The 141,702-nt window shown below is 36.4% G+C and overlaps 2 protein-coding genes across 8 annotated transcripts in view; one reads left to right on the top strand and one right to left on the bottom strand.

Moving 5' to 3' along the window:
• Nucleotides 1-22,399: 22,399 nt before the first annotated feature.
• CD86 (CD86 molecule) lies at nt 22,400-111,953 on the bottom strand. 3 transcript variants are annotated; one of them, XM_074214644.1, is made up of 8 exons: nt 111,831-111,953; nt 55,084-55,193; nt 54,324-54,373; nt 41,741-42,076; nt 38,954-39,265; nt 34,720-34,851; nt 23,741-23,785; nt 22,400-23,478 (listed from the first exon to the last, which is right to left on the bottom strand). In XM_074214644.1, the coding sequence occupies exons 2-7, from the start codon at nt 55,086-55,088 to the stop codon at nt 23,772-23,774; spliced, it is 849 nt and encodes a 282-aa protein (XP_074070745.1). In that variant the 5' UTR covers nt 55,089-55,193; nt 111,831-111,953; the 3' UTR covers nt 22,400-23,478; nt 23,741-23,771. The 3 variants fall into 3 exon arrangements, with proteins under 3 accessions (XP_074070745.1, XP_074070743.1, XP_074070744.1); XM_074214642.1 differs by lacking the exons at nt 22,400-23,478; nt 23,741-23,785 and adding an exon at nt 23,792-25,472; XM_074214643.1 differs by lacking the exons at nt 22,400-23,478; nt 23,741-23,785; nt 111,831-111,953 and adding exons at nt 23,792-25,472; nt 97,064-97,707.
• Nucleotides 111,954-131,023: 19,070 nt separating this feature from the next.
• The window catches only part of ILDR1 (immunoglobulin like domain containing receptor 1), a 70,515-nt gene continuing 59,836 nt past the window's right edge, over nt 131,024-141,702 (top strand). For all 5 annotated transcript variants that reach the window (XM_074214641.1, XM_074214639.1, XM_074214638.1 and 2 more), the window contains exon 1: nt 131,024-131,296. In XM_074214641.1, the coding sequence (XP_074070742.1) occupies nt 131,239-131,296 (58 nt within the window). In that variant the 5' untranslated portion in view covers nt 131,024-131,238. The remainder of the gene's footprint in view (nt 131,297-141,702) is intronic.

The raw sequence follows: 141,702 nt of genomic DNA, 5'->3' as shown, positions 1-141,702 counted from the left end.
AGGGCTGGTTAATGAATAACTAGAAAGGGAAGCAATGATTATGAAGAGACAGCATGGGTTCATCAAGCACAGGTGCCAAACTCACCCCTTTCTTTTTTTTTTCTTTGACAAGGTTCTAAACTAGACCAGAGGAATGATGCAGATGTAGTTTACCTGGCTCTTAGCAAAGCATTTGATTGAACTTTTTTTTTTTTAGGTTTTTGCAAGGCAAACGGGGTTAAGTGGCTTGCACAAGGCCACACAGCTAGATAATTATTAAGTGTCTGAGACCGGATTTGAACTCAGGTACTCCTGACTCCAGGGCTGGTGCTTTATCGACTACGCCACCTAGCCACCCCTTGACTGAACATTTAACATGATATTCCTAGAGAAAAAAATGGAGGTAATCTAGACTAGATAGGACTGTGCATGAGTGGATTCTAAACTGGTTGACTGACCAGACTAAAAGAGTAGCATTTATGATTCATTGTTAAGTTGGAAGTAGGCCTCCAGTGGAAAAGTGCAGGAACTTATGCTTGACCTATTGCTGTTAAACATTTTTATTAATTACTAGGATAAAGACACAGGTGTCATGCATATTAGATCTGAAAATATAAAATAACCAAGAGAACGAAGGAAGGAAGGAAATAAGAATTTAATAAGTGTCAGTCATGGTTTTAATCACCAGTATCTCATTTGAATCTGGAAAATATGTTCTATAAATTCCACTTTATAGTTGAGTAAAATGAGATTAAAAAAATTAAGTGACTTACCCAGAATCTCACAGCTAGTGATTATCCGAGGCCATAACTGAGTCAACTGGCTGCTACCACATTTGATGACAAAGTCAGGGCACCCTTGATAAGAAGCATGATTGGTATTGTATAGATCAGAGATGTTAAACACACAGTGACCCTCACTTCCCAATACTTCCTTGTGTGGCTTGAACTAGATTAAAATATAATTGGGAAATATAAAAAAATTTAAAAATACAATATGACAGATAATATTATTACATTGTTTTCTAAGTTAATGTGCTATAGCAGGGACCCTTATATAAGGTCCTCTTTTCTATTTGAATTTGTTATATAAGAATGCTAAATATGGAGTCACAAGATGTATGACTCCATATGTGGGACCTCTCCTTCTTATTGACTGTATGACCTTGTCAATAAAACCTCATTGAAACTGGACTTCCTCATTCTAGTCCATTTTCTACTCTTCAGACTCCCACTGCATAATACAGACCATGTCATCCACTGATTCAATAAACTCCAGTTGCTTCCTATTACTGCTAGAATTAAATAGAAAATTTTCCTTTAACTTTTAAAGCCCTTCACAGCCTTCTTTGTTCCTACCTTTCCAGTTTCTTTACAACTAACTCCCTTTCACATACTCTGTGATCCAATGACCTTGGCTTCTCAGTTTCCTTAAATATCACACTCTGTTTCCTGACTTCAGATATTTTCTCTGTCTCCCATACCTGGAATTCTCTCCTTCCTCATCTCTACCTCTAGCTTCCCTGGTTTCTTTCAAGTTTCAGCAGAGTCAAAAAAATCTTTCCTTAATCTTAATCCCCTTGAGAGTATCTCTAATTATATCTTTGCATGCACATGTCTTGTTTAAATAAAGTTCTTTGCAAACTGTCTCCTTTGTTAGACTGTGAGAGAGATCAGACATCTAATTTAAGGATCAAATCATCCAATATAGTAGACCCTCAATAAATGTTTGTTGACTTCAATTTCCTTATCTATAATATGAGGAAGGCAGGCTGATATTTCTAAGGTCATTTCTGACTCTAAATCTATAAACATTGAGTCAAATATAATAATATTAAATTTTTTTAAAAATGATTTTATTTGAGTTTTACAATTTTTCCCCCATTCTTGCTTCCCTCCCCCCCACCCCCCCACAGAAGGCATTCTGTTAAGTGTTTACATTGGTTCCATGTTATACATTGATCTCAGTTGAATGTGATGACAGAGAAATCATATCCTTAAGGAAGAAAAATAAAATATGAGATAGTAAAATTATATAATAATATAACACTTCTTTTTCTAATTTGATGGTAATAGTCTTTGGTCTTTGTTCAAAGTCCATAATTCTTTCTCTGGATATAGATGGTGTTCTCCATTGCAGACAGCTCAAAATTGTCCCTGGTTGTTGCACTGAAGGGATGAGCAAGTCCATCAGAGTTGATCATCACCCCCATGTTGCTGTTAGGATGTACAGTGTTTTTCTGGTTCTGCTCGTCTCGTTCAGCATCAGTTCATGCAAATCTTTCCAGGCTTCCCCGAATTCCCATCCCCTCTAACAATATTAAATTTACTATATATACTTGTTCAGACATGAATTGAGCTAGATGTCAGAGCAACTAAAGACTTCTAAGTCTCTTTCACCTCTGATAGTGTGTCAAAAGCACATTGTAGAATTTTTTCCCCTTCCTAAATCTGTTATTTCAGCCTACTTTGAAGCTCCTGATGAGAAACTTCCCCTCCCATTATAGCTCAGCAATTTAAAGGTTTTTTTTAAAAAATTTAATATTTTTCCCCAATTGCATGTAAAATTTTTTTAACATTTATTTTTTAAATGTTTTGAGTTCCAAATGCTCTCCCTCTCTACCTCCTTGAGAAGGCAAAGCAATTTGATATACATTATATACATGGGAAACATATTTCCGTATTAATCATGTTGTAAAAGAAAACAGACAAAGCACACTGAGAAAAATAAAGGGAAAAGTATGATTTCATATGCATTCAGATTCCATCAGTTCTTTCTCGGGTTGGATTGCATTTTTCATCATAAGACCCTCAGAACTGTCTTGGATTATTGTACTGCTAAGAATAACTAAGTCATTCATAATTGATCATTATACAATAAGCAATTTGAAGTCGTAGATTGTTGTTTGAGCACATTGAGAGTGGCCTAGGATCACCCAGCCAGGGTGAATCAGAAGACCTTAAACAAAGGTCTTTACGACTTGGAGACCAGCATTCTATCTGCTATTACTATACTGTCGCTCTGACAGAGGAGAAGTAACTGGCTCCAAGAAATTTGATATGAAATTGTTGCCTCTGGGTCCCTAGAAGGCTGCAGCTGCAGCTTAGATGCCTCTGGAATGGGAAGAAAGAATGCATCCCAACATGCATGTTCATTCTCTGATTATCTAGGGGAGAGGTATGACATGTACCCTCTGTTAGTGATAAATATCAACTATCATTTCTATTATTATTAAAGTAAAAATGTGATAACTGAATCTGAGAGGTCAAATAGAGAGGGAAGAAAGATTCAAATGGAAAGTTCAACATTTCTCAGTTTATACTGTTATTATTGTCCCTATGTGAAGAATTATAGTGGCATTGGGAGTCAGGAAGTACTGGGTTCAAATCATTACTAGCTAGACAGATGACCCTGGCAAGTCACAGAGTTTCTCTATACCTCCAGACAATGTTGTCTATACCTTTAGAATGTGAACTTTTTGAGGAAAGGGTTCATATATTTGTTTTCCTTTGTGTCCTCCGTGCTTAACAGAATGCTTGGTATATATTAAACAAAATGCTTGCTGATTATGCCTCCTTATCTGTAAAGTGAGGGGTTTCAAATATGTAGCTGCTAAGGTCCCTCCCAGCTCTAAATCTATAAGCCTTTGACCTCTTAATGTATAAACAAAGTCTTGTTTCTTCCATTTTTATTTCTAATCCTCTTTTGAAGGAGGAATATTAAAGAAATATTTGTCTAACTTTTCCTGTATTATTAAGGCACTATCATCTGTGCTTGTTTGATATCTTCTATGGGTCTGTGACTCCCTCTCCATTGTTTAGTTTAACCTTCTCAAATATAAATTCACTAAGATAATAGAAAGCAATCTCAGCTCCTGCACCTTCCTGGTTCCTAGCCTACCAAAGTGTATGCCTCACTCCAGTCACATCCAGGTGGGTCACTCCTTGACCCCTTCCCCTGACTTATCTCTGTATAGGAAGTAGAGTAGATTCCCTATAAAAGTTGGTTGATCTCCTCCTCTATGCTAGATCCACATGGGTCTAAGTCCAGTCACAACTCATGGCTCTTCCCTTTCTCTTTCCTCTTTTTCCTTTCATAAATGTCTTTGCTATTAGCTTTTGCTAACTTGTAGTCATCTATAAACTGTGCAACCTTTGAATTAAAATTTAAACCTTTCTTATTTCCAGGATCATATGGTCTGTGAGTTTTTCACTTAGAATGAACCAATCAACTTTCATCAAGCTAACCAAGTACTTTATCTCTAGTTAGAGAGTGACACTCTAGGTGATTCAGAGAATAGAGCACCAGCCTTTGTGTCAGGGGGAGCTGAGTTCAAATCTAGCCTCAGAGACTTACTGCCTCTGTGAACCTGAACAAGTCACTTAACTCTGATTGGCTCAGTTTTCTCCTTTGTAAAAGTGAGCTAGAGAAGTAAATGAAAACCACTGCAGTATCTTTGCTAAGAAAACCCTAAATGGGGTCTCAGAGAATTGGGATAAGAGTGAAATAACTCAACAACAAATAAGGATGAGACTTATCAATCTTTAGTCTTTCTTGCTTATTACACATGCTTTGTTCTTATGCTTTTCCCTTTTAGGCCACTTCTCTCACTTGACATCTTTCCTCTGAGAATCTTCATCCTTGACTAAATACAAGCCCTGAGTCCAACTGCACTGCTCATTGGGCTTCTATGCTGACTTAGCATGGTGCCAAGGAAACCAAGTTCTCAGAAAACTGAGCAATAAACAGATGGAAAAAAGAAAAAGAAAAACACTAACGTAAGGGATTTGGGGTATGTAGGGGTGGAAAAATAACTCTGGGATTGTCAGATGAACCTGATACAGATAAAATATTCTTCCCTTAGATTGAGGTATAGATAGCAAAATAAATAAAAGTTCATTCTGTGTAACACTAGAGATAGGGACTTATGGCCACAGCCCTCTGTCTCAATTTTAGACAGCCTTGAAGATAAACAGAACATGTGAGGGGCAGGACTAAGCTCTGTTATTCATGTGGGGACAGTCTCCAAAAATAAATCATCTACCAAAGCAATATCATAAGATGGCACATCTCTTGATTCATTCACACTCTAATGAAGCCCATTTCCTTCCCCAGGGTTCCTTGAACATTTATGACAATAAACAGTTTGCTCCACCTTTGGATGAACCTCTGAGCTGCTTCTCCCCTGCAGGCTTCACAGAATGACTGGGTGAGGATTGAAGATGCTCACCAATCCCCATGTGAGTTGACATCCTTCCGTTAAGAGCAAGTTCTGGAAAACTTGAAGTAATTTTCCATCAGAAATATTTATTTTTCATATCTTTTGCATGATTTTATATATATATATATATATATATATATATATATATATATATATATATATATATATATAATTAATATCAAATTCCTTGCCTTCTCAAGAAGTGATATGGGAGGTAGAGAATTTGGAATTCAAATTTTTAAAAAATGATTGTTACATTTTTTTACATGTAATTGGGAAATAGTTAATGAAATAAATCAAAATATATTTTAAAATAAACTACAGAGAAAAGAATAATATTTGTTTTTCTCTTTAGAGGAAAAACACTGGCAACAGGCCCATTCTACTATCTTTGCTTGTTTCTAATTCCAGTCTCGCAATGGCATCTCAAGGATAAAAGTAAAGTCAATTATTTCTCCAAAAGGAGATATTATTTGGATGGAAGCTATCTCTTTTCCATGCTTGTCTCTATGCTCCAGATCCTTCAGTCAATTTAATTCTTTGGTTATGTAACATTGTTATTTAAATAGATAATATTTCTCAATACATAAATAAATAAATAAAACATTTACTTGCTGTGAAGGGTGTGGAGGATGTTCAGGAGGATTAGCATCTCTGGTATGAAAGTTTTCTTTTCAGGGATGCTCATCTACTTTTTGTAACCATCTTCACCCAACTCCCTCCTGGGGTTCTAAGAAACCATAGCATATGCAGCAGTGACACCTGCCAAGCCATCTTGGCAGCAACTTGGATTAAACTAAATTAAGGGTAATCAACAGGCCTCAAACCTATCGGTAAGTAAGTGGTGGATTGGGCAGATGAGAACAATTTGTTCCAAAGGTCATGAAAGTATTTGAAATAGGCAATGTAGAAAGTTGAGAATCTGGTTAGACATCAACGATGCCAAGATCATCCACTGAATACTGGGTCATCTCCAGTCATCTTGACTTTTGTCCTGCCATTGGACTCTGATGACTCAAAAAGAGAGAGTGAGGCTGACAAAATTCAAAGAATCTTTCAGTTTGGCACATAGGGCAATTAAAGAATGTAACATTTTTCTTGTGTCTCTTTCCTAGGAGAAGCCAAACTTCTCTCCAAAGAATCAAAAAATGATTCAGAAAGGTGATGAGTATTGAGATACATTTAATGACATATGGTGAGAGAAATATAGTGCAAATATTGATTAGTAAAAATGACTAAATTAGTTATGATATATAGGTATAATAAAACATTATTGTACCATCAGAAATTTTGAATATGATTACTTCAGAGAAGCATGGGAAGACTTATATGAACTCTTGCAGAATAAAGCAAGCAGAGACAAGAAAACACTATACACAATGACTACAGCAATGTAAATGAAAAGAACAACCATAAAAGAAACTGAATGCAATGTAATAATAATAATAATGATGACCAAGTTTGGCCCCAGAGAAGAGACATGAATAGGCATCTGCCTCTGTTCTTTTCAGAAGAACAATGGGTGTACAGAAGGGTTAAACTAAGTTGAGGATAACAGACAAGTAATTTTACCAAACTATTTCTTTCTTTTCATGTGTATGTGTGTGTGTGTCTCTGTGTGTGTACGTTTTGCTGTTGCTGTTACAAGGTAAAGATTACGAGGATCACATAGCTAGGTGGTGTGGTGAAGAGAGAATTCCAAGCCTGAATGGAATCAATGGGATGCAACTTTCTGAGTTCAGATTTGCCCTCAGATGCTTACTAACTGTGTGACCTTGGGCAAGTCACTTAACCACATCTGTCCTGGTTCCTCATCTATATATCGAACTAGAGAAGAACATGATAAACCACTCCATTATCTCTGCCAAGAAAACCTCAACTGGAATCGCAGAGTCAGGAGGCATAACTAAAAACATGGATTGCCAGTGAAAGAGAAGGGATATATCTGAAAATGAAAGGGAGTAAAAACAAAAAATAAAATGTTTATTTTTTTTTAAGTGGGAGTAAGATTTACCCTTATAGGTGAAAATCTTGACTAATACAGGAGGAATGAGCTCCATTTTTTCAAACATGGAGTAGGCTTGCCACCAGTGATGTTGAGAACACCAAGCCTCACTCAGACACAAAGCAGAACCTTTCAAAATACTTGGAAGTTCCTGAGTCAAAAGTAAAGATGGTGAAAAGGAAACACTAAAAATAAAGAGAGTAAATTCATGGTCATATGTGTATGTATGTATATATATATATATATATATATATATATATATTACAGTCAAGATTTTATTCAAATGACAACAAAGAATTAGAGAGAGTCATGAGAAGAAGGAATATTCTTCTCTTTGGTTTTTATTGGGCATTAAATTATAATTTTGTTTCCTTTTGGGAAAAACAATGTCAAATATAAAATCATATTTTAGAAATGCTTACTTATCAAATCAAGGTCACAGACACTCCAGAGAAAGTAACCAGCACCCCCTACTGGCCAGTCAGAGATATTACACTCAATGACTCTAGCACCCCTTACTGGCCAGATGGAGATATTACACTCAGTGAGTAAAGCCTCTAGGGATCCCAACACCAAATCTCTGTGAACCAGCCCCTCCCCAACACAAGGTCTTAGTAAAATGAAGAAAGGCCAGCAGAAAGGAGGGTTCATAGAAAAATTCTTGGAAGGAAAAGACCCTAACTCAGAGAGACCTAGAACCTCTGAGGAGAATATGATTTGGTCTCCAGCACAGAAAGACTTCCTTGAAGAAATCAGGAAGGATTTTAAAAATCAATTGGAAAATTTGGGAAAAGAAACCCAAGAGAAGATTAACACCTTGCAACAAGAAAACAAATCATTGGAAAATACAATTGGAAATGCAAAAAGAAAATAATTCTCTCAAAAGCTCAATTGGTCAAATAGAAAACTCTTTCAAAAATAGAATTGACCAATTGGAAAAAGAGTTGCAAAAGATAAATGAAGAAAATTCTTCTCTAAAAAAAAGAGTGGGGGGGGCAGCTAGGTGGCACAGTGGATAAAGCACTAGCCCTGGAGTCAGGAGTACCTGGGTTCAAATCTGGCTTCAGACACTTAGCTGTGTGGCCTTGGGCAAGCCACTTAACCCCATTTGCCTTGCAAAAAACAAAAAAAAGTGGAGTCTGTGGAAACTAATGACTTCATGAGACAGCAAGACTCTATTAAACAAAATGAAAAAATAGAAGAAAATGTAAAATACCTCATCAGCAAAAGCACAGCCCTCGAGAATAGATCAAGAAAGGACAACCTGAGAATTATAGGTCTTCCTGAAAACACTGAAGAGAAAAAAAGTCTAGACTTAATATTACAGGATTTAGTGATGGAAAATTGCCCTGATACCATAGAACCAGAGGGGAAAATAGTTATTGAAAGAATACATCAGGCAGCTAGGTGGCATAGTGGAGGACAGCTAGGTGGCATAGTGGATAAAGCACCAGCCTTGGAGTCAGGAGTAGCTGGGTTCAAATCCAGTTTCAGACACTTAATAATTACCTAGCTGTGTGGCCTTGAGCAAGCCACTTAACCCCATTTGCCTTGCAAAAAAAAAGAAAGAATACATCAATCCCCTCTGGAAAGAGATCCTAAAATAAAATAAAAACACCAAGGAATGTTGTGGCCAAATTCCAAAACTATCAGATAAAATAGAAAATCCTGTGAGCAGCCAGAAAGAAACAATTTAGATACCAAGGAGTTACAGTAAGGATTATGCAGGACCTGGCTGCATCAACATTACGAGATTGAAGGGCCTGGAATGAGATGTTCTGAAGAGCAAGGGAGCTTGGAATGCAGCCAAGAATCCACTACCTGGAAAAGCTGAGCCCTCTCTTTCAGGGGAAAAGATGGACATTTAATGAAATGGAAGACTTCCAACAATTCCTGATGAAAAAACCAGAGCTAAATAGAAAATATGGACATCAAACAGGAGGTTCAAGAGACATACGAAAAAGTATTAAAAAAGGAGGGGGTAAAGAAAAAAAACAACTGTTATCCAATAAGATGAAACTGCTATATCCCAGCATGGGAAAAAGAGTCTCATAACTCTTAAGAATTGTAACTCTATCAGAGAGAATATACTTAGCCAGAAATGATGAACATCATGACTTTTCCATGAGACTGCTACCCAATGGGATGAAACTGGCTATATCCCTACTTCAGAGAAAGACTCTAATAATTCTCAGAAACTGTAACTCTATTAGATAGAATGTACTTAGCTAGAAGTGATGGATACTAAGGATTTGTTATGACTCAGATAGAAAGATTTAACACTTTCTCCTTAAAAGGGGGGATATGAAGGAGATGGGAGGAGGGAGGGATTGAATGGAGTAAATTTCATTACATTAAGAGGTAAAAAAAGACCTATGGTAATAGAGGGGAAGAAGGGAGGTGATGAGAAACACCTTAAACTTCCTCTCATCAGACTTGGCTTAGAGTTAATTTACACACACACACACATACACACTCAGTTAACTTAAAAAACATCTTACCTTTCAAGTATTAAAAGGGGAAAAAGGGAGGGAGGGCAGAGACAGGGAGGGGGAGAGAAAGGGGAACTAACAGAAGGAAGGGAAAAGGAAAAAAGGGAAAGGGGAAAGAAAGGGGACAGAGGTGGAATAGGAGGGCAAACACACTGAAGGGGGTGTTATTCAGAAACAAAATACTGGGGAATTTGGATGAAGGGAAAAAGGGGGAAAATACAAATGAAGGGAAGATAGCATGGAGGACAATAAAGAATTAGTAATTATAACTTTGAATGTGAATGGGATGAACTCTCCCTTAAAATGTAAGTGCATAGCAGAGTGGATTAAAAATCGAAATCCTACAATGTGCTGCTTATAAGAAACTCATTTGAAGCAAAGAGATATATAGAGAGTAAAGGTATAAGGCTGGAGCAAAATATATTTTACTTCAGCTGAAGTGAAAAAAGCAGAGGTAGCAAACTTTATCTCAGACAAAGCAATTGCAAAAACAGATAGTGTTAAAAGAGATAAGGAAGGGAACTATATCCTCCTAAAATTTACCATAGACAATAAAGTGATTTCAATACTGACTATATATGCACCCAATGGGATAGCATCCAAATTCTTAGAGGAGAAGCTGAAAGAACTACAGGCAATATTAGGAAAACTGTTAGTATAATTAATTATATCAACAACAAACCTATCAGAAATTATATGATTATATCAATAGATGCTGCAAAAGCTTTTGACAAAATACAGCACCCATTCCTATTAAAAACACTAGAGAGTGTAGGAATAAATAGACTTTTCCTTAGAATAATAAGCAGTATCTATCTGAAACCACCAACAAGCATTATATTCAATGGGGAGAGGCTAGAAGCATTCCCAATAAGATCAGGGTGAAACAAGGATGCCCATTATCACCACTAATATTCAATATCATATTAGAATTGTCAGCTTCAGCAATAAGAGAAGAAAAAGAAATTGAAGGAATTAGAATTGGGAAGGAAGAGACAAAACTCTCACTCTTTGTAGATGACATGATGCTCTACCAAGAGAATCCCAAGAAATCATACAAAAAACTGAAAACAATTAGCAACTTTAGCAAAGTTGCAGGATATAAAATAAACCCTCACAAATCCTCAACTTTTCTATATTTGACTAGCAAGATACAGCAGGAAGAACTAGAAAGAGAAATCCTATTCAAAGTAACCGCAGACAATATAAAAAACCTGGGAATCTATGTGCCAAAGCAGACTCAGAAACTTTTTGAAAACAACTACAAAACACTTCTCACATGAATAAAATCACATTTAAATAACTGGGAAAACATGAACTGCTCATGGATAGGTCAAGCTAATATAATAAAAATGACAATTCTACCAAAACTAAACTACCTGTTTGGTGCCCTGCCAATAAAAATTCCAAAAAAATTTCTTTAATGAGTTAGAAAAATTTATAAGTAAATTCATATTGAGAATTAAAAAGTCAAGAATTTCCAGGAATTCAATGAAAAAAATGCAAAAGAAGGTGGATTAGCCCTATCTGATAAAAAAAATTTATTATAAAGCATCAAAACTGCCTGGTATTGACTAAGAAATTGTGGTGGACCAGTGGAATAGACTAGATGCAATAGCAGGAAACGATTATAGTAATCTGCTGTTTGATAAACCCAAAGATTCCAGCTATTGGGATTAAAAACTCTCTTTTCAATTAAAAACTGCTGGGAAAATTGGAAGTTAGTATGGAAGAAACTTAGGTTAGACCAACACCTCACACCCTATACCAAGATGAAATCAAAATGAATACAGGATTTAGACATAAAAAGCTATTATAAGTAAACTAGAAGATCACTGAGTAGTTTACCTGTCAGATATATATGGAAAGGGAAGCAGTTTATGACTAAGGAGGAGATGGAGAACATCACTAAATGCAAACTAGATAATTTTGATTACATTAAAAAGCTTTTGCACAGGCAAAACCATTGTAACCAAGATCAAAAGAAATGAAGTAAACTGGGAAACAATCTTTACAACTAGTGTTTCTGACAAAGGACTCATTTCTAAAATATACAGAGAACTGAGTCAAATTTTTAAGAGAACAAGCCATTCCCCTATTGATAAATGGTCAAAGGATATGCAAAGGCATTTACAGATGAGGAAATCAAAGCAATCCAAAGTCATATGAAAAATTGCTCTAAATCACCACTTATTAGAGAAATGCAAATTAAAGCATCTCTGATAGGTACCACCTCACATCTCTCAGACTGATCAAGATGACCAGAAAGGACAATGATCAGTGTTGGAAAGAATGTGGAAAATCTGGGACACTAATACATTGTTGGTGGAGCTGTGAACTCATCCAACCTTTCTGGAGAGCAATTTGGAATTACAACCAAAAAGCAACAAAAGTGTGTATGCCCTTTGATCCAGCAATATCACTACTGGGTCTATACCCTGAAGAGATGATGAAAAAAGGTAAAAACATCACTTGTACAAAAATATTCATAGCAGCCCTGTTTGTGGTGGCAAAGAATTGGAAATTAAGTAAATGTCCTTCAGTTGGGGAATGGCTTAACAAACTGTGGTATATGTATGTCATGGAACACTATTGTTCTATTAGAAACCAGGAGGGATGGGAATCCAGGGAAGCCTGGAGGGATTTGCATGAACTGATGCTGAGTGAAATGAGCAGGATCAGACAAACATTGTACATCCTAACAGCAACATGGGGGTGATGATCAACTTTGATGGACTCGCTCATTCCATCAGTGCAACCATCAGGGACAATTTGGGGCTCTCTGCAATGAAGAAAACCATCTATATCTAAAGGAAGAACTGTGGAGTTTGAACAAAGACCAAGAACTATTATCTTTAATTTGGAAAAAATAACCTGATACCTTATTGTCTGATCTTGCTATCTCTTATACTTTATGTTTCTTCCTTAAGGATGTGATTTCCGTCTCATCACATTCAATTTGGATCAGTGTATACCATGGAAACAATGTAAAGACTGGCAAATTGCCTTCTGTGGGGGGGGAGGGAGAAGGATTGGGAGAAAATTGTAAAACTCAAAATAAATAAAATATAATTAAAAAGAGAAATGCTTACTTAATGACTGATTGACAGGCAGGACATAATGAACAATGAAAGCAGGACATAATACAGTGTAAATTCTTCAGGGCAGGGATTGTTCTTTTTTGTATTTGTCTTCCCCATGACTGACACATAGGAGGAACTTCATTAATATTGATTGCTTGATTATATAACAAGGTGGAAATAGGATGAATAGTCAGCAAGACAAGTTTGGGACATACAGGAAAGAGAATGATTTCTTTAGGAAAAAGAATTCCAAGTGGGAAGTGAAAGGGAAACTACTTAGGAAATTGAATTTTATTCTAGGGAATCAAAGGGTGAGAAAATACAGAAGGATCAGGTTCCAACACACAGGAAACAGAGAAAACTGCCTGGATTTGGGCAGAGTTATTATATAGTTAATATTTCTAGAACTGTGCTGAGAGATTTACAATTGTTGTCACATTTTATCCTTACAACAACACTGGGAGGCAAGTGCTATTATCATGCCCATTTTGCAGATGAGTAAACTGAGGCAGGCAGTGGGTAAGTGACTTGTCCAGGGTCACACAGCTAGTAAATGTATGAGGTTAGATTTGAACTGAGATCTTTCTAACTCCAGGTCCAGCACACTATCCATTGGACCCCTTTTAGCTGTTATTGGTAAAGGATAACCAGGGTGCTGACTTTCAGGGATCATGCTTCCATGCTCTTACATAAACCAAGATAGGATACACTTTCTTTCTTCCATGACCACTATTCTCTTTCCTCACCTCTTAGTAATCTGTCTAACTGTACTTCAAAACACCCCTAAGCTGCCAGTCTCAATGTCCTGTTGCTATGAGACCCCTTTCTTGGGGCCTACTGCATGCCTAAACCTCAGTGGGGTAAGAATCATGCTTTTTGGTATCTAGAACACCACCTCTACCAGCATGACTAAGTCCTAGATCATATTACACTTTACCCTTGCCATTGATCTCCCCTCTACCCATCCCACCCTAAAATTGAATTTATCACCAGTAGATTTCCTAATTATGGCTGTGAGTTTTGGTGTCTATGAATAAATAATTTTATCTTTTCACTTCAAGTCAAGCCAGAAAGAACCTGAGTTCATCAGACTTAAGGCTAACAGGTAGCATCTAAAACATCTAGAAACATAGAATTATAGCTGTACAGAGTACTTTCAAATATTATTTCATTTGATCTGTAGCAACAATGCTAGGAGAGAAATACTATTATTGTTCTCATTTTATAGTTGAGGAAACAGAGGCAGACAGAGATTAAGTGATTTGACCAAAGTCTAATAAGTGTCAGAATGGATTTGAATTTAGGTCTTGATTTCAGGTCTCATGATCTATGCATTGCATAACCTAGCTACCTCTAATTTTATGGGTAATTGTTACAAAGTTTTCCCTCATATTGAGAGAAAGCTAATATTCTGAAATTTTTATTCATTATTAGTTCTGTTCACTGAATTTACATAAACTAAGTCTAATTTCTCTTCCCCATAACAATTTTTAAATATAGCTATGATGATCCCACCAAGTTTTCCCTTATTTTGGCTTCAGTCTACGTTATGATCATAGGATCCTTGTATAGCATTGAAAAGGATCAAAATGTGCAGCATTCAGTTCTCCTCACTTTACAAATGAGGAAACCTGGACCTGGAAAGTTAAATGACTCACTACTATAAGCAGCAAAGCCAGTATTTGAACCCAGTTCTTTTGCTTTCATATTCAGTGCTCCTTACATTTTATCTCTTGCTACTATTATCTGGCTATCTAACAGCAATTTAAAATTACAATGTTAATTCCAGCACAATTTAATTATATTAAAAAAAGATCTAAAAACCAATTACATTTTGAAGGAAGCACTTTGTTCAACACAATTAAGAATGATTTTATGGCCACTGTAATATTTTATTATCTATTCCTAGATTCAATTAAACTAATTGACTAATGCTATCCTGTAGCAGCTGCCTTTGGGGAATTACACAGTACTTTTAATGATCCTAATCTTCCCCTTCGAAATGAAGGTCCTTCGTTTTAAAAACAATATTCTTCCGGTAATTGTGCATGACTCCAAGTCATGGAACACCATAATATCTAAATAATTAAAACTGAGGGTTAACCCAAAGGGCAATGGAGGGAAGCATAGTGGACATGGAATAGACTAAATTATAGAGGAGAAGTGCACAACAAAAATGGAGTCAAGGGAGATAGATGACTAGAAAAGAAGGTGGGTCAGTTTTATGGTTATGTGACCAGAGTCAAGATAAACCCACTGGGCAGTCTGTCTGTTCCATTGTTATTCATACAATATCAAGAATCTAGAAGATCTCTGGATAGTGATATGACCCCACCTATGGAGGACTTAGGGGAGGAAATAGACTAGTCCCTCAGGTGAAAAAGGATGAATGGGTTTTGATCTGATTCTTTGGGGAGACAACCTATATTATTGAGGTATATCAAGACAGCTAGCTGGATTAGTGAGTGGATAGAATGTTGAACCTGGAGTTAGAAAGATCTGAGTTCAAATTCTATCTCAATCACTAGTTATGTGACCCTGGGAAAAATATTTAACCTTTTTTGGCTTCAGTTTCCTTATCTATGAAATAAGGGATTGGATTAATTAGCATCTAAATCTATGATCTAAAATCATTTAAAAGTTACTAAATTCCTATTCTATGCCAGGCATCTCAAAGCCTTAAAGACACAAACATTGCTATGGAATTTTCTTCTCATTGGTAGAGAGTGTCCAGTGTAAGAAGTGGGTAAGAGGACTTAGTGAAAGTAGGAGAGAAGAGAGCTTTCTTGGATTCTCTTTAGGCTCTCTTCAGATCTCAGGCACTTCTAACTTCCAGCTTCAAGAGAGAAGATAATATGATGCCAACACCACTTCAGATTACTGAAGGAAAAAAGCTAACAAAAAAGAATCTAGTTGTCTCCATCATGTCCCTATCCCCAGATTGTTACACTAGAACTGTTATCTCACACCCAGTATGAGAGCTTCTTCAATCTGTGTTGTCTAAAATATTTTCTGCTATTTATGCTTTCTGATTTCTGTTTTGTTACCACTTTTTTTTAATTTACTGATTCGGATAAATGGGTTGCTTGACTAATTGTTATATATGTATGTGTTCATTATGGAATTGATATTTGGTGGGAAAACCCTGGATATAAAACTTGTGGTCCTACTTTCTCCTCAATTAATGCAACAGTAATTAGAATACAGCTTGGACCTGAAGATCACATCCCCTAGACTGAATTATTTAAGATACAACTTTAGCCTAATATCATCTTGTGATTATCTCTGTCCCTAACTTCCTGCTTCCCCCTTCCCCCTCCTACCCCTCTATAGAAATAAAATCTCCCTTGAAGAAAAGTGGGAGCAGAAGAGAGTAAAGATGTCTATTCTGTCTCCCTTAGAGCTACACAAGACTCCCACTTCTATGGTGTGGAATAGTGCCTTGCTATAAAAGTAAACTTGTTGAGAATAAAGATTTGTTTAATGAGAATCCCCAGAGTCTAACGAAATTCCTGATATGTTAATTAATGAATGGGTAAATGTGTATTTGATACTCTATTCATACTTTGCTTGAACTAAGGAAAAAAGACTGTGATTTCAATATAAGATTAAATTTTTGGAAGGTGGGCTATGTTGCCAGAAAGTTACATATGGGGGCGGCTAGGTGGTGCAGTGGATAGAGCACTAGCCCTGGAGTCAGGAGTACCTGGGTTCAAATCCGGTCTCAGACACTTAATTACCTAGCTGTGTGGCCTTGGGCAAGCCACTTAACCCCATTTGCCTTGCAAAAAAAAAGTTATATATGGTCAGTACTGCAGAAACATCTGAGAAGACACCCGAGAAGATACCTAAGAGAAGCTACCTTTACCATCTTCTCAAAGCCTACTCAGTGGATTATTTAAGATTATTTAGGAGACACAACAGTTATCATTCTCCTATTTCCTCTAAATTCTGAGTAAACCTTATCCATATCCAGACACTTTCAAAGCCCTAGAGACACAAATATTACTATGGAATTTTCGTCTCATTGGTAGAGAGGCATGTGTTTCTTGGTTCATATTTGATGGAAGGCAAATAACAATAATAACTGTTGTTATTCAGTTGTTTCAGTCATGTCTGATTCTCTGTGATGCCATTTTGAGGGTTTTTTGGGGCAAAAATATTGGAGTAGTTTGCCATTTAATTCTCAAGAGGCAGCTGGGTGGCACAGTGGATAGAGCACCAACCCTGGAATCAGGAGGACTAGAGCTCAAAACCAGCCTCAGATACTTAATGATAATTGCCTAGCTGTGTGACCTTGGGCAAGTCACTTAACCCCATTGTCATAAATAAAAAAAATTTTAAAAGAAAATAATAATAATAATTGCTAGAATTTATGTACCTTGGGAAGTAGGTACTATTATTATCTTCATTTTACAGATAAGAAAACTTGATGCAGAAAGCAATTAAGATGTTTGTCTAGGATCATATAGTTAGTAATATCTGAGGCTGAAATTTGAACCTAAGTCTTCCTGACCTCAGGTCCAGTACTCTACCTACTTACTTACCTAACTAGATCCAAATACTCCCCTTGGATTTATCTGGGTTGACTTTTTTTCTTTCTGCAGCTCACTTTACAAATGAAGAGACTGAGGCAGACAGGGTTAAGAGACTTGCCCATGGACACACAGCTACATCTGAACTCAGAAAATGAATGTCTACCTGACTGCAGTCTCTATTCCCCTTTATCTCACCTTCCCAGCACCACCCCCACTCCTACACTCAGTGCACTCTGACACCACCTAGCTGCCCTACACTTTATTTTTAAGATCTCTCAATTCCATGATGATGGAATCCCAGTTTTGCTATATAATACCTATGTGACTTTGGTAAAGTCATAAAATTATCTGAACCTTAGTTTCTTCATCTATAAAATTAGTGGGTTAGATTAGACCAGTTAGTTCTCAGACTTTCTGGTCTAAGGATCCCTTTACACTATCAATAACTATTGAGAACTTTAAAGAACTTTTGTTTATGAATCATTTCAATATTTACCTTATTAGAAATTAAAACATCTTAGTATTATTATTATGAAAATAGTTTTTGACCTATAGACCTGCTGAAAGACCATAGATCTAAGGGTCCATGAACTATGCTTTGAGAACTGCTAGGTTAGGTAATCATCTTCCTTTGAAATCTTCTCCTTTTATCTCTCTCTCATTTTGATTTCTGTCTCTCTCTCTCTCTGTGTCTCCAGTTCTCTGCCTCTGCCTTTCTCTATCTCTCTGATTCTGTCCCTATCTGATTCTCTTTCTTCTATGCTCTTAACAAAAGATTACACAAAAGAATCTACTTTTCTCTCTTTCCTTCTATCTCCTTTTCCAATTCCTTCTTTTCCAATCATGCCTAATTCTTCAGCTTCTTCCTCTAGTTCTTGCATTTCTCGCACAAGTAGCTAATCACTCTACATACACTCTACTCTAAATAGGAATGGGATCCATAAGGATCCTTGCAGGTCACATATAGACTTAGAAACCCACATATTAATATTATTCCTGTTATTAATATTAATATTATTAATATTATTCCTGTTCTATTTCACTAAATATTTCCCAATTCCATTTTAATATAATTTTGATTACATTTGGGAGTATTATGGGCCAGAAGTCCATGTTCAACACATCTACTCTATACCATGTCAAGGTTAAAAATTGAGATTCTGGCTCTAGAAAGTTATCCCTCTACTGCTTCTGTTGCTTCTTTTTCTGTTCTTACCATGCCATTTTTATTCTCCAAACTTCTGTGATCATATTGTGTTCCTCCTTCTCCCTTAAAGTAGGTCAATGAACTTCTGTGAAAACCATGACAAACTTCCCCTTTGTTCTTCCCCTCTCCCAAGAATCATTCACCCACAAGAATAAAACAATTATGTGTAGAGGGGATAGGCTCTTCCTGCATTGAGCCGAAGATGTTCCTCATAGTAGACCTCCCTCCTCTGGCTATTCTATCAGATTTTATTTATTTTTATTTTTTGAGGAGATAGGGTTTAACTTTATCTTTGTGATTAGAGATTTGCATTTTTTCCTTCAGAATCTTTTGTCCACTACACTATTTCTTTCATCAAGACCGTATTTTTAGAACTGGAAACTTTGGGAACCATTGTGAATGGGAGTATTGTGAATTATCTTCACCTGGTGTTCTTGAACACCAGAATCTTATCTTACTAAGTGCCACAGGAGTGGGAGTGGATTAGAGACTGGAAAGGTATTTAGGCACTGGTGTTTTGGTGAATAAATGGAGCACTTGGAGATCTTCATGGAATACTTGTCTCCTTTGTAATCTTTGTCTTCCATCCCTCCAATGCTTGCCTGGAGAAAGGATAAGAGAGTCCAGAACTGGGATTGTACATGGAAAGGGTCTTAGAATCCATGGATGGCAAACTACTCATTCTATAGATGGAGAAACTAGGCCCACCAAGGTCATAAAAGTACTAAGTGTCAGAATCAGGCTTATGAAATTTGGTCCTCTGAAACCAAATCCAACACTCCAGAGCACCATGTCTCAGCATTCATCTGTATTTTTTCTTGAGCTAGGATTTCTTTAACACCCTAAGGATATGGATATAGGTTAATACACATGAATATTTTTGGTTTTTTTCCTATTTTTACTGATTGACAAACAATATCTCAAACATGAGTCTATGATTGAATCCATAACGCCAATTGTGAATCAAGAAGATAGTTTACCTACATGATACCAAATCAGGAAATGGATGGCTCTGCTGTCGGGTTTTCCATTGGCTGAACTGACTGAATTAGGCTCTTATTGGGCTAATGCAGGGTGAAAGCCTCAGGGCAAATTCTTGGCATGGGTAGTTACAGAATGACAGGCAGGCTGGTAGAAATAGCATCTAACTAGTTGATGTGTCACCAGGCAACACCTTAACTAACCCGGGCATTCACTGATAGTCTCCTCCAGGCTGCTGCTCTGGATTTGCAAAATGAGAATGGAAAGATATGACTGGGGAGTTCAAATCACTTGGTACCCAATATTCAAGGAGTAGAATGAATAGAAAAATAAATAGATTTACCTCTAAAAATTAGTCTGTACCTCCCCAAAAAAGCATCTGATACACAAGTATATGATACACAAGTAGTATGGTACAAAGAACTTTGGCTCAGAAAACCCAAGTTTAAACAACAGCTCTCCCATTCACTAGAAACATAATATGGGCAAGTCATATAACCACTCTCAGCCTCAATTTCTTCATAAATGAAGGAGTTGTTTTAGATTCATAGGTCTAGAGCTGGAAATTACCTCAGCCACCCTTTAGTCCAACTTCTTCATTTTATAGAAAAGGAGACTAAGGCCAAGAGGTTAATTGATTTGCCCAAGATTACACAGCTTGGCAAAGTAAAAATTTTAAATTAGATTTTCTAGCTCTAGGTCCTATGCTATAAGAACTTACCATTCTACTTCCATGATGCCTTCCTGCTCAGGTTCCCTGGAACTGTAAAAAAAAAATCCTGTTTTTCCGATATCTAATTTAAGGATTTCTACCTGGAACCATTTCAGTCAGCTCTCTCTCTCTGCCTCAGACTCTTTTTTTTAGTTTTTTTTTTAGTTTAGTTTTTTTTTTTTAGATTTTTTTTGCAAGGCAAATGGGGTTAAGTGGCTTGCCCAAGGCCACATAGCTAGGCAATTTGAGACCTGATTTAAACCCAGGTACTCCTGACTCCTGGGCCGGTGCGCTATCCACTGTACCACCCAGCCACCCACTCTGCCTCAGACTCTTTATTCAAACCTTTTTAATGTGTTTATTTAGGACTTCCTCCTTTCTATGCAGAGTAGGTTTTGGGAACCTCTGGAACCAGTCTCTGTTACAAGGCAAATTCTAAACAAAGTAGGAGGATGAGTAGAATAATGAGAAGAACCATGTTTGAAGTCAAAGGACAAGTCACCTAACCTTTCTAGGCCTTAGTTTCCTCATTTGTAAAATGCTAACCCTGGACTAAATGACAACTAAAATCCCTCCAGCCCCAAGTCAATGATCCTATGAATTCTTTCCCCCCAAATTTTCTTATAGCACTTGGTCTGGATTTCTCCCTTCTTTCTTTTCATATTCTACTTTTTATCATGCTTATTTATATATGCAGCATATTTCCTATTTGACTGAAAGTTTCTTGAGGGCAGGAATTTGTATAGTTTCTTGGAATTCTCTTCACCTAGCACGAGCCACCAGAATCCAGCCCCAAGACACTCCAGTGAGGCTGCTTCAAGGAGAAACATGGCCAGGAACTACCACAAGAGGGTAGTAGGAAGACATTTTCTTCCACATTCTCTAAACTATTTAGTTTCTCAAATTAAGGCAAGCATGGATTAGACCTCAAAATTCATTGAATCTTATCATCTGAATTTGGTGGTCAACTGAGAAAAATATCATTAAGACATCATCTCTCATGATGTCTTAATTCACATTATATAGGCAACTAACAAATATGTAACCAAAAAAATCAATCTCCAAAGATAATCGAAGGTTTTTTCAAAAGAACCACATGAGGGTGGCTAGGTGGCACAGTGGATAGAGCACTAACCCTGGAGTCAGGAGTTGCTGAGTTCAAAGCCGGTCCCAGACACTTAATAATTACTATGGGCAAGCCATTTAACCCCATTGCCTTGCAAAAAAAAAACACACACATGAAAGAATGTTCAAATTACTTATAACCCAGGGCTCTAGTGTCTTTATTGGTAGAGATGAGAAGAGCTTGGCAGAGGAGAAAGGTGCCACTGATGTCCAGTTTCCAGAGAGGACCCACATGGTTCCCCCTGGGGTCTGTTCAGGGACAGATCCCCATAAAGAGAGGGAGTCTAGGAAGAAGTCAATATGTAGAGTAGCCAGCACCACAATCATGTGCTTACCCCCAGTTTATCACATTAGAGAATTCTGGGAATTTTCCTTTGAGTGAGATTGAGGACTTGCCTGTTCTCTTTTTCTCTTATGGTTAAAATAAGACACCTCATACCTTGCAACAGAATTCATTGATTCTGTGTATTGTCTATACAATTTTAATCAGTATAATGTCTTTGATTTTTTTTTGTTATTGGCTTAGATAATTGATCTTTTTTTTCCCTTAGTTAAATGGATTTATGTGCTATTCTTCATGTGTCTTTTTGTAACTGGAATTTGGTCAGAAGAGAGTCTGGGGCTATCACTTATATTTCCTGATTGAGTGATAGAGTTCAGGAGAGTATATTGAACAACAATAAAAATTTCCTAACAATACTTGTGGGTGAGGCAGATAAATATAATTCTGACTCGGTAACTCCTCTTTCTGATTTGGTCAATCAGTTGGTGAGCACTTATTAAGCACCAACTATGTACAAGCACTGTGTTAAGTGCTGGGGGCTACAAAGACAGATTGAAGACAGTCCCTTCCCTTATGTAGCTCAAACAAATATGTACAGATAAGCTATATAATGAATAAAAAGGGAATAATTAACAGAGGGAAGGCATTAATATTAAATGTTTAAAAAGGCTTCCTATAGAACAGGATAATACACCTAATTTCTAGGGTTATTGTGGGGATCATATGAGACAATATAAAGGATTATGCAAATCTTTTTTCAGATATTTAGCATTTTATTTTTTCCTCACTTCCATGTAAAAATAATTTTTAACATTCATTTTTAAAACTTTGAATTCTTATTTCTCTTCCTTCTTCCCTCCCTTTCCCCTCTTTAATTCTTTCAGTGCTGAAATTTTTTTTTCCTTTCAATCCAGTGCTGAATATTTTGTGCCAAATTTGGACCAAAAGATGAATTTAGGAATTGCAGTTTATATTAGTTTCTTCCTAACTATTCTTCAAATGATCCTAAAACAACTAAATCATAAACCTTGCAGAAAATATGTATTTTTCAATTTAACATGTTCTTCACTGAAAGAGTGAAGACAAGTAATTTGATATTAGTTAAACATATTTAGTCATATAAAATAATTTCATCATAATAAGGTTATAAAAGAAAATATTAAAAAACTCTCAAGAAAAACAAAAGAAGTTTTAAAAAGTATACATCTATCTGTATTCAGACACCCATCAATTATTTCTCTGGGAATGGATTGCATTTTTTGATTGTAAATCCTTCAGAATTATCATGGGAACATTCACTGTATTACTGTCAATAGCTAAGCCATTTTAGTTGATCATTTTACAATATTGCTATTACCTTGTACACATTAGCTTATCTAAGTCTTTCTTATAAGAGAATAGTATTCCATCACTATCACATACCACAGTGTGTTCAGCCATTCCCCAATTGATGAGCATCCCCAAAATTTTGGAAAAATACATTGAGGAGATAGTTCACATTGTTTTCTATTTTTTCATTCTTTTGGTTTTGTTCTATTATTTCTTGATTTCTCATAAAGTCATTAGCTTCCATTTGCTCAATTCTCATTTCTAAGGAATTATTTTCTCCAGTGAACTTTCCTTTTCATTTGTTCAAGGCAAGGAATTTTTTTTTTGTAACTGGGTAACTCCTTTTGATCAAGAGTCTTTCAGAATAGCTTCCTCTCCCATAGGGCAAGTCTCTCAAATTCAGTTGCCCTGAACAAGTCCTTTTAGTTTCTTGGAAGCTCTTCCAAATGTTGTGGACACACTACATCATCTGTCTTCTCTCTTTTCAAACATTTGATGATTCACTGCTTCCAAAGCTTCATCTCTGGGAAAATAAATGTAAAAATGGGATGAGGATTATATGTATGCTCCCTTCTTTCTTTTAAGTCTTCAAGGATGGGACCAGAGGTATATGGGGAAGTGGCAGAGGCAACATGGAAAAATGGGGATTGCAAGAGCAAGTAAAGACAGAAGCAGGATAGGATGAAAATAAGTGATTCCTTAGGTCCATCTGTCCTCCAAACTCCTATTCTGCTTTCTAAGTTCTGTGTATTTCATGATGCTTGCTACATGGTTAGGGCACTCACCTTTCTTTAGGATGATCAGTATCTGCTGCTTTTATCTGGTAGCTTCTAGAATAAATAAGACATAAATCACAACTTTAGAAAAAAAAAAGACTTGCTATGGGGAAATGGAAAGAGAGCAACATAGCTTCCAAGGCACGGAGGAGCAGCATGGTGACAAGGTGTAAAAATAGTAGTAGCATGACCATGGATATATAACATGCTAAATTTGGATTCAGAAAGCCCTAACATCAAATCCTACCTCAAATAATCACTCACTAACTGTGTGATCCTGGAAAAAATTGCTGATTTCTCTATAGGATGGTCCCTTTAAGGAGATCTAAATCTATGATGCTATGATTCATAGACAAAGGTACTCAAGTTGGAATCTGAGTCAGATCTTACTTTCTTCAGCTGTAAAGTTAAGGAGTTGTATTAGATGATTTCTAAAATCCCTTCCAGATCTAAATCTTAGGAACTATAGCAGGAATAAGAAGCAGGTTTAGCCTCAGCAGTAGTCATTATAGACATGTGCTGTATGATTTGGTTTTGGAGGGTGGAAAGAAAAGATAGTTCAAGAAAGGCCCTGTGGATATGGTATAGTACAATGAAAAGAGAATTGGAGTTTGTCAAATGATCTTTCTTTATATTTACTTACCTGTGTGATCTTGGACAATGAAGCAACTACTTAACCTTCCTGGGTCTCTTCTGCAAAATGATGACCTTGAACTGGATGGCCTCTGAGGTCCCTTCCATGTTTAACTCTATGGTCCTATGAGTTCATCTTTGTGGTTATTGAGTCATTTTTCAGTCATGGCCAACTTTTGTAGCCCTACTTGGGTTTTTTTGATCAAAGATACTGGGGTAGTTTGCCATTTATTTCACCAGGACATTTTACAAATGAGGGAACTGAGGCAAACAGGGTTAAATGACTTGCCCAACTAGTGACACATACTTTTAGTAAAGGTCTGAGGTCAGATTTGAACTCAGGAAGATGAGTCTTCCTGACTCTGGCCTTGGCTCTATCCATTGTGCCACTTGGCTGCTCCATGTTTCTATCTTACTGATGTCAAAAATTCCACAATTATAAACTCGCTCCTTCTTTTTCAGATTTTATGCTCTGCTAAAATGTAAATACTTCTGAAAGAGCTGAACTCCCCATCAGTCATTTAGATTGGTCTGTGAGTTCTTTGCTTTACTACATCTGAGGCACAGCATAATTCCTCCTAATCTTTCCACAATACAATGCTGATTCCCTATAAGGGAAAAAAAGGAAAGGCTTCATGATGGAGGTGTCAATTGAGCATCATGATCTCTGAAGATGGGTAAAGAATCTGAAAGGTAGAAATGAGGAAAGAAGACATTTCAGGCACAAAGGATTGTTTGTAAACATGCATGAGGGTGAGAGATTAACTATAAAGCTCAAAGAACAGCCGGTAGTAAAATTTTGCTGGGACATAGAATCTGTTGAAGACAATAATATAAGATAAAGCTAGAAAGGTAGCTTGGAGTCAGATCATGAAGGCTCCAAGCTAGAGAGTTCCCTTTTTATCCTTAAGACTATCTGTCTTTCATACTCAAAGAGGATCAAAATGACACCATGATGTTGGGGTCAAGGTAGAGTGTGACTGACTGTGACTGATCAGACCAACATGAGCTTGAAAGGCTCTTCCCACAGGTCGCTTACAAAGAGTCGGTATGAACTAGAGACAATAGGAAGTTACTGACAGTTTTAATGCAGAGAAGTGGCGTGATCCTGCAGGATAAAAGAAAACAGATTTAACTCCTATTTTACTTTCATTTCCCCCAGGAAGAATCTTTAAACTGAAAAACATAGAATAACGTAAAAAGTATGTTAGCTCAAGATTGTAACTCCTTTAATTAGATGACAAGATAACAAGCTATTGATAAAATTTCAAATCTAGTCAACATAGAGCATGGGAAAATTGCCCAAAGACTAGAGAAGGATAAATTATCTGATTTTTCTAAACAGGAAAGAGTATGGACTTGGCAAAACATAGAAAGACAAGTTTGATCCTAAATGATTTTTTTTTAGTTTTTGCAAGGCAATTGGGGTTGTGATTTGCCCAAGGTCATACAACTAAGTACTTATGCAAATATCTGAGGTCAGATTTGAACTCAAGACCTCCTGACTCCAGGACTGGTGCTCTAACCACTGTAATACCTGCTGCCCCATTAGTGAATTTCTAAAGATATCATTAAATTTTTATTTTGTAAGACTTGAATATAATCTGGTGTTGCTTGGGCTCAACAGGGTTTCGTGTCATGTTAAACTCATTTTTAATGTTATTGACAGATTGCTGTTGTTTTTAATAAAAGGAAGATTTTTACAATTTTTCCCCTAATCTTGCTTCCCTCCCCACCCCCAGCCTCAGAAGTCAATTTGTCAGTCTTTACATTGTTTCCATGGTATACATTGATCTAAGTTGAATGTGATGAGAAAGAAAGCAAGGAAGAAAAATAAAGAATGAGAGATAGAAAAATTATATAATATATATAATATATAATATATAATAAGATAAGATTGTTGGGGTTTTTGAAGCAAGGCATTAGCAAAGTTTTTCAAGATATTACTAAGATAATGATGATCTTTTTTAATAAAGTAATTAGAAAGATAAGATAATTAAATATAAGCTAGAGAATAGAAATAGATTTGCAGAAGGCTGCACAACCTTATTCCCAAAGTATTCCTTAATGACTGAAGAATCCTAGTGAAGTGCCACACAGCTGTGAAATAATCAGACAGTCTGTATCTTCCTCTAATTGATCATATTTAGAGTTAATTGATTTTGTCCTAAAACTGCTTAAATCTTAATTCTATTTTTCTGAACTTATTTCAAGCATTCAGCTGTCCTATAATGAGTTAAGTTTAGAAATCCAGTTCTTTTATTAACCAATTCTGTTCTTGTAGCAAGGAAATCTGTCACCCTTAAAGGAGATGGTAGACACCAGGTCTAGTATCTTCACACCACCAAACTATCTTTCAGGGATGTCAGATGTTTTCCAAAAACTGGCCCACTATCTCTAATCTTGCAGGTGGTCTCAAACAATGAACTTAACTTAGTCACAGGAGGGAAGGAAGGCACTGTTGCTAGCCCTTATTCCCAATTTCCAACCATTCATGTTGCCTCCATCCCCATGATGCTGCCTATTTTGTTATCAATTGTTTTCTTTTCCCTACCCATGCAATTCTGTTCTTTGTTCTCTTCTACTTCCCAAAACTATATGAAGCCTAGTGCGTGAGTATTTTTATCACACACACACACTCGAAAACCCTGTCTGGTGCTCTTTGGTCACTAAGAGGTCATTGACCTGATATATTGACTATTGCTAGCTTAACTATTAAATTGATCATGCTCAGACCATTGTCTCTCTGTATACCTTTGATTTTCAAACATAACAGTCTTGTACTTACACTGTGGGACATTAGTCATAGAGTAAATGCTTATCCAATGAGCAAATTACACAAAGTCAACATGATGGATGGCAAAATTAAGATTCAAAATAACTTTCACAGGCTAGAATTCTAAGCCAAAATCAACACAATGAAATTGAATGGGTTGGTGGGTGGAGGAAATAAAATCATCACATGCAGTGGCATAAAAGACATCACTTTGAAACAGATAAGTAGGGTATGTGACTTGTCAATATATCAAAAAAGAAAAAAATCAGGATAGCTTTGTACTATGCTGAGGTAAATATATCAGGTGTCAAACCTCTGAGATGTTAAAACAGAAAAAAGTCTCTGCACGTAGGGTGACTCCCTTATGGAGAAGTTAGGGGGAAATAGATGAAAAATACATTGGGAAAGAAGGCATAGAGAAGTTTATAAATCTTCATTGATAAAGAATTACAAGAATTACTCATATAAGAAGGAGAAAAGGAGGGGAGAAAGGTAAGAAGGAAGGATAGAAGGAAGGAAGGAGGAGGGGAAAAAGGGAGAAAGGAGGGAAGAGGAAGGGAGAGAGGAAGAAGGGAGGTGGGAGAAGAGGAAGGGGGAAAGGGAAGAAGGGAAGGAGAAAAGATTTATTAAGTACCTACTTTGTGGTAGGCACTATGCTAAGTGCTCTACAAGCATTATTTCATTGCTTCCCCACAACCCTGGAAGATAGGTACTATTATTATGTCCACTGTACAGTTGAGGAAATTGAGGCAGATAGATTAAATGACTTGCCTAGAATCCTAAATAATTGTAAGGACAAATTTGAACTCAAGTCTTCCTGATTTCAGGTCCAGCATTCTAACCCCTGAGACACCTGATGGAATCACAACTCTATGAAGACATTTAAAAGTTTTACATTTAAGGTTTGTTTGTTTGTTCATGTTTTAGTTCAGTGCTTCAACCAACACTTACCATAATGACTGACATGTAATGAATGTTTATGGACTAATCAACTCCGACTTTAGCTGAGGAGGAACTGATTTGGAAACATTTATGTCAATAAGATCTTAGTTGACCACATTAATAATAGTCAAGATTGTAGTTTCAGAACTAGAAGGGACTTCAAAGAATATCCATTTCAACCCCCCCGTCCTTTTAAGTGAGAAATCTGTAGCTTCAAGTGCTTTGTCCAGATAAAAAAAAATATGAAAGGTGAGTATTAGGAAAAATATAATTTCTAGCAGATAAAGAGGTTTATTTCAGCTAATTGAGTGAAACATATAACATTAAGAAATTCCCTTTAGGGTTTACCTGAGTTAATAAAATAGAAACATTTGTACCTTTTACAGTTAGCTGATTAGGCATCTGGTTGAAAGCTTTCTAAGCATAAATTTCTTAAACAGACTGAATCCCTAACTAACATTAACCATGGCAATAACCCACACTGAGAAATTAGGCGTTTTGTCTCTAGACTGCAATGTTAGGAGAGCTGGGAAAATTGTCTATATGTCCCATAATTACACTGAAGCCCAAGAGTGAAAAATTCCTGCAAAGGGGCCTGCCCGTGACCCTTTGGTCCTACAATAAAGGACCTACCCTTTCTAACTCTATGTTTCTAATTCTATGATCCTATTCACACAATCACTTGAGTGGATCAGGAAACTCCCCTGAAGATAAAGCCATCTCTGCATTTCAACTTATTTATTCAATTAAGGATTTTGTTCTCTGGAGCAGGAATCTCCAAATTTTTTTGAAAGTATACCTTTGGGGACTCATTTCTAAAATATACAGAGAACTGAGTCATATTTTTAAAACAAAAAGCCATTCCCCAATTGACAAATGGTCAAAGGATATGCAAAGGCAATTTACAGATGAGGAGATCAAAGCAATCCACAGCCATATGAAAAATTGCTCTAAATCATTAATTTTTAGAGAAATGCAAATTAAAGCTTCTCTGAGGTACCACCTCACACCTCTCAGACTGGCCCATATGACCAGAAAGGATAATGATCATTGTTGGAAGGATTGTGGGAAATCTGGGACACTATTACACTGTTGGTGGAGCTGTGAACTCATCCAACCTTTCTGGAGAGCTATTAGGAACTATGCCCAAAGGTCAACAAAAATGAGCATACCCTTTGATCCAGCAATACCACTACTGGGTCTATACCCTGAAGAGATGATGAAAAAGGGTGAAAATATCACTTGTACAAAAATATTTAAAGCAGCCCTGTTTGTGGTGGCAAAGAATTAGAAATCAAGTAAATGTCCTTCAATTGGGGAATGTCTTAGCAAACTGTGGTATATGTATGTCATGGAACACTATTGTTCTATTAGAAATCAGGAGGGATGGGAATTCAGGAAAGCCTGGAGGGATTTGCATGAACTGATGCTGAGTGAGATGAGCAGAACCAGAAAAACACTGTTCACCCTAACAGCAGCATGGGGGTGATGTTCAACCTTGATGGACTCACTTATTCCATCAGTGCAACAATCGGGAATAATTTTGGGCTGTCTGCAAAGGAGAGTGCTATCTGTATCCAGATAAAGAGCTGTAGAGTTTGAACAAAGTTCAAGAACTATTCCCTTTAATTTAGAAAAAAAAACAGATATCTTATTGTCTGATCTTGTTGCCTCTTAGACTTCTTGTTTCTTCCTTAAGGATATGATTTCTCTCTCATCATACTCAGTTTGGATCAATGTACAACATGGAAACAAAGTAAAGACTGACAGATTGCTTTCCGTGGGGAGGTGGGGGAGGGAAGTAAGATTGAGGGGAAATTGTAAAACTCAAATAATATCTTTAATAAAAAAAACTGCCTGTTAAAAAAAGAAAGCATATACCTTTGGGGTGGCTAGGTGGTGCAGTGGAGAGAGCACTGGCCCTGGAGTCAGGAGTACCTGAGTTCAAATCCAGCCTCAGATACTTACTAATTACCTAGCTGTGTGGCCTTGGGCAAGCCACTTAACCCCATTGCCTTGCAAAAACAAACAAAAAAAAAACCCAAAAAAAAAGTATACCTTTAGGGGCAGTTAGTTGGTGCAATGGATAGATTACCAGCCCTGGAGTCAGAATTCAAATCCAGCCTTAGACACGCAATAATTACCTAGTTGTGTGGCCTTGAGCAAGTCACTTAATCCCATTACCTTGCAAAAAAAATGTAAACCTTTTAAAGATTAATGATTTTGATCATAAATGAGTATATTTACATATTTATAAAATATACTAACATTTTATACATTACCAAAAAAAAGACATAATAGAAATTTTAAAAGGATGAGAAAAAGACAAAATAATATTTGATTTTAGAGTCAATGGTGAGTTCTTGGAGTTTACTGAACAGGGGTGTAACATTATCAGAATTATGCTTTAGGAAAGTCATTTTGGCAACTGGATGGAGAACAAATAGGAGAGGAGAGAGACAAGGCAGAGTTTATGTTTTCAGTTGCATCTGACTCTTCAGACCCCATTTGGTAATTTTCTTGGCTAAGATACTAGAGTGGTTTTCTATTTCCTTCTCTAGCTCATTTTACATATGAGGAAACTGAGACAAACAAGGTAAAGTGACTTGCTCAGGATCACATAGCTAGTGTCTGAGATCAGATTTGAATTCAGGAAGATGCGTCTTCCTGACTCCATCCCTGTCACTCTATCCATTTCACCACCTAGCTACCCCAACAACAACAAGGGTAGGAAACATTCTAGAGATCTTATGGAAATAGAATCAGCAAGATTTGATTGTGACTGGGTTAAGATTTGAAGATGTGGAATAAGAGAAAGGAAGCGGCCAAGGATTACACTGAGGTTGTGACATTGGTACTGGAAGGTAGTTTGTAGTAATGGGGGAGCTTGGAAGAAGGCTGAATTTGTGGGAGTAAGGAAGGATGAATAATGTAATGAAATCTTCATCACAAACCATCTCATCTTGTATAACTTACTCCATCCCACCCAAAGAGTTCCAGAGAACAGAGACCATCCTCTGAGGAACAGGAAGGTAAGTGCAATGGGGTAAGGGAAATGTATTTTCAAAAAGGAGCCTGTGAAACTGCTTAGCTTAGAAGTGTTCAGAGAGGTTGACATCCAACTAAGAAGGGAGAAAACTGGAAGCTTGCAGAACAGAAGAGTGGGAGAGTAATGAAGACTAAAGTTTGCATGTATTTTTGCTGTAGACAACCCCCATGTTAGATTATTTGAGGACAGTGGGAGGTGACCCATCTTTTCACTCTCTAATTGGTTAGTCATGCATCTTTTTTGGGTCAGAGTACATGGTTCCACAAGAGGGAATAGACCCTGTTGTGGGGGCCATTGGTTCACAGAATGCAAAGTAACAGACTTTTTGTAGTATCTACCAGTAAGGTTATGTCTGGACCTTGGTGTTCAATTGGAGGAATTATTGCAATATTGATACATTACAATAGATACTGAGGAGAGCAACTAGAGTAATGAAAAGTTTGAGAATTATGTCATATGAAGAGTGAATAGAAGGAGGGCAGCTAGGTGGCACAGTGGATAGAGCAATGGCCCTGGAGTCAGGAGAACTTGAGTCCAATTTCAGCCTCAAACACTTATTACCTAGCTGTGTGAACTTAGGCAAGTCCCTCAACCCCATTGCCTTGCCAAAAAAACCCCCAAAAGGTAGAAGAGTAAATGGTAGAACTGAGAGACAAGAAGATTAAGGAAAGACATAACTGTTATATCTGCACATTCCCTCATATACCTGTATTTCCTCATCTATAAAATGGAGAGGTTGGAAAAAGTGATTCCTGAGGCTACTTCCATATTTACAGCTCTGACCCTATGATTTCCCTCTGTTGCTCCAGAAGATAAAACTAAGATCAACAGGAGAAAGTTGGACACAGGTCCTTTTAACAATGAGAACAGTTCAACCTTGGAAAGTCCTGCTTGGAGAGGCAATTAGGAATAAGAGGGATCCAGCAGAGACTGAATGACTGTCAGGGTTGGTATAGAAACACTGGGTGAGAAGTTGGAAAGGATGACCTTTAAGGTCCCTTCCTGTTAAAACCCTCTAAATGAGATCATAGAACATGAAATGTTGGAAAGAACATCAGAGGATAAACTAGTCCAGTGTCTTCATTTTATAGTTGAAACAGATGAGGCTTAAGGATGTTGGCTTGCCCAAAGCAATGAGCATCAGATGATGATGATATGAACTTACACCCTTTGACTACAGATTAAGTATTCTTTCTATGGTGCTAAGATGCTGCAGTTTTCTTGGTGTGTTTGCTTGTGTGTGTTTATCTGTCTGTAGTGTTATCTTTTAATAAATAGAATTCCATGCTTAAAGGATGCATCAGCTAAGTCCCCGGACCACTCTAAGAAACAATATATCCAAAATTAGAGAATTTACATGTTGTATGATACCATTCTATTCTTTCTGTTGTGAAGGATTAAAGTATCTGGATCCTGTTGTGTGAGGTACCTAAATTCTCCTAAAGTTCCAAAAGCAATCAGAACATATTCAACCTCATCCTGCTTTGATGGCCAATAGCTATTAATGAAGACACTGTCCATTAGTTAAATAAATAGACTGTATGACTGGGAGCAGAAGGTTTATGATGGGGAAAAAAAGACTGATTTTTTTGAACATTATCAAACATTTTCAGGTTCCCAAGTAACTCCATGCCCCAGAAGATGTTGGAGGATGGAGGTTCCTTTGTTTTCCAAGTTTTACTTTATCTGCCCATTTCAAAAATGCTGGAATAAAACCTTAGTGTTACTGAGACAAAGAGACCTATAGAAAGTCTAATAAAAAATTCAGATATGAGGAAAAGTGATGGGGGGAGAGTGAAGTTGGGGAGGAATAGGAAGAAATAATTCCCTAACATTTCTTATTTTAATTCTGAGGTAAAGTTGAAGCTAGTTTATTTGAAATTTAAGAAAGTCCTCTTCAACTTTGACCTTTGTGAATTTCTTTCCAAGTTTCTTTCCATAACTTTTTACCTGTGGGTTTCAGGCTGAAGTATGGAAGAGTACCACTTCCCAGGAAGCATTATGGCTTCATGGTGAGGGTTTTAGAGATCTGATCCTCTGCCTAGTTCCACTACCTGATCCCTCTATTTGCTTCAGTTTATTCATCTGTAAAACGAGCTGGAGAAGGAAATAGTAAACCACTCCAGTATCTTTGCCAAGAAAACCCCAAAGGGGGTCACAAAGAGTCAGGCATGACTGAAAAAAAATTGACTATAAGAAGGCAGACTAGAAAGACTATAAAGATAAACAGAGAATTTTATATTTGAGGCAATTGGAGGCTACTGTAGTTTATTAAAAGGGCATAGTGGTGACATGATAAGATCTGGGCTTTAGGAAGATCACTTTAAACAAGTACTACTCTAAAGGAGCCTTGACTTTACTCTCCTCTTGGGGATCTTCCTTGAACCTTGGGAGTGAGGCTCTGGTGGATTCCAGAGGTAAAAAAACTCACCCTAGTTTTAGAGTATGAGACCTTGGTGAGTAGCTATGAATGTATATCCAGTCCCATAGACTTCAAATAACACCCCATACTGAACCTGCCCCTTCAGGAAGTCATTATCTTCTTCACCACAATCCCCTTTTAACCATCAGTCAAGGTTTCATGAGTTCATAGGTCCTTGTTGGTCTTCTGGAGCAGAGACTGATGAAAGAGAAAACTGAGTAGATTCCATGGTATCAGGAAGTGTTAGGCAAACCACCATTTGTGTTATTGGTAAATACCTAGCATTGCTGTCATTTGGCTTCTAGAAGAATCAGTTGCCACAGAGGCTCCTCATTTGCCTGAACCCTTTGATCTATTTGCTTATTAAAAAAAGTCTTATTCAAGATTTGGCCCATGTTCTACTTCTTTGATGAAATAGTTGGTGAAATCATTCTATTCCAATGTCGTCTCCCCTTTCTGAACTCATATGGCACTTAGAATAATCAAATCTTTCATTTAGGCAACTAAAGTTCATCTGGACAACCTCTTACCTAGTAAAAGTACATGTCTACATCATCATTAACTTTCAGTTCTTCCCTTTGGAATCTCATGGAATACATCTGATCTTCAAATATTAGGTTGGAAGTTTTGTTCTCTTGAAAAGTTCAATAGAGGCAACCATTCAATTTGAGGGAGAGGTCATAGGCACCTCAAGAAGTTGCCATGGCACTCTATTATTTATATGATCAAATAAAACTCTTTTGTTTGGCATTAAAAAAGAAAAGAAAAGTTCAATAGAGCTATTCCATTTAGTTGGATACTCAAACAGTAAAAAAAAACTTTACCTGAACTCATCTGTTGATCTTGAGACTTGACTTACTAAGAAATATGTAGGTAGGAGGTTCAGAGGATAGAACTCCAAGACTGGAGTTAAAAAGATTTGAATTCAAATCTGGTTTCAGACACTAGCTGTATAACCCTGGACGAGTCACTTAACCCTTTTTTGCTTCACTTTCTTCAACTATAAAATGAACTGGAGAAGGAAATAGCAAACCAGTGTCATCAAGAAAACCCCAAATAGGACCAAGAAGAAGTAAATATGCACGAATATCTATGAAATGTACAAAATTCCAGGACAAAAAAAGTAAATAGGTATGTTGTAAGTTGAATACATCTGAATCACTTACCTCTTTTATAACAGAAGTGACAGCAGAATTTGTACAGTGCTAAAATGATCATCAGAAGCACAATTACAATACCAACTACCAACACCACAGGAATCAAAAAGTTGCTATTAGATTCTTCACTGGATTGTATCTCTGTACAAGGAAATCATAACAGGAGTTCAGTCAGTCAAGTCATTTCTAAAATTGCAGTCTACTACTCATTGTATTCACCTACCCAGCTGTTGTCACACAGGAAGGGCCAGAAACAATGAAAACCAGTAAAGTTTCCAAGGATCATAGTCATATAGCCCCAACAGCAGCAGCAAATGGTGAGACCAGGATAAATCTTGCCTCACTTTCTTAGGGACTTGATCAATTTTTAGCCACACTTAAACTATAAGTACGGGTAAACTCCTAAGACTTGGAGAAATGATGATGGCATTCATTCTAAGAATAGATGAGACACTAGATTGTTTTAGATTTCTTATTCTCCCTTCTCAACCTCTCCATGTTCCCATATTCTGTCACTATGTCCTAAAGACTCCCCAAAATTCATCCACCCATTTTTATTCCCTACCCTCATCAGCTGTATCCATACCCAAATAACCACAGATCTAGTGTGGCATAATAGCCTTCTATCTGTCCTTCCAATTCTAGTGTCACCCTACTCTATAAACCACTAAATGATTAATTTTCTTAAAATATCTTCAGAATAAATCTTAAATCCTATATTTCTCCCCCCCCCCCAAAAAAAACTATAATGGTTCCCTCTAATTTACAAGTTAAATTTTTAAATTCCTTGCCCTGGTATATAAGGTGATCACAAGGCTAGACCCTATATCATATTCCATTTTTTTTTTGCATGAACCTTCACCTCCAACCAGGTTGATGTACTTGCTGTCTACCAAACAAAAAACCTTCTTTTTAGTTTTTTTTGTAAGGCAAACAGGGTTAAGTGGCTTGCCCAAGGCCACACAGCTAGGTAATTATTAAGAGTCCGAGACTGGATTTGAACCCAGGTACTCCTGACTCCAAGGCCGTGCTTTATCCACTATGCCACCTAGCCACTCAAAAACCTTCTTAATTAGCACCTTTTTCTATAGAATTCCATTCACTTGAAATGTCTTCTCCCCTCCTCCCATTTATACTCGCCATATAAATCTATAATATTCTAGATTCTGATTCCTGATAACTCCAAGGAAAAAGGCCAAGGTCACTACATCCCTGGTCAGTCATCTTGACATTTGTCATACCACTGGACTTCAGTGACTCTGGAGAAGAGAGTGAGGCTGATGATTTTACACACTCTGCCTCATTCAGATCCAATTTATAGAAAGTGAAGACATCACCTTTCTAATATCATTGGCCCTCTTCAAGAATAAGGATAAACATAAAGGGTTCTTCAATTTGCCAAGAGGACTTCCAGAACAGGTAGTATAGGTTAAAACTTTGTCACACATATTTCTTAAATGTGTGTTTCATTATTATGCCACATGTCAGCCTATGGATGTTGGGTGTTTTTTTGTGGGAAGGAGTGTACCAACTCTTTAGAAGAATATTTTGTAGTAACTCTTGATGAGAACTAATTGAAACTATTAGATGACTGTCATTGGAGACTACCATATTTGTCATTCATGACCCATAGAAGAAGCAGTCTCTAAGAGTTAGCTCTGGAATTCTGAGAATTGTAGTGGTTGTCTTCTGGGGACCCAACCTGCCATTTTCAGCAAAAGTTGGAGAATGCTGCTATTATTATCACTATGTCCTAAAGACCTTTCTTCCCCTTCTCTTGCTTCTTTCCCATCTCCTTCTCTTTTTCCTCCTCCTTCCCTCACCACTCTCTCTCTCTCTCTCTCCATTTGGGGTTCTGTGGAATACAGTTTTGGTCAGTTTGGGGGCTAGATTTTCTTTCTTTCTAATTTTAATTATTTATCAAAATTATTATTATTTTCAAAAAGCTGAGATAATTTATTTTTTGTCCTGGGCAGTTTTCATTTGTGATTTCTTGGAAAATAATCTCTGAAAAAAACAGCCTTTTTTTTAAAATAAAAAAGCTCATTGTATTTCAAATGGACTTGACTATGCCTTTAAAACTGAGATCTCTCCAACTTTAATTGAATGGCTAAAAATAGCTACCAGGTCAAGTCTCTAATTGTTCAGTTTTTGATGGTTTAGAACGATGGTTTAGAACGAGTGTAAATAGTAATTGCTTTCTGTTCTGTCAGAAACTCTGAAGGTCTCCCCCTCCATTAATTTTGTGATTAAGCCATATTTTGTCTCAATTTTTACCTAGTCTTTAGACACTGAATGAGCTTTGCCTCTGACAAACTAAAACCTAGAAAGGACTTTCATTTGGAAAGGCCAAAGTTACCCACTGTAACTTGGACCATTGCCAGTCCAGTTGTCTTGCTTTTTGTCTTCCCCTTAGATTTCAATAATTGTGGAGGAGTGAGGCTGATAGCTTTGTGCAGCTCTACCTCACTTAATCCCAATTTGCCTGTGAGTCAACATCATCCTTATGATATCATTGACCTATTCAATAGGAAAGTATGAATACAAAGGAATCACTCCAAGCCACAGTGATCTATTTGTTGTCCACATACCTATGCATTCATTGGAAGAATCCCTTTAGTACTTATCATATGCCATCTTAAGCTATCTCTTGTAGTATTACTTAAGTATGGTTCCTATCAATAAAGGAGGGGAAGAGAAATATAATTTTCCTAGTTGGAAGCAGGAAATGAAGGAAGATAGGAAGTGGAAGTTACAGAGAGAAGTTGGAGTCAAGGAAGGAAGTTTGGACATTTTGGAACCCTGAAAAGAGGTTTCTGCAGATATTTTCCAGTGCCAGTGGTCAGGCATTTGCAAAGTTAGGGTGCTGCTTTTCAGAACTGAATGTGATCATGATCAATTGGAGCCTGTCTGCCTTATCTCCTCAAAAAAGAGATCTTCCTGGATAATTTTGGTTTTTTTTGCCTAATTATCATTAAGATTGGAACTTGAGGACTCTAACACCTCTCTGTTTATATCCCTTTCTCTACCTCATTACTGCCTGGCTTTATTTATCCTTGAGAGTTATTGCTCTCTTTATATCTTGATAATTTACTGACTGTACTTTAAAAATGGTTTTGTCTCCAGATGAATGAATATAAGCTGATTTTCATCACATTCTAAGCCAATGTTTTCTCTACAGAACTGAACCACACAATGGGAGAGAGACAAAAGAAAACATATGGATCAGTTGCCTTAGACTTATCCCCAGAATTCTTGATCTTCTCCGGGGAGCTCTGAAGTTCCCAAGTCCCTATGTTATTCAGCTTCTATGTCCTATCATCCTTTTTAGTCCCTCCTTCCAGCTGAGAAAACTATACTCTCTCTCTCAGCCCCCATTTTGCCTTATTGGGTTCAGGCAGTGAAGTTGAGCAGAGAGAGTCATACTTAAGAGTCAGGAAGATCTAGCTCCAATTCCAATCTCTAATGCATATTGACTGTGTAGCCCCAAGAATTCTCTAAAACTATAAAATGCATAGCAGGTACTATACTGCCATCCTGATTTCCTCACTGGCAGTTCCCTATACCCAGTAAATCATAGGTTTTGGTCTGGGGGGGGTGGGGAAGGATTATTGTGTAGCAGATGTTAACAGGCCTTCTTCAGAAGGAGTTGGGTAAGTCTCTCAGACTTCTTATATCTCCCAACAATGAATGTATCTACCAGATAGAATGTAAATTCTGATTGTTCTGAGTCTTCATTGACTCACTGATGACTCGTTATTGTGTTGACTCAAGTTCTTAGTTCACATATCAGCTAGGCCCTTAAACTTAGTCTTTTAGAAAGAGTTGGATTCAAAAATTATAACAAACATAGAGAAAAAGCTTAGAGAAGCTAGAAACAGAAATACTTGAATGAATGAATGAATAAGTATTTATTTGTTTGAGATATTAGCATCCACACAACTCTTCCAGGAGTTGAACAGTTAGAAAGAGAGAAACAAATATATATGCAGAGTCAAGTCATGGAAAGAGAAAAGGAATCCATGTCTAACAAAACACCCATTCCGCTCTACCTTCCTGGCACATCCCCCATGTGACAGGTCTGCTACCCTGTTACTCTTTTATTCTTCAACTCACTTTATTCAAGATATTTTATTCCTCAACTCAAAATTTTGATTTATTTCACAACTTGAGATCCAGAATCTTAACTTTAATGTTTGTGTTTACTACTTATTAAGAATATGATCTATAAAAGGAACTTTACTTTTGTGCAGAGTTATGGAGGTAAGAAGTCCCTCTGGCCCCTGGGTCTGAATGAAGCAGGTGATGTTAATCCCAGTGGTATAATCATTAATCAGCAGAGAAAAGGTAGAAGTAACATTGTAGAGTTGGTTGATATCATCTTGGAACAGTTGCATATCTCCATGATACTTGGTTGAATTTTTAGTATCTACTTTCCAGTACATCTCCTGAGGCTTTGGATAGCCTTGGTTAGAAGAACAAGACAAATTGAATATATCCCCAATTTCTTCAGTCTTGTTGTCAAGTTGTATTATTTCAGGCTGACTGAAAGGGGCTAGAAACAGAATTGAAGTATTAAGATTTTTCTTTCATTCCAAACCTTGATACAGTTGGGTAAGAGGGGGTGAGGGTGAGCATGGACGGGGAAGACAAGGGGAAGATGGTCCCTGACCACAGAGATTCTTAGGATAACATGGGATGTAGAACTGATGCTACCATGATAACAGTACTGAATTTGGGAATCAGAGGACATGGATTCCCATCCCAGCTCTATTATTTATGTGACCTGGGCCTCAGTTACATCATTTGTAAAAATTACCTCTATAATCCCTTTCAACTCTTGAAACTATGACCCTGGAATTTCAGTAACAACACTTTGTTTAGTCCTTTTTAGGAATGGAAGTAAATAAAATTCTTTTGGTTAAGGAGAGGTCCAGATGTGTGATTTCATCAGCACTGGGACCCCCCCCCCCCCCAGTGAGAAAACCACCTCTCTGAATTCAGATCAGCAACTATTATATAACTTTTATTCTTAAAGAATTGTGGAGGGGCGGCTAGGTGGTGTAGTGGATAAAGCACTGGCCCTGGAGTCAGGAGTACCTGGGTTCAAATCCGGTCTCAGACACTTAATAATTACCTAGCCGTGTGGCCTTGGGCAAGCCACTTAACCCCCTTTGCCTTGCAAAAACCTAAAAAAAAAAGAATTGTGGGAGAAGGGTAGGGGAGAAGGGAGAGAGACAGGATCTGAACCCAAGTTGACTCAGAAGTTGGTTCCCTGTCCACTATGTAATATTGCCTCTCATACAAAGTATAAATAAAGGACATGTTTGTAGGGAAATGAATATATTGATAAACAGTACCACTCTGATAGTCTTATTTTCTATTCTGTGGAAAAGTACCTAGGACATTAGAGGTTTCATTTCACTGATCTCATAATCCTCTCTCATATTAAGTTCACATTTTCCCTATTCAAAGAAACAATTTCTACTGCTATAATTATCAACCAGTTTGTTGCAGTTCAGAATCTAGAACCTCAAAACATCTTTCTCTCACACACAATCTCAATCTATCTCTCTCTCTCTCTCTCTTTCTCTCTCTCCTCTGTCCCTAAAGTCAGATTTATCAGGTCTGGAGGTCAATAGAAAATGACTCTATCTGACACTGACAATAATCCATCCTTGACTGTCAATATGTCTATTCTTTTCCATACTTTCTTTCCCCTCTGTGAGGATTTCTTTCTATTCTAAATTGTGGTTCAGTCATTATCTATTGTGTCCTACTCTTTTTGGAGGGGGTTTGTTTTGTTTTGTTTTGTTTTTGCAGAGATACTGAAGTAGTTTTGCCATTTCCTTCTCTAGCTTATTTTACAGAAGAATAAACTGAGGCAAACAGGGTTAAGTGACTTGCCCAGGGTGATGTAGCTAGTTAGTGTTCAAATAAGATTTGAACTCATATGTATGTACAATGCTAACCTGACTGTTTGGTGCTGAGGGAAAGGGGGTGGGAAGGGAAGGTGGAAGGAAACTTTGTAACTTAAAAATATACATATGCATCTGGATGAAAAATAAATAAATATTTTTTTTTTTTGCAGGGCAAATGGGGTTAAGTGGTTTGCCCAAGGCCACACAGGTAATTATTAAGTTGCCACCTAGCTGTCCCTAAATTTTTAAAAATAAGATTTGAACTCAGAAAATTGAGTCTTACTGATTCCAAGATGTATATATATTGTGGCACCTAGCTGCCTCTTTGTTTTTCTAAATGCTCAGTCCTACAAGGTGGAGATTATATCTTTCATTTCCTGATGATCCTTAGAAATGTCTATGTTCCTTATGTTGCTATATCAATAGTTGATCTTAATTTAATAAGTGTTGCTCTTCCCCTAACTATAGATGGATAAATTTCTGGACAGGAAAGGTGCTTTTTCTGTTGCTCTGTTTGGATCACAAGGGGCTGACTAATGAGTGACCATGATAGAGGGTGGAAAGGAAGTCTTAAATCAGCCCACTGTGCAACTTGCTAGGAGCACCAGTGACATATCCAGAAGGGAGAAAGGACTGAAAATACTGGTTTCAAAAAGGGGTTAAAAGATCATAAAGCACCATGCCAAACTAACTTGTTATGAATTGTGCTATTGGCTAAAGAGGGGGTTTGTAAACTATTTGTATATTACTTCTTTTTTTTTTGCTGTTTGGGTTTTTTTTTGCAAGGCAATGGGATTAAGTGACTTGCCCAAGGCCACACAGCTAGGTAATTATTAAGTGTCTGAGGCTGGATTTGAACTCAGGTCCTCCTGACTCCAGGGTCAATACCCTATCCCCTGCACCATCTAGCTGCACCTGTATATTACTTTTAACTACAATTGCTTTTGTTCATTCGACTATTCATTTCCCAAAAGCACATTCTAGGTGATTTTGTATATCAAATGGTAAAAAGCACTGAATTCACATCCACTGAATTTTCTGGAAATTGTTCTGCTTTGCCTTTATAAGTCTTACTAGGTAGCCCCCAAGAACCATAAGCGTCTACTTACCAAAGACAAACAGTTGAAAAGAAAATGTATGGGGGATAATGCTTTGGCCATGGTACAGGACAACACAAGTATACTTCCCCTGGTCCACAATCTGAACATTCTGGAGCTGTAAAGTCCAAGTGCTATGGTCAAACTTGGTGCGGTTTATGTAGCTGGAATGAACATGAGTTTGCTTCTCTTCTCCCAGATATTGCTCATACAGAACATTATCTCTGTCACCTTGCCAAAATATCACTACTTCATCCAGGCTGAAATTTTGATAATTCTTGAAATCACATGGCAACTTGGCAGTCTTATTGAAAAATGCTTGAACCTCGAATTCTTTAGCAGTGACACCTAAATTGGGAGAGAGACAAACAAAAGAAAAAAAAATTCACTTTCATTTATCCATGATAAGTAGTCATTCCTCACCAGTCTCAGTATAAGTAAATGATAAGAGTTCTTTGCCCTTCCATCTTGAAGAGGACTCTGATGGGAGGGGGGCGGGGTGAATGTGTAAAATCACCAATCTCACTTTTTATACCGGAACAAAATATGGATTAAGATGACTGGAGATGGCCCTAGATGCAGTGGGGGACCTTGTCCTTTTTTGAGCTAAGGTCATTTAGCAGATCTCAGTTTGACAGAGGCAACACCCATTCAGTGATTAATGCTAGGTAAGAAATGAGGAAGAAAATAGCCTCTTTTTATCTAGTCCATAAAAAAAAAGCTCAATCTGAGAGCAGAAGAACCTCAGAATTTGGGGCCAAAATAGAAACAACTCCTATTTATGTTCACTCTAAGTCAATCTGGGTTTAAATGTCAGCTTAAGTAGGATTGTTGTGCTAATCTTAGGACCTAAGAAGCAGCAGGAGGGCTGTGAATTCGAATCAGAAATCCTTACCAGTCATTTGCTGTATTTGGCCTCATGGGTCTAATTAAAGCAAAAGACTGGGTTTGGGTTATTTATAGGAAATTAATATTTGGAAAACTGATAAAAAACAAGAGGTTTATCATTTGTAGAAGCAAGCAAGCAGGCAAAATAAAAAGTTCATCTTGACTGATGCAAGAGACTCATCCAACATAGGAGGGAAGGAGTTGTATTAGGATGGAAACATGTTAGTATAAGTAAATGATAAGACTTATAAATTGGAGTTGAAGAATCAACATTATATATACCCTAAGACTAAAATGAGTTTGACCAAATACAGGTAATTGATGCCAGATGAGGGGAGGAGAGCAGCATTTCTCTTCAGACCCAAATGGGAGAGAGAAGTTTCCAAGGTCATTTATAACCACCAGACTAGTGAGTTTTGGGTAGGGGGAATTTCCTTATTGCAACCAGAATCCAGGAAAAGGTCTGAGTTGACTATCTGAGGTCCAGGAAGGGAATGACTCCCAGAACAAAACAAGGGGTCAGGAATTTTATCCAACCAGAAGCCTCGACCATTTGGTTACCGGGGTAGCCAAAGATAAGTATCTTAGAAAAGTACAACTTTGTCTGTCTTTCACCAAATGCTTTATAGGTACTTTGTTGTCCTATTTTTATAACAACAAACAGAAAACATTACAAAGTTTATAAATATCACATGATTATTTTTAAAAGTTGTTTTTTATTTTAAAGGGAGAAAATGGAAGATGGGGCAAATTCAAGGTCAAATCAGGAAATGATATATTACTAGCTCTAATGGGGGGGGATATGCATCAGGGAGAAGGGACAATGACAGATTCAAAAAAAAAAGCAAGAACTTAGAGTAGCATTAAAATTCAGACTTAAATGACACTGCTGTGACAAAAACAAGTCTCAAGGATGGGGCAAAAAGTTTGCCAGTGACAAGTCTTAGAACAGTTAAGGAATATATTCACAGAGTGGGGAGGTGGAGGAGGGAGGGGATATTCTATACCTGCAGCTCCATCTACCAAGTAACTAGCAGAACCTGCCCAGGACACATTTCTGTATAGTAGAGGTTACAAAAAAAATCCATGCTTTTTTTTCAGCAGCAGCAAAGAGAGAGTATCAGTGCAAAGTCAAGGCTTTGAAAATTAGAGCAGTAGGAAACTCATAATCAGATCCTCTAAATAGAAAAATTGATTTCAGAGTCACTGCACATAAAAGTTGTCATCCAGATCGGAAAGATCCTCCCTCTTCTCACTTTCCATTCTGTGATCCCTGGCTTCCTTCAAAGCTCAGCTGATTCCACCTCTTATGTTAAACTTTCTTAATCCCCACTTCCTCCCCACCCAAAACCCTAGTTATTAACATTTCTTCCCCATTAAATTATTTTAAATTTAACTTGTTGGTCATGATCAATTTGTTTAGCATGGGTGTAAATGTAGTGCCTTATATTAGAGGGGGATGAGGAGGAAGGGAGGGGAAAAGAAAAATGTAAAACTCAAAACCTTGCAAAAAATGATTGGTGAAAACTACTGTTGCATGTAGTTGAAAAAACAAAATATTTTTTAAAACAGAAAAGAATAGAAAAAGTAAATCTTCTCTTTTTAGCTGCTGATCTATTTCTTTCCTTTGTTTGGCAGTCAAATATCTCAAATAATATTTGCTCATTTAAAAAAAAATAACTTGTTGGCTTAATTGTATGTCTGTTCTATCTCTCCAGTGTAACATAAGCACCTTCAGCAAAGAGATGGTTCCTTTCTTGTTTGTAAATTATGGTGCCAGAGACCATGGATGATTTATCAGGAATTATGTTGGGAAATTTGTGATACTGATAGTTGCTTTGAAACTAAAGGTTCTTTTATTTGCCTATTATTTTTAAAAAAATGACAATCATATAAATGAAAAAGTCAATTTAATTATATTGGATGCCATACAGAATTCTTAAGTTTGCTGAGTGGGAGAACATTGGTCAAGAGAATTCCTTCCAAAGATCCCTTAGACTTTTGTTTTAAAAAAAGGTGGCACAGTTTCCAAAAGTTTCTGATAACTGGCTGCTCAATCTTGCCAAGGCAAATAGTAGTTTTGGAAACTATTAAGTATGCATATTGAAAATTGTTTTAAAGCAGAGTTCTAATCCATTAGTATATTGTATGAGTTTGTGAAGATTATTTCTCTCTGGACCTCAGTTTCCTTATCTATAAAAGGAAGGGAAGTTGCACTGGAAGATCTTTAAGTTTCCTTTCAGTTCTCAATCCTAGTTGGTATTTATATGTCTTGATAATTCTACCTTCACAATATAATCTCACATCTGTCTCCATCTAAAATATTGTAATAGCCTCTTGCTTTATCTCCATTGTTCCTTCTCCAATCCATTCTCCACATAGCTACCAAACAGATAATCCTAAATTTTATTCACTTGCTCAAAAAAAAAAAAAAACTTCAGTTGCTCTCTAACCATTCTGGTCAGCATGGAAAGCTTTTCACAATTTGCCTTAACCTTATCTTTCCAAGTTTGATTGTGCATTACTTACCCTTTGCCCTACCACTAGGTACTCTAAACTCCAATTAAAATGGTCTGTTTACTATTTCCTATACATAACAATTCATTAACATCTCCATGCTTTTAGATATATGGGCTGTTCTCAGTCTCACTCCACCCCATTCCAAAGTCTGAAAGATTCTCCTTCTCCTCTATCTCTTCACAGTCTATTTTGGAAACCTCTAAGCATTATCTCCTTTAACAAGTCTTTTTATAACCCACCACTATCCTCACCATCACTACTATCACTATGTATGTAATAATAGGCCTTTCCTAGATCTTATAATCTAGAGGAAGTATCCCTTATCATATAGGTGGGAGTAGCCTGATTGGTTATATCTAGAGAGAATGCATCTTTGAAACTGACTCTCTTTCTGACTCTCATACTCTTTCCTAAAAGCTCTCACAGGTTCAGTTCAGAGGTGACAATTCCAGTTCACCCATAGTATAAGCACTGTGAGCTAAATTGGTGAGAGGGGAAGGACTTTCTTCCCTAGCTATGGCTCCTGAAGCTTCTCTTCCTCCAGGGGTGTTTGTTTCTGTTCTGTCTCATTTATCCATCTCAGTTTCAGGTGCTTCCATGGTCCTCACCTAGGAGTTCATATCATTGAGACCTTGGGGCCAAGCTTTCTAATAAAATAGTACTTGTCAGCCCTCCTAGCATCCAAGTCCAGAGAAGCCAGGGTGCTTAGGACTTGATTGGAGGGGTTAGAACTTGGAACTGGAATTGTATTCCGTAGGAACTAAATTAAGCTATGAATCTAATCCCCTTCTCCTCTCCATAGACTAAGCTGGTTCAAGGGGAAAGATGATTATGTGTTCATATATTGAAGAAGTAAGTATATTTATTTGTGAAATTGCATTTGAAGTATAAAATTCCTTTGTAAAAACTAATCTAACTGTTAGGGGCTAAATGAAACTGGAAGACTGGAGACACACTCCTATGGTGGAGGGAAGACCATTGGTGGGGGCTCAAACCATTTGCAAAGAACCCAGAAAGATACCCCTAACCTCAAATTTGAGAGAACTCTGGAGAGTGGTGAAATGTAATATACCTGTTCTTCAGCTAGTGGGGGCCAGTGACAGGTATATATATATCCTGTTTTTATGTATCTGAATAAATGCTAAAACACCATCCTATCCCCTAAGAAGCATGTAATCTCTTTGAGGGCAAAGACTATCTTAATTTGTTTCTTTATCTTCAAGGACTATCAAGGTGGATGGTCCATAGTAGGTACTCAATGAATCCTATCTTCAAATCTTATACAGCACTTTATAGTCATATCATTTGAACTTCACAACAGTCCTATAAAGTATCTTATCTTCATTTTATAGATGTGAAAAGTAGTGGAATTTTCCTATGGCCACACAATCAATCAAGAAGCATTTATTAAATGCCTATTAAATACTATGAACAGCTAAGTAGCAAAGTAGTTAGAGCACCAGACATGGAATCAGGAAGCTCATCTTTGTTTAAATCTAACCTCTGGCACTTCCTACCTGATCAGACACTGACCATGGGCAAGTCATTTAATCCTCTTGACCTCCCTTTCCTTAACTGTAAAATGAACTGGAGAAGAAAATGGCAAAACACTCCATTATCTTTGCCAAGAAAAGTCCAAATAGGGTCGACTGAAATGACTGAACAAACTTTGTGAAATATGGCATACATACTTGCTATGTGCTGAGGAACAAAGACAACAATGAAAGTCCCTGCTCTCAAGGAGCTTTCATATTATTATTATTAGGACAATTGAATAAATGGATATATATGAAATAAGCATAGGGTGATTTTTTGTGGGGGTAAGGGCAAGTAAGAGCAAGGGTTCTACTAGATTATACGCAGATCATACAACCTGTATATCTTAGCAGCCGAATCTAGGTCTTTCTGACTTCGGGAAGGAATCTCTATCTACTATGTCAATAGTTTTCAAGCTTTTGGCCTTAGGACCACTTCACATTCTAAAAATGACTGAGAATTGCAAGAAACTTTATGTGACATATGTATCAGTGTGTATTGTATTAGAAATTAAAACAATTTTTAAAATGTGTGTTTATCAGAATTAAGCCTGCATCCATGCACCAGACTTGCCCAGAGAGTGCTGATGGTCAACCACAGACCAGGCACAGGCAGGAGAGCAGTCAGAGCTTCTTCTAAGTCAGTGATTCATCATCAAACACAGATGAAGACAAGCCAATGGATGGGAGTTTTGACAGTGTTGAGGAGTTGTATGGATTTGATGATGAATAAAACTTGAGTTCAATTTAAAAAAAGAAATAGAGTTGCTATAAATATTTTTTAAAGTTTATTTTAAAATAAAATAATAACTCTATTACATGTTATCATAAATGATATATTTTTATTTAAAATAACTATTTTCCAAAACAAAAAATTTGAGAAGAATGCAAAGGTTTTACATATTTTGGCAAAATTTTTTTAATAGCAGACAGTTGATTTTTTCATATTTGCTTTCTGATCTAATCTGTTGCTATCTGTTGAAATCAAAGTTAATTAAGAAAATAGTTGAAACTAATGATTCAGATATGTATTTGAAAAGGGGAATGGTATTTTAAAAAGCAAATGATATCTTGATAATAGTAATAATGATGATAGCTAGCATTTACATGGTGCTTATTACATGCCAGGCACCATTTTCTTTTGTTGCTAGAACATCTTTTTTTTTAAGTTTTTTCAAGGCAATGGGGTTAAGTGACTTGCCCAAGGTCACACAGCTAGGTAATTATTAAATGTCTGAGGCTGTATTTGAACTCAGGTCCTCCTGACTCCAGGGCCGGTACTCTATCCACTGCACCACCTAGCTGCCCCTTAGAAGATCTTTTATTTAATCCTTGAAATGACTTTGGTAGATAAATTCAAATTTTCCCATTTTACAGTGGAGAAAACTGATTTAGTCTTGCTTAAGACTTGTTAAATGGGGGCGGCTAGGTGGTGCAGTGGATAGAGTACCGGCCCTGGAGTCAGGAGGACCTGAGTTCAAATCCGGTCTCAGACACTTAATAATTACCTAGCTGTGTGGCCTTGGGCAAGCCACTTAACCCCATTTGCCTTGCAAAAAAAAAAAAAGACTTGTTAAATGACTTGCCAAGCTAATAAATATGAGGTTGGATTTTTAACTTGAGTTTTCCTGACTTCAAAACTGTATGTCTCTATCCACCATGCTACTAATTACTGAAATAATTATGGAAATAGTTATGACCTCTTTGGGATCCAAAGAATCAGGTAGGGGAAGAGTCCAAGGAAGACTTCCAGAGTTTCAGGGATCACATTTTGAGTCACTGAATTATGCCATGTTACCTCTAAATACTTCATATAGTTAATTGTGTTTGTGTACTATTCAATGAGCAGTGGCAACTAGTTGGCATAGTGGAAATAGAGCCCACATATAAAGTCTGGAAGATCTGAATTCAATCTGACCTCAGGCACTTACTAGTTGTATGAACCTGGGCAAACTACTTAACCCTGTTTGTTTCAGTTTACTCTTCTATAAAATGAACTGGAAAAGGAAATGGCTAACCACTCTAGTATCTTGCCAAAAAAAGGGGGTCACAAAGAGTTATACATGACTGAACAATAGCAAGCCTATTCAATGAGACTATAAGCTCTCTGAAGGTAGAGGTTGTCTTTTCTCTCTACTTTGTATCTTCCCCCATGCCTGAACAGTTTATACAGAATAGAAGATTAATAGTTGCTTTTTAAATGAATTCAATAAATGAATACACTATTTTGAAGTAGGTTATTTGTTTATGGATAGGATCAGCCCTCCTCTAAACTGCTGACTGTCCCTAACAACCAGTTTCTCTTTTTTGGGGGTTAAGTATAAATTTTCCTTTAGGGTGGATTTCTCAATAATCTGAGGAGTTAAGAGTAGTGGGAATTCCCCAAGTATCCTGCTTGAACATTCACTTGCCCTGTATTCCATATCCAGAATTAATATAGGATTCAGAGAAATCTGGAACATTTATCACGCTACATTAATAACAGTAATAAATAATTTCTATAGCACTTTAAGATTAACAAAATACTTTCTTCACAATAAATCTGTGAAAAAGGAAATGAAAATATAGGTAATAATCTAAGGAACCCAAATTCAAACCAAGGTCTCCTGATCCCAAATTCAGTGTTCTTTTCATTATACCAAAGGTATACCTGGACTTCTCCATGTGTCTCCTAGTTTAATATTTTTCAGTTTCCTAAGACACACAAATCAGATTTGGATTTTGATGGCACCAGAATCTCTATCTCTTTTTTCTATCTGCTTTCCAAAACCATTATTTTTCTTTTTTGGGGTACAAGATGGTGGGAGAATACAACTACAGTGGCAACCTGTTATTTCTATGACTCGGTTTTTGAAATTATTATTTTATTTTCAAAAGGATCACAAAATATGAGAAAATTAGGACTATACTGAGTTTTACCACATAATTTTATCTCTGCAATCAAATGAATTATTTAATCCTTGATTTGGGGCAGTGATTTTCAAGATCAATTGTATCTCCTCTCTTTTTTTTTGACTTTTGACCTATTTTGCTATTTGTTAACACCTCTACCAGAGAATGAATAATTACAAAAATTGTCAACTCAAGTTAAGCCTTGCTGTTTTTTGGTTGGATCTAATTTAAAAAAAAAAAGCAAAACATTTGTTTGAGAGAGAAGGTTAAAAATGATTGACTAAGATAAGGATCTGGTATCTAAACAGAATCACTTAGTTGTCAATTCTAGCAAGACTTTCCTAACCTTTGCACAGTGCCCAGCACAGAAAAGATAGAAAGATAGATGAATAAAGCATGAAGTTCTTACTATATGCCAGGCACTATGCTTCATACTGGGGATGCAAATATCAGTAAAATCATCATTATCATCATTGTTATCATCATCATCATCTTCCTCATCATCATCCCTATCCTCATGGAGGGCAGTTAGGTGGCTCAGTGAGCCATTTCCTTCTGTAACTCATTTATAGATGAGGAAACCTGAGAAAAACAGGGATAAGTGACATGCCCAGGGTCACACAGTTAGTGAATTCTGAGTTGAGATTTGAAACCAGAAAGATGTCTTCTTTGACTCCAGATCCAACACTACCCACTGAACCACCTAGCTTCCCCAAAGTAAAATTATCTCTCCTCATATTCCCATTCCTTCCAACACAGTTCTCCCCATCCTCACCCCTTCCACTGTGTCCTTTGTCATAAACAAACTTCCCTTTATCTTAGATCAGCAGTTCTTAATCTGGAGACTACAGACTTTAATATTTTGATAAAATTATTCTGAAAGTATTGTCAGACTGCCAAAGGAAGTCCAAGACACAAAACAATGAAGAAGCCTTGTCCTAGCTCCTCTCTTTTCTCATTCTTCCTTTCTTCTTGAATTGATGGAAACCTGGTGCTCTCTGGAAGACAATAAACATTCAGCCATTCTCTGCAGTGCTAGTTGTTCCTTCAAAACTTCATGACATGCTGGGCTAGCAGGATGAGGAGTGAGTTTGCTTCTCAATCCCATCAGTTATAGCTAGATCCTCTCTGGGATACTATCAATCCATTACCTCTTCTCCTCTGAGAGTTACTCTATCCATCTATAGTTCAGATCATTGTTGTAATCTACTGTCCCAAAGTTAGGTGGTACAGTGGATAGAGTATAAGAGTTGGAGTCTGAAAGACCTGAGTTCAAATCCTACCTCAGAAACTTATCAGCAATATGACCCTAGATAAGTCATTGAACCTCTCTTGACCTCAGTTTCCTTATTTGTAAAATGGAAAAAATGAATAGTACCTGCCTCATAGAGTTGTGAAAATCAAATGAGATAGGGCAGCTAGGTGGCACAGTGGATAGAGTGCTGGCCCTGGAGTCAGGAGTACGTGAGTTCAAATCTGGCCTCAGACACTTAATAATTACCTAGCCATGTGGCCTTGGGCAAGCCACTTAACCCCATTTGCCTTGCAAAAAACAAAAAAAAATCAAATGAGATAATATATGCAACATGATTTGCAACCCTTGAAACAATTATAAATGCTTGAGATTTTACTATGGAAACAATCCTCTCTAGTTTACCTCTCTACCCTTAGAATGAAAGATTAATAGATAAGTTGTAGGTCCCTCAAGCATCCCAGCTTCTCAGTTCATCAGTCTTTTTAATTTCCATAATCTACATCACCATTCCATCCTAGCTCCCACAGGGACTTTCATACTTTAGAGCTTACCATCACCCATAATGGTGTTGTGTCTTATTCAGGGTACAAAAAAAAAAGGAATGGACCAGCAACAGGGAAATTATTCAATGAGATTATGATTCACAACTATGATTTCTCTGGTTCAGTGTTTGGAGGTAGGAGAGTTTGGGCAAAGATGTTTCATTTTCCAGATAACCTAACAGTAGTACTTTCTTTCTCTTCTTCTGACAGTGGATCTTCTAATATGATATGGTGAGTTAAGGGTCAAATCATGGGAAAGTGACTGGAGTTGGGTACAGAGACAAATTATAACTTGAGAGAAGCTGGCATTGGCCCTGTTTAGGCTTCCCTAAAAATCCATCCTACCAACTGTGAAAACCCTAGAACCAGGTCTTCCTTTCTACCTTAACTGTCCTTAAGGGTGGAGAGGGAAGGGAGTACAAATTAATCTTTTTATCATCAAACTCCTAGAGTCACCCATGCCCAATATCTAAGAAGAGTCATTCATGCTCATTGCCTCTACTTCACCTCCCATTTCACTTCTCAGCACCTTCTAATCTTAGTTTCTGCCCCCATTTCTCAAGAGAACATCTTGCTTCAAAAATACAAACGATCTCTTAATTGTAAATACAGTATTTTTCCTCTCAGGTCTCATTTTATTTGAGTCCTTTGATGACCACTCTCTCCTCTTGAAAGTCTTCTCTTCCTTTGGTTTTGATACCCATTTCCTGGTTCTCCTCCTGCCTCTCTGACCATTACGCCTTTTAGTTTGCTAGAACATCATCCATAGCAACATGAATGTCTCCCCTCTCTATATACCCCAGATCTATCTTATGTTTTTTTTTCCCATTCTCTCTCTATATATATTTCTTCCTGGGCTTCTGGAGGAAGCTCTACCATTGTACCTACTAGTTCCACTAGAAATGTTCCTCACCTCTTCAGTAATCTTAACAACTTGTTACAATTCAGTTTTCATGTCTATACAGATAACTCCTCAAACACTATATAGCTCTAATCATTCTCCTTAACTTTAGTCTTATATTATTAATGGGCTGTACCTGGATGTACAGATTCAATGTATACAATACAGACCTTCTATCCTAAATGTTACCCTCTTTCCAGTCATCAAGGTTCACAACTTGATCATCTTCCTTGATTCTTCTGTTACCCTGAAGTCCCCATATCCAATCATTTGCCATTCCTTTGGCTTCCTTCAAAACTCCAGCTCAAAACCCAGTTTCTGGAGTGGATCTTCTCCAATTCTTTTCCTCTGAGATTATTTTCCATTTGTGTTGTATATATCTTGTATACATCTAATTATTTTTATATTTGTCTATTCTATTAGAATGTAAACTCCTTGAGGTCAGGGACTATTTTTACTATTATATGTCTCCTCAATGTTAGTCATATAGTAAGCTCTTAAATGTTTGCTAACTGTTGATTAACTGACTGATCTAATTGGGGAAGAGGAAAAGAAAAATGTAGAAAAGTTTGGAGGAAGTGTAAAGTTAGATTCACAAACTTAGGTATATTACAGGATGAAACACCTAATTCAAATCAATAAAATATCATCATCATTGCCATCACCACCATCATTATCACCTTGATTAATCATCTATTTATCTACCTTCTAACAGTGAGGAGGTAGAGTTATGGTGGACAAATATGTTTTAGACATTCCAATTTAGAAATTTGTTTTGTTTTACTGTTTATAAGGGTTCAGGTTTTCTTTTTTCAGTGTAGGGAAAGAGGTGGGAAAAAATGAAAACTCCATTTATGATCAATGAAAAAATAAAAATTAAATCAAAAAGACAAAACATTTTAAAATTTTGAATATCTGCATTTGATATTATGCTAGAGTTACCAAAAGTGACCCCAGACAAATAAGGCCTCAGGTCAATTTCTCCACATCTTGGCAAGGAGAAGGATGTCCAAACTTGAAGGAGTCAGTGAGATAATGCCAAAAACCTTAGAAAATTAGCATGTTGTGAACTGATCCAGATTTTCTGGAGAACAATTTGGAATTATTCCCAAAGAGCAATAAAAATGTTGATATCCTTTGATCCAGCAGTACCACTACTAGGTCTGTATCCTGAAGAGATCAAGAAAAAAGAGTAAAAAATCCCACATGAACAAAAGTATTCATAGAAGTTCTCTTTGTGGTGGCAAAGAATTGAGAATCTAGAGGATGTACATCTATTGGGGAATAGTTGAACAAATTGTGGTATGTATATGTGTGTGTGTGTTTGTGTATGTATATGTCTTTGTGTGATGGAACACTTTTGTTATGAGAAATCATGAGGGCTGGGATTTAGAAAAGCCTGGAAAGACTTATATGAACTGATGCTGAGTGAGATGAGCAGAACTAGAAGAATTTTTACACACTAACAACAACATGGACTTGCTCACCCCATCAGTGCAATGATCAGAGACAATTTTAGGGGATCTGTGATAGAGAATATCATTTGATTAAGAGAAAGAACCGTAGAGTTTAAATGAAGACCAAAGCTTATTATCTTCAATTTTTAAAGGTTTTTTTTATGTATTATGTAATTTTGCTATCTCTAATGTCTTCTTTCTTCCTATTAGATCTGTTTCTTCTCTCACAACACATTCAATTTTGATCTATGCATATCACTGATGCAAGTGTAGAGACTATATCAAATTGGGGGCTGCTAGGTGGTGCAGTAGATAGAGCACCGGCCCTGGAGTCAGGAGTACCTGAGTTCAAATCCAACCTCAGACACTTAATAATTACCTAGCTGTGTGGCCTTGGGCAAGCCACTTAACCCAATTTGCCTTTCAAAAAACTAAAAAATAAAAGACTATCTCAAATTGCCTTCTGTTGGGAGGAGGGAAGGAGGGGAGGGAGAAAAATTGTAAAACTCAAAACCTTGCAAAGAAATGATTGGTAGAAACTACCATTGGAAAACAAATAAAATATTTATATAATGAAAAAAGAAAGAAAGTTAACATGTTCTTACCTGGAACCTTGAAGATCGTCAGCAAAGTAAATATTTTCCAGATCATAGTACTATCATCAAGGAAAAGAAAATGAGTATCAGTCAGAAATTAAATATTGAATCTTCATCTACATTTTAAAAAATGAAAAGAGAAATCCTTTGGATTATTTGTGGAATGGGACAAAGATAGGGCACTCTGATTAATATTTAGAAGTTAGACCTGTTTGTTTGTTATTGAGTTCACTTGACTGAACCAAGTAAAATGCCACATTGAACATTATAAACTCATACTTTCCATTTCTATTCAATCTTCCCACCTTCAAAAGGACACTGGATGACTTTTTCAATTATGTTATTGAAGGAGAATTCATGTTCAATACCAATCAAATCCACCAGCTTTGAGTCTTTCCCAACACTAAAAATCAGTCTTTTTACAATAGGATGATAACATTGGGTGGTGGCATTATTTTTTTTCTTGGGGTAATAACTTAATCTTTCTTTTCATCATTGTAGATAATTTCCAATGTGGAAACTACTTCCACCCATACAGATTGCAACTTGACTCTAATTTAGAGTTGTCTAGGGCACACAGCTAAACTGTATCAAAGGTAAAACTACTTGTCTCCCCATTATCATTGTTATTAAGTTTTGTTTGAATAGAGTCTGGTATGTCATTGATTCATGGAGATAATTGGAATACTTAAAGACTCTGCCAACAGAATTTAATTGCTGGAGGTCCTACCAAGCTAGACAGATAGAAAAGCTCAGAAAGAGGACTTACACCATGGTGCTTATCCAAAGATCAATCTAACTGGGTTCAGACCAAGTGATGAATTTTCTTAGCCAATAGAAATCCATGAAGAACTGTTTGCTTCAGCACAGAAAGAACACCTGCTCAGAGATTAAATTACAGATAGTTAAAACTAAAGTAATAAAATAATCCCCATAGTAGACAATTTTATATAGCAAACTTTATATATTATTTCATCTTCTCTAAAATAACGAGAGGTAAGTGCTATTATTATTCTTATTTTGCAGGTTTGGAAACTGAGGCTGAAAGTGGTTAAGTAACTTGCCCATGGTCACAAAACTGATAGGTCTCTGAGGAAGAATTTTAACACAGGTCTTATTAACTTCTGTTCCACAGACTGTGCCAACAAACTGTCTCAAATAAAAATACTATTGATAATAATTACGATAGCAAGAAGAATTAATATAATTATTACTTTATCCTTCATAGAACAAAAATTTTTCAAAGTATAGAAAGAAACCTGACCAAGAAGGTCAAAATCTTATGGGGGAAAAGATGAGGTACCCAAAATTCAGTCTTCTATTGGAATTGTACCAAAGATGCCTCAGTGATCTTGAAAATAATGTTTTTATATTCTAACCCTCTTATTAAACCATAAAAAAGCAATGATTCTATCCTTCTTTGAAATAGTCCATAGAACACTAAATATGAAACAGCAAACTGACTACTTGTCCTGGGATGGTTTATAGTTGAACCCCTTTAAAAACTAAATGAAATGATTATAGGATATACTTTATTTCAGCAAGAAAGGGATAGTTTCAGGACCTGCCTCTGATACAGACTGGGTGTCAAAGCACTGAATTTCTCCACCTCTGGGTAATTCTCTAAGATATTCTGGTACAGAGTAATTGCCAATTCTACATGCATGAAATCACAAATCCTATGATAACCCCAGCCCTTCAAGAAAGTAAAGGCAAATCCAGGTGGATATAAAGAAATAGACTATTATGAAGGACTTAGATAATCTAGTGGAATACTTTACATTTTATTTCCTATGGAAACCACATGGTAGTAGAAGGATCGTTAAATTCTGAAGTCAGAAAACTGTATTTGAATCCCTACTCTGTCAACTCACATTGGGACATTGGGTAAATCACTTGACTCGCTGAGCTTCAGTTTAGTAGAAGGATCGTTAAATTCTGAAGTCAGAGGACTGGATTTGAATCCCTACTCTGTTGACTCACTTACATTGGGACACTGGGTAAATCACTTGATTCTCTGAGCTTCAGTTTCCTCATCTGTATAATGAAGAGTGAAACTAAAAGACAATATCAGTCCTAAATCTTAGAGATGGGGCAGGAATCAATGAAATATTTGAGAAAAGGAAGAGACTAAATGATAGTATTGTTTAAAAAATACAAAAAACACAACTGTCCACAGTGGGACAGAAATCCAGAGTAGGAAGTTGTTCTAACAACCAAAGTTTGATATGATTAAGGGCCTGGACTAGAAATGCAGTCAGGGGAGTGAAGAGGGATGGAAAGATAAGGAAGATGCTTAGGAGAAGAAGGCGGGGAGGAAATGATAAGACCTGGTGACTGGATATTCATTTCAATAAATATATATTAAGTCCCTACTATATACATGGCCTCATTCTAGGTACACTGTAATAGAAAACAAAAAAGAACTCTCATTCTTTTTCTAGTCCATTCTCTAACATGAGCAAACCAATTTTCAGCTTTAGAAGTTGGATCCTGAAGGGAATACAATGAAAATGAAAAGGCAGTAAGTTAAGGAAAGGAATACCCATCAATTAAGAAATGGTGAAATGGGGGGCAGCTAGGTGGCACAGTGGATAAAGCACAGGCCCTGGAGTCAGGCGTACCTGGTTCAAATCCGGTCTCAGACACTTAATAATATCCTAGCTGTGTGGCCTTGGGCAAGCCACTTAACCCCATTTGCCTTGCAAAAACAAAAAAATGGCAAAACAAATTATTCCATATGAGTGATGGCATATTTGTTGTAGTCTAATAAAAAATGAAAAATGTTTTCAGAGAATCCCAAACATATCAATTAATATAGAGGGAAGCAAAAAAAAAATAGGAAAAACAGTTTAAACAGTAGCAAGAAGATAAACTAAAATTTGAAAGACTTGATCATGGCAAAGAACAATGCTGTGTACAAAGGACCTTTGTAGCACAATGTTTACCTCCTGACAGAGAGGTGATAGACTCAAGGAAGAAGACATGCAACTTTGAACTTAGTGATTGTATGTATTTTTCTTGACTTACAGGTTATTTGCTACAAATTTTTTCCTTTCACCTTTCTAAAATTGGGAGAAGGCTAGCAATGGAGGTGACTTCCCCCTTAAAAAAAAAAAGAGGAATAAAGAAACAACTTCTAAAATATACAGACTACCCAAAGGTCTATAAAACTGTGCATGCCCGTTGACCCAACAATATCACCACTAAGTCTATATTCCAAAGACATTTTAAAAAAGGATAAGGTTCTACATGTAACAGATACATAATTTAGCAGTTCTTTTTGTGGTAGCAAAGAACTGAAAATTGAGGGGATGCCCATCAATTGGGGAATGGCTGAACAAGTTATGCTATATGATTGTGATAGAATATAATTGTGCCATAAAAAATTATGAACAGGATGCTTTTAGAAAAATCTGGGAAAACTTACATGAACTGATGCAAAATGAAATAAGAAAAACTGGAACACTGTACACAAAAAGAGTAATATTGTATAATGACCAACTGTGAATGATTTGGCTATTCTTAGCAATATAATGTTCTAAGAAGGACTTATGATGAAAAATGCTATCCGTCTCCAAAGAAAGAATTAGTTTTGTCTTCATGCTTATTAAACCATACTTTTTAATTTTATTGTTTTCTTTCCAATTACATGTAAAGATAGTTTTCAACATTCTTTTTTTCAAATGATTTTTATTTTTTTAATTATATGTAAAGATAATTTTCAGCATTCATTATTTTTAGTTTTTTGCAAGGCAATGGGGTTAAGTGACTTGCCGAAGGTCACACAGCTAGATAATTATTAAGTGTCTGAGGTCAAATTTGAACTCGGGTCTTCCTGACTCCAGGGCTGGTGTTCTATCCACTGTGCCACCTAGCTGCCCCTTCAGCATTCATTTTTGTAAAGTTTTCTTACCCTTCCCTCCCCACCCATAACAAGTTATCTGATATAGGCTATATATGTACAATCGTATTACACATATTTCCATAGTACTCACACTGTGAAAGAAGAATAAGAACAAAAAAAGGGGAAAAATCATGAGAAGGAAAAACAAATACATATTTAGAAAAATGAAAATAGTATGCTTTGATTTGCATTCAGATTCTATAGTTCGTTCACTGGTTGTGGGTGGCATTTTTCATCACAGGTCTTTTAGAATTGTTTTTGACAGTATTGTTGTGAAGAGCTAAATCATCGTAATTCATCTTTGCACAATGTTGCTGTGAAGGTGTACATTGTTCTCCTGGTTCTCTCACTTCACTCAGCATCAGTTCATGTAAGTCTTTCCAGATTTTTCTGAAATCTGTCTGGTTATTGTTTCTTATAGAGCAACAATATCCCATTATACTAATATACCACAATTTGATCAGCCATTCCCCAATTTATTGACATTCCTTCAATTTCCAGTTCTTTGCCACCACAAAAGAACTACTCTGAATATTCTTCATGTATGATCTCTGGATTACAGATCTAGTAGTGGAATTGCTGGATCAGTGGATATGCCCAGTTTTATTTCCCTTTGGGCATAGTTCCAAAATGTTCTCCAAAATGACAACATTCATTTTTATAAGATTTAGAATCTTTTTTGTCTCTCCCCTTTCCCTTCCCAATCACTGAGTACATTAACAATGTAAATTAAATATTCTAAACAGTGAGTGAATGCTGACCACATCAACACAGCTTTTTGGCATTAAAAATGAAACTTCATTTTTGTTGTTGTTATTCAATTTCAGTTGTGTCTGACTCATCATGACTCCTTTTGGGGGTTTTCTTGGAAAAGATTCTGGAGAGGTTTATCATTTCCTTCTCCATCTCATTTTACAGATGAAGAAATTGAGGCCAAATGATTTGCCCAGCATCACATAGCTAGTAAGTGTTTGAGACCAAATTTGACCTCAGACTGACTCCAGACCCAGTGTTCTATCTACTGCACCACCTCAACATCCAAATTTCATTTATCAGTAGTTAATAACAGGGTTTAAGATACTATCCATTAGCAAGGTTTATGGGTATGAATTCAATTGATTCCTTCATATCTAGTAAGTGATTAACTAACTCATCTGGGAACATCATTGAGTTCCATTGTCTGTATTGCCTGAATTTAGTCTCCAAAAATTAGTTTCAGTAAGGGAAAAACTACTGAAATGGGAGATAGGAATGTCCTTGTCGAGTTCTAGCTTTGCCAGTTCTTACAGATGTGACCTAGAGTAAGTCACTAACCTCTGAGCTTCCATTTCTTCTTCATTAAAATGAGATAGTGGATGTTAAACTGGGAAGATTGCAAGTCTATAAGGTGAAGAATCCTGGAGGGCTGGGCTAGATCTTATGGTGTGGTCTCCAAGGGATCAATAGGAAAGCACTGAAAGTAAACTATATCTTGTTGTGTACTCTGAGTCTTGTAATTAGAATGGAGCAGAATTTGACTTCTGACTAGAAGGGAAAGTGAGATTCTGAAGCTAATAATAGCTCCTGCCATCATTACTTCAAAGCAATAAGAAACCAGTCAGTATTAAGAAGTGTAGGGTGTAGCTGGGTAGCATGTTAAATAGAACACTGGTCCTGGAGTCAGGAGGATCTGAGTTCCTCTGTGTGATCCTGAGCAAGTCACTTAAGCCTGATTGCCTGGGGTGGAGGGAGTGGAGAAAAGGAGAGGAGAGGGAGAGAAGAAAAGAAATAATTCTCTTCCAGATAATAATAGAAGGGGGAGAGAAATAAAAGCAGCCTCATGTATTAATTAGCCTCTTCTCACCCCATTACTTCTGGGGTTCTTCCCTTAGCAGTAATTCAGGTGGCTTCCCCCAATTGGGGAGAGAGGATGGACCAGAGAGGATGGACCAGACAGAATAGGCAGCATGAGATGGAGGACCAGACTAGCACCAAGGTGACCTTGAGCAGAATACAGTTTTCAGGAAGAATTTTTGAGTAAGAGGTTTTGTGAAAGCTTTAATTGCCCTATTCTCACCAGCAATTTTATATTTTAACTTAATTTCAATCACAAATACATACCATTTCAGTGATCAACCACACTTTTCAGGGACTCTATCATACCTCCAAAACTGGAAAGCATGCAAAAAACTAAAAAAGAAAAAAATACTATCTGTAAGAGGATAAAGGAAGAATACTTGAACAATATGACTGAATGAGAAAGCCTGACTAACCTAGCATTCTTACATTATCTAAAAATATCAAGAATTCATGACAATAAAAGAGTAATAACAACAAAGGGTAGTTTGGAAATACTCATAACAATATAAACTTCATAGAAAGTTCAGCAAACTGATAAGAAACATGAGCAAAAACAATGAGAAAAGAATGTCTTGCAGGCTCTTGAGAAATACTATAGAAATTATCATTAATATCCTCAAAACTGATAAGAACTGTTAAAATGGTTCAGAAAAGTCATAAAGAATGAAAAGAAAAATGAATAGAATTAAAACTCTCAAAGAAGAAATTTACTTAAAAAAATAAAAGTGGAGAATTTTGAAGGAACTAACAATCTCTTCAAAGCAAAAAAAAAAGAGAACAGCAAGCCAAAAGTCAAAATATAATGGTAGATGGAAAATGTATAGAATACAAGAAATTGATTATAGGTAGGGTCACTGGGAAGTAATAGTTTTTTAAACAATATTTTCTGGACTAGAATGCCTATTTTCTCATTAGAGAATAAACATTTTGAATTATAGAAAGCACAGAGGAAGGTTGTTAAGGAAAGAAGAAGAAGGACCCAGAAGTGATTTCCTTTCAGACCAGGTCCAAGTAGAAGAAAGCTAAAGATTTTCTATCTCAAAAAAGAGAGAAGATTGTCAAGTTATCAATTTAAAAAAAGGCTTTCAGACTTTCAAAAAGGGAAGGAATAAAGAATTGACAATTTCATTAGAGAAAGAGATTAGAGAATTCAGTTTTTCCTTTTTGTAGTGGTTCTTTTTAAAGTTCAATGTCAGATCAGAATTGAAAATGAGATTTCAGATTGCTGCCTGAACATAATGGAGCATCTTGCATGGAATTGAGACCTCCAATGACAAATCAGAAAAGAAATTTAGAAATACAATCCCTTGGTTTACATTCATTTTGAAAATCAGTTTTTCAAGCTGGTAGTGACTAAAGAACTGACAATTTCCTCTCAGAAACATATTAAATATTTCCTGTTTTCATTTCAGAAATGCTTGTTTTTAGCCTTGAGTGTTAGATCTGAACTCTACATGAGAATTCAGTTGCAAAATTCATTATGATATCATAATGCCTTGTCTTTTATGGAATTTCTGCCTCAGGATGCCAAATCAGAAAAAAAAATAGAAGTAAAAAGCGTTGGTTTGCACTTATTTTGAAAACAAAAAAATTTTTTTTAATAAAAAGAGGTTTTTTTGGTTGCTTTTTTAATTTAGGGAAGTGGGGAAGTCATAATGAGGTTGTCATCAGCAATAAAACAATTTCTTTTTAAAGGAAGTGGGGAAATCATAATTAAACTATATGATAAAGTTTACAAATTAGAGACAGTATAGTATAATGGATAAAGAGTTAGCTTAAGTCAAGAAGTCTTGGGTTTGAGCCCTGACTCTGATATAGGGTCAGACTATGTGACCCTTATCAAATTAGTTAACTTCTCAGTGTCCCAGATATCCCTTTTTAAGGTTATTTTTTCAGAGTTATATTAAGTTACAGATCTGCCTTTTTAGAGGGAATTTCCTACACTAATAAAAATTCAAGACTGAACCAAAAATTTTTTTAGAAAGTCAAAGATATGAGATGAAAAGACATTGAAGGGTTGAAGAATTTAAGAATAGAATATGCAAAATTGTTCTCAGAATCATAGATCTGAGAAATACAATAAAATTTAAAAGTTTGAATATTATACATGAGAAAATCATAAAAGTTACTTTAAAACAGAGGAAACAGAAAGCAGATTGATAAATTCACAGATTGCAAAGAAAGAATCCCCAAGTCTAACTAATAAATGTTGTGGCCATATTTCTGAACAATGAACAACAAATATTTCTGTCTGTCAGGAAAAAGAAAAAACAAACCCTTTACTTATTATGAAAAAAACCATCAAGATAATTTAAGGCACTCCCAGGCAAAAAAGAAATCAAAGAAAAAAATTATAATATTTTGCAAGGCAAAAGAGATTGTTTTACAACTCCAAATTGCATATTTCCCAAAGTTCAGTTTAATAAAGACTGAAAGAAGTTGTACTTTCAGGAAAATGAAAATTTTTGAAGAACTTTTTCACAGTAAACCACAAATGAACAAGGTATTGACATTCTAACTCTCTAACTTAAGAAAAATAAATAAGCAGTTAGCAAAAAAAAAGAAAGAAAAGAAAAAAGATTAAGCAATTATATGTTTTTTAGGGCAAGACAAGGCTATTTTTAAAACTAATGTTTTTTTTGAAGCCCACTGAGGCAAGAGAGAGAAGAAAAAAAAATCTATGGGAAAACTTCAAAGATTATGTAAAAAATTAAAAGAAAGAAAGGAGGGAAAATTAACTTAACATTTTCTAAACTGAAATTCACATTTCCTCATTAGAGAACAACTACTATAAGGGAGAGAAATCACGGAGGAAGATTCTTAAGGAAGCGGAAAGAGGGACCCCAAGATGTCATACTCCCAGATCAGCTTCAAGAAGATAGAAAATTGAGAGTTTTCCTATCAAGAAGAGAGAAGGTTGAGTTTTTTTTTTATCTCAAAAAGATAGAAGATTGATAGTTTTTCAATCCCAAGATGAGAGAAGACTGGAGTTTTCTATTTCTATGTAAGGACTGGGAAGTGAAGACTGGAGAAGTTCTGAAAGAACAAGGAAAGAACGCTGGGAAGAGGTACCAGTTCAGGGAGATTGGAAGTTGGGTCTCCTCCCTGTGAAAAGGTGTCCTAGGGTTGTTTTTGGTCTCTCTCCCTAGAGACTGGGAAGATTAAAGAGGGCTTTGCAATGAGTTCTATATTGAGCAAGGAAGTCAATAAACACTTCAGGAGATCTTCCCTGAGCTGGGCTTCTATTTCTCAGGACCACTTGCTACTCAGGAAAGTATCTATGTCCCAAGGGTTATCTGGTGCTGATGGTGGACAGACAAGAACAAAGGTTCAGAGGGAGGAAAAAATAGTCTTTTAATAGAAAGGTGATAGGTGAAAGGGCTTAGAATCAACTTACTGATTCTGTAATTGGAAATATATGTATTCTCTCAATGTACCTTCACCTTCTACCATGCAACATGAACTCCTCATGAATTTCTATTTCTGGAAGTGAATCTCCACAAAAGAACATCAAAAAATAAGTTGAGAGCCAAGAAAGAGACCCATAGTCACATTAATAGACCGGTTAGAGATGAAAGTAAAATTATCTTCATTCCACTTTGAATGAAGAAACATAAAGAAACATAAAACCTATGAATAAGAGATTATTCAAGAGATTCAAGAGTAGAGTGAAGGAGTAATAAAGAGGATGAATTAAATGGAAATTTCTTGGCAAGGGATGCTTCATTAGAGATACTTGAATTAAAACAATTCTAAGGGGTTTCACCTCATACCCATCAAATTGGATAAATTAATCAAAAAAAGGAAAATGACAAATATTGGAGAGACTTTGGGAAAGAGAGGTGATGGACTCAAGATTTTGAAGACATACTTTTTTTGAACATGATTAATGTGGGAATTTGTTTTTGCTTGACCAAACATATTTGTAACAAGGTTAATTTTACTTTGCTTTTTTAATGGGGAGGGAGAGAAAATGAATTTTTGTTCATTAAGAAAAAAATAAAATAAAAATCTATTGAAAAAATTAATATAACTGAATTCTACTCAAAGTGAAGCAGGATTCCAAATTATTTTGCGGGGTCATTTTTTAATGTGTGGAAATATTGAGCACTGTTAGTAGAACTGTGAAATGGTATAGCCATTCTGAAAAGCAATTTGGAACTATGCCTTCAGACTCACTAGAATACACAATTTGACTCAATGATACCACTGCTGGTCCTTTAAATCAACAAGATTTTTTTAAAAAGAGGAAAAAGGCTCATGTTTATAAAAATAGTAATTCTTTTTTGTAGTGCCAAAGAACTATATACGGGGGGGGGGGGGGAGTATTTCTCTACTGAGGAATTGCTGAACAAAAATATGGTATATGAATATAATAGAAAATTATTGTGCCTGGGGCAGCTAGGTGGCGCAGTGGATAAAGCACCGGCCCTGGAGTCAGGAGTACCTGGGTTCAAATCTGGTCTCAGATACTTAATAATTACCTAGCTGTGTGGCCTTGGGCAAGCCACTTAACCCCATTTGCCTTGCAAAATCCTAAAAAAAGAAAAATTATTGTGCCAAATATAAAATAGATTGGTTTGGAGAAACATGAAATGCTTTGCATGGACCAATACAGAGTAAAATTAGGAGAGCCAGACAAACTATTTATACATTAAGATTGTAATGATTCTAAAATATACAAACCAACTGAGTCATATTTTTTTTTAAAAAAAAAAGCTATTCCCCAATTGACAAATGGTCAAAGGATATGCAAAGGCAATTTACAGATGAGGAGATCAAAGCAATCCATAATCATATGAAAAATTGCTCTAAATCATTACTTATTAGAGAAATGCAAATTAAAGCTTCTCTGAGGTACCACCTCACACCTCTCAGACTAACCAATATGACCAGAAAGGATAATAATCATTGTTGGAAGGGTTGTGGGAAATCTGGGACACTATTACACTGTTGGTGGAGCTGTGAACTCATCCAACCTTTCTGGAGAGAAATTTGGAATTACACCCAAAGGGCAACAAAAATGAGCATACCCTTTGATCCAACAATACCACTACTGGTTCTATACCCTGAAGAGATGACGAAAAAGGGTAAAAACATCACTTGTACAAAAATATTCATAGCAGCCCTGTTTGTGGTGGCAAAGAATTGGAAATCAAGTAAATGTCCTTCAACTGGGGAATGGCTTAGCAAACTGTGGTCTATGTATGTCATGGAACACTATTGTTCTATTAAAAACCAGGAAGGACGGGAATTCAGGGAAACCTGGAGGGATTTGCATGAACTGATGCTGAGTGAGATGAGCAGAACCAGAAAAACACTGTTCACCCTAACAGCAGCATGGGGGTGATGATGAACCTTGAGGGACTTGCTCTTTCCATCAGTGCAACAATCAGGGACAATTTCGGGTTGTCTGCAATGGAGAATACCATCTGTATCCAGATAAAGAGCCATGGAGTTTGAACAAAGTTCAAGGACTATTCACTTTAATTTAGGGAAAAAACCCAGATATCTTATTGTCTGATCTTGTTATCTCTTATACTTTTTGTTTCTTCCTTAAGGATATGATTTCTCTCTCATCACACTCAGTTTGGATCAATGTACAACATGGAAACAAAGTAACGACTGACAGATTGCTTTCCTTGGAGAGGTGGGGGTAAAATTGTAAAACTCAAATAAAATCTTTAGTAAAAGAAAAAAAATCTTAAAAAAACCCCAAGAACATAAAAAGAAAAGATTGTAATGAAGGGGGTGGCTAGGTGGCGCAATGGATAGAGTACTGGCCCTGGAGTCAGGAGTACCTAAGTTCAAATCCGGCCTAAAACATTTAATAATTACCTAGATGGGTGGCCTTGGGCAAGCCACTTAACCCCATTGCCTAGCAAAAACAAAAACAAAAAAAAGATTGTAATGATGAATAACTGAGAGATTCAAGAACTTTGATCAAAGCAATGACCAATCACAATTTAAGAGAACTCAGGATGAAATGTTATCCTCCTTTGGACAGACAATTAATGGAGTCAGGACAGAATTCTCCTGAAATCTAGATTTTACCATGCTATTATTACACCTTATTAACTGCACTGACTTTTTCTCTTTGCTTCTGGAATCAAATGTGAGCTCCAGTTTGTTTGTTTTTTAAATCTTTAACAGTCTGGCCTAATTCTAGCTTTCTAATCTTATACATTTCTCCCTTTCTTGTGTTTCATAGATCAGCCAAACTGACCTTTTTGCTATTCTTCACACATGTCATTTAATCTTCTGTATCCATTTCCTTGGCTATTTATCTCCTATGTGATTCCCTTCTTATCTCCCCTAGAATCTTCTTACCACCTTAGAATCCCTTTCTTTCTTTAAAAAATTGTTCAAATTGTTCAAGCAACACCTCCTACATGAACAATTTTCCTGTATCTTCCCTAGTTGTCAATGTCCTGTCCTCCCAAAATTACTTTGTGCTTATTTTATTCGTGTTGTTCAGTTGGGCCCAATTGTCATGACCCAATTTTGGCAAAGATACTGGAGTGGTTTGTCATTTCTGCTGCCATTTCATTTTACAGATAATGAAACTGAGATAAATAGGATTAAGTGACTTGCTTAGGATCACAAAGCTAAGTAGTGCCCAAGGCTAGATTTGAACATGGAAGATGAGTATTTTGGATTCCAAATGTAGTGTTCTATCTCCATTGTGCCATCTAATTTATTTCCTATGAACATCTATTATATTTTTGGTTTTTTATCCTCAACCTATCATTCAGAGGACCTATACTAGAGAACACCTCTTCCCTTGGATTCTTCAAGGGACATCCTCCATGACAGATTCAAACATCTTTGGTGAGCATCTACCTGGTTTATGTCCCATATAATATTAATAATCAGAAGGTCACTGAACAAAATAATTTCAGTTGCCTCCAAATAAAACTAGTTTTCTTAAATTTTGAGCTCAGATATCACCTTCTCCATGAGGCCTTTCCCAATGGCTCTAGCCACTAGTGTCTTTTTCTCTCAGATTACTTTGCATTTATTTTACATTTATAAGGATTACAGACTTAACTCAAGGAGAGTCTAAAGATGTCACTGAATTCTTCATTTTTCAAATGAGAAACAGATTCAGAAGGGTTAAATGACTCTCCCAGAAACTAGTTAAGTGTTGGAGACAAAGTCATACTTGAATGTTTAACTCCATTCCAGTGCTCGGCCTGTTACTCCACTGTGATACTTAATACAAATTGATTTCAGTCACAATGTACTGTATAATGTAATAGTGATCAATGATAATAGTAAAGATACAATGACTTTGCACATAATATAAGACTGATCTGGTCAGAGAGGTTCCAATGGGAAAAAGAAATCCCAAAATTTCCTGTCAATTATAGCCTAGAGAGAAAAATAAAAACAACAGCAACACAATCTTCTTTGGGTTCTAATAACAGTTAATACAATTAGATAAGGTTTCAGCCTGATCTAAACTCAAAATATCTGTGCACTGACTGACTGAATGAATGAAAATCATCCATATTTGTATCCACATTTCTGTTTTAACATATAAAAATAAAGATGGAAGGTTTCTAAACTGCTACTCTGAGAATCTTCCCAGTTCTAAATTTAAAATTATTTACAGTAATGTTCCCCAATTCCTACCCACTAAATCTCTTTGGATTAGCAGAATTTATCACATGACTTTTAATGGTAAAGGGGAACAAAATAATTTATTCATTATGAAAAACACCTTAAAATACCAAATTACATATAATACACATAAAATATATCACCTTCAATCACTAAGTGACTAAATAAATGAATGAAAAGCATGTATTAGGAGTTTACCATGCCTCAGTCACTGCGCTAAGGCATGAGAATATAAATATAAAAATCAAAACCCCCTTGTCTTTGAGGAACTTACATTCTAATAGGGGAAGATGATAGACGTAAGGGAGTCCTAGCCAGGGTTAAGAGATTTTTTGGGGAAGTAACAGGGTTGATGAGTGTAATCACGGGGGACTGTCATATACCAAGATCTTTCTAGGAACAGGAATTTATATAATTACAATTTATAATATTTATTATTAGATTTATATTATTAGAAATTATTAGAAAGCAATAGAAAGGAGATGAAGAAGGAGGATGGTGCATGCATCATGGGATGGTGGAAAGATGGTTAGAGTACAGTTTGGTAGGGCTGGTCATTGAGTTATAATGAACTGTCTTCAATGAGGAGAGCACAACCCAAGAGCAATACCTATTGGAATCAGACCGCTAGGTAGAGAGTGCTCCAGAAGACTGGTATGAAGATGGTTCCAATCACCTTGTCCCACAGGAATGGTTAGGTCTCCCATGCTACATAGTTGCATGAAGCCAAGAATCTTTCCTTAGCAACCATAAGTACAAACCCACTGCCTTCACAGAAGGGAGAGGTCTACTGTGGCATGCAGTCATATGACCCTTTCAGGGTAGGATGGAATATGGTTCATGAGGCACTCCTGCCTGGTGGTCATTTTTCTTTCTCCCCACTTTCATTTTCTATTCCAGTTTAGTCTCACTTTCTCTTTTTTAAACTCTTTCACAGAAAGACATCCCCTTAGTCTGCATGCCCCATGTCCATGTATACATTTAAGATCTTTTCTCTACAAGTTCACTCTCTACCCTCAAAAACTTCTGGAAAATGTAATTCCAGCATACCAAGACACAGTTTTGTACCCAAGGAATATATCACTTTGATTCCAAAGTGTCATGAGATGAGTTGACTAAACTTTTAAAGAGAGTGCTTATTTCAGATTGAATAATGGAAGATTTTGAACCACCTTCTTATCTGGACTGGAAAAGGGAAAAAGTAAAAAAGAATAATAAATGAACATGAGAAATTTTGGATTGGATAGAATAATAGACTGAAATGGGTGGGATGTTGCAAAGGAGACAAGAACCATATTGGAGTAAAGAAACAAGCTGCAGGGCTTAAGTGCTCATTTAAAAGAGAGGGGGAGGGGCAGCTAGGTGGTGCAGTGGATAGAGCACTGGCCCTGGAGTCAGGAGTACCTGAGTTCAAATCCAGCCTCAGACACTTAATAATTACCTAGCTGTGTGGCCTTGGGCAAGCCACTTAACCCCATTGCCTTGCAAAAAAACAAAAATAAAATAAAAAAAGAAGGGGAAACATGATTTAATGAGGAAAAATATAGTCTCAGTAATTATAACACTAAATATTAAGCTATCAAACTTCTAAATGACCCCAAAATGAATAGTAAAAAGTAAAAAAAGAAAACACACATGAGCTACACATCTCAAAGAAAAAAGAAAGAAATTAAAGAAGGGACATTAAATGTGTTATTCTCTAAGGGACTCCAAAAAATCAAGACTTGCACTCATGATTTCAAACAAGATTGAGAGAGAAAAAGAGGGAGATCATATAATGTTTAAGGTACCATGGTAAATTAAATAAAACCATTAATCATATATATATATATTAGCATAATCCATAGTTGCATTTTTTAAATTGATCTTTTTTAATTGATAAAAGCTATTTTCATTCTTTCCTATTTTCCTCTCACATTGAAAAAAGAAAATCAAAAGCTCTGTAATACATGGTTAAGCAAAACAATTCCTATGTTTGCCTTGTCCAAAAAATATCTCTCTCATTGAGCATTCTGAGTTCATCACTTCTCTGTCAGGAGGCAATGTCTAAGTTCTTAAAGGAAAAAGAAAACTAAATAGCAATAAAAAAATATCGACAGTAATGATAATTGTAAAGAAATTTAGGGGCAGCTAGGTGGTGCAGTGGATAGAGCACTGGCCCTGGAATCAGGAGGACATGAGTTCAAATCCAGCCTCAGACGCTTAATAATTACCTAGCTATGTGACCTTGACAAGTCACTTAACCCCATTTGCCTTGCAGGAAAAAAAAGAAATTTAATTTTTAGAGCTATACAAATCTAGAGGCAAAATAAGAAAGAATACACACACACACACACACACACACACACACACACATATATATATACTTGAAGTTTTTGATATATTTTAAATCATATAAACATGGGTATAATTAAGCTAGTTTTGAAAACTGGATATATATAAGAACTGAAATATTTAAGAATATATTATTTCTCAGTCTTCAGGTGTCATCTAATCCAAGTTAAAAAAATGAGAACCAAAAAATTGTATGATTTGCTGACATCAGGAATTTGCAGTGCATAATTTGAATCTATTTCTCTTACTAAAAGTAATGCCAACTGAAATAATGATAGAATAAATCATGGAAGGAGCAAAGAATTGCTCTACAGAGAATAATGATGATACAGAACAAAATTGGGGAGTATAGCTAAAGCAGTCCTTAAAGGAAAAAATTATATCTCCTAGGGCACATATTAAATAGAAAAAAAAAAGAGAGGGTTAATTAACTAAGCATGCAATTTTTATAGAAAGGCAAAAGAGAAATAGAAATGTTAAAAGAGATTTATCCAGCATACAATTTTTAAAAGCTAGCACTCAAGATATTAGCAACTCCAAAATAAGTACAAAGGAAAAATTGAAAAAAAAATGAAGATAAAAAGAATTGAGTTGGTTAAGAAAGAACTAATTTTCTAAAGATAATTTTTAAATGAAAAAAGCATAAACCATTAATTAACATTACAAAAGAAAAAAGAAATCAAATTCTCAACTTAAAAAATAACAAGGTAAATTTACAGCAACCATAGAATAAATAGGAGACCTACTAGAAATTACTAAAAACAATTACATTTCAGCAAAACTGATAGATTAGATTACATGGAAAAATTATCTACAAAAATAAAATCCAAATTAAGAAAAAAATTGATATTTTTAAAAATCAGATTTCAGAAAGAGAAGAAAAATAAACTATCACTTAACCAGGATCAAAATCTGTGCTTTTATAGGATCATGAATTATCAATGAGGAAACTCCCTCTACTAGTTCTATAGCTAAATGCCCAAGTACTATAAGGTTAATTGACTTGCCCAGGATCACACAGACAAGATGAGTCAAATGGTGAACTTTAATTTTATTCATAATTGGGGTGGCTAGGTGGCACAGTGGATAGAGCACTGGCCTTGGAGTCAGGAGTACCTGGGTTCAAATCCAATCTCAGATACTTAATATTTACCTAGCCATGTGGCCTTGGGCAAACCACTTAACCCTATTGCCTTGAAAAATCTAAAAAAAAAATTTTACTCATAATTATTCCAAAGACAGATATTTTCCCTGTACCCTACTTTTCATAAATGAACTAACAAAGCAGTGAGGTAGAGCACTGGCCCTGGAGTCAGGAGTACCCGAGTTCAAATCCAGCCTCAGACACTTAATAATGACCTAGCTGTATGGCCTTCAGCAAGCCACTTAACCCCATTGCCTTGCAAAAACCTGAAAAAAAAAATACAGAAAAAAACACTCTGTAAACTTCTTCTATGAAGCAAATAAAATCCTAATACTGAAATCAGGGAAGAATAAGGCAGAGAAATATAACTACAGTTCAATATTTCTAATAAATATTGATGCCATTTTTTCATTTATACTTAGTAAAGTGATTATAGCAAGATATTCATAAAATAGTCTTTGTGATTCATTAAAACTCCAATCAAATTGAATTTATAACAGGGTATGAAGTTAGTTATGAGAGAAATTAATCTAATTGGTCATATAAAATCTATGACTTCATTAAAAATTATTCACACAAAATCACATGGTTATAAAAAATTTAAAAGAATGAAATATAGAGATCATTTACATTAAAATCCTGAAAAGCATAGTGATCTGTAATAAGATCAAAAGTATATATATATATATTTAAAATAAGGACCTAGCATTATTTGCAATGCAGAAACACTAGATTGCTTTACATTAAATTGGGGGGGCAGGGGACAAAGTTAGGACATCTCTTTTCATCACTATTATTTAATACAATACTAGAGGTGTTAACTATAACAATAAGTTAAGACAAATAAATGTAAGAAATAAACATTAGAAAAAGGTCCAAATGATTATTATTTGCAGACTTTTGTGAATGAGTGATGAAATGAATCAGGATAATCTGATCAAGATAGTTTCAGAAAAGTAACAGATACAAAAATCCTTCAATAATAAATCCTTCACAAAAATAATCAATATTTTATATAGTGCCAACAATAATCAGGAAGAGAAAAGAAAAATTGCATTTAAAATAATTTCAAAAATATAATATATGATAATTACCTTCTCAGGATATACAGAACTTATATAAACAAAGCTCCAAAACTCCCTTAGAAGAAATAAAAGACAAATAACTAGGGAGAAATTTGTTGGTTGGACTGTGCTGATATGTAGTTGTTGGGCTTCATTCTTGCAAAGAACCAAAATGGCATAATAAAAATTATCTCATTACCTAAACTTATGTATAAAGTTTGAATTTTATCAATCAAACTTCTAAAGATGTATTTCACAGAGTTAGACAAAATAATATTAAAATTCCTTTAGAGAAACAAAATGCGGTTAAGAATTCTAAGGAAAATAATATTAAAGTAATTAAGGAAGCTCAGTATTACCAGATCTCAAACTATCCTTTTTTGATACCAACTAAAAATTAGGGAAAAAAATAGATGAATGAAACAGATAAGATGGCAAGACTGAAAAACTATTGACATAGTAATGCAGTATTCAATAAGACAAGGTCAAATTACTGAATGAGTATAATAAAAAACTGTTCAGAAAACCACAAAGCAGCTTGGTAGAAAATGTTTAAAATATCATCTTATGGTATATACCACAATAAAGTTTCAAATGAATAAAAAAAATCTGTTTGTAAATACAAGCAATTATGGCGAAACTAATAAAGAAGAATAAATAAAAGTATATTTTACAACTATAGGGGAAGACGTCATAATGAGATTTGGGAAAAAGAAGATTATAAGACAAAAATAGTTATTTTCAAATATGTAAAATGTAAAAGTATTTGCTTGCATACAAATCAATGCAGCTAAAATAGAAAGTAGCAATCTTTTGGGGAGAGAAAGGAGCATTTCATATAAATGTCTGCCTTCCTAGATCCATAAACATTTATGAAAATTTATAAGATTGATTCATTACTGAAGTGATTACTGGTCAAGAGACATGAACAATTTCCAAAAGAAGAAATAAAACCTATCAATAAACATATGAAAAATTCTCCAAATAACAGAAATGCATTTTTAAAAAGCCTACACTATGATTTTATACTTATTTATGCCCTAATATTTTATATCAATTAATCAAAAAGCATTTCAGTGCTTACTATGTGTAAGAAATTTAAGCTTTAGATATACAAAAAAAGGCAGAAAGGAGGGGGGGTGACAAAAAACAGTTCTAACTTTGAAAACATATTCTAATGAGTGAGAAAACATGTTTGCATTAGTATATATAAGATAAATACAAAGTACATGCAAAAATGACCTTAGAAGGTACTAATAGTCTATATATATGGCACTTAACCAACAAATACATATTTACAATACATATCAAACCAAACAGATTTCTGCATTAGTAATATCACAAAGGATATGTATGGATGTATTTATGTATGTGTTTGTATGTTTGTACACATGCATTTTTGTATTCATGTATAATTATACATGTATTATGTACCATGTATTAAATATATTATATTTATATAAAAATAATGTTTTTACTTTTTATTTAATTTTTAACTTATGGGATAAAACAAGCATTTCCATTACATAGAATAATAAAAAAAAGATTACAAATGAAACTGCAATTATTATGTATAACAATGTTTCTTTTAAAGTTATCATATAAATTTTTTTCCTTTTCCCCTTTTTTATTTTCAATGTTTTAAATATTTTTGCATAAATAAATGTCAATATAGTTATTTATTATTAAATGTATATTACATAAACATAAATTATTTATAAATGTTATTTTGTATATATAAATCATATTTATAGAAATTTAAAACATGGATTTATATATGGTTAACATTTAATAAAATATATTTGTATGTACATTAATATATATTTAATAATATATAACTATGGATATAAATATATACTAAATGTATTTAATGTGACCTTGGAACTATGTCATATAATAATTATTAGGATTTTATATTTTACTTTAAGATTCTTCAAAGAGCTTTATTATACACATTAACTCATTTGATCATTATATGAGGATTATTTGAAGAAAGTGATATTTAGAAGACTTACAAGGGTCATAAGGACTGTTTCCAAGTATTTGAAGACTTGTCATCTGAAAAGCAATGCAATTTGTCCTCCTTTGCTCCAGTGGGCAAAACTGAGAGCAAATGACTAGAGGGTGCTGCTGAGAGACAAATTTAAGTTTGATCCAAGGAACACCTAAAAATTGGAATTATCTTAAAGTGTGATTGACAGCTTTGAGAGATATAGGGACTCTTTTACACCTCCTTATATGAAATCTTCAAGTAAAGAATGGATGCCTTCATTAGGGGGATGTTGGAGATGGGATTCTTGAAGGTCCAGTACAGATTATACCAGGTTTCATCTCTGAAATTCCATGCTTATATGATCTCAAGGTTCTTTCCAATTTCAATATCTTATGAGTCATACTCTTTTATTCTATATTTTCATCTAAGACTCAAACTATATTGTTTCACTTTCATTCATATGTTGATTCCAATTCTCCCCTTTTGTCTCAGTAAACCAAATTCAGAATTTTATAATGCACAAGAATGTTAGCACTCACTGGGGACTTAAAGATCATCTAGTCCAGGGTTTTTATCTTGGTGTCCAAAGATCACCACAGGGTTCGTGCATAAATTTCAGCGGGTTCATAAACTTGGAGGGGGAAAAAATACAGTTTCATTTTCACCAATCTCAGTTCCAGATTTGGTTTTTTCTTCAATTATTTAAAAAATATCCTGAGAAGGGGTCCATCCAAAACTTCACCAGAGGGCTCCATGATCCAAAAGAGTAAGAACACTTCACCCAGACCAGTCTCTTATTTTATAGGTAGGAAAGCTGAACTGTTGAGAACATTCATGATTTCCATAGAACTGGAAGGAACCTTAGAGAATACCTAGCTCAAGAACTTCCCACAGATGAAGAAATTGAACATTAAAGAGGTTGTGTTTGCCCAAAGACGAACAACCAATAATGGAGACACAAGGAGGACCCCAGTGTTCTAACTCTAAATTCAGAGTCATAAGCTTCTCTGCATGTCCTCCTAAGGTGAATGACATTTCCCTCATTTATAACTACATCTCTGTACATTGTTTTAAGTATCACTCAGGATCACAAAGGGCATATCAAAAGGGAAGGAAGCCTTGAACATAGTATCTATCTTGAAATTGAAATACTTCCTTATTTGCTCAGAAACAGATATATTCAAATCTATAGCCAGAAGCAGGCTGCCTTGGGAGCAGAGTAGGCAACCACTCAACCAACTCATGTGACCTGAGGAGCCTCACTCAGAAGTGTCTTCCATAGACCATATACTATTTCCAGACTTCCCATTATTGGTGCAGAGAATTATGAATATAGGAAATTTGTAATTAGAAACAGATTTTTCAGTCTTTTATGTTGTTAAATTTTGTTAAGGATGTTATCTGTTCCTGAGATGTAAATTGACTCCTATTGTTCCATAGTTAAATGTAAGAACTGTAGGTTTTCCTCATTCCCAACCTCTAGCTTCCAACCTTTTTACCTAGTTTCAGTCACATAAGTGGGGAGGGATTCCCCTTTACCCTCAGTACCCAAATAATGGACAAGACTATAAAAATGTGACCTAAACTTCCCTTGCCATTGGTCCTCCCTGGCCAGTCAGCTCTCCCTGGCTGTCTCTTTCTCTCCTTATTTCTCCATGTCTGTCTCTGTCTCCCATACAACCTTGCCTAGTCTTTTGTTATTTACTTCTGTCCTCAATGCCTGTCACTTTTCTGGGAGGAGGAAAAAAGGTTTTTTTTTTTGCAGCAAACTGTAATAAATCCTGAGCAGTTTTAAATCCCAGGGGATACACAAATTCATTCACTATTCAAAGAAACTCTCAAACTTCATCTATCAATCTTTAATTGGACCACCAATTCTCATTCATTACACTATGACTCTTAGATTTTGGCTAAGGCAATGAAAGTTGCTTTGCCAGTGAAACTTTTCCTTGTGAGGAGAAATCTTAGCAGTAGCCTGGGTAAATGAGACAAAAGCTTATAAATAGAATATGAGTCCTTAGGCAACCCCAGTTAGTTTCCTGAAAAGGACAGTGAAGAACTGAAGACAAACAGGTGACTTCACAATCGCAATTTCTCAGAATTATTCCCAGCCATTTAAAACAATCATCCTTAGTCACCAGCACTGTGTGAAGTAGGAAAACAGAGAGAACTGAGAAGGTTAGAATGGGAGGGAACTTGAGGAAATAGCTATTATACAGAATTTTCCCTTAAAACCCAGTTTACTCTGTTAATATTAATAAATCTGCCAAAATAAGATAATTCAAACCAAAAAACATTTATTAGTATTATTATATAATATATATACAAATATTATAATCCTTGTCCTAAGGAAGCTTATATTCTACTAGAGAGACTAATATCTGATATTTATATTTAATATTTGCAAAGTTCTTTACCTATGTTTGAGCCTCACAGCAACCCTTTGAAGGTAAAAATAACTATAATAATATAGAATACTTTACAAATATTATTTTATTTTATCCTCACAACAAACCCCAGGGAGTAGAGGCTATTATTATCCTCATCTGATAGATGAAGAAACCTTTTCTGCTACCTTCTCTTTGTTGTTTTTCTCACTAGAAAGTAAGTTTGCCTAGCATATTTGTGGTTGTTCAGTTGTTTCACTCATGTTCAACTCTTCTTGAGATCTTAGCAAAGATACTAGAATGGTTTGCCATTTGCTTCTCTAGTGGGAAACAGAGGTTAAGTGACTTGCTGAAAGCTAGGAAGTTTCTGAGGCTGGATTTGACTCAGGTCTTTCTGACTCCAAGCCCTGCAACTCTAACCACTGCACTACCCAGCTGCCCCTCCCCTTGCCTGACAGACAAACAATGCTTGCCGATTGACTAATAATTGACACATCCTGGTCTTTAATAACTGCTTGTGATTAATTGTTTCATGGTGAGCAAAGTGCTTTACACAACTGATCTCATTTGATTTTCCAAACTAAAAAAGCCAAAATGCACAAACACAGTGCTGAAGGGACCTCAGAGACAAATCTAATTTCTTTATATTTTGGGAAAGGTGCATTCACTGACCTAGGTTATAAAGAGGCAGTATTTGAACTAAGGCCTCTGAACTCCAAATTTTCCATTATGTCAAGCTGTCTCTATGGACTTGGAGTCAAGAGAACTGAGTTTGCTTAAGCTCTGACCCTTTCTTGCTGTTGGACAATGAGCAAATTGCTTAACCTCACTGACATACTTGTTTTTTTTTAAGATTTTATTTATTTTGAGTTTTACAATTTTCCTCCTGATCTTACTTCCCTTCCCCGACCCCAGAAGTCAGTCTTTACTTTGTTTCCATGTTGTGCATTGATCCAAACTGAGTGTGATGAGAGAGAAATCATATCCTTAAGGAAGAAACATAAAGTATAAGAGATAGCAAGATCAGACAATTATGATATCAGGTTTTTTCCCCCCTAAATTAAAGGTAATAGTCCTTGGTCTGACATATTTGGTTTTAGGCAAAACAGAACCTTCTGTGGGAGGACTAAACAGATCTGTCTGTCTTAATCTATATGAGTAGAATAATCCTATGCTAACTAGCTCACATAATGATTGCAAGGAAAATGCTTCCTAAACCTTAAAATGATTCCACGTAGGTAGTTATTAAATATTCACCCCAGGTTCACAATACTCATTGTGTCAGGATATTTTCAAAACCTCAGCTCACAAACCTTCTCTGAGGTTTCACTTTATTAGACCAATATAAGTACTAAGATGAATTCAAAATGAAAGGGTTTAGAATAGAAGAAATGATTAGAAAAATCCTAACCTATACAAAATATACTCTTTTTTCTTGCTCCCCACTTCCCTACTGTAAGCGTAATGCCCATCATCTCCCACTTCCTCTTACCACTAGGGAGAAAGTCTTCCCAGAACCTCTGTTTAAGAAGGATCTCCTAACAGTTATCTCTTCATTGTGTAGCAGGCTGCTCTCTGGGACTTCTCTATTATGCCCCAGAAACTTCTTCAACCCAGAAAATCTCTTCAGTTCAGGAGCCCAAGCTTCCAAAATGTCTCCTATTTTTGTGATCCTTCCCTCTGATTAGAGAGCTTCATCATGAACCTCCATATAAAGAAAGAGACCCAAGTATGCTATTTGTATTTTTCACCAGGCTAAACTCTGGTCTTTTCTACCATACCAAGTACTGGGTATCATGATGCTCCTCCCTAGTTTCAATTTCCTTAATATTTTATCTTTCAGGGGGTGGCTAGATGGTGCAGTGGATAGAGCACTAGCCTTGGAGTTAGGAGTACCTGAGTTCAAATCCAGCCTCAGACATTTAATAATTACCTAGCTGTGTGGCCTTGGGCAAGCCACTTAACCCCATTGCCTTGCAAAAACTTAAATATATATATATATGTATATATATATATATACATATATATATATAATATATATTATCTTTCTTCATTAGAATATAGGTTTCTCAGATCAAAACTGTCTAATTTTTTGTCTTGTATTAATATTCCCAGGGCTTAATAAATGTGTATTGATTGCCACAAACAAACATTATCTTGGAAAGGACCAGGAAGTTGCACCACTTCCCAGATCACTTTTCTGACTCCACATAGAGTGAGGTTGGGGGAGAGTTCAGGCCCTTAAAGTAGGAGGTGGGGAACTTTGCTTCAGGTCTCAAAGTGTGCTGAGAATCCCGGGACAGGAATTACAAAGAATTGAAGTTTGCTGTGGTTTCTTAGGATAGGAAGCAGAACTAAGGGGGAAAACCTTTGGGGATTTGGTATCTTACCTCCTAGTACCTTCTGCAGTATTAATATAATCTTTTATCGTTTCTATCCCAGATTTGATATGATAATATCCATTGAACAAATCTTAAATACTTTGAAACAGGGATTATCTAGCAGAGAATCTGACACATCTTTCTTTCATGGGCAGATCATAATGATCTACTTTAGTTCTGTATTCCTGAGATTCTATTGTTCAAAGTCCAAATTGTCTATATACATATGGGTCATCAGATTTTTACAACTTCCTTCCCTACCATCAGTGTTGGCAAGGCATATGGACTTCAAGGCTCCATGTTGATGCAGTTTTAGGATGCTATGTTCCATTTTAGGAAAGAAAATTTTTTAAAGACTGAGCTTGAAAGTCCAGGAATCATTATAATAGATTGTGCGTAGTGGCTTGTGTACATGTATATGTGTTCCTTCTTAATTATGTATTTATGATATAAGCATTTATTCTTTCTTCTTCCCACTCCTTCCTATTAATAAAAAAATTATTTAAACCCTTATAATAAAGATGGTATTCATCATTCCTAGAGTGCAATACACAACCATTTAGAATTGGATCCTACAGTACTGATTGAAGGTAAGAACATGTTTTCTCTGAATTTTGCAACATCTGGAGCAAGGAGCCAATATGGTACAGTGGAAAAAAAGCAAAAGGTATGGTTCTCTGGGAGGGGAGAGGAGGAAAGAAATAAGTTATAGAAAAGTAAAAGACACCAGTCAAAATCTACTTTTTAAAAGAGAAAGCAATAGCTCTGGAATCAGAAGAAATGGGTCTTCTGTGTGGTCTTTTACAAGTGAATTTACCTCCCTGGGCCTCAGTTTGCTCATCTGTAAAAGGGAATTAGCTTATTTCTAGATCTATGATTCTAAGACAGATTGAGACAGCCCTGTTTGTCTTCCCACAGAAGGTTCTGTTTGGCACAAAAACAAGTTTATCTTCAACTTCACAGCAGTAGAGTGAATCTAGAGGCAACCAGAGCAAAAAGTTGCCTAAGTAATAGCATTTGAGAAGTTTAGAAAAACATTCTCTATTCCTCTCAAGGAAACTATATCTGAGTCCTACTAGCATTAACTCCTAAAGCTATCACCTTCTCAATCTTAAGTACATAATAAATTGCAAATATTTTAACTGGTAGTGATGATATAATAGTCCACTGGCACTCATTTTATATATATATATATATATATATATATACAAAATTTCAATCTTTTAAGCCTTTATTAAATCTCAAATGTTTTATCTACTAGGCACAATATATTTACTCACTACACCCCCTCCTTCTCTCTCTGCCTCTGTCTCTATCTCTCTCTCTCCCTCCCTTTCTTTATACACATACATATTTATGCATATAAATAAGTATATATAAATACATATATAACTATATCCACACACACATCCACACACACACACACAGACTCACATACAGTGACTAGATTATCAAATCATTCACCTAGGGAGGCAGGAGAAAGGTACAGGAGGTACAGGAGAAAGAATATAAGATATTAAGTCAGAGGACCCAGATTTAAATCCTTATTCTGCTATTTACTGTCTATGTGGTCATTTACCCCAACCTCTTTGAGACCCAGTTTCCTCATCTGTCAAATGAGGAGACTGGGCTCCTTCCAACATTTTTTTTTATTATTTAGGATAATAAAAATGGCTAGATTTATATAAATCTATATATATAATTATCTTATATGATTCTCCCAACTTCCTCGTGAGGGGACCACTATCCTGATTGATCCTACAGTGTTTCTAATGTTCCATGTCTATAAAGTCTAAGTCTATGAAGGAAGCTCTGGCTGGGGATGCTATGGATAATCCTGACCCAACTAAGGACACTGACTATATGAGATGAGGGAAGAGAGGTTAAGAGCTTGGAACAGGTGGGGTGGGGTGGGGCGGAGCCAAGATGGCGACAAGAAGGGAGTCTTAGGAGCTCTATGATAAAAACTCATAAACTAAGGACTCTAACTAAACTTTCTAGAGACAGAACCCACAAAGGGAACCAGTGAGGCAGTTCTCCTACTCAAGGTAACCTGGAAAAGAGCAGAAAAGCTCTGCTCCCCGGGGTCGGAGGGGCAGCCCGCCAGAGGGTGGCCCGCCAGAGCGAAAGAACTTCAGCCTCCCTGAGGCAGCCCCAGGGCGCTGGGAGCCACGGCTCACAGCAGCTGGGGAGTCCCCTGAGCTGCACCCCAGGGAGCACCAGGCACAAAGTGGGGGAACAGTGGGGGGCCTCTGCCAAAGGGCACGTGGAGCCCAGCCCTCAGGGCACACAGGGAGCAGCTTGGTCTTTCTGCAGCCCAGAGCCAGAAACAGAAGCTGGCAGAGCCTGTAAGCAGGAGCCCCCAGGGCATGAGCCCATTGAGCTGAGGGAGGGGAGTGAAGAGAGACTGCACAGCTCTGTCCTCTGCCCCTGGAACAGGACTCTGGGGCTCTGACCACATTCAGATCCTGATCACAGTCTAGGCCCCCCCCATAGAATAGCAGCGGCCCCCCCCACCTTGGCCCTGTGGCAGAGAGGGGGGTGCATATGGTCATTCACAGACCAAGAGGGAGGACAGAGCCTCACACACTGAGACCCTTGTGGGAGTGCCCCAAAAGCTCAGGAAGCACCCCAAAACCAGGCCCAGGCTGGGAAAATGAACAAACAGAGAAACAAAAGGAAGACTATTGAAAAATATTTTGCAAATGAGCCCAAGAAGGATCAAAATACTCAGTCTGAAGATGAGGAAGCACAAGCTCCTGCAGCTAAAGACTCCAAGAAAAACAGAAATTGGGCTCAGGCTATGACAGAGCTCAAAAGAGACTTTGAAAATCAAATGAGGGAGTTGGAAGAAAAACTGGGAAAAGAAAGGAGAGAGATGCAGGAAAAACATGAAAATGAAGTCAGCAGCCTAGTCAAGGAAATCCAAAAAATGCTGAAGAAAATAGCATGCTAAAAACCAGCTTAGGTCAAATGGATAAAACAGTTCAAAAAAAGTTATTGAGGAGAAGAATGCTTTAAAAAGCAAAATTGGCCAGATGGAAAAAGAGATAAAAAAACTCTATGAGGAGAACAAATCCTTCAGACAAAGAATAGAATTCAGGGAGATTGATGAATTTACCAGAAATCAGGAATCAATACTTCAAAACCAAAATAAATGAAAAATTAGAAGAAAATGTGAAACATCTCATTGAAAAAACAACTGATATGGAAAACAGACTTAGGAAAGATAATTTAAAAATTATTGGAATACCTGAAAGTCGTGATCAGGAAAAGAGCCTTGACATCATTTTCAAAGAATTACTACAGGAAACTTGCCCTGATATTCTAGAAGCAGAGGGCAAAATAGAAATGGAGAGAATCCACCAATCTCCCCAAGAAAGAGATCCAAAAAGAACAACCTCCAGGAATATTATAGCCAAGTTCCAGAACTCCCAAGTCAAAGAGAAAATATTACAAGCATCCAGAAGGACACAGTTCAAATATCATGGAGCTGCAGTCAGGATCACACAGGACTTAGCAGCAACTATATTGGAAGCTCGTAGGGCTTGGAATACAATATACCGGAAGGCAAAAGAGCTCAGAATGCAGCCAAGAATGAACTACCCAGCAAGGCTGAATGTCCTCTTCCAGGGAAAAAGATGGACTTTCAATGAATCAGGGGAATTTCAAAGGTTCCTTTTGGAATGGCCAGAGCTGAACAGAAGGTTTGATCTTCAGATACAGGACTTAGGTGAAGCATGGAGATTGGAGGAGAGGGGGGAAATATGAGGGACTTAATGAGGATGAACTGCATGTATAGAAAAATGATACTGATAATATTCATATGAATCTTCTCAGTTAATAGAGCAGGTAGAGGGAGCTTTTATAGTTGAAGCACAGGAGAAAGCTGAATTTGAAGATAAAATATGGTGTAAAAATGGAGTCAATAGAAAAAAGGGAAATGAAATGGGAGAAAGAAAAAGGAGAGGGGGAATAGGCTAAAATCTTTCACATAATAAGATTTTTTTTTTAATACAATGAGCTATTGCAATGATATGGAAGGGGGAGGCAAGGGGGAATGAGGGAACCTTTGCTTTCATCAGAGATGGCTAGGAGAGGAAACAGCAAATATACTCAATGGGGTACAGGCATCTGGAGTAAGAAGGAGGGGGGAACAGGGGGAAGGGGTGGGGATGTGAATAAAGGAGGAGAGGATGGACCATGGGGGGACAGTGGTCAGATATAACACATTTTCTTTTTTACTTCTTGCAAGGGGCTGGGATTGGAAGGCCTGCCCAGGACCATAGGGCCAGGTGGATTCTGGGCCTAAGGGGTGGTATGGGGGCTCAGGGCTTCTTGGCCCCAGCACCAGGGATCTGTTTGCTGCGCCACTCAGCGACCCTACAGCAGAGTCAGAGTGAAAGGAGAGAGAAAATATAGTACGTGGTAGTGGAGAAATAAGAAAGGAGGGAGTTGCGATCAGCAATGGCAATGTTGGAAAAATATGGAAGTAACTTTTGTGATGGACTTATCATAAAGAATGTGATCCACCCGTGACAGAGTTGTTGGTGTTGGAACAAAGACTGAAGCACATTTTTTGTTATTATTTGCGGGAGGGTGCAGGGCAAGTGGGGCTGGGTGGCCTGCCTGGGGTCACATAGCAGGGTGTTCTTTGGGTATCTGGGGCCAGATTTGGACCCAGGTGCTCCTGGCTCAAGAGCCAATGCTCTGTCTGCCACCCAGCCACCCCTACTATTATTACTATTTTATTGTATTTTGGGTCTTTTTTTTTCTTCTTTTTGGTTTTTGCAGGGCAGTGGGGATCGTGTGGCTTGCATGTCACATTGGCTGGGTGATTGTTGGGTCTACAGGGCTGGATGTGGGCTTGGGTGCTCATGGCTCCAGGGCTGGTGCTTTGTCCATTGCGCCACCTGGCCATATCTACAATTATTACTATTATTTTTTTTTAATTTCAATTTTTTTCCTCTCCCCTTTACTTTTTTGCCCAAGCAAGTCTATCTATATTCATGGGGGGAGGGGTATTTTGTTTACTTGTAAACAAGAATATTTTATTAATGTAAAAAAATTTGAGAAAAAAAATAAATTTTAAAAAAATGAAAAAAAAGAGCTTGGAACAGAGAAGGTGGCTGGAGGCAAATTCTCTTTCCTGTTTTGCTTTTTTTGCCCAAAGAATGGACTTAGTGCAAGTTTCCTTTTTTTCATCAAAGCAGCCATGCTTCATCTGACTTCATCCAATGCTGGAAGAATACTCATCTAATCATTACGTTTTAATCAAAAAGCAAACTCTCTTACTACCAGGTGCCCTCAACACATCCCCACAGCTCTGCTTGCACCAAGCTAGAGCAGTAACTGGGGAACAGCTGTCTTAAGTGTACCAGGGAAGTTGTCTCCTTCTAGTTTACATCCCTTATAGTTCTTCCAGCTCTACTTAGTACATGTTAAGAAATTAGGATAATTCCAGTGGGAAGTGGTTGGAAGAGGCATATTTTAGTGTGCCCTATATCCAAGCTGGCCCTTGTAAATCTCAAGACATAGAAACCTAGTGTAGAAAAAAGTCCTGAATTTAAAGCCAACTAGGCCTAAGCTCAAATACTGTATTGTCTACCTTTTGCTAATAACTGTGAGATTTCAGCTACATCACTTCCAGTCTCTGACTTTTTAATAAAATCTACCCTTTCTTACTAGGCTGTTAAACTTACATAATGTTTAAAGCGTTTATATAAATTTCACTTGTGATTCTAACTGTTGCATTGACAAATGTTTTGATTATATCATGTAATGGTAGTTGTTAGCATTTATATAGTGCTTTTAGATTTGCAGAACACTTTATTATTATCTCATTTCATCTTTGCAATCATCTTGCAATTCACACAGCCAGGAAGAATTGGAGACAGGATTTGAAATAAAGTCTACCTTATTCTAGGTCTAACACCAGCTAGCTGCTATAAAAGGAGATATAGAACTCCTTACTTTACTTGGTTCTGTACAATCTCTAAGTATCCACAGGAGATATTATATCACAATGTGTGTCTCTCCGTTCATTTCCAAATTTCATAGGAACACACCTGGTGCTGCCCCCAGAAAACCCAGATGCTTATCCCAATGATATTTCTGAGAAAAAAGAGGACTCAAAGGCAGAGGCTGGAGTCTTTGAGAATCACTCATCACTCTTCTGGGCTATGGAAAATTTGTAATGCTACCAAATAAGATAATGAATTCAAAGAAACAGAGGAAAGAGGAACCTACTTGGAGTGAAAGATCAACACAGAGCCAGGCCAGAAAGCTTGCACCTCTTGGTCCAAAAACTCTTTTTCTGAAAGGTAGGCATTTACACTGATCACAATGAGTAAGGGTTTGACTTCAGGAAGCAAGTGAAAAAGAAAGAGGAAATCCCCTTTAATGTCATGACATCAAGTTCATATTTTAGCTCATTTTATTAGTAATAATTCTTGACTCCAAAATGTTGCCCTGAAGCTACCTTCTTCCTGGAAGACACACAGACACACACATACACACACACACACACACACAGACAAACACACAGACACACACACACACACACACACACACACACACACACACACACACACACACACACACAATTTTGTCATACTTAAAAGGAAAGATGAAACTGACTGTAAGGACTCTTCTGCAGATGGGGAAACCCTCATGGGAAGGATCACTTAATGCTGGCTATGAGGCCCAGACAAAGGGGGCTTCATTTGTCTTATCATCAATCATCATAAAATGGGTGATAAGGTACCATATGCCCTTCTCAAAAGTGCTCAAAAAATACTGGGAACAACAGTTCTCTAAAAAAAAATTCCAACTATTAACAATATGAAAAATTACTCTAGATCACTAGCATTAAAAACACATTCAAAACAAAACAAATCAGATTTTTTTCTTCACACTCAGCAAATTGTCAAAGATGATAAAAGATATAAATTTAGTCAGTCACAGGAGGGGCTATGAAAAGATAGGCTCACTTTGAAATTATGCTAAGAAAATGATTAAAGTACACATACGTTTTGACTCAAAGCTCCCCCCTGCTAGGCCTATACCAAAGAGATCAAGGATATTAGAAGAAAAATATACCCCTTAATGCTGAAATATTTATAGCAGCACTTTTTTTTGGTAGTAAAGAATGAGAAATAAAGAAGATGCTCATTCAGACATGACTGGATACTTACTGGCAAGAGGGAGGTTTGTGGTCAAATATATACATATAAGACTTTTTTTCACTTACCTAACCAGATATATTGAAAAGAATTAAGTCGCATTTCTCAAGATTTAGAGGGTTTGATGTCAGTCTTTCCATTTTGAAGTTTCTGAGTATGTTGGTGCTTTCCTTACACTCTTACTTTGCCCTAATCTATCTCACAAAAGATCAAGTTGGAGGGTGAGAACTTAATAGAATATTACCATGCTATAAAAATGGTGAATATAATAAATACAAAGAAACATAAGAGTCTTATATGAACTGATGCAAAATGAAGTGTGCAGAGCCAAGAATGAACAATGTTGTCAGCAATGTAAATTAGAAAGAACAATTATGAGAAAACCATCAAGATGAATGCTTCAAAAATTACAAAGAAAAAGATTGGCCCCAAAAGAAGAGATATAATACCTTCTCCCTTTCCTTTACATTGGAAGGATTCATGCCTATGGTGGAATATTGCATGTTATCAGATTTCTTTTTTGATGTATTGATTGGTTTTGTTGAATTTTTTTCTCTTCTTCCTCTTATTTTATCTTTTAAAAGTTTTTATTATTAGATAGCTCTCTGGGAGAAAGGAAGAGGAAAAATGTGGGGGGAAATTGGGCAATGTAAATATAAAAGATGAGGATAGGAATATCCCTACTGGCCTGTTTTTCAACTGTAAAACCTTTCAGTACCTTCTCAAAGAAAACCTCGTTTGTGGTTTACAAAGAGTCAGACATGACTTGAAAGACTCAGCAACAACAATAACTAAAAGATATTGATCAAAAATTGTGTTTAAATAAATGACAAATATGAAGAATTCAAAGAAGCAATGGAAGATTCAACTAATCTTCTAATCAACTAAATGAAGTAAGAATCCAGAAAATATAGGTAATAATTACAATACTATGAACTTAGCATTATATAAGTATAATGACCAGGCATAGCTTTAGTCTAGTATATTACATATGCTGTTAGCTAGCATGGTTCAGTATAGAATCATCGATATAGAGGTGGAATAATTTTACAGTTGAGAAAACTGAGAGGTAAAGAGGTAAATTGACCTGCCACAGGTTACACAAATAGCAAGGAACAGGGCTGAGATTTGAACCAGGTCTGGGATTTAATGGAATTCCTCTGACTCTATAACCCAGCATCCTTTCCACTGTACCATGTCACTTTATGCATTGGTTCGTTTTGCTGAGTTGTTTTTCTTTCTTCTGCTAATCTTTCTTACAGGGGTGGCTCTCTGAGTAGAACAAATACTTATCATACACTATTAAAAGTATAAGAGCCTTCGTAAGTCACTTAGTCCAAACTCTGTATTTCATATCAATCAAGCAAGCAAGCAATAAATATTTATTAAGCCCTTACTATGTTCTACAGGACCTGGGCACTATGTTAAGTGTTAGGGATACCAAAAAAAAAAAAAAAGAAACTCAAAAGACAGTCCCTGCTCTCAAGGAGCTTACCATTTTATGATTACAATGAATCATAGAGGGTTTAAATACGTCTTAGAAGATGCAGAGGAATAGATTAAGAAATGAATGAAGTGTAAAAGCAAAAGACATCATTAACAAAGAGTTTTTTAGAAAATAAAATTTTAAAGCAGAGTAGGACTGAGAGGAGGTGGTATGGGGTAGCATTGTAGATAAAGGCAGATGAATTCAGTCAGAAAATCTAGATTTGAATCCCATTCTACCACTTACTAACAGCAAGTTAATTTATTCCTCTGTTCTTTCATCTGTAAAATGAGGGAGCTCATGCTAGATTTTCTCTACTAGGCACATTCAGTTCTTAAGTTTCTGAAACTCTGAGCATATGTCCTGGGGGTATTGTAGTTCTTGGGAGAAACCAGAAGCACATCTGTGAATGAAGCGACCTTAACTATTCTTTTGTCCTGACCACTGGGTGCATAATGGCAGGAAGAAGGAGTGTGGTCAGAACCAGCATATACTTTTTTGGGACTTTTTATTCTTACCCAACCAGAAAAAAGACCTTTTCAAAGAGTAAGTCACATTTCTCAAGAGTGTTTGATGTCAGTCTTCCCATGGTGGTGCTTTCCTTACATACTTACTTTGCTTAAACCTAACTCACAGAGGATCAAGCAAGAAAATTTAAACAGAAACATTAAAATGCTACATAAATATAAGGCACCTTTAATATTTATTTGTTAAGTAGAGATAATTACTAACACTAATAACAATAAATGAGGCTTGTGAAAAAGTATAGGATGCAGCTAGCTACAATGGAATTACAGCTCCTAAATTTAGTATTCATACCTCTGCTAATCACTAGCTGTGTGATCTTGGGCAAATTTCTTAAATTCTCTGGGCCTCAGTTTCTTCATTGAAAAATAGGGATGACTAGGTGGTGCAGTGGATAGAGCACCGGCCCTGGAGTCATGAGTTCCTGAGTTCAAATCTGACCTCAGACACTTAATAATTATCTAGCTGTGTGGCCTTGGGCAAGCCACTTAACCCCATTGCCTTGCAAAAAAAAAAACTAAAAAAAAATGGAAAGGGGGGTGGACTAGATATTCCCTAAATGACTCCAGATGTTCCTTTCAGTCCTAAAGCCAGTGAAACTTCCCTTTCATCTATCCCGGAATTTTCTTTGGTCTCTTTGTTTCCTTCCCCCTCCAGAGTGCTTTTCTTAGTACTTCTCTATAAAATGTACTGACCTCCCCCTCAAGGCCCTTCAATCCCACAATTCTACGCTACATCCTGAGTCACCACTGCCTCACTTCCCTTTGGCTATAGTGCTTCTTATGGCCTTAAAACTTAATATTTTACAAGAATTTCTAAACCTGGCAGGGGAGGGAGGGGTGATTCCCCCTGGATTTTATGATCACTTATTTTATGATTCAGAAGCGTCTTTTTAATTTCCTCTTTTTTGAGAAGCAAAGTCACCTGCCTACCTAAGTTTAAAGAAGTAATACTCATTTTACCTTGTCTGAAAAAGTTGAAAGTGACCTTAGAGAATATCTGATCTTCATTTGATTTGTCTTTCCCTTTGTTTTCATTCTAAAGATGTCACCTTAAATGAGAAGGAGCATTCTCTAGTAGAAAGATCATTGGACCCAATGCCAGGAGACCTGGGGTCAAGCATTTACTTATTTCATTAGCTGTGTGACCTTGAATAAGTGACTTAAACATTTTGAGATACTTTAATCTCTTTCCCAATTAAATGGAGTCCCAAATTCATATAAAATACAGAATTACTGTGAGGAAAGAACTTTGCCAAATTCTAAAATTCAATTAGCTATTATTAGCCAAACTAGCTCTCTTACTGTTCCCTTCAACTTACCACACCCTTACCTTTGCACTAGCATTTCCTCATGCCTGAAATTAATTCCTTCCTCTCTTCTGTCTCTTAGAAACCTCAATTTTCTTCAAGATTCAAGTGACACCTCTGACAGGAGGCTTTTTGTGAATTGTCGGTCCTCTTGCTCCCTTCTCAAATTGTATTGTGTTTATCTGAATAAATGTTGTATTAGTCTAATAGAATGCTTTTGGTATAGAGTCAGTTGTTTTTGTTTTTAATTTTGTCTTTGTATTTCTCTTGTCTAACATGGTGCCTTGAATATACAAATACTTAAGAAATGCTTTTTTTGAATGAATAAATGAATCCTTAAGATCTGTTCTGCCTCTTAGATTATAAAAAACAATATTATAAGCAAACTAGGAGATCAAGGACTAGTTTATCTGTCAGATCTATAGAAAGGGAAGCAGTTTGTGACTAAGGAAGAGATGCAGAACATCACTAAAAACAAACTAGATAATTTCAATTACATTAAATTAAAAGGCTTTTGCGCAGACAAAACCACTGTAACCAAGATCAAAAGAAATGTAGTAAATTGGGAAACAATTTTTACAACTAATATTTCTGACAAAGGACTCATTTCTAAAATATACAGAGAACTGAGTCAAATTTTTAAGAGAACAAGCCATTCCCCTATTGATAAATGGTCAAAGGATATGCAAAGGCATTTACAGATGAGGAAATCAAAGCAATCCAAAGTCATATGAAAAATTGCTCTAAATCACCACTTATTAGAGAAATGCAAATTAAAGCATCTCTGAGAGGTACCACCTCACATCCCTCAGACTGATCAATATGACCAGAAAGGATAATGATCAGTGATGGAAGGAATGTGGGAAATCTTGGACACTAATACATTGTTGGTGGAGCTGTGAACTCCTTTCTGGAGAGCAATTTGGAATTACACCCAAAGAGCAACAAACATGTGCATACCTGTTGGGAGCCAGGATCGCTAAGCTGTTTGATACAGTCACAGCAAGAAGACTCAAGGCAATCACACTGCCTGATGGAACAACATTTCCTTCTTCAATATATATAAGGATTCCATGCATACCAAATTTATAGGTTTATTATTGATGGCAATATTTACTCACCCTAATAGTGGAATGAATATAAAGGAAGGATTTCAGAAAAATTCCTTGAATAAAACAGATTGTGAACTCTGTCCAAATTTAACAGGATTGCCTCTCCCTGAGACATACAAAAGGCTTCAACATTATGAAATCTTTGGAAAATACAGCACTGGGAGTTCCAGGGAGACATCAGAATATATACAGGGAAAATAGATACAATATGGGTCAGATAGAATTCCAGGGAAATTAACAGTTTTGCCCCCCTTATCATACACAGGAATATATGGTGAGTTGGTTAGTATAGTGAGTTGGTTAGTATAGGTGACCAATATGTGAACTTTTAGTTTATTGGGAAAGAATAATAAGTCATAGGAAACATAGCATCTACCAACAAGGACTGAAAGGAAAATTGGTTATTGAAGGAGTCAACGGATGAGTGGACAAACATAACTACCCTCACTATAGGTTGTCAAGGGAGCATATCGAAAAACATTACATATGCAGCACAAAAACATAAAAGCATGCCATTAAACAAATTATATCAAAGTTTATTATCAGGAAAGTTCTGCTTAATTAATAACTTTACTATGCAGCAACAAACTAGGCATCAGACAGGTTGAGGTCATCACAGTCTGAGCAGGGACAAGAAAATTAACTACATGATTGATAATTACACTTGTAACCACTACATGATCAAACTTGTAAACCATATGAACTATATGATTAATGATGAAAATTGTACACTTTTGTAACCAAGGAAATGATTTTAGTTTGCTTGTTTGATATGATTCTGAGACTATAAAAATAAATCCAAGCAGCTGACAGTCAGTCAACCTGCTCCTGCCTTTAACCCTGTGTTGACTCAACTCATTTTGCTGACTCTATCCCTCCTGCCAGGTTCCAAGGACCCTGCAGAGGCTGGACCCCCACACATACCCTTTGATCCAGCAATACCACTACTGGGTCTATATCCTTAAGAGATGATGAAAAAGGACAAAAACATCACTTGTACAAAAATATTCATAGCAGCCCTGTTTGTGGTGGCAAAGAATTGGAAATCAAGTAAATGTCTTTCAATTGGGGCATGGCTTAGCAAACTGTGGTATATGTATGTCATGGAACACTATTGTTCTATTAAAAACCAGGAGGGACGGGAATCCAGGGAAACCTGGAGGGATTTGCATGAACTGATGCTGAGTGAGATGAGCAGAACCAGAAAAACACTGTTCACCCTAACAGCAGCATGGGGGTGATGATGAACCTTGAGGGACTTGCTCTTTCCATCAGTGCAACAATCAGGGACAATTTCGGGTTGTCTGCAATGGAGAATACCATCTGTATCCAGATAAAGAGCCATGGAGTTTGAACAAAGTTCAAGGACTATTCACTTTAATTTAGGGAAAAAACCCAGATATCTTATTGTCTGATCTTGTTATCTCTTATACTTTTTGTTTCTTCCTTAAGGATATGATTTCTCTCTCATCACACTCAGTTTGGATCAATGTACAACATGGAAACAAAGTAAAGACTGACAGATTGCTTTCCTTGGAGAGGTGGGGGGAAAATTGTAAAACTCAAATAAAATCTTTAGTAAAAGAAAAAAAATCTTAAAAAAACCCCAAGAACATAAAAAGAAAAGATTGTAATGAAGGGGGTGGCTAGGTGGCGCAATGGATAGAGTACTGGCCCTGGAGTCAGGAGTACCTAAGTTCAAATCCGGCCTAAAACATTTAATAATTACCTAGATGGGTGGCCTTGGATGCGATGGAGAATACCATCAATATCCAGAGAAAGAATTGTGGAGTTTGAACAAAGACCAAAGACTACTGCCTTTAATTTAAAAAAGAAAAGCATTATCTTATTATGTAATTTTGCTATCTTTCATACTTTATTTTTTTCCTTAAGAATATGATTTCTCTCTCATCACATTCAACTTAGATTAATGTATACCATGGAAACAATGTAAAGACTATAGACTGCCTTCTGGGGGGGGGGGGGAAGTGAGATTAGGGGAAAAATTGTAAAATTTAAAATAAATATTAAAAAAAACTGTTCTGCTTCAAATAGATAGCAAATATATATATGACTTGAGTCTGAATCCAACAACCAAACAAGTTCATTGAGAATCACTTTTTTCTCAAGTTCAGTAAGTGATTCACTTTCATTTATCACTATCAATTCAGAAATTGATAATGTGATTATGTAGCAAATCTTCAAGGACTGGGCAACAAGGAAATAGAACTGACAATAATTAGACATAACAATAATTAGAGTTCATCTAAATTAACTTCCTCATTTGTAAAAAGAATTTGAGGCAAAGAAACTTACCTAAGGAAACACAAGCCCCCAGCTGGGACTACAGTTCAAGTCTCCTACTTTTTAGTTCTATATTCTTCTCACTACACAGTCCTATAGAGAAAGAACTGAGTGGGAGAGGGTGAAAAGAAGCCTGAGCTCCATTATGTCTTGTCTAATATGTTTTCTATGAAATTGATATTACTTTTCATAACTGATTTTTTTGGAGGCAATTGGGATTAAGTGACTTGTTTAGGGCGACAGTTCATATGTGTGAGATTAGATTTGAACTCCTGACTCCAGGTGTTCACTGTGCAACCTAGCTGTCCCACAATTTTTTTTAATGGTATTTTTCCCTAAATATACATCAAAACAATTTTTAGCATTCATTTACAAGATTTTGAGTGCCAAATTTTTCTTTCATTCCTTTCCTTTTCCTCTTTCCTAAAAATAGTAGGCAATTTGAAATGATATACATGTGTACAAGGAAATGTAAAACATTCCCTTATTAGTCACAGTTATGAAAGAGGAAACAAATCAAAAGGGAAAAAAATAAAAAAATAAAATATGTGAAAAAAGAATGCTTTGATCAGCATTCCCAGTTCATCAGTTCTTAATCTAGATGTGGATAGCATTTTCCTTTGTGAGTCTTTTGTATCTGTCTTAGATCATTGTATTGTTGAGAAGAGCTATGTCACTCGTAGTTGATCAAGACACAAAATTGCTGGTACTGTGAACGATGTTTCCTGGTTCTGCTCATTTCACTTTGAATCAGTTCATGCAAGCCTTTCTAGGTTTTTTTGAAATCTGACTGGGAGAGGGATACTAAGGGTAGTTATGTTAATATAAAAAGAAGGAAAATAAAAGAAATAATATGTCATTTATAATATGGCTGTGCAATTTAGTTTATACACTTTCTATGGTTGAATTCTGGGAAGAAATCATTATTTATAGATATTTATTCAAGATATATGTAACTGATGGGTCACCTCTATGAATTGTTCATCCAGCTGAAAATCAAAGCCTGAATAATAGTCATCCTTCATTCACTGATATTTCTCTGTATTGGTAATTAAACCAAAAATTTTGAGTGATTATGGCTCTCATCTAATAGACACTACAATATTCTGGGACTTGGTGCAATCATCACAGTTTAACTATAAACTTTGAGCATATTTGGAGGATCTCATCATTCTTAAAAAGCCCTTTGACTTGTAGTCATCACAAGACATTCTCCATAAAAATGCAACTGTTGCACTCTGGTGAGCATCTATTTTTCTGTTTCATGCTCCACTGAGTATTGAAAATCAGATAGTCCCACATCAAAGATGGATTGACTCCCAAAAGCACTACTTTCTTTTAAAGCTCTGTTTAGAGATTGTCTTCTCCATGACACATTTTCTAATGACCCCAACTGCTAAATCCTATCCCTTCCACCTCCCATCAAAAAAAGAAATGACCTTGCTCAGGTTCACTTGACTAGGAAGTCTGAAAAGCAGGATTTGCACACAGTTCTTCCTGAATACACCTCCAGCATGTATCTCCTGTGCCATATCTCCCTGATAAGAATGTAAACTTCTTCAGAGAAGGGACTGTCCCATTTTTGTCTTTATCTACATTGTGCCTAAGATATAATAGGCACCTGATGAATAATTGTTACCTATCTGATGCACTGTTGAATATAACTGGGAATCTTATGTGATCTTAATATACATACTAGAAATAATCTTGCTGAAGGGGAGCTTATACAGTTTCATTTGGTTCTACCAAATTCAATGCTAATTTATAAACAATAAACATAGGAGGATCTAATGTGTTCTGTAGTCAATTGTGAGAAAGATGTGGTCCATAATAAAAAATGATTTGCAAAAATTTTTCTATTCCCTCTTTTCTCATGGAGAAATAGGCTTGAAATGTGTAAAGATTATCTGCATAAAGATTCCATGGAGGTGAGAATATAGACAAATAGGTCAATAGATTTTGACATGTTTTTGATTGATGATGTCATACTCACCCCAGTCAACCATATGGTCTGCAATACTTCCAAGTGTGGCCCAGTACAAGATTAAGATGTAATAGGAAAATATTTAACAAAATAAATAAAAATATAATAAACATAAATAATATTTGCTTTTCTAAATGATACACGGCTCAGTTGACACTACTGCTTTTGATCAAATGTTTTTTGGTAGTAAAAACATTCTGTGATTATTTTTCCCAATCATTTTGCATTTTCACCACTTTCAAGTGCATTGACACGCAATTCTTCAATGTGCTCAGGATTGTTCTAAAGCCTTCAGTACAGACATCCTCTGTCTATATTTGGTTTGATCCAATTGTTCTTCCCGTCATTGTTTACTTCAGTGCTATTTCCACTTCCTCATCTAGGAACATCAGTGACTGTATGAGGAAATTACATTAATTCAAGTCTTTGTCACCTCTTGCCAAAGATATTGTAATATTTTCCTCACTGAGTTCTCCACTTTTAGCCTCTACCCTATCCAGTCTAACCACCATACAGTCATCAAAATAATTTTTCTAAAGTACTTTCTGACCATGTCACTCCCCTGCACAATAAGCTTCAGTGGTTCTCCATTAACACTAGGGAAAAAAAACATCACCACACACACACACACACACACACACACACACACACACACACACACACACACAGGGCCTGGAGTTAGGAAGACTCATCTTCCTGAGTTCAAATTTGACCTCAGACATGTACTAGTTGTGTGACCTTGGGCAAGTCACTTCACCCTGTTTGCTTTGATTTCCTCCTGTATCAAATGACCTGGAGAGGGAAATAGCAAACTCCCTCCTATATCTTTGCCAAGAAAATCTCATATAGGGCACAAAAAGTAAAACACGAATGAAATGAATGAACAACAAAATTCTTCAGTAAATTATGTAAAACTTTTCTCAACCTGACTCCAGTCTTATTTGGCATTATCCATTAACAAAACATTCCAGACAAACTGGTCGAGTGTCTTCAAATTCTTCAACTCAGCATTCCTTCTCCTGTGACTTTGGATGGGCTCTTTCTATCCCTGAAAGGTTTGGCCTTCTCTCTTCAACTTAAAATCTTTAAATTCCTTCCAAGCTCAGCTCAGTTGCTATTTTCTATCAGAAGCCTTTTCTTATCCTTTTTAGTTGTTACCATGCTTTCTTCCTCAAATTCTCTTGCATGTACTTATCTGCCTACATGTTGTATCTCTCAGAGAATGCTAGATCTTTGAGGGCAGGACAGTATTACATTTTTGTCTTTATAGCTTTAGCATCTAACATGGAGCTTTATACATACATATTCAACAAATATTTTTGAGTTGAATTGAACTTCTTTAAGTGAAATTAAATTGCTTAGGTCACTGAAAGAGAAAATCTTTTTTATAGAAACTTTGGCAGATGTTTTACAATTTTTGCTATTTATTACCTTAATAATTTCATCTTTTCACAATTTGTTTCCACTGGGTTTCTTTCTTGGCTTACCCTCCATTTCTTTCATATCTATATGGTGGTTATTTTATAGTAATTTAAGCTCACTATAGCTAACTCTCACTTAACTCTCATTTAACAAAATATATAAGGGGGGTAGCTAGGTGGCGCAGTGGATAAAGCACTGGCCTTGGAGTCAGGAGTACCTGGGTTCAAATCTGGTCTCAGACACTTAATAATTACCTAGCTGTGTGGCCTTGGGCAAGCCACTTAACTCCATTTGCCTTGCAAAAACCTAAAAAAAAAATATATATATATATATGTATATATATGGTCAATAAAGCTTGCTTTAAAGTAAGTTTTTTGCTAGATTAGTTCTACTGCTACACTAGCTTCCATTATAATTTTATTGATGTGCTAGTCTAGAAATAAATTTGATTCCTGGGTATAAAAATCTCACATTTAAAAAATGAAGCAAAGTTTTCAAGGTTAGTATATATAGAAAATGATATTTTTTTCTGGTAAATATTATAACAAGTTTCAGCATAATATTATGTTGCACACAAAATGTGAATACAGCAAAGTACCAGGAGAGTTAGACACACCTGAAACAACAATTCCTCTGTCTCACATATTATTTACTCTATTCTATAGAGGTGGCAAGATCTAAAGTAAATTTTTCACCTCCTACAAACCATATACACTTATAATTTTACCCACAATGGAATTTCCCCTACCTTCAATTTATCTTCCATACCAAGGTCAAGTGTGAATCCATAAAAACAAAAGAATGAAAAGACTGTATCCAATAATAATACAAATTATAATGAAGACCATCAAATTTGGTCTTTACTGAGCATTGTATTTCCAACCCAAATCATTAATGCCTCATTAATAATTCCTGCTTTTGGCAGATGAGAAATTTGGGGGGGGGTAAAGATAGTTACCCAGGGTCACCCAGGTAATTTGCAACAGAGGGGTTCAGATTGAGGCCTTCTGCCTCTAAGGCTGGCCCTCTTTCTAACACATTCTTCTGCTAAAACTAATATTCCACAAGCATCAGTCAGTTGATATTTGTCACTCCCATACTCAAGAAGCCTTGGTCACTCCCATTACCTTTACATAAAATACAGCCTTCTCACTTGGCATTTAAAGCTTTTTACAATTATTTTCTCTTATATCCTCCAGGCTCCAGCCAAATTTTACAACTCGATGTTCTTCATACAAAGTAGCCCAGCTCCTTCCTACACAGGGTCTGTCCCCTATTTCTGGAATGCTTTCCTTCCTCACCTTTCTATCTCTTGGAATACCTTCTCCCTTCAAGTTTCATCTCAAGTCCCCCTTCTTTCAAGAAGCTGCTTTTCCTGAACCTCCCATTTGTTAATGTTTCCCCAAGCACTGTATATCTGTATATTTATTTCATATTCCACATCATATATATATATATGTATATATATATATACATATATATATATATATATATATATACTTATACTTAAAAGTATAGCATTCCCCATCCCATCCCCACCTTCATTTGAATATAAACTTCTTTCAGGCAGGGACTAACTCAAATTTGTTTTTGTGCAGCCAGCTTCTAGACTGTGAGTTAATTGGTGTGAGGAATTCCCTGCCAAGAAACTATATTTACTGATCCAGTACAGCAACTCTTCTGTAAAATTATCCCAGAAACTCAAGGTCTTGCAACTTATATTTGGCAGAAGGATAAATTTAGCTTTTCTATCCACTATGCTAGGCTCTTTCTCTCTTCACAAACATTAAGAACATAATAAACGTTTGTTGAATAATGAATTAATTACTTAGTCCTCATTCAGTTTCCAGGTGCTAGTCAGCTTTCTGATAACTGAACCCACAAAAGAAAGGATAACAACCAAGCACTCACAACAGCACCAAATTTGTATAGATATATAGATGTTATGTGTGTGGATGGATATAGAGATAGATAGATAGATAGATAGATAGATAGATAGACAGACAGACAGACAGACAGACTGACAGACAGACAGACATACCTGGTCAACAGAGGAATCTGTTTTGTTTAACTTTTCATGTTGTAACATGGGTTTTGTTTTTACTCACTACCTCAATGGGGGGGGGGGGCAAAGAGTAGGGAGAGTAGGTGGATTTTTGTTGATTGAAAAGAATTGGGGGGGGGGGCTAGGTGGCCCAGTGGATAGAGCAGCGGCCTTGGAGTCCGGCCTAAATTCAAATCCAGCCTCAGATAATAATTACCTAGCTATGTGGCCTTGGGCAAGCCACTTAACCCCATTTGCCTTGCCAAAAAAAAAAATTAACTTAAAAAAAAAGAATTCCAAGCTCCTCTCAGGAGAACCAAAAGACATGAGAAAAATCTGGTAACCTGAAAAAGGGGAAATGGAGATGTGGAAATTCCATGAAAAGGAGAAAGAAGAAAGTGTGACTTGAATGAGTATAGTATTATCTCAACAATGGTATCATGTATTAAAACCAAGTTTACAGATTCCTGGCAGAATCAATTTTGTTATTAATAGAAATGGGGTGTCTAGAAGGAAGGAAATGTTTTGGAAACTCATCAATCAATCATTAAGCATTTCTTAAGGGTCCACTACATGCCAGGCCCTCCTCATGATCACCTGGAGCAAATAGATGATTTTTTTATATGAGATATTTTGATTTCAAGCTCAATGCATTTTTCCATTATGCCAAACTGGGCTAGAAACTAAAGAAGAATGTTGGATTCTTGATGAAACTTTTGACCCAATTGATCCATGTGCCCACTAAAAAAATGTGAAAGTGTTTCAGAAACAGTCAGTTTATCAATGTCAGTCACTAGATTCATTTAAGTGGCAGGATCATTCCCAAAAGGTCATGTGAAAAAGTAGCACAGTTGTTTCCAGCTCCCCTGTGGTTTCCAGCTGCCTCAGTTTCTAGGAGATGTGGTTTTCTGTCTTTCTTATTCAAATGATTTTGGTCATATGAATCGGATCAGACAAGGGAAAATTCCCAAACATTCCAATGAAAGAATTCCTGTAGTTATTCTGCCCATTTTACCAAAGCTCTTTTTTAAATAACAGTTTAGGGGCAGTTAGATGGCACAGTGGATAGTGCACCATACTGGAATCTGGAAGACCTGAGTTCAAATGTGAACTCAGACACTTAATAATAATTACCTACCTGTGTGGCCTTGAGCAAGCCACTTAACCCCATTGCCTTACAAAAACCTAAAAACAAAACAAAACACTAGAGAACAGTTTAAAGGACTTTTATTGTCATGTGGCTATATTTGAAAGGCTACAGTTAAATCTTTATTTATCCTCATCCCCAGGATCTAGAAGCTCTTAGGATTTTGGACCAGGGAGAACAAGTTTATCTATTCATTTCTTTCACAGCATTCAAGATTAGATCCTCTCTTGTCCAGTAGGGTGAATAAATTCTCATATAAACACTAATCTGTCCCTGTCCTTAGGGAGTTTACTGTCTAATATTCTGCTCTTGCCCTTAGGGAGCTTGCCATCTCAAATTAAGAGACAAGGTGAAATATATTGAGACCAAAAAAAAAAAATAAAGTCCAGATTATTGCTATGAAAAACTTGAAGGAGTGATAAATTACATCGGGGTAATCAAGGCTAGGGAGGATATGAGCTGGGACAAAAGGAAAAGAAGGAATTTGATAGATAAAGATGAGGAGGGAGGGTGTTCCAGAAATGAGATATGACCTGCTGAATGTATGGTGACAACAAACTACATGACATGACCAAATAATAACTAATCTCCAGTTTGAGTGAGAAGAATGAAAAATATAGAAAGGAAAGAACTAATAACAACAATAATAATAATAATAGTTAACATTCAGATAGCATCCACCATGTGCTAGACATTCTGTTAGGTTTTTACAAATATTATGTCATTTGATCCTCATAACAATCCTGAGATATTTATATTATTACTTTTTTTTTTTACAGATGAGGTAACTAAAACAAATAGAGATTAAGTGAATTGTCTAGGATTACACAGCTAGAAACTGAATTGAAAAGATTAACCAATTTGTTTTTGATCCTGTAGGTAAAAGAAAGAGACTAAAGGGTTGTTGACTAGGGAGTGGCAAATTCAGACTTGCAATAGGAAAATTAATTTGGTGACTTTGTGTAGAGAAATGAGTGAGACTTGTAACCAAATATGGAATTATTACAGTAACCCGAGAATAGTATAATGACTTACTCACTAAAGTCACAGAGAGAAGAGAATGAATGAATACAAAAGTAGAATTAGTACAACTTGGCAACTGATTGGAAGTTAAGTAGGGAGAAGGAAAAGTCAAGGAAAGAGGAGAGTTGGATTTTGAGCTAGGTAACACAATTAGCAGAAATAAGGAAGTAGGAAAGGAGGGGCAGGCCTGGGCAGAGAAGATGGTTAAGCTGTGTTTCAGATATGTTGAGTATGAGGAATCAATAATTCTATTAAGAGTATGCATGTATTTTTATCCCCATGTTACAACTGAAGAAACAGAGACTCAAAGAGTATGTGTTTTAACCAAGAATTTAACTTCAATCTCACCTGACTTTAAGTCTAGCACTAATCCATATTACACTCTTTTCCTTGGTTATTCATTCCCAGGTCTTCAATTATTATCTGTGTTTTAACTGGTCACCCCAATCTTTTTCTGGAGTTCAACTATTATATTTTTCAATTATCTGCTGGACATCTTAACCAAAAGACTCAATACCTCAAACCCAGGATATACAAAACTAAATATTTTCTTCTCAAACCATCTCCTTTTTGACCAAACTAATTGTTAAATAGCAATACCATCACTGGAAACCAAAGTTCAAAAATCTCAAAGTAATTTTTGATCCTACCTTTCTCCTTCATCTCCCACATCCAATAATTGACCCAAGTATTGCTAATTATGTCTTAGTAGTATCCTTTAAATTGGTCTCTTCAGCCCCATTCCTTCTGTCACCTCCCTGGTTTAGTCTCTTATTAATTCTCATCTAGAGCATTGCAATATCCTAAGTGATCTCTCTTCTCTCCTTCTAGCAATACAAACAAAATGCCCCACCTTTTCCTAGACCCAAGCTCATACTGAGCACTTAATAAATAGCTATTTATTGTGGAACATCAGTTTGGACCCAATATTCCAGCTTGTCAAACTAATTTTGCATCTTGATTCTGGTATCTCAGCATTGAAGAATCTCAAAGACCATCTTGAAAGCCTAGATCCATTACCACTAAGTTCAAGGAGCCCTACCTGATTCCCTTGCCAAAAAGGCACCTCATTTGAAAACTCAAAGCATTCATCTGCACCTTCTTTATGGTATTTATCTTATTGTGACCTGTATTTTTGCTATGGATAATAATAATTATTATAATAATAACTACATCGATATGGTACTTTAAGGTTTGAAAAGTTAATTTAGAAATATTATCTTATTCAATCCTCACAATACCCACCTGGAAAATAGATGCTATTGTTATTATCTTCATTTTATAGTCAAGGAAACTGAGGTAGACAGAAATTAAATAATTTGTCCAGGGTCAAATAGCCAGGAAGTGACTGAGGCATGATCTGAACTCAAATCTCCCTGACTTCAGATCCAGTACTCTATCCACTATGCCATTTAGCTGCCTTTATCTCTCCACTATATATATCCTCTAAGATCTTTAAAATCAAGTATCACTTTTGTTTCTCCCTCCTCTTCCCATACCAAAGTACACAGTAGGTGCTCAATAAATAATTGTTCCATGTTGGATCCATTGTTTCAGTTTGTTAAACTAATGTGTATCTTGATTCTGCTATCTTAGCACTAAACAATCTCAAAGCTAGAAGGGATTTCATGTCATCTATCTAGTCCAACCTATAGCAGAACTGAAATTCCTTCATTGCTAAAGCCAAGGGGTCATCTGACCTTTGATGGAAGATTTCTAGCAAAGAGAAACCTCTACTTGGTTGCTAAGAGAAATAGTGGATTAAGTGTTAGACTTGGAGTGATGATGACCAGAATTAAATCCTGCTTTATAAACCTACTAGCTATGTGATTCTGGGCAAGTCACAAACTCTCTGGGACTCAGTTTCTTCATCTATAAAATAAAGGGTTTGGATCTGATGACTTCTGAGGCCTCGTTTAACTCTGTGATTCACTTGTGTATTCACATCCTAATTTTTAAGAAGTTCTTCCATACATAAAACACAATTCTGCCTTTTTATTACTCTCAGTCAGCTAGTATATGTTTATTAGAGAAAACATTTCTTTACTATGGAAAGTATTTACTAAGCCAGACCCTATACAAAACCCCCGGGGTAGGGGGGCGGGGGGAGGTGACAGAAAGGGGCAAAAGACAGATCCAGCCTTCAACAAAACTGACAATCTATTGAGGGGGAACAACAAAGAAACAATGATGTACAAACAAGCTTCTATATAAAATAAACAGGAAGTAATTTTTAGAAGGGAGGGCACCAGAATTAAAAGGGGTTGAGGGGGCAGCTAGGTGGCGTAGTGGATAAAGCACTGGCCCTGGAGTCAGGAGTACCTGGGTTCAAATCCAGTCTCAGACACTTAATAATTACTTAGCTGTGTGGCCTTGGGCAAGCCACTTAACTCCATTTGCCTTGCAAAAAAAAAAAACCCTAAAAAAAAGGGGGGATTGAGAAAAGCTCCCTGTAGCAAATGAGATTTTCAGTAGGAATCAAAAGCAATGGGGGGAGAGATAGTCAGAGAAAATGTCAAAATTAACCCCAAGGGCTCTTAGTTCTGCCCCTTTTCTCTGTGGCAATTCATCAGATACCTGTACAGTATGATTACATACACATTTGATAAAGTAAGGGACTTTATCAACTACCTCAGTTGAAATCAAGTCAGATCTAGACCTCCATTTTTTAATGTCACTCATCTCCTGTCATAAAAGAGATCTCTTTAGGTGGGGGGGGCGGCCTATGGGGTGGAGGGTCTCTGAGGTCACATTTCAGCCCTGCTATTTTATAAGCAACAAATTTTTTTTCAGTGTATTTTATAGATAAGAAAAGATTTACAGAAAAGAAAAAGTTCAAGAAGGAAACAGGCTGAAATTGAAAAAGCAGTGAACTTGGGGTTCTAGATTCAGAGATCAAATCCCAAATCCCAATTAGTCCCTGCATGAATCTAAGCAATTCACTTGGATTCTAGTCGTAGAGCTGAAAGGAACCTCAGAGACCACCTAGCTTACTTTGTGACTTTGAGTAACTCACTGACCCACTCTAACCCTCAATGTCCTGATTTACAAAATGAGGAGGATACATTTGCAAACTTGTTTTTTAAAACACTGTATTTCAATATAATTAGTTTCATTGTGATATTCATTGTTTTCAGTTGTTGCCAACAGGCGTTTTCTTGGCAAGGAGACAGGAGTGGTTTGCTCTTTCCTTCTCCAGTTTATTTTATAGATGAGGAAACTGAGGCAAAAAGGGTTAAGTGATTTGTCCAGAGTCCCACAAAGCTAGCTAGTGTCTCAGATCAAATTGAACTTGGGTCTTTCTGATTGCAGGCAGGCACTTGGTGCACTGTGGCGCCGCCTAGTGGTCTCCAGTACTCTGGAGCTACACATATTCAACCAATGATTTCCCCAGTTCTTATAATAATTGCATTACCTCTGATAACAACCTCCTTAAGCTATTTACGATGGGTTCTGCAATTATGGTGCTAGAGTATAATGCAAGAAACTGGTTTCTGATAAAGTGACTAAGTCCAGAGTATAATATGCTAACAGTGGAAAGAGCCAGCCAGTCCTATGAGTTCCTGAGTTCAAATTTCACCTCTGATACTACTCTAGATTAGGCAAGTCACCTTATTTCCCTTCACCTTAGTTTCCTCAACTGTAACAAAGCAGAGGGATGGGCAGAATGGCCTCAGAAGTTCCATATAGCTTGGAATTTTATTCTACCAATTATTTTTGTTTGGCAGGAAATAATAGGATTGAATTTGGTCAAAACCTTTCACTTACTCATGATGTCCTATCTCTATACAGACATAAGAAATGATAATTTTGTATTTATGATTTCTGGCTTAAAATTTTTAGTCATAGCTATATAGAATCAGATTTCCATGATCAACACACCAGGTGATTTAAAGGAAAAGTCCCACAATTTCCTAAGTGACAGGTTGAAGAAAAAGAAACTCTCACTTCCATGTTTCTAAAGGAACATTCTTAGAAGCTTAGTAGGTTTTCCTATTATTGGGCTAGGAGGGGGTGGCATACTCACAAGCCCTTAAAATTTTCACTTCAATAACTTTTTTATTTGTTTAAATATGGTTTCAGATGTTAGCGGTCTAGCTTTTTCCCATTGACTGGGAACAAAAATTCTGAAGCCAAGATATTTGCATTATCTTTTCCCCCAAACCCACCTCCTTTGAAAACTTCCCTTTTTCTTTCCTTTCTGTCCAGAACTCCAACATCCTTCTAGTTTCCGAGGTCTCCCTGCCTCAGTGTCATTCTATACTTCTCACTCCTCCTCTCTCCCTCCACATAGCTAATCAGTAGCCAATACTTATTTCTTCCTCCACAAAATCTCTCAAATCCAATTTTCTCTCTATTTACAAAATCACCCCCCCAGTTAAGCTCCTGGTCATCTCTTAGCTGGTTTATTGCCATGGTTTCCTATTCCTACCTCAAGTTTTTTGCCTTATGAATCTATACTCCACACAGCTGCTAAAGTGATTTTTCCTAAAGCACAGATTATAGATCTACTCAAAAAACTCCTTTATTCACTCATTGCCCAAAGAGTTCAATTATAAATTTCTCCACTTAGTATATTTATAAGCCTGGCACAGCATGTCCCCAAAGCTCCTTTCCAATCTATTACTCACCTTCCCAAAGGCAAACTGGCCTTCTTTCCATTCCACATACATTGGTTGGTGTCTGCTCTTCTACTGTCTGTTTCCTCTGCTTAGAATTCATTCCCATTTTCTCTCATTATTGAAATCCCATGTTTCCTCCTCAACTCAAGTACTACTTCCTACATTACATGAAGCCTTTCTTAATCTGAAATTAATTTCCTAAATCTTCACTCCCATTCAACAAGGCAATAAATATTTAAGTACTTACCATATGGCAGACCCTGTGCTAAATGAAGGGTATCCAAAGAAAACTAAAAACAGTTCCTAAGCTCAAGGCACTTACATTCTGTTTTGAAGAGGTTTGAGGTTTTGTGGGATAGAATATAATCAGAGACAATGTCTGTTCTTTGTTGCTCACATGACCTAAAAGTCTTGACTATATGACTTTGAGAATGAATGCTATAACGTATAAAACTATTGCACATAGCAGATATACAAAGTATAAGTAGGATGACATTAGCAACTAGAGATCCCTTAAGAAGGAAGGATTTGAGTTGAATATCAAAGGAAGTCAAAAAAGGAGGTGAGGAAGGAGAGCTTTCCAGATCTTTAACATAGCCAAGAAAAGATGAAAGAGTCAGGAGATGGATCGTTCTGTGTAAACAACAACAAAATTACCATTGTCACATTCCTGGAGGAGTATAAATTACAAGAAGATTGGAAGGGTAGTCAAGAGAAAGATTGTGAAGGATATAGAAAGTATGTATAAAAAAGTTACTTTAAAACCCTTCACAATTTGTCCCTTTAGGAAGTTTCCCCTATCAAGGCAGATTATCAATTGTTGTTCAACTTAATGGTTTTAGAATTTTTTCTGGGCACACTGAGAATTTAAGCAACTTGCCTAGTTAGTCAGTCAGAAGGAGACTTTGAGTTCAGATCTTCCTGAAATGGAAGTAAAATCTCTATTCATTATATCATATTAATTTTAAATTATTTGGGGGAGGGAGAGAAGATTAAAATTTTCATCCCCTTTGACCCAACCATTCCCTTCTTGGCTCTGAAAGGAGGCCAAAGACAAAAAAAGGTCAAATAGATAATAAAACATTAACAAGCTAACTATACCATTTTATAATGCTAGAGTTCAAACCTGTTTCTTCAACTCTATTTTTTTAACGTGAAAACATTTGCAAACCTTAAAGTTCTACATAAAAGCTATCACCATCATGGGTCATCATCATCCTTTTCTTTTTACCCATTTTCCAGATAGATAAGGAAAAGGCACTAGCCACTAGGGGGGAGGAAAGATCTCCCCCAGAAGTCGGAATGTGACAGAATCTTAAAGGAAGGCTTAATTAAGAGGCAGAAATAAGGTGGAAGAACATTCTTAAAGTCATATAGTCAAGACTTTAAGTGAACAACAAATAAACATTGTCTCTGATTATTCTATCCCACAACCCCTCAAACCTTCCTAAAACAGAAATTATACAACAAAGATAAAAACAACTTCAGCTCTCTCCTTGGTTTAGGATATATAAAATATAAAAGAAAGTTCAAAAAACAAAAATATGAACCCTCACAAATTCACCCTGAGTTTAGCATTCCTCCCTCACCTCCCCAACTGCTTGGCTTTTTTTTTTACCACTTCTGTTCTCTTTTCTTTCTATACCCTCTCTTAAATAATCTCATCAACTCTCATGGGTTCGATTGTCATTTATATTTAGGTGACTCCCATATATATATATATATATATGTATATATATATACATATATATATATATATATGTATACAGTCATCTGCAGAGACAGACACAGATATAGATACATGTTATCTCTCTCCTGATAGACAGCCCCTCAAAACCAACTGCATTGTGGATATTTTCCCATGGATGTTTTCTAGGCATCTCTAATTCTGCATGTCCTAAACAGCAATTCATCACCTTTACCAAAACTCTTCTGCCTGTTTGGTCAAGGTCACTTCCATTCTTCTAGTCACTCAAGTCAATAACCTCATAGTCATCCCTGACTCATTCAATCCTTCATCCTCATGTCTCATCCATTGCTAGGTTGGTTCTACTCCCCCTCCCCCACCATCTGTTTCTTATATCCCCCTTATCTCCATTCACAGAGCCATCATTCTAACTCACACCCTCATTGCCACCTAATTGGTCCTCCTGCATCTTTTCTCATCACTTTAATTTATTTTCCACTGCCAAAGGAATTTTCCTAAGATACAGGACAATGCCATATCATTTCCTGAGTCAAAAACTTATAGGGGTTTCTGATTATCTCTAGCATAAAATACAAACTTGTGAGGCAGGCATTTAAAGTCATCCACAATCTCCCCTTCTTTATGTTTCAGATAAATTGACTGACTTGCACTTTCTCCTGCACTGCATTTCATGTGGTATCTCTGTACCTTTGAACAGGTTGCCCCAAGCTGAGAATTCTTGACTTCCTTTAAATTTGTCTTATCCAAAGGTTTATCCCTGCTACCAATAACTTTATATTTACTCTGTATATATTTTCTACATATTCTTTCCCCTCAATGGCAGGAAGTATTTTTTTTTTGTCTTTGTATACCCAGAGTCTGGAAAACAGTAAGTGTTTAAGAAATACTTACTGATTAATTCCATGGGATCAGAGGTTTTTTAAAACATCCTAACACTGGCCCAGTTCTCTTTTGGTCTTCATTCACCTACCCCCCAAAAACCCTTAATTGATTTCTTTCTTTTTTCTCTTATCTCCAAACACACACACACACACACACACACACACACACACACACACACACACACACACACACACGTCTCTTCCACACACTTGAACACTTAATTATATTCTATTTTATAGAAGAAAGCTTGTTGCTTGTTGTCTCTCCAAATAAGTTACAGACTTAGAGTGTGTTAGAAGTGGAAGAGACCAAAGAGATATCCTAGTACTACCTTCCCATTTCACAAATGAGAAATGTGAAGTCCAGAAAAGGTTGTGACTTGCCTTAGGTCACACAGCAAATTGATAGAACTGGGGAAAAAGTCAGATCTCTAAATCTCAAGCAGATGCATTTTTTTTACTCTTGTTCTTCCTATATTCTCACAGTACCAAGTTCCATGGGTTATAGATAGTGGTCACATAATAAATACTTGTTTAATTCATTAGTTGAAGCTGATAAAAAGGCTATAAACTATTTTCAGTGTAGCATTCTGTTCTGGGGATTTTCTTTTTTTTTTTTTTTTTTTTTAAGATTTTTGCAAGGCAAACGGGGTTAAGTGGCTTGCCCAAGACCACACAGCTAGGTAATTATTAAGCGTCTGAAACCAGATTTGAACCCAGGTACTCCTGGCTCCAGGCCGATGCTTTATCCACTACACCACCTAGCCGCCCCTGTTCTGGGGATTTTCTGAACAATATTTGTATAATTTACCTTTGTAGCACCTCTTGGAATTTTTTTTTCCCCTAACATGCACTCTGATCTTTAATGCCTTCCAAGAAGATGTCTGAACACTTCCCAATTCCAATTCTACTTTGGTTTTTCTACTTATTAATATAAATAATAAGGAAACAAAATTTCACCAGAAATCTTTTCTCTCTTTATAATCTCATCATTACTAGAGATTCTGTCATTAGAAAACCCCCTAATATCAGGAGTTGTTAACCTGGGATCTATTAATTTATTTGCTTTTATTTTTAAAAAAATTGTTAACTGTATTTCAATATGAACTGGTTTCCTTTCAAATATTTTTTGAATGAGCTAATTCTTACGTTTCAGAGAGAAGTCAAGGAACGGGAGGGAGAGGGATATCTAGCCAATTTAGGAGGCCAATGACCAGAAACCTCAAGGTTCTAAATCCCAAATTATTCTTTCACAGATGGTCAATATACATTTATTAAGTGATTACTATGGGCCAGCCCTGAGGGAAGTGCTAGGAAAATAAAGAAAGGCAGAAGACACTCTTTGTTCTCCAGGAGCTGGCAGTCTAATGAGGGAGACAACATGCACATTTTATATTGATACATATGTGTTTATATGCATATATACAGATATATATATATATATATATAATTTATACATGATGTATAATATAATATATATGATAGACATATATGTGTGTTTATATATAAATATGAGATAATCTCAGAAGGAAGGAGCTAACATTAAGGGGAGTGAGAGGCAGTTGAGAAAGGTTTGGAAATTTTAGTTGAAACTAAAGAAGCCAGAGGAAAAGGTGAGGAAGGAAAATATTTAAGGCATGGGAAACAACCAGGAAAAAAAACAGAGTAGAAAGAAAGAATGTCTTGTTCATGGAATAGCCAGGATTTCAGTGTCATTAGATTGAAGAGAAGAATACATAGTGGGGAGTAAGATGTATGAACACTGGAAAGGTAGGAGGGGGGTAGGTGGTGAAGGACTTTGACAGCCCAACAGAACATTTTGTATTTGATCTTGAGGACAATAGTAAGCTACTGGAGTCTATTGAGTAGGGATGTGACATGATCTGACCCATGCTTAAGGAAATTCACTTTAATGCCTGAATGAAGGATGGATTGGAATGGGAAGAGACCTGAGGTAGCCACTCTCACCAGCAGGCTATAGCAATAAACCACATGTGAGGTGATGAGAGTCTGCCCCACAGGTGACAGTATCAAGGAGAGAAAGGAATGTATTCAAAAGATGTTGCAAAGGTGATATCTATGGGCCTCAGATATGGGGGGGTGAGAAATAGTGAAGACTACAGGGATGACCCCCTAGATTGGGAATCTGAAGGACTGGGTGGATGGTGGAGCCCTCCTAATAATAGGGAAGGTACAAATGGGGAAGGAGTTAAAGGGGGAGATAAGTAGTTTTGTTTTGGACATATTAAGTTTAAGATGTCTACCAGACATTCACTTCAAGATGTCTGAAAGGCAGTTAGAGATGGGAGATTACAGGTCAGCAGAGATACTGGGACAGGATTGGAACATTTCAAATATACAGCATAAATCTATGGGAGCTGATTAGATCACTGAGCAAAGCAGTATAGAGGAAGAAGAGGAGGGGTGACATGGTCTAACTTATCACTTTGACAGGTGGAAAAGCTTTAATGTGACTCTGGATTAAATTTTTTTAACCCTGAAAATTAAAAATCAAAGAAACAATTGGTTTCTCAATGTATTTGAAAGAGTAGTCAGGTGGCTAATTCAGATGTTCAAACCACAAGTGAACAGAAGAATATAATTGGAACTTAAAGGATAAATGCCTTCACTACTAAGTCTAGTGGGTGTGGTTTGATCTCTGCCTAAATGTAGATATCTGGAAATCTCTCTCTTTCCCATCCTTTCCCTCAGTCAATTTTCAGCCCATTAACATATGATCCTAGATTTAGAGTTGGAAGGGACTAGATCATCTAGTATGGCCCTCTCATTTTACAAAAGAAGAAACTGAGTACTAAAAAGGAGAAAGACATGCCTAGTATCACACAGTAATTAAGTAGCAGAGACAGAATTGTACCCATGACTTCTTACTTTAAATCCATCATTCTATTCTCTTGCCCTGTGCCTCTGTGATTTGAACTCAGATTCTCTGACTCAAAACACTCATGTTTCACAATAATTTTTCTTAACCTTAAAAGCTAACTGAATGATGCATAAATAACAAAACAAAAACCTTCCCAAACCTAAATTTAGCTGCTTTGAGCAGGTTTTTGTGTCCTTCAAATTGGATCTTTCCTTTCAGTTTGTCAAGTGGTCTTTGAAACTCTATATTTCAGGGGCGGCTAGGTGGCACAGTGGATAAAGCATTGGCCTGGGTTCAAATCCAGTCTCAGACACTTAATAATTACCTATAATAATTACTTGGGCAAGCCACTTAATCCCATTTGCCTTGCCAAAAACCTAAAAAAAAAAAAAGAACGAAGTATCGATCAATAAATAAACATTTATTAAGCATCTACTGTATTCCAGATACTATGCTAGGGGCGGGGAACTAGAAGTGAGGCAACCCCAACTCTCAAAGAGTTTACATAACATCCTAGGGAAGAAAGGTAGAAACTGAATCAAGTCATCCTTCTTCTATCTCCCCCTCCAGTGCTCCTTACAGCAAACTACTCCATGACATTCACTTTCAGCCAGACTTAGCTTTAAACACATCATTCTGACCATTATAGCAATAATAATAATTATTATAATATATTAAATATTAGTGATTACATTATGGTATGTTGTACTGATTATTGACAATTAGTCATTATGGTATATTATACTAATTATTTATATTTATTAAGAATTATTATATTTACATAGCTCTTCAAGGATTATAAAACATTTATCTTATTTGATCATAGGACTTTAAAGCTGGAATGGAATTTAAGGTTCCTGTAGTCCAACCTCTTCATTTGAGAGATGAAGAAACTGAGGTCCAAAATGATTAATAAAGTTCTTAGGTAGCAATTTAAAGTCAATGGCACACATAATTTTTGCAGGAGAAAAAAATCCAAGACTTGCTGTCAGAACCCCTGAGTTCCAAACCCAGTCCTGCTGTGTTCTACCTGCATGTCCATGGGGAAGCTACTTCAACTCTCTAGATTTCAGTTTCCTTATCTGAAAATGAAAATAAGATGACCATGAAGGTCTTACCCAGATCTGTATCTATGAGAAAGTCAAACTCATTTCAAGTTAGATCATTTACACATGCCTTTAAATGAAAAAAAACCCCAACTAAACTTACCCAACTGGTTCTCGTACTTGATCCAAATGAGAGGAGCTTCTTCTCCTGGTGCTTGTGCCACCAACTTCTTCATCTGTATTTGGGCAGAGATGCTACACTGAAATGTCTCTCTCTAAAGTAACACTGAATTGTTCCTCTTTTTCACATATGAATTTCCCCACCCTTTTAAAGAAACATAACTCCTCCTTGCTTAGAAAATTCTTGATGACACAAACAAAACTAGAAGCAACCAACCTCAAGACCTAACTTTTCAATCTTTTTGATTTTTGTAATCAAGTGTGGGGGTTTTGTTGAGGATAACCAAAGGATCAGGCATAGAGTTCAAGGTGAATTATTGGAGGCACAAATTGTCCCCGAGTCCTTTACCAGAAATCTTTCTGTCCATATTTCTGGGGGTATGAGGGAATCCCCACCTTAGTTTCAAAACACGGAGACCATAATATGAAAATCTAAACCAAGGGGTTAAACAAGCCACACACCAAAATTACTTTGCAATTGAACTTCATTTTAGCACTTCTGAATGTCCCGAGGCCTCTGAGCACATCACAGAGTTCCCAGAGCCTTTCTTGCTTAAATGGGCCTTCTATGCCAGATTCACTGAAGTCAGACAAACCATTCACAACTCTAAGCCAAGCCAAACTACCATGGAAACTTGCCCTTTATCATCAAAATTAAAGTCTGGTTCAATCACTCTGGTTCATGTTGCTATTGAAATAGCCTAACAATTTGTCTCTTTAACTAAAAACTCTTCCTTCTCCAGTTCATCCTTCCACATACTTACCAAATCTATATTCCTAAAGTTTATTCTATTACTCCCCAATTCCAGAAGCTCCAGGGGTTCCCTCTTGCCTCTTGTCAAACTCCTGCTTAAAAATGTTAAGCCTTTATTTATAATCAAGCCTATTTTTCTTTTCCATGTTAGTCAACATTATTTTCCTTCACATACACCTATGTCCTCTTTCAACATTGCAGCCAAAATGTCTTACTTTCTGTTCCTCAAAGAGAACATTTTGTCACACAGGCTGCCTAGAATGTACTCTGTCACCAGCCCTCTTAGAATTCTGAGCTCAAGTACCATGGCCTGCTATAATTCTCTGGTTAGTGCCTTTCCATTCATTTCCTGCTAAAATTACTTTGAATTTACTTTGCATATGTAATATGTACATTTTTCTTCACTGCTTCAAGGTCGTGTGCCCTCCAACTCCCTTCAAGGCTCCAGACTCCTACTGTTTTGTTTTTAACTGCTCTCAGCTCAAACCAGGAGATGTTTTCCCCATTGTTAGGAGGCTGATGACTAGTACACTATACATTTCATCCTTTAAAATAGATTAGCTTTTTCTTTAGAAAATTGATTGGACTTCTTTTTTTTCCTAGATTTTGCAAGGCAATGGGGTTAAGTGGCTTGCCCAAGGCCACACGACTAGGTAATTATTAAGTGTCTGAGGCCGCATTTGAACTCAGGTACTCCTGACTCCAAGGCCAGTGCTCTATCCATTGCACCACCTAGCCACCCCTTGATTGGACTTCAAATATAAAACTATCATAGACTTTTTCAGTCCCTGTATCCTATAATTTTTATTAAATATTCCCAATATTCAATATTTGTTGCTGTTCAGTCATTTTCAATCATGTACAACTCTTTGGGATTTTCTTAGCAAAGACACTAGAGTGTTTTGCCACTCCCTTCTCCTGCTCAGTTTACAAAGGAGGAATTGAGGCAAAAAGGGTTAAGGGATGTGCTTGGGGTCACACAGATAATAAGTGTCTGAGACTTGTGAACTCAGGAAGAGAATGTTCCTGACCATAGGTTTGGTGATTTTTCTATCATGCCATCTAGGTGCCCCTATATTCAATGTAAGAGGAAATAAATTCTAGAGTTCAGCATGAACAGATGAAAGAAAGCATTCAATGAATTATAATTAGATAAAATAACTATTTACCAAATATTTCCTTTATCATTTTGACAAATTTGTCACATTCTCCTGGGAAATATGTACCTAAGATTGGGTACCATTCATCTACCATTAAAGTTTTCCTCTCTAAATTTAATTTTGTTCTATTCTCTAAGTATCATCTTTATATATGCTATCTCCATATGTAAATTTCTTTGTGAACAAGGATTGCTTTTGTGTTTTTGCCTTTCAGGCAAAACACTGAGGATCAACTGAATTTTTGCCTCTTTTATGTCCTTTCCCTCATTCATTAATCCCCTTTCTCAACTCTTCCTCCACAAAGATCTGCAGAATTAATTTTTTGCTTGAAAGACTCCAACATTTCCAGAAAGTTTAGGTCTATAGTTAGTCACTATGGATCTTCTCTACCAGGGTTTTATTTTGAAAAGGAGCAGTATCACACCAGCCTTTTAGAGAACCTGGATTTTACCTTAACTTGGTGGCAGTGGTAGAAAGCATAAGAGGCAAGATGTTGGGCCTTGTGGTTCTTGAGGAAGTGGGGACATAAAAGTCATTAGTAACCACTACTCCTCATTAAGTTTGTTCCCTTTGTCCTCCCCAAGAGGGCAGCTAAATAATGCAGTGGATTGAGGACTACTTTTAGAGTTAGAAAGATCTAAGTCTAAATCCTGCTTCAGTCACTTAATTGTGTTGTTGTTCAGTCATTTTAGTTTTGTCAGACTTTTTATGACCTCGCTTGGGCTTTCTTTCAAATAAAAATTGTTAACTTCAAAGTTATACACTCCATGTTCAAAACCTGCAAGCAGATTTCAGTCACAAATCATCATAAATGATTAACCTATGACTATTACAGCAATGACAGAAAAATGACAGGAGCAGCGATTCAAAGTTGATCTCATTTGTGTGAACAACATTAAATAATCACTTAATGATGTTCTCTGTTGGTTGGAGCAGATTCACTGGTTAGTTTCATTTTTATTGACTTGATTTAAGTGACTTGAATCTATAGGACTTATATTCTATATCCCATAATTTTCACCATTGTATCTATTTAACTGCAGAGAGAGAGTGCTGAGGCCCACAACTATGATTCCTTCTTCCATTTTCATCTCATTTATTTGGTTTTTTAAATTTGTTTTAGGTTTTGCAAGGTTATGGGGTTAAGTGAGGTCACACAGATAGGTAGTTATTAAGTATCTGAGGCTGGATTTGAACTCAGGTCCTCCTTTTTTTTTGCAAGGCAATGGGGTTAAGTGGCTTGCCCAAGGCCACACAGCTAGGTAATTATTAAGTGTCTGGGGTCAAAGTTGAACTCAGATCCTCCTGACTCCAGGGTTAGTGCTCTATCCACTGTTCCACCTAGCTGCCCCTCATCCCATTTAGCATACAGAATAGGGATGAAAATTAGATTAGAATTTGTTGCCATGCAAAAGCTGTCCTACATGTTGTCTTTATCTCACTTGTATATAGAGGCAATATTTTTGGTAAAGATCAGTCAAGATTAGTCTTAGAAATTAATAGCTTGCTATCTCAGAAAAAGAAATTCACCAAGCCATCACTGAACTCCCTAAGAAAAAATCTCCAGGGCCTTATGGATTTACAAGTGAATTCTACCAAACATTTAAGGAACAATTGGTTCCAATTCTATATAAACTCTTTGGAAAAATAGGGGAAGATGGAACTCTGCTTAAATCTTTCTATGAAACCAATATGGTGCTGATACCTTTTTCATGAAGAGTTAAAACAGAGAAAGAAAATTATAGACCTATCTCCCTGATGAATATAGATGCAAAAATCTTAAATATAATCTTAGCAAAATGATTACAAATTATCACTGGGATAATACATTATGATCAAGTAAGATGTATCACAGGAATGCAGGGTTGGTTCAATATTAGGACAACTGCTAGTATAATCAATTGTATCAACAACAAACCTATCAGAAATTATATGAGCATATCAATAGATGTTGAAAAAGCTTTTGACAAAATACAGCATCCATTCCTATTAAAAACACTAGAGAGTGTAGGAATAAATGGACTGTTACTTAGAATAATTAGCAGTATCTATCTGGAACCATCAACAAGCATTATATTCAATGGGGAGAGGCTAGAAGCATTCCCAATAAGATCAGGGGTGAAACAAGGATGCCCATTATCACCACTACTATTCAATATCGTATTAGAAATGTTAGCTTCAGCAATTAGAGAAGAAAAGGAAATTGAAAGAATTAGAATTGGGAAGGAAGAGACAAAACTCTTACTCTTTGCAGATGCCATGATGTTATACCTAGAGAATCCCAAGAAATTATTCAAAAAACTACTGGAAACAAACAGCAATTTTAGCAAAGTTGCAGGATATAAAATAAACCCTCATAAATCCTCAAATTTTCTATATATAACTAGAAAGAGAGAGCAGGAAGAGCAAGAAAGAGAAATCCCATTCAAAGTAATATCAGACAATATAAAATACCTGGGAGTCTGTTTGCCAAGGCAGACTCAGAAACTTTTTGAAAACAATTATAAAATACTTCTTACACAAATTAAATCAGATTTAAATAACTGGGCAAATATCAACTGCTCATGGATAGGTAGAGCTAATATAATAAAAATGACAATTCTGCCAAAACTAAACTACCTGTTTTGTGCCCTGCCAATCAAAATTACAAAGAAATTACTTTAATGAGTTGGAAAAAGTTGCAAGTAAATTCACATGAAGAAATAAAAACTCAAGAATTTCCAGGGATTTAATGGAAAATGTGCAAAAGAAGGGGGCTTAGCCCTACCCGCTCTAAAATTATATTCTAAAGCATCAGTCATCAAAATTGACTGTTATTGGCTAAGAAATAGAGTGGTGGACCAGTGGAATAGACTAAGTGCAGTAGCAGGAAATGATTATAGAAATCTGCTGTTTGATAAACCCAAAGAGTCCAGCTATTGGGATAAAATCTCTCACTTTGATAAAAAAAATGTTGGGAAAATTGGAAGTCAGTATGGAAGAAACTTAGATTAGACCAACACCTCACACCCTTTACCAAAATAAGATCCAAATGGATATAGGATCTAGACATAAAAAACAATGCTATAAGCAAACTAGAAGATCAAGGACTAGTTTACCTGTCAGATCTATGGAAAGGGAAGCAGTTTACGACTAAGGAAGAGATGGAGAACATCACTAAAAACAAATTAGATGATTTTGATTACATTAAATTAAAAAGATTTTGCACAGATAAATCCACTGTAACCAAGATCAAAAGAAATGTAGTCAACTGGGAAACAATATTTATAAGTAATGATTCTGACAAAGGACTCATTTCTAAAATATAAAGAGAACTGAGTCATATTTAAAAAAAGCCATTCTCCAGTTGACAAATGGTCAAAGGATATGCAAAGGCAATTTATAGATGAGGAGATCAAAGCAATCCATAGTTACATGAAAAAATTGCTCTAAATCATTAATTATTAGAGAAATGCAAATTAAAGCTTCTCTGAGGTACCACCTCACACCTCTCAGACTGGCCAATATGTCCAGAAAGGATAACAATCATTGTTGGAAGTGTTGTGGGAAATCTGGGACACTATTACATTGTTGGTGGAACTGTGAACTCATCCAACCTTTCTGGAGAGAAATTTGGAACTACACTCAAAGGGCAACAAAAATGTGCATACCCTTTGATCCAGCAATACCACTACTGGGTCTATACCCTGAAGAGATGACGAAAAAGGGTAAAAACATCACTTGTACAAAAATATTCATAGCAGCCCTGTTTGTGGTGGCAAAGAATTGGAAATCAAGCAAATGTCCTTCAACTGGGGAATGGCTTAGCAAACTGTGGTATATGTATGTCATGGAACACTATTGTTCTATTAGAAACCAGGAGGGATGGGAATTCAGGGAAGCCTGGAGGGATTTCCATGAACTGATGCTGAGTGAGATGAGCAGAACCAGAAAACCCTAAAAGCAACATGGGGCACTGATCAACTTTGATGGACTGGCTCATTCCATCAGTGCAGCAGTCAGGGACAATTTGGGGCTGTCTGCAGTGGAGAATACCATCTGTATCCAGAGATAGGACTGTGGAGTTTGAACAAAGACCAACGACTATTACCTTTAATTTAGGAAAAAAAACTGATATCTTATTGTCTGATCTTGCTATCTCTTATACTTTATGTTTCTTAAGGATATGATTTCTCTCTCCTCACATTCAATTTGGATCAATGTACCACATGGAAACAATGTAAAGACTGACAAATTGCTTTTGGGAGGGGGTGTGGAGAGGAAAGTAAGAATGGGGGGGAAATTGTAAAACTCAAAATAAATAAAATCTTTAATTAAAAAAAAGAAGTTAATGGGTTGATCTCAAAGGAACCATAAGAATGCTCCAGACTGGGACAGCTAGGTGCTCTATGTGGATAGAGCACCAGCCCTGGAGTCAAGAGGACTCAAATGCTACCTCAGACACTTAATAATTACCTAACTGTGTTTCCTTGGGCAAGCCATTTAACCCCATTGCTTTGGAAAAAACCTAAAAAAAAAAAAAAAGAATGTTCCAGACCACTAATAATAAGAGAAACTCAAAACAGCTAAGGCTTCCCTTCACACCTAGTGATTTGCCAAAGATGAAAAAAAAGATGGGACTAGTAAATATAGAAGAAATTGTGGGAAGATACACTAGTGGATGGTGGAACTATGAATCAGTACAATCATTTTGGAAAGCTATTTGGAATGATGCGAATAAAATCATTAGCCTGCCTCACTCTATAACCCAGGGATTCCACTACTAGGTTAATATCCCAAGGAGGTCATTGATAAGAAGAAAGTTCTATATAGATCAATATTTATGGGAACACTTTTTTTTAATATCAAAGAATTGGAACAAAGTAGGTGCCCATAATTTGTGAATTAGCTAAAAACTGAGATACATGAATGTAATGAAGTATTATTGTGCTAAAAGAAGCAATTAATATAATGAATTACAGAGAAGCATAGAAAGGTTTACATGATCTAATATGGGATGAGCAGAGACAAGAAAACAGTATATAAAAATTATTGCACATTTTTCAACCATGTCTGACTCTTCATGACTCCATGGCAAGGATACTGAAGTGATTTGTCATTTCCCTTTCCAACTCATTGTAGAGATGTGAAAACTGAGGCAAATAGGGTTAAGTGATTTGTCCTGGGTCACACATTTAGTATCTGAGACCAAACCCAGTGATCTATGGCTCCACCTGGAGGCAGAATGCAGTTACTACAACAATATAAAAGGAAAGAACAAGCAGCACAATCAACCAATCTATCAACCATTCATTAAGTGGGTTGCATGTGTGAGACTCTTTGCTAAGTGCTGGGGTCACAAAAAGGGGAAAAAAGTTAAAGTTATTTACTTAAAAAAAGTTATTTTACAATACTATCTCATGGAGGAAACAACAGGAAACAACTATATAGGAAGCAAGAGTCTTTGCAGAGGGAGGAGGTCATCAGATGTGGAACACTGAATATATGTTCCATTGTTTTCCATACACTGATAATTACTATTGATTTTTTCTCTTTCACTTTTTGTATTTTTTTTCCTCTTTAGAGATATTATTTGTTATATGAGATAGCTCTACAAGAGGGGATAAAAAGATATAAATGCAAATGTATACTTAAAAAAACAATGGGCCAAGGTTTTGCAGGGAAGTCATATGCTAAGGTTCTACTATGGAATCTTTGGTATTCTATTATCTTTAAGCAGGGGATTACCTTGGCAAATTCTGCAGGTGAATTTTGTCTTTACTTCCCCCAGAGCTCCTTTCCCCTTCACTTCCTGACTTCAGTCAAGCACTCAATGTTCTCAGGTCTCCATAACCTTTACAAACTGAAACTTACTCTGAAGTTTTAACCATCATAATTTATAACTCATCCTGAAAAGATTTAAACTAATCTCTATATTTTCCAAAAGTATGTGATTTTTTAAATTCTCTCTATGAAAAGTTTTGCTGCTAGATTTTAATAGTCATTGGAAGGTGACATTGTTCTAATTAGTCAATTCACATCTGCTCTGGCTACGAATAAAATAGGCTTTGGGTCCAGGACTTAGCCATGAAAATTATGAAGACAATACTATGAACAATTCACACAGTGCTCCAAGGTTTACAAAATCATTACCCCCAAAATAACATCCTCCTAAGGTTTGTAACTTTAGAGTCATCCTGGACTCTTCTCTCTCACACACACACATTTTTCATATTCAATCAGCTGCTAAATATATTCAACTCTATCTCCTCAGAATCTCCACTCATACCAGCTCTTCCTAGAGGGTCCATCTCATCTTGACTATTAAAGTAGCCTCTTAATTGGCATCATTATCTCTTATCTCTCTCCTTTTCAAACAGTTCTCTAAAAAGATGTCATTTTGATATTCTTAAAAACAGAGGTCTATGTGGTAAAAGTCTTTAGCACCTCTTTATAACTTTTAAGGCAGAATTCAAAGCGGAGACTTTTGTCCTTTGAAATATAATCCAGGTACCACCTCCTACACAAGACCAGCTCTATCCCCAGTTGTCTTTGCTCTTTAATTTCTTGAAATTACTTTGTACTACTTACTATATAATATATATATTTTCATCTCTGCATGGCAGTGACATGCCATGTAATTCACATATTACATACTATGGGCCAGCATTGTGCTAAGTGTTAGGGATACAAATGCAACCTAGAGTTCTAGTATAACTTGTATTAGATTAGTTTTATTGATGGAAAATGATTATTGCTCCCTGATTAGATTCTGTTCATTTCAGTATGCATCAATTCATGTCTTTCATTGTTTATCTGAAATCATCCTGCTTATAATTTCCTATAGCACAGTAATATTTTTATTACAATCATATACCACAGCTTGTGTAGTGATTGACCAATTGATGGGCATCCCTTCAATTTTCAATTCTTAGCCACCACAAAAAGAGATGCTATAACTATACCAAATATCTTTATTATTAAATAAGTTTATTGGATTCAGGATTTAGGGTTGAGGTGATCATTAATAAGATAGAAGCATTTTGTGTGATGATCAACTCTGATGGACTTGCTCTTCTCACAGTACAAAAATCAAAGACAATTCTAAAGAACTTGTGATGGACAATAGCATCTACATCAAGAGAGGGACCTATGGTGTCTGAATGCAGACCAAAGCTTACTATTTTAAATTTAAAATTTGTTTTATGTTTTGTTTTTTCCCTCTCATGAGTTTTTTTCCTTTTTGTTCTGATTCTTCTTTCACAATGTAATTCATATGGAAATATGTTTAACATAGTTATACATGTATAACCTATGTTAGATTACTCTCTGTCAAGAAGAAGGGGAAGGGAAAGGGAAAGAAGGGAGGGAGAAAAATGTGAAACTCAAAATCTGACAAAAAATGATTGTTGGAAACTATCTTCACATATAGTTGGAAAAATAAATCAATTTTTTTTTTAAAAAAGAGGAGATTGCAGGGAACAATGAGCTGGAACTGTTAGTTCTTATCAGCTAGAGAGATTGATAAGTTTTCACAATAAGAATTTATACCTCAGAAACTGGTAAATACCACAAATCAGGGTTGGATTTATTGTTCTGATATCTAGATTAAGAAAGTTATGGAGAAAATATTGATAATGCAGATTAAATTTAAAAGTGTGTCCCAGGCACATTATTTATTTTTTCAGTAAGCCATTTATCAGCACGCCACAGGCTGAAGGCAACCTGAAGATGAGTTCCATTATGTGGATAGGCTGTTATGTGGGCAAGGATAAGGAAAACCCCAGACTAGAGGGGTCATAACTACCAGCATCAGAGCAATGATATGATAAAAGGTTATTCTCCATGTAAGGGACAATCCCAAACCCTAGTAGGATTATAGCTCCTTTTCCTTCAAAGGGGAGGGAAAAACCTTTTAGTACCTAAAGTGATTTACTGAAAGGTCCAGCTCAGGCCAGGGAAACCAAAGCTTTCCAGAATGGTGGGGAGGACTTCTAAAAAGCTATAATTAGAAAACTGCTATATGAAAAGAAACTGAAGATCAGGGGAATTCAAGAGCTTTGGGCACCTCAGGGGAAGGCATGTGCCAAATCTGAAAAAAAAAATTATATTTATCTAAATTATCTAAATTTATCTAAATATTATCTAAAGTCATAATGTCAAGTCACATGCATATACCAATGCAGAGTCAGAATAAATTTGCAGTATGTTCAGAACTACTGAACCTTTAGTGGTGAGTTATCTTTACATGTAAGAGAAATGGTTCCACTTTCAGATTTTCTACTAACTTTCTGATTTCACATTATTTTATCTTTTCAGGATATAACTATTATACTTATCTTAAAAGGTGATAATGATAGCCAATTAAAATAATAGGTGACATTCATACAAGTTTTGAAGAATTGTAACATGCTTTACTGACCCTTATCGCATTTGATCCTCATAACCTACTATGAGATAAGTGCTGTCAGAAGTATTTTCATCATTTTTATAGATGAGGAACCTGAAGCTTGTCAGACAAGAGTTTTAGACACAGGATTTGATTCCAGTTCTCTTCTGCCTCTATGTCAAGCAGCCAAAGATGATGGAGATAAAGTGTTTTGTAAACCATAAGGTGTTTCATAAATGTGAACTTGTTATTATTCTCGTTCTTCTCATCTTCTATACTCCATTGTTAAGGGATATTCCTATAAGATAAGGGAATGAATATTTACTAAGTTCCTATTATACACCAAGTACTTTATTAAATATTATCTCATTTGATCTTCACAGTAACCCTGGAAGGTAGGTACTGTGAATGATCCCATTTTACAGTTGAAGAAACTAAGGCAGACAGAGGTTAAGTAACTTGTCCAGGGTCACATAGCTAGTATGTATCTGAGGTTGAATTTGAACTTAGGTCTTCCTGACTTCAGGTCCAACACCTAATTCACTGCTCCACCTAGTTGCAGCTAGAAAGGTCCTGAAACAATTCATCATTCTTCTATTATTCTTTTATGTACTATGATTATTATCTGATTTATCTCATCCTTTTTGATGGGACTGAGATAGAAATGGTTAAAAGATAAGTTACTATCCAGTTATAATTCTTTGATAATTGATGTTTTCCAGACTTTTTATAATTGAATAAAGCAATGGGATGAAATTTGATTTTATGTAGACTCATCCCAAGCACCTTTAGGATAATTCCAGTAAGAAACAAAATAAAAATGAAATGCACCTCATCTTGTTTCCAAAAGTTATTAATTTTTTCTATTAAGTCTCTGTATTTTAAATGCTTTTCATTTTGTTCATTTGCTCATTTGCTTGTCCAACTCTTCATACCCCTTTTGGGATTTGCTTGGCAAAGATTCTGAAATGATTTACCATTCCCTTCTCCAGCTCATTTTACAGATAAGGAAGCTGAGGTAAACCAGGTTAAGTGACTTGGTCAGGGTCATAAAACCTCTAAATGTCTAGGGCCACATTTGAACCCAAGTCTTCCTGACTCCAAGGCCAGGCACTCTATCCACTGAACCAGCAAAGCTTTTCATGCCATGGAGTTAGAGACTGTAACTAGTATGATGACATTTGTTGTTCTTAAATTTTTAATTATCTGAATGTGGGCAACATTACTATTATTATACAATAGAATGAGGACAATAGCATATCACAGGTCAGGATATATGAGTTAAATGAGAATTTCTTGACTTAGTAATATGCCTTGAAAGAGTGTAGTACAGATGTGATCAAAACATTATCTGAGACAACTGATCCTTAATGGGGAAGTTGGGAACTTTTTGGGAGGCTGATAAAGAAGGGCAAAATTATATAGGAAAAAAGAATCCATAAATATTGTATCTGTGGAGCATCAAAAGAGCAAAGTAGAGGGTAGCCACTACTCTAAAAAGGGAATAGCTAAAATAAGGTCAGGCATAGCTCAGGGAAATCTGGTGAAATGTTTAATGCCCAGAATCAAAGGAAATTAGATAGTTAAATCTGGAGTCAGGAAGATGAGTTCAAATTCTGTCTCAGACATTTACTAACTGTATGACTTTGAGCAAGTCACTTAAATTCTGTCTGGCTCAATTTCCTCTTCTATAAAATAGGGATGATAATAATAACAACACCTACCTCTCAAGATTGTTGTGAGAATAAAGTGAAATATTATGAAGCACTTTGCAAACCTTAAAGCATTTTATAAATGCTTTTGTTGTTTAGCCTATTGGTTGGATCTCACTCTTCATGACCCTATTTGGGGTATTTTTGGCAAAGGTACTAAAGTGGTTTGCCATCTAGATCATTTTACAGATGAGAAAATTGAAGTAAACCAAAATATGAAGTAAACCAGGGTCACACAGATTGTAAGTGTCTGAGATTGGATTTGAACTCAGTTCCTCCTGATTCAAAGCCTGGTACATAACTATCATTATCATCTTCTGATTTCATAGTCAAAGATTTTCTGTGGGCCAAAGCATTTCTGAGTCAAATCAGAGAAGAGAAAGTGACTTGTCTAGGGTCTTGTTTTAAAACTGTTCCAAGTTAATTGATTAATGTGAAATTGTATATCTGTAATATTTCTATACCATAACTTGTCCATTTCCTTTTCATCATATTAAAATGGTAATGCTCTTTAATGAATGTCACTAGGCATGGATACAAATGGAGAAGTATAGGAGGGAATGAGGAAGGAAAAGAGTCTAAAGTCAAGGTCTTTGCTGGAGAAATCCCCACATCTTGATACACGAGGCAGGGGAAAGTTACCTAAGGGGGTAGTGACAAGGTCTGATGGAAACAGAACCTTCTATTTGGGAACTTCTCTGACCTGGGGATGCCCTATTTTTCCACAGAGACATTCTTCCATTCAAGGAATCTTATGTCCCCCTTTGAACAAAAAGAGTAAGATTAAGGATAAGAGTAGCTTAAAGTAAGTCTATCCTGATGAGCACCTGAGGACCAACAGTTGAACATTCCATCCCCAGGAGAAATAGAAAAGCCAGAAAGGGTATTGGAAAGATAACCACACATTTCTCATTCAGGGAACTTTGAGAAATGGTTGGATGAGCAAGTTTTTCCAACATGGGAACTGAATCTAGCTTAAGTACTAATACAAGTTCCGGCAAAAATTAAGAAAACATCAGAAAAGGAAATCCACCTCTAGGGTAGTTTGGGGAAATGGAAATCAGGGATTATTGCCTTACAGTCCAACATGGAGAGATAACCTGATTAAAATGCCTCCTCTGGTTTGTGTCAGAGAGCATTGTTACAGTAGAACAGAAAGATCATTCTATGTCACAAGCTCCCTATTCCACAAGATCTGAATCTTTGACAGAGATCAAGCTGCTGGGGTTGAACATGGGCTACTCAGGTGATTGGTGATTGCCTCTCTTAATGATGTCCCTTGTTCTGAAAATGTAGCCCCATGACCCTAGACAAATTCTCAGATTTCAGGTGAACTTTGTATCAGTATTGAAAAACCACAACTCACCAATGTTTGAATAACTATACCAGTTCAAAGCAAAAGATATTTAATTAAATCATATAGCAATATAAATGGCCAAGAACCTCCCAAAGGTTACCATGCTAGCAATGGGAGAGGGAACACATAAGAAGAAGATATTAATGACAAGTGATCATGGCATGGGGAATTCATATGATCAAGGTAATTTGGGCTCCTAGGGTCTCTATTGAAACCCTTCTTTTCCTCTACCATTACTTCTGTCCATTCTCCCCACAAGCTGCCACTGTCACCCAGTTGTCATGATGATGACAAGAAACTACAGCTCCAGTGCTACTCTGTTGGGATATTCTTCCTTTGTCTTGGTCCCCATGCTGATCTTCCTTTGTCAAGTTACTCTTTTATGCCATTTGCTGGTCTTCCTCATCTGGGCTGCTCTTTTGGGTCCTCTACTATTTTCTTCCATCTCTCTACCCTCTCTTCTTTATCATTTCTTCCTTTCTTCCTCCAAAAAGAACAGAATGATTTCCTGTAATTATAGCTTCAAAAATCTAGTCTTTCATTTATTTTGTATCCCTCTGTCCCAAATAATCTGTTAACATTGATATGTTTTCAGATCTGGGCCCCACAAGTGGCATTACCACAGACATAAGGAACATACAAACTATTTCTCTTTGTCACTGTTATTCAGTTATATCTGATAGACTCTTCAGGATTCCATTTGAGATTTTCTTGGTAAATATACTGGAGTGGCTTGCCATTTCCCTCTCCAGCTCATTCTACAGATGAAAAACTGAGGCAAACTGAGTTAAATGACTTACCCAGGTCATACAACTAGTAAGTGTCCAAGACCAGATTTGAAATCAGAAAGATGAATCTTCCTGACTTCTAGTCCAGTACTCTATCCACTGCACCATCTTACATCTCTATCATTTGACTAAGTGTAAGCAGAAACATCACTGAATTGGAATTACAGGACATGGGCTTAAAATCTGATTCTGCAACTTGGCCAAGTTATTTCCTCTCTCTGGGTCTCAGTTCCCTTATTTGTAAAGTGTGAATGTGGATTAGCTGATCTCTAAGACTCCTTCCACAATTCCTAAATCTCAAGACTATGAACAAGTACATAGAGATTAAAAGCAAGTCCATCTTGTTTTGTCCCAATTGGAGAACAGGACCTCAGAAATCTTTTCAGTCCTGCATATGTAGGTCCAAGTATCCAAGTATAGTCAGTGTTCAGCCTAAATAATTCCATCTGTCACTGATCTTCCAAGAAGACCACCTTCTCTTTCTAGCCCCACTCTGCTTCTATGCAAGTTGACAGAGAAATAGATTTCTCCTAGATCCCTGTTCCTATTTCAGATTCAGACATCTTCTGATAAGTCTCTCCTGGTCTCCAATATCTACAACCTCATTTAGCTAATACTCCTTTCTTTCTCTCCAGAAACAAAAGTTCTCTTTTGATTTGTTGTTCTTTGACTTCCTTAAGAAAAGTTTTTTCTCTTGACAGATCTCAGAAATGTATCTTGATTTGATAAAATTGACTAAGCACCTAGTCCTAGAGCAATGCACAGATAGATGTATAAAATGTAGCTGGGTTGGAAGAGTTCATATAGTACAATTTCTTCATTTTGCAGATAAGAAACTGTGATCTCAAAAAATTAAAGTGATTCACTCAAGTTACACAAGTTGTTGGGGAGAGGAAGTAGAGGAGATTTGTAGTAAAATTGATTCAGTCACCCCTGATCACACCCTGACTGATTTCCCTTCAGTTTTTGATATGGATAGGAAGTGAGCTGTATAATCATGTGTTCCATAACACAATGAACTATCACCACTGGAAAAATGAAGTCTGTACCATCTGTAATATAAGAATAATAATAACAATATCTCTTCATAAGTTATTTCTAGATTACAAGGACAAAATATATGTAGAGTACTTTGAAAATTTTTAAAAATCATATAACTGACAACTATTATCATATTGAGTTCATTTTTCTTGTCTATTGTGTTGAACAATACATGATTATATAGCCCCATTCCCGTCAACACCAAAGGGCCATATATATATGCATTCTGGTTGACTCAGTAGGTTAAGGGGGAGTCAATGGTTGTAGAATAGTTTCTGTTTTCAGTGACCCACCCCTGGCTTTACATGCATACATGGTTAAATTCAGAAAAATTGAGGCATATCTGCAGTTCCAAACACAGACAGATTTAAATATAGACAAATGTCAATTTTTTACTTTAGTAGAGAATGAGTAATACATTATTGTTGTTCAGTTATTACAGTTGTATCCAACTTACTGGGACCCCATTTGGGGTTTTCTTGGCAAAGATAATGGAGTGGTTTGCTATTTCCTTCCCCAGTTCATTTTACAAATGAGAAAATTGGAGTAAACAGAATTAAGTGACTTGCCAAGGGTCACACAACTAGTAAATGACTGAGGCTGCAGCTGCCCTGAGTAATGAATAGAAGCTAATAATCAGCAAAATTTAATTTGAAAGCCAGAATGGCATAAAGGATCCGGAAGACTTAGGCTCAGATCCTGTTCCTCCCAGTTCTAAATGTATATCCTTGAGCAATTTATCTCACTTCTTGAGCCTGAGTTTCTTCATCTATGAAATGGGAGTGATATTTATAGCATTCACAACAAAAGGTTATTGTGATACTCAAATAAGATATAGCACTTTGCAAAATGTTGTGCTACATATTTCTATTATTATTTCTACAAGACTTCAGATGATTGTTTTAGAATTTTTATATTTGTAACAGATTTTCCTCCCAAATTACATCAGACAGACTAATTTTAGAACAATCCCTAAATATACACCGAACAGGGAGGTCAGTGGTTTACAAGAAGTTTTGAGGGAAATGACTCAAAAGGGAAAACCGTCCAAGGACTTAAGAATGGAATGGAGAGTGCCTTCACAAAGTATTTAATCAATCTGCATATGATCAAGAGTTCTTGCCATACAAATCACCCAGGTCTACACACATATGTAGATATGCAACCTTGCACATAGCTTCATGCCTATAAGTGTGTGTGTGTGTGTGTGTGAGCATGTAGTTGGGACAAATCCCTTTTATATATCTCACATATGGCAGGGAATGCTGGACTCAGAAGCATATAACATTCTGTTCATTAGAGCACTGGGGTTTCAGAAACAGCATGGAGTGAGGACTTTCTACAATTATTTCCTCTTATCTGGAAGGGAGGTAGTCAAAGAACCTATTTTCAAATGAAAAAGGCTCATTGCTAAACCTGGTAACACATAAGCATGTATTTACATTTAGGCTTTCAACTTCAAACAATTTATATCTTCATCCCTGAAATTATATAACATTTTAAGGCTTGCAAAATGCTTTATTTAAATTTAAAGCTGGGAGAGATTTTAGAGGTAATCTAGCTTCCTTATTTTAAAATTAAGGAAGCAAGCTCAGAGAAGCTATGACTTGTCCAATGTCATGCAGTTAAGACATGACAAAAGCAGAATTTAAATCAAATCTAATACTTCCCTTATTTGATCCTCACAAGCCTGTGAGGTTAATGATATTGCTACTGAAGATATTATTTATAGACAAGAAAATTGAGGCTTTATAAAAAGATTAAGTCCAAGGTCAGACAAGTAGTAACCTCCAAGGAAAGGCCATAAATATCAGCTAAAGATGGTAATCATAGATCTGAAAGGGATCTTAGAAGCCATTTAGTCCAACTCTCCTTTTATAGATAAAATGAGGCACAAAGAGATTAAGAGATTTTCCAAAGATTATAGAAGAGCTAGTATGCTAGTATGTATGTATATATATATATGTATATATATGTATATATATATACATATATATATATATATTTATATGTCTTCTGGTTCAAAATTCAGCAGTCTTTGAATTTAGACTTCATTTTTTAGGATTTGATCACTTAAATTACTCCTAACTATAGTCATTAGTGGGCAGCTAGGTGGCACACTGGTTAGAGTATTGGGCCTGGAGTCAGGAAGAAGTCTTCCTGACTTTTAAATTTGACCTCAGATACTTACAAGCTGTATGACCCTGGGCAAGTAACTTCACCCTATTTGCTTTGGTTTTCTCTTCTATCAAATGGGTTGGAGATGGAAATGACAAACTATACTAGTAATCTTGTCAAGAAAACCCTAAGTGGTCACAAAGAATCAGAAATGACAAACAACTGAGCAATAAAAGAGCAATTAATGATACAGCATTGTAACATCATAGGCTTGTAATAATTCCCTTATATAGTTAATAGCTAACTTATTTGCATAATTTTAGTTATGTGAATTATCAATCTGGAGGCATTCCAACATAACCTGGGAAGAAATACTAGATCTGTCATTAAAGAATCTGAGTTCAAATCCTACCTTAGACTCTTTTTGTAGAAACTTGAATCAAGTCACAACTTCCTTGGTCCAGTTTCCTCATTTCTTATTTCTTTAAAATTTCAGGGTTTTTAAAGAATATTTGTTTTTATAACAAAACTATATAACAAATATTTATATATCAAACATTATTTATATAACATAAATATACATAACTTTCCAGTTACATCTAGCTGTCTAATTTCAGAATCAGTTACTAAAGTTCCACTATAAAATGAGAATGATAAGGTAAAACATTTCTCCCTACTGGATTAGAAGGCTGGACTAGACAGCCTTTAGGTCTTTTCTTTCTCTAGACCTATAAACCAACGAATCAAAGAAAGGGCTTTTAACCTTAAAGTGTCCTCATTTTGTCTAAATTTAAACTCAGGAATCCTAAAGCTTACACTGCTATTCTTATATTTCTTGTTAATGGTCATTAAAGTGAAAGAATTTTTTTCCAAGTCAAATCAGCAAAAATGTATTAAATATTTACTCTATTTCTTTTTTTATTATATATTTTATTTGTTTTCCAATTATATACAATAGTAGTTTCTACCTTTCATTTTTCAGTAAGGTTTTGAATTTTACACTTTTCCCCCACCCTCTCTTTCCTTTCCCCCCCACAGCATTCTGATCATCTTTATATTGTTTCCATGTTATGTATTGCTCAAAATTGAATGTATTGAGGGAAAAAAACATATCCTTGAGGAAAAAATAAAATATTAGAGATAGCAAAATTATATAGTACATAAGACAACTTTTTCTTTTAATTGAAAATAATAGTCCTTGGTCTTCGTTCAAACTCCACAGTTGAAAGAAATGTTTATTCTGTTTTTTCCTTTGTTTTGGAAAAGGACTATAACATCAGGGAGGTAAAGTTAATTGGATTTGTATTAGGGAGTCTTGTGCTAAGTCACCAGCCTCACTTTCTCCTCTGGAGCCATCTGGGCTAGGAATAAGGACTATTAGAAATGGCTCTGGATGCCAGGAGCAATCAGGTGCCCAAGGTCACACAACTAGTAAGTGTCAGAGGCCAGATTCAGACTCTGGTCCTCATGACTCCAAGGCCAGTGCTCACTCACTTCACCTCCTAGCTGCTCTTCCGGTGTCATAAGGTGGGACTTGAGTTAAGAGGAAAAAACTGGAAAACCAGAAGGAAAAGTGCTACAGAGAATTAGGTCCATGTGAGATCAATCCTAGGAAAAGAGGGAGAGAGGAAAGGGAGGTGGTGGTGGTGGAGAAAAGACAGGGAGGGGAGTGTCAAATTAAGAATCATTTCTTTTGGAATAGAATTTCTTTCTGGAAAGTTCCCCCCACCCACCCCCAAACGTGAGGACTAGTGAAAGTAAGGAGGTCAGGAGGAGGGTCTCCAGGGAACAGTTCAGCCTAGGTCAGTAGGGAGGCAAATTACTCTCTGGAGAGCCAGAGAGTCTTCCTGTTCACCTGAGAGCAAGGGGCGGAGCAGGAAGCAGCAGCAGCTTTGTTTGGGAAGGTGAGCAGAGAGGGTGCCTCTGGTAGAGATGACCCACCCGAAGCCTCCTGGTCTGGGGAGGGCCGCAGGAGTTTGCCCTGCCTTCTGAAAGGGAGTGCTGGCAGGGCCCTAAAGAAGCCTAGACTTTCCTGGGGCTGCAGCAGATGAAGAAAATAACTGTGCCTTGGAGATCGTGAAGGGAAAGGGGCCATGAGGGGCCCAGAGCCTCCTCCACCTCTTCTCCTCCTTTTTACCTGGCTCCCAGCAGGTGAGCCCTGGGGCTAAGTGGGCTGGTCTTTCCGGGCCAGGGGCGTGTAGGAGCCATTGTTTTGTAGCTGGGCTGGGTGGCCTGGGTGGAGTTGAGAAGGGAGAGAATGTGAAGAGCTAGGGATGTGGTTGGCCCCAATTCCGCCGGGTTAAGAATGTGATCAAGTTTCTGTTTTGAAGAAACCGGTTTTTTCCCTCTCTGTTAGCTTAGGCCTAGGAGAAACAGGTGCAATTAAGAGAAAGGGCCCAGAACTATTTGAATAGATGCCTATCTGTCTTTCCCTCCAGGTTTTTTTTTCTTTTTTTTGGGGGGGGGAACTGGAGGTGAGAGAAAAGATACCCTATGGAGGAGTCTCTAATGAGACTAGAAACAGTCCTTTCTTCCTTGTCTCCTCTTCCCTTCCCCCTTTTCTTTCATCCTACACTACCTCCCTATTTGAAACTTATTGTTGCTTTAAAAAAGCAAACAAACAATGCAATTCTTTCTCAATACTCCTTGCCAATCCCTCTTTTTGTAATAGAGTTAAGCTAAAGAAATACACTGTACCTGGCTGCATGTTTCATTGTACACCTGTAGATCACCACCATCTTCAGTACTCTTCTCTCCTAAAATGATGGTTGTTGTTCTTTATTTTGAAGGAGACCATGATTTCCAGGAGGTGATGCCTGAGGGTGGGGATGGGTGGCTGGGTGCTGTGCAAAGTCATCAGCCTCATTTTTCTCCCAAGCCATCTTGGGTTCAGGGGCCAGATATGGACCAAGATAACTAGAGATCACCCTGGATGTAGTAGGAGACAGAAACCTTTGAAAAACTAGACTTTCCCAGGCTATGCCCTTTCAGCGATCTAGGGAAGAGAGAGATGAGGCCAAGGGACCAAGAATGATCTTAGTGATGTTCTCAGTGATTAAGGCAGTTAAAAAATGAAGAAAAGAATAGCCTCCTTTGCATAGTTAAAAATGACTATGTGAGTAGTAATTGCTAATTAGGAAATAGAAACTGGACTTGTGGTTTCCAATTCAAGAGAGCGCCTTCTCTACAATAGCCTTAAGAGAGATTGACTAGTTTACAATAGGTAATAAAAAGTGATCCCATAATATATATATACTTGATATAATACAGCAGAACCTGGAAACATAACCTAAAATTTCAATGTTTTCTGAAAGTTTTTTAGTTTATAAAATATAAGCTTCTTGAGGTCAGGGATTTCATTTTTTGTCTTTATATTTTCTAGTGCTTTGTACATTGCCTGGTTCAACCTCAACAAGTATTTTGGGCCTACTAAGCTTATAGTCAGGTGGATCAGTGAAGAGTACTGGGCCAGGAAGTTGTTCAGTTAAGTTCTATCCCATTCATTGTGACCCTATTTGAGGCTTTCATGGCAAAAATGCTGGAGTGGTTTGCCATTTCCTTCTCCAGCTCTCTTGACAGATGAGGAAACTGAGTCAAACTGTGTTTAAATAGCTAATCTGCTCTCAGACATTTCCGAGACCCTGGACAAATCACTTAAGTCATGTTTGAATTAATCTACTGAAGAAGGAAAAAATGGCAAACCAATCCAGTTATCTTGGACTTAGACACAACTGAACAACAAGCATGGGTGATATATAGAAAGGTAAAAAGCTGTTCCTGTTCTTAAAGGAGCTCACAACCTAATAGATCCTTAATATATGTTTGTTTATTGATTGATTGTGGAAAAGACTCTAAAATCTCTTTCCTACCCACTCACTCCTGGCACATTCACTCCCTCCTGCCCTCACCCCCAATCTATCTAGACCTTTTATCTTGTTAGTTATACAGCTATATAACTTGTCTCCTGCCTGCTTTGGGAAAGTTTGTCCTTATGTGTTTCTGATGATGTATGGGAGTCTATCTACTTTCCTGAGTCTTGGAATGCATGTGTATGTGACTGAAAGGCAGCTAAGTGAGGCAGTGGATGGAGCTCTTGTCCAGGAAGACCTGAATTCAAACTTGGCTTCAGATACTTACTAGCTATGAGATTCTGGGCAAGTCTCTTAACCTTATTTGCCTCAATTTTTTCATTTGGCAAATAAGCTAAAGAAGGAAAACCCCCAAATGAGGTCAAGAATCAGACAAGTTTGACAATTATGCGACTAAATGTAGAAATATATATAAATACCCTAGACTTGAAATCAAGAAGAACCAAGTTCAAATGTCTACTTAGACTCTTATTGTGTGACCTGTAAGAAACAAGCACCTTACCAAGAACTCAGAATAGCCAAGACTGAAGCAAAGAGAATCCTTTATTATAAGAATCGATGTCCCAAAAAGAAATAGATACATCTAGGGCATAAAATCATAACCTTTTATCTCCTTCCCAGTTGACTGTATGTTGCAATGATCACAAGCCTAGCCGAAGTGCCCAGTTCTTTCTCCACCTGTGTCCCAATTCCTTATCTAACCTCCCCTTCCCCATAATTTGGTAACCAGACCTTTAAGATGTATAACAGATAGGTGAATCTGACACCTAGACTGGGGCCAGTTTATTCTTTAATTCACCCAACATTCTAATTCTATGGTTTCTTACTTTCCTGTTGCAAGTTTTTCCACTCTTTTGGGAGGGATTCCTTTTGTTCAGTTAGATGCAAATTAACTTTATTTACATCCTGTAAATCCAGATTCCTCTTAGTTGTAAATTAATTTGTCCTGCATTCCTCACTTCCAGGCCTCTGATTATACACCAATCCACTTTATAATTTTTCCTTCATCATCCCTAGTTGTTTCTCTGTAACACATGAACTCCTTTCCTCAGTTTCCCATAACTAATGTAAAAATGAAAACTAATCACTTATTTTTTTTTCAAGTCATCTAACTTCTCTGGCCTCAGTTTCCTCATCTATAAAACAAGGAGTCAGGCAGGCCCTGACTACTAAAGTCCTTTCTGATTCTGCTGGTCACCAGGCCTGAATTTTAATCTCTCCTCAGCTATGACCTACCATTGTGACCACAGGGAAATTAGTTCCTTCTGGTTTCCACATGTATAAAACAAGAGAATTGAATATATGATCACTGTCATCTCCAATTTCAATCTTATGTTAGCAGTGAATTTTGCCCTTTTCTTTAAGAACAGAGTAAAGTCCCCTTTAATCAAGTCAATTTAGCATTTGAAAAGGGGACTTTGAGAAGACTCCCTCAATTGTAAATAGAACAAAGGCTTGCCTTCTTATTCCCATCCCAAATCCCACTACTGTTTTTTGCTTTGAAGGACTTTTATGTTTGACTGAGTTGCCCCTCCTGCCCTTTCCTGGGTCTCCCTACCCCCTTCATGAGTTACCTCACCCTATCTTGGATTGAGAGTTGTAACCTTCTTTGATAGGACAAACCCAAGCTGAGTTTCACATCACATTTTCTGATGGTCAAAGGCTTTATAAAGCCTACTGTAGGCCTTCATTTGGTGGAGTCTGGCTCTCCAGCTAGACCCCCTCCCATGTACACCTGCTACATCTATCACATAAAGAAATATCAATAAATGTTCTTGTTAGCCTAATTCTGTCTTGTTCTTTCTTAAGACCAAAACTCTGGTAATTGTGTCCCTGAACTGGAGGAATTCTGGGGAGGTTAACACATATTGATTTCCAACAGGCCAAAACTCAGTGAGGACTCCTCACTTTGGGAGACACTTTCACACTAAGAAACATCTAAGAAAACTGATTTGAAACAAGAATTTTCCCCCTCCTTTAAACAGTAAACTACTTTTCATTTTTAATACCTATTACTATGAACCCCTACCTCAGGTTATTCAATGCTATTTCTTCTCTTTTTGTATGTGTTTTTACTTCTTTTTTAGGAGTGGCTGCTCTTTGACCCATAATTTCATCATCCCTTTCCTCCCAGTTATCAATGAATCAGTTTGCAGATTACCGTTAAGGATCCTGAGAAGCAGGATTTATATGAGTAAATATGATAGTTCATGGATTTTTTTTTAACAAGTCCAGGTTTGCAAAATGGCTGGCTCTCAATTACAACATGAGAGAGGCCATGCAAACTATTTATTCCATCTTCCTAATCGGGAAATTTGAATCTCGGGGAACTGAAATGCATGCCACACTAACAGTTATTATGTAACTCAATAGATACTTGAATTCAGAATGTTGAAATCCAAATAGATTATTCTTTTCACTATAGGCCCTATTAACATCATTAGAAATCATAGAATCCAAACCCCTAATTTCTACAGATGAGAAAATGAAAAACAAAAAAAGGTGGGTGATTTGTCTAGAATCATACAACTGTTGTCTAAGGCAGGATTTGAACTCAGGTCTAACTAATTCCTGGCAACTCCTTCATTTGCCACACACTTAGCACTGTGAATTTCACATGCTCTATGCACAAGGAAAGTACTATGTTGAATAACAGTCTAGATTCAGAATCAGGAATCATTGAAGGTTTTTAAAGATCATCTACCCTAAGACTCATTTTACAAAATGTCAACAAATCCTCCTTATTTTTAAATGAAGAAAATGAGAAACATCTCACCCAAGGTTATATGATTCTGGTCAACAAGCATCAGGGACAAGATTTAAATCTCTTCTCTAACTCCAATGCCAAAACTCTTTTCAATATATGCCAAACTGCTTCCTTTGACCTCTGAGACATACATTGTGTTAATCTTCAATAATAGCTCAGTGCTCTGGGCCACTCTTTTTAAAAAATTTAAATTGATATTTTATTTTTCCACTTCTATGCTATGAATTTTTAGCATTCATCCATTTGCAAATTTATGTTTAACATTTTTCTACCACCCTCCCTCCCCCTGGTGGTGAACAGTCTGGTAAAAGTTGTATATGGAGGCAGCTAGGAGGAGTGAGGACAAATGGAGTTCAATTTGACCTTAGACACTTGATGCTTACTAACTTGTGTTCTTGGGCAAGTCACTTAACCCCTTTGTCTTGCCAAAAAAAAAATAATAAAAGTTGTACCTGTACATTTTTGTTCAATACATTTACATATTAGTCATTACATATTGTGCAAGAGGAATTAGGACTAAGGGAAAAGAAAGAAAATATAAGATAGGAAGGAAAAACATGAGAGTTTTTCAAAAGTGAATGTATACATTCAGATTCTGTGGTTTGGTTTTTTTCTCCCATTCTCTGGATATGGATGTCATTGTCCATAATAGTTCTACTAGGGTTGTCCCAGATCTCTGAACTGTTGAGAGGTCCTGCATCCATCATAGTTGATCAACTCACAATGTTGCTGTTAATTGTACAATTTTCTCTTGGTTCTTTTTCTTTGCTCAGTATCAGTTCATGTATCAAAGTTCGACCACTAAAGCTTTACTACCCCATAACATTCATATACCATAATTTGTTCAACAATTCCCCAATTGATGGGCATCCCCTCAATTTCCAATTCTTTTAGACCATTATTTTAAAGAAGATAAATCTTGAAAAGGTGGCTGATCTGCATACTAGTAAAGAGAATTTTTTTTTTAGTGGGAATTCCCCATATAGATGAAATCTTAGGTCTGAACAAAAAAAATGCAAAAAGAAAAGGGACTAAAGCTACACATAAACTAGACTTAAAGCATGGAATTTCCCTGGGATTACTCTATAATATTAATTCTGCCATTCAGGTCTCAATTTAGTATATGACTGCCATTCTTTCTTGTAGGATTTCTTTACTTTATCCACTATAAACACCTGATACCTCTTGTGTTGGGGTCAGCCCCACCACTAAGAGCAAGCATGAGATCTTCAAAGACAACCATCCAATCCTGCCCTCCTCTTCTCATGCCCCAGTTAAATTCTCACAAAGGAAACAAATTCAGACTTTCTGAGCTGGAAGTTTCTTCCAGGGCCATCTAGGCCAACCCATATCTTTTTTTTTAATTTGGGTTATTCACTGTTTGAAAATTCTGAATTTAGCAGACCTCAATGAAATGAATATTTCCACAGTCAAAGTGGATTACATCTCTCCTATACCTTTTGCTTTTCATTTGTCATATAAAATAAATTAAATATAAAACTTTCAAAGTTGCTCTGCTTTTCTTTGTCTCCTTTCAGCCTTCCTTCTATTCATTTAAAAAAATACTTCAGTAACTTCTTTTCCTTCCTTTCTTTTCCTTTCCTTTCTCCTTTTCCCTTTCTCTCCCATTTTATCTCTTCATTCCTTCCTTTTTCCATTCTTTTCTTCCTTCTTGTTTTCCCTCACTCTTCCCCTTCTTGTTCCCTCTCCTCTCCCTTTCTCCTCCTCTCTCCTTCCCCACCAATAAGAGACACAGTGGATACAGTACTATACTTAAATCCAAGAAAGCCTGGGTTCAAATTTAGCCTCAGACACTGACTGGGCTAGGTACTTAACTTCTTACAGTGCCAATTTCCATATCTCTATAATAGGGATCATAATATGTCAAAAAAATATCTAGTGCTTTTTAAAGTCTCAAGTCTGATAGAAAAAAATGTTTAATGTAATTAAATCTATATTCAAGATATTTCTGCTTTGGAAAGAGAAGGCTGTTCAGATTGATAATTTCCCCCTATCTCTCTATTCTAAGATGATATATGGTAACATTCATAGGAATCTTCAACATAGAAAATCAGAGTATCTAAAAATTCAATTTGGCTTAACATTCCAGAATAGTTGAGTAACTAAATCATTCCCTTTGGGTGATTCCCTAAAGGAATCCATAGGAGAGTCATATCAAGGGTACCTTAATTTCAGAGACAAAAAGAATATTTCCCTTTGGTGGGTCCCAGTACCTATCTCTTCAGGCAGGTGGAGAAGTCTGGATCTTATCTAGCAAGAGTTAAATTTGATTATCAACTTTAATCTATCTCTGTCAAAAGGCCTTAGTTTTTGTTCTACTTACCTTCCTAAAGGGAACAGTCTAAGCTCTAGGACAGTTTTTAGGTCAAAGTAGTATTCTTTCTTGATGTTTCTGGTTTTACTTTTTTTTTTAAAAGAGGTTTTTGATATTCCTTTACCAAGAGCATGTACCTCCTAGATTTGTTGTGGAGCTCAAGAGAGATAACATATAAAGCGCTTTGCAGTTTTTTTTCCAACTATATTACCCCTTTATTGTTGTTGAGTTATTACAATTGTGTCTGACCCTGTATCCCCATTTTAGTTTTCTTCTCAAGGATATCTTCTCCAGTCCATTTTACAGAAGAGGAAATTGAGGTAAACAAAGTGAAGTGACTTGTTCAGGGTCCTACAGTTAGTAATTAAAGTGTTTGAAGTCAGATTGGAACTCAGAAAAATAATTTCCTGGCTCTAGTCCCATATCCACTACACCATTTAGCTACTTCCTTTGAGGATGCTACCTATGTGGTGAAGTGAATTTTCTTAATTTGCTTTAGTCCCAAATATTTTTTCATCTAGTAGTAAATTTTCTAGGAGTGAACCTCTCACGCTTAGGCTAATTTTCAAAATTTACATTGATAATTAAATACTCCATTGTTGGGCCTTTCTTGAGGTTCCTGCCCCTTGCCTGGAAGAGGTGACATCAAATAACAGAATGAGAATTAGCTCTTGAGTCAGATCTGATTTCATCTACCTACAAGTCACAACCTTATAGATCTTAGTTTCCTCATCTGTAAGATGAGGATTTTGAATTTGAAGGCATATGCCATCCTTTTTAATACTAGATCTATGAGTCTCCTCACTTTTCTCTCTTCAAAAACCCCTTGTTCCTTTGAGGCTCAACTCAGGAGCCACCCTCTACACAAGCCCTGAGTCTTCTTGCTAGGGCTCTCCTTAGCAGACATAGTACTTCTCCCCTCCCCTTGTAAAGTGCAATCTTCTAGAGCAGGGACTTTTTTGCTTTTGTATCTGTATCTCCAGAGCCTAATATAGTGGTTGGCAGATAATTGGAGTACATAATAAATCCTTGTTGAATGAATAAATACTACAATTTTGAAATTCTGTAAACAAAGCTTTTCTGACTTGGTAAAGACTTTGTAAAGTTTGAACTCCACTGTCATAGCCTTTGAGAATTCGGTCATCTCCATGCCATCATGAGGCATTAGATTGATATTTCACTAGTAGAGGATTAAATCAGTAATGGTCTATATTAAAATAATAATTGATAATAATTTTTTAAAAATTAAAATATTCTCCTCTAGCTTTTCTGATAATGAATTTGCATTACTCCCAAATGATAAAAAAACAAGCAGTCTTATTCTCACGCTGAGCCCATGACCACAGTGTGCTGGAAAGTTCTTGATTATGTGAGAAAGCTTTAAGGTGGCATTCATTTCTTCTAATATGAGTAATTTCTAAACCATTTCTCTGAAAGCAGTATAATTATTTCTGCATCCACAGTTGATCTATAGCAAGACAGTGACCCAAGTGAGTCATGTAGAAATCTCAATACAGCTACAGCTCCTATCAAAGAGCAGTTCATTAAAGTTAATCCCTCTCTGACTTCAGTGAATTTAATTTGGTTAGTTTTTATTAAAATTGAACTAAAAATAAAGAAAGCTAAAGTTTTAAAAGGATGGGAAAAAGGGTAAGGAAAGGTCATTGTCTTCTTCCCATTGCCAGCTTTCCATAGAAGTTGTCTGCTAGGTGAAACAAATTTTATTCAGCACCCAGTTTGTATTAAAAGGGGGGGGGGGGGGAAGGGACTACTGGCTTGCTTGTGACTTCATCAGTGTCATTGAGACAACCTCTTCTTCTCTGTACCATGACCATTAAGTAACAGATGTTAGCTATTCTATTTGCCATTGGGATTTTACAGTATTTCTGAGGAAATTTACATGTCTAAATCCATTAATTTTTTCATGTCTTAATCATTAAAATCACTCCTCTTTTCTCCTGTCTTAATATTTTTCCAACATTTTTTTCCTTCTCAGGAAGACAGGAGGGAACAGATTTTTTTTGCTGTCTTTTTTTTCATTTGCACATTACTAAAATATTCTTGTTTAAGAGTAAACATAATACCCCCTCCCCCAAAAAATATAAATCCTCATGAGAAATAAAGTAAAAGAAAGAGAAAAAAATGTGTTTCAGTCTGTGTTCTGATACCATCAGTTCTGTCTTGGATGGATCACATTCTTTATCATAAATCCGTCACAGAGGTTACTTCCATATTTTTTTCCACAGTTGCTGTTGCTGATTGTAATTCTCTCCATCCATTCCTCTTCACTACCATCTATTTTATGTTCTCTCTTGTTTCGCTCTGTCCCTCTTCTAAAATGTGCTGTAGGGTAGCCGAGTGATTCAGTGGACAGAACACTGGCCCTGGGGCTGAGACCCCAAGCCCACATACAACCCTAGAGACCCAGCAACCACCTGGCCCTGTGGTCCAGAGAGACCACCCAATCCCAGAACCTTGCTAAAAGCAAAAAAGAAAATGTGTTATATCTGAATATCCTCTCCTATGATCTATTCTCTCCTCTATCACCTACATCCCCCCCCTTCCCCTGTCTCCCTTCTCTTTTATCTCTAGATGTCTGTACACTATTGAATGTGTATGCTGTTTTCTCTCTGAGCCATTTCTGATGAAAGTGAAGGTTCCCTCATTCCCCCCCCTCACCTTCCCCCTTCCATACCATTGCAAAAACTCATAGCAAAAAAAAACTTTTATATGAAATATCTTAGCCAGTTCCACCTCTCCTTTCTCTTACTTCCAGTACATTTCCCTTTTAGCCACCGACTCCATTTTTACCATATATTATACCTTCAAATTCAGCTCTCTCCTGTGCTTCTTCTATAAAAACTCCTTCTACCTGCTCTATTAAATGAGAAGGTTCATATGAGTATTATCAGTATCATTTTTCCATGCAGGAATACATGCAGTTCATCATCATTAAGTATCTCATAATTTACCCTTCTCCTCCACTCTCTTTGCCTCACCTGAGTTCTGTACTTGAAGGTTAAACTTTCTGTTCAGCTCTGGTTGTTTCAACAATATTTGAAATTCTCCTGTTTCATTGAAAGTCCATCTTCTCCCCTGGAAGAAGATGTTCAGTTTTGCTGGGTACTTGATTCTTGGTTGCATTCCAAGTTCTTTTGCCTTCTGGAATATTATCTTCCAAGCCCTATGAGCCCTTAATGTAGTTGCTGCTAAGTCCTGTGTGATCCTGACTGCAGCTCCATGATATTTGAATTGTGTTCTTCTGGCTGCTTGTAATATTTTCTCTTTGACTTGGGAGTTCTGGAACTTGGCTGTAATATTCCTGGGTGTTGGGTTTTTTTTTGGATCTCTTTCCAGGGGAGATTGGTGGATTCTCTCAATTTCTATTTTACCCTCTGCTTCTAGGGCAATTTTCCTGTAGGAATTCTTTAAAAATGAGGTTAAGCACTGGCCCTGGAATCAGGAGTTACCTGAGTTCAAATCTGGCCTCAGACACTTAATAATTACCTGGCTGTGTGGCCTTGGGCAAGTCACTTAACCCCACTGCCTTTTAAAAAAAAAACAAACTAAAAATGAGGTCAAGCCT

This window comes from Macrotis lagotis, chromosome 1 (genome assembly GCF_037893015.1).
Source record: "Macrotis lagotis isolate mMagLag1 chromosome 1, bilby.v1.9.chrom.fasta, whole genome shotgun sequence".
Lineage (NCBI taxonomy): Eukaryota > Metazoa > Chordata > Mammalia > Peramelemorphia > Peramelidae > Macrotis > Macrotis lagotis.
Note: the sequence above shows the minus strand (reverse complement) of the source record. Positions and strands in the feature narration are given on the sequence as shown.

What these genes read in the sequence shown, in the direction of transcription:
- CD86 (XM_074214642.1), bottom strand. An exon ending in CTCCATAACTCTGCACAAAA is followed by an intron (nt 34,852 to 38,953) that starts GTAAAGTTCCTT and finishes TTCCTTGTACAG; the next exon opens with AGATACAATCCAGTGAAGAA. An exon ending in TCACTTCTGTTATAAAAGAG is followed by an intron (nt 25,473 to 34,719) that starts GTAAGTGATTCA and finishes TTTATCCTGCAG; the next exon opens with GATCACGCCACTTCTCTGCA.